Consider the following 113,744-nt stretch of genomic DNA (forward strand, 5'->3'; position numbering starts at 1 on the left):
TTTTAGACAAATTTAAACAGGGATTTTCATAGGGAATAAGGCCCAAGGAAAACTGACTTCTCAATAAAAGAGCACTTGCCTTGATGGGAAAATGTGACCAACAAAGTCTGAACAAGGAAAGATGAAAGCTGCAAAGCAGCACGTATCTTTCCCATTTGGTTGTTTCTAACCCTCCGTGCTTTTAAAAAACTGTATTTTTAGGGAAACGCAAACTGCAGTTTACGTTAATGTTACAGGGTTCTTTCTCTTCCACATCTTCTTCACCAACAGAGCTGGCTGGCATGCAGATACTATTTGTAAGGTATAAATATTACGAAAGTTCCCACCTTGGCATATTTATCTAAACAGTCTGTCTGTGAAGTTTCTAGTGGAAACAAAACAAACCATACCTACACTACCAAACCCCCAATTACTAATACGAATAAGCAAAGATAAATATCTAGGTGGTATGTAGGTTAGACTGATGATTTAAAAGCATATTCCGTTATATTCTTAATGTATTAAATTGGCATTAAGAGGTAAGAAAACCAATTACATTTATATTTTAATGAAGGTTAATAAAAGCCAAATTACAGCCAACTGTTAAAGCTTTTTTTTTTTTTTTTTAAATTCTAGGGTACACACACTGAAAAAAACAGAAGAAGAAAGTCAGTTCAGGGGCTTTCTTATGAACAAATGATATCACAGTCTTCCCTATCGCATGCTTCTGAGCAATTCTGTAAATCTAATCAGTCACACAAGACATCGAATGGTGAGTCTCTCACATTTGTTACTTTTAATTCCTAAATGGTTATTATCTAATATTTTCACTTCTGGGTAAGAGAAAAGGCATTTTGGTCCATTAATTCACCTACTCGCTCCTGGAGGACATTAACCAACTCTGCTATCACGAAGATGTGAGTGTCATCAATGTCTTGAATGATGAACTTCTTCCCTAGGGCATTTGACTCATCCAAGTACAGCAGAAATTGCTTCATGGCAGGGTCACTGTCGAGATAAACACAGGATGATGAGACACCTTACTGTCAATTACCAGAGACCTGAACAATCAGAATTGAGCATGGAGAGTTTTAGGATAAGTTTAAAAGTTCTAAACTGTTAACCAATTCCTTACTCCTTCTCTGCCTCAAGTGTTGATGATTAACACACAGTGTTGATGATTAACAGACAGCTTCATTTTAGAACTGTTAGTGCAAGTTTAGAGGAAAGAGGCCAATGATGAGATTTGAAAACAATAATTTGTCACCGACAAGTGAAAAAGTAAAGCAATGTTCACAGCTTTGTAATTAACAGGGACTCGAAGCACAGCCCTGTTAACTGATTTTAAAAATGCCAACAATAGTCTTTGGCTTGCAGTAAATATTCAACTTTTTTTCCCTTCCTTAAAATTCTGAACCTCCTAACATTCAGAATCTTTAAAGGAAATTCTAACCAAATCTCTTTGAGAACAGTGAGTTCAAAATGAGATCTAAATTCAATTCTATTTATTTGTGGTTTTTAGTTTGGAATGAATAGGACAGCCATAAGGGAAAGAGATAAAATTTCCTAGATTTATAGAAATGAGTCTTTTTAATAAAACCTTGAATTACAACAAAGGCACACTTTAGATCTAATATAATATACAATACTCTGTTCAGCAAAAGATGAATATAAAAATGTCAAGTTGCATACAGATATTTTTAATTCTTAGAGAAAACATAATCTTACACAATCTTTTGGTTTCTTGAGGGATGTCAATATCAATTACAAAAATAACAATTTAATTCAAAAGAGGTCAGTGTAATTTACTGAAAACCATATACATTTTCTTTCTTTCAAGTACAAACATAGGTACAAGTGAAGCTAACAAAGTAAAGGATTTATTTCAATAGCTAAATGAGTATGGTTTATGGTATATATTAACTATGAATAGTCAAGCCTTCCTGAAAAAATGATTGTCTTAATTACTTTCAACAGCTTACCTTTAAAATAATTTTATTAACAATTTGCTATGCTATAAAATAATGTGAATAAATAAGTAGGTCTGCTCATGTCAGAAATGACACTTTTTTTTTTTTTTTTTTTGCAGTACGCGGGCCTCTCACTGTTGTGGCCTCTCCCGTTGCGGAGCACAGGCTCCGGATGCGCAGGCTCAGTGGCCATGGCTCAGCGGCCATGGCTCAGGCGTCCAGCCGCTCCGCGGCATGTGGGATCTTCCTGCACCAGGGCACGAACCCGTGTCCCCTGCATCGGCAGGCGGACTCTCAACCACTGCACCACCAGGGAACCCCAGAAGTGACACATTTTAAATTTAGTTTCTAGTATGCTTGTTATCTTAGGTTCAGAAAAGTTAGGTTCTATTGATCCACTTAAGTTTGGCAAAATTCAGTTAAATTCTATAGTTGCAGTATTATAATGACCATACTAATGTGGGAAATTGATTTGTTCAGAAGTGGTAAACTTGCTCTTTTAAGTTTTATTCACTCATTCAATAAACTGAGTACCCATCATGTGCCTGGTGCTATTCTGGTCTGGGGGATTCAGCAGTGAAGAAAATTTACATTCTAGTGGTAACACTATGACAAACACACAGAAAACAAAGGAAGCGAATGAGAAATGGCAGTGACGACAGTGATACGATCTTGCAAGTTTAAGCAGGGGACTCAGGGGAGGCCTTACTGAGCAGGTGATGTCTGAATACACATCAGAAGGAGGTAGTGAGCAAACCATGAAGTGACGTGGGGTAGAACATCCTACGCAGAGTGAACAGCAAGGCCACAGAGCTGGAGAGGGGAAAGTGGAGGGGAGAGCAGTGGGATATGGGTTAGAACTCCAACTTGATTTAACTTACAAAATGACTTTAATTTTAAATGTAAGGATCATACTGGCTGCTGGGTTGAGAAGAGGCTGGTGGGTGGTGGAGGCCATGGTGGAAACAGGGAGACCAATTAGAAGGTGACTGCAGTAATCATGACAAGACATAATGATTTGGACCTAGGTGGTACCAGGGAAGTTGAGCAGTGGCTCAACTCTAGATATACACCAAATGTAAAGCCCACATAACTTGCTGAGACTGGACTTGAGCTTTGAGAGGAATTAAGGAGACGCCAAGATTTCTGGTCTGAGCAAATGAAGGGATGGAGTTGTCTTTCACTGAGATGAGGAGGAACACAGAAGAACAGGTGTGTAGTTAAGATCGAGAGTATGGTTTTAGGCAAGTTACATCTGAGATGCCACCCAAGTGAAGAAATTGAGCAGGAAGCTGGATATACAATTCTGGATTTCAGCAGTGAAGTCCAGAATGAGGAGTCAGTCAGTCATCAATGTATAGACGGCATTTAAAGCCATGACAAAGGAGTGAGCAGAGCTACAGAGGAGAGTCCAAGGACCAAGCCCTGGATACCCCAATATCAAAAGGTTAGGAAGAAAAGGATGAACCAGCAAATCAGCCTATAAAATGACCACTGAGGTCGGAAGAAAACATGAAGAGTCTGGAAGCTAAGTAAATGAAGGATCTCCAGGAAGAGGAAGAGATCAGCTGGGCCAAATGTTGTTAAGAGGAAGAGCAGGAGAAGGACTGAGAACTGACTACTGGGTTCAGAAAGTTACTGGACTTTCCCAAGAGCAGCTTCAGGACTATGACTACAGAGGGCAGGGCCTGACTGGAGTGGTTTTCAGACTGAGAGGAGTGAAATCGGAGAAAGTGACTACATACATATCTTCTGAGAAATCCTGCTACAAAGAGCAGGAAAATCAAGTGGGAGCTGGAGAGGGATGTGGAAGCAAGAGTTTCTGCCCCGCAGGGCCGCCCACCTGGGGAGGGATAGTGTTACAGCATGTTTGTAGTTCTGCTGGGAATGATCTAGTAGAGAAAGAAAAGTGGATAACACGGGAGAAAAACAGGAAAACTGCTGAAAAGGTGTCTTTAAATAGGCCAGGGAGGCTGGGATCCGGTTCCCAAGGAGGGAGGCTGGCTTGAGACAAGAGAATAGTCTAGTCACCCACAGTAAGTGTGAGGAAGGGAAGAGTGTATGGGCCCAGGTCCAGGCGATGAAGACTGTGGACGTTCTCTTCTGGTTGCTTCTGTTTTCTCAGGGAAACGAGGAAGTGAGGACAGGGATGTTTTCTGAGCTCAGAGAAGGTGAAGGTATGGAATACCATATTCCACCCGTTCTAAGAAGCACAGTCCCCCCACATCTTACCATCTCCAAAATTGGGATGGGTCTTACATTTCATGGCATGTTACAGTACAACTGGCAGTGATTTTTCTTATAGGTACATAAAATACTGCTAAGTTTTAAAACTGATGAAATCTTAATTTGATGAAATCTAACAGCTTTATTAGGAAAGTGGGACAATAAATGGACTAGGAAATTCAGCTGGTTTGCAGGCTAGCATTAAGGCCCCCATGAATTTAATAGTCATGAATTTAAAGTGAGACCAATCAGTATGTTTGTACGTTTTTCTCCAGCCATTAGAGTTGTGGAGGCAAAGGTTCAGAATAGGTAGAGAGCCGGATTGAACCCGACCTGGTTGGTGTGACTGAGACGGGCAGGGAGTTGAGTGTCTTTAAGAGAACGAGTATACTGATGGACTGGGTATGGAGGAAAGTGAGGATGCTGGGATGAGTCAAGATGGAAATGCTGGGAGAATCAACAGACTGCAGGTCTGGTAGAATCAAAGGAATTATAGAGCTAGGGTATTAGAGGGAGTGAATTGGAAAGAGGAGGTAGTGGTCAGAGTTAGATGCCTAAAATGGAGATTTTGAAGAGATGGCAGTATTGGTAGGGATGCGGGTAGGTGTGACAATGTGAATGAATGACTATTGACAGGACAGAGAAAAGCTCATTGGAAGAAGAGGCCAGGGTACTGAAAGGACTATACATACGAAATCGTTAAGAATTTGTGGAGAACTCTTAAAGAGTGACAAGCAGCCTTCAAAGAATAACTTTCAAGGAAAGACTTGGGTGTTTGTAGATGGTTACAAAGAGGAGGATTAGTGGGTGGTCTGGTCAGATTCAGAACTGGGGGGTTTCTGTGGAAGAGGGAGGGAGGATTTCTGGAAGTGGCAATGAGGAACAAGGTAGATACCCATCCCACTTCTTGGCCCAGTGGTACAAGAGGTATTAAAGTCAACATAGCAGGCTCAGGGGAAAGTTAGGTTTTTATTATGAAAACAACAAAAAAAGGGGTATTGGGGGAAGATAGAGGGTAAGTTCTGAGAAGAGGCTGAGGATATAAGGGATTCTGCTTCTATCTTACTAGGTTCTAAGGGCAAAGCGGGACATGATGGGGTAGGGGTGAATTTGAAAGTTGATGGAGGGACTTCCCTGGTGGCACAGTGTTTAAGAATCCACCTGCCAGGGACTGCCCTGGTAGTCCAGTGGTTAAGAATCCACCTTCCAAAGCAGGGAACATGGGTTCAATCCCTGGTCGGGGAACTAAGATCCCACATGCCACGGGGGCAACTAAGCCCAGGTGCTGCAACTAGAGAGCCCATGCACTGTGGAGCCTGCGTGCTGCAACTAAGACTCGATGCAGCCAAAAATAAATAAATACTTAAAAAAAAAAAAGAATCCACCTACCAATGCAGGCAACACGGGTTCAAGCCCTGGTCTGGGAGGATCCCACATGCCATGGAGCAACTAAGCCCCTGTGCCACAACTACTGAGCCTGTGCTCTAGAGCCCGCGATCCATAACTACTGAGCCCGTGTGTTGCAACTACTGAAGCCCACATGCCTAGAGCCTGGGTTCCACAACAAGAGAAGCCACTGCAAGGAGAAGCCCGCGTCCCGCAACGAAGAGTAGCCCCTGCTCGCAACAACTAGAGAAAGTCCACGTGCAGTAACGAAGACCCAATGCAGCCAAGAAAAAGAGTTTAAAGAGCAATTCTAGAAAGAATCTGGAGGTAATGAAGCAGGCTGAACGGGGTTCTTTCAGATATTACAGAACTGAAAATGGGGAGGCCCATAGGACAGGGAAACAAAGCTTCAGCTTCTTTAAAACTATCGTTTTCCTGCTCAAACAGGTTCTTTTGAACAGGTTCCTGCTCTCAAAGGTTTCTTTCTGAAACCCCAGTTGTTTCCCTATATTGCTCCGTGTCTATACAAATAAAAAGAGGTTGGGTGGGACAGGGGTGGAGAATAAAAGGAGAGCAATTTAAGAGTAGACAGGTGTGGCGGACAGAAGGAAACCCCTCTGCTTTGGTGCTCTACAACCATGCTGCTTCCTCCCTTCCCTGCAGAGAGGGACTTGCCTTTGTCTCTCGTGTGGTGCCCACTTTACCCTCACAACCTTTATTGTGCTGAACCGTCTTAGACCCCACAAGAATTTCAATACTTTCTACAAAAACCACACACTCAGAGAGGTTGCTTAGAAACATATACTTTAGGTGACAGGACAAATGATAGTTTTGTTAACCCTTTAATATAAATTTTGGGTTTAAATGGAACAATAATGACAAAAAACAAGGACATTATAAAATCTGCTGTCCAAATGTGATACATTATCTTGTTACTGTTTGAGTGCAGTGTGTTCACAGATGACACCAATTTACTCTAGTAATTGGCTGCTACTAGGAGGTATTAGAGATAGCAAGGGTTAAATGGTTATGAAGACTTTTATCTCCAGCAACTCTCTAAATAAAATAAATTTACATACTTTCAATTAAGTAAAAGCTGAACAACTGAAACCAAGAAGTGCCAGGGGACTCACACCTGTGCTTTTAACAGGTCAGTGCTTTCAAAATTTTTACCATTTGCATACTACCCTTGCCATTTTAGCCATCTCTTGTAACATCTGCACTACGTATTACTCAGTTTTTTTCTTTATATTGCCTTTAAATTAACTTTTCACCTTAACTTCATCTGGTACAAAATCACCAGTCATCTTGATGTTAGTTTTATTTTTTTCTCAGATAAATTAAGATGGTCATAGAAAAAGTATTTCTGTGTTCTATTGCTGCAAAATCTGTGCTACTCCAAATCATCAGGTACACAAACTGTACTCCTTACACCTGAGGAAACACTGCTAACACAAATGAGATGAGAACTTAGAAAATGGTCCGTGACACACTGAAATAACTGCTTCTAATATCAATTGCTTCAATTAAACTTTTTGAAAGGAGATGGAAAGCAGTCAATTTGAGAATGAATTCTCAAGCATGTATTTGAAATGTAATCTGTAATGATTCAAAAAGACACTCAAAGTTTAAGGGGCACTTTGTTAGCATATGTTGAGGGCCTAGAATATCTTGCCTGAATATAGGACTACTCTACACGGGAGTTTCTCTGGGAGAACCTGCTGGCGGCAAAAAAACCAAAACCAAGTGCCCATGTACATACTTGGTTAAAGTCCCGGGATCAGGGCTAGTGAGCAAGAAAAAATGTCTTTGTCCTGGAAACGTAAAGGGGAGGTATTATCAACCCCCTCCTAAAGAAACTTAGTATAGAACTAGGGCGCCTGCCGGCCGCTGGTGGGGGACTCTGACCCCTAAGGAGATAGGAGGAATCCCAGAGTGAACCGGTAGAACGTAGGGGGACCGAGGTGGGGAGGAGAAGTGGAGGCCAGACAAGATCGGGGCCCCTGAGGCCGGGGAGATCAGGACAGGCAGGAGGGAGGGACTCTCCAGGAAAAGCGGGAGAGGAGTTGAGGGCGATCTCCTGGCCCACTCAAGCCGGGGAGCCTGCTGAGCTCCCAAACCACTTTCCCCACCACCAAAGCCCCATCCAGGCCATGTGGGTCCTGGGGGCATAGGAGGGAGGCCGGGGAGATCAGAAGTGGCAAGCAGAAGAGGCCATCCAGGAGGAGTGGGAGAGGAATGGAGGGCGACTGCTCTGCCCACTGGGCCCTGGGGAGCCTGCTGAGCTCCCAGGCTGGTCCCCTGCGATCCAAAGCCCCCTCCAGGCTGCGTAGGTGCTTGGGGGCATAGAAGGGAGGCCAGGGAGATCAGGAGAGGCAGGCGGGAGGGGCCCTGCAGGAGGAGTGTGAGAGGAGCAGAGGGCATTTGCCCTGCCCACTCAGGCCCAGGGAGCCTGCTGAGCTCCCAGGTGAGGTCCCCTGCCCTCTGAGACCAGGGATGGGAGGCACGCCTGGAGCCCTTCTGTTCCTTGAGCCTAAGCCCCACCCCCCACAGTCCCCAGAGCCTTTTCCAGCCCCGTGGGTCCTGAGCATTGGCCCTGCCCACCACCCAAACCTCGCCCTTGCTTATGCCCTGCTCTCCACATCCAAGGCCTTCCCCCCTCCCTTTTTTCTTTTCCCTCCTCCTCTTTTTATTGTGGTACTGATGTACCTTCCAGTTGTTGATTCTTTATGTTTTTATTTTTACGTTCTTTCTAACATATCTGTTAGTTTCCTAGTCTAATTTTATTTTTTACTTTGTTATTATTCTCGCTCTCTTTTTTTTTGGCCACCCACGTGGTTTGCGGGATCTTGATTTGTGCGCCTGGGGCCAAGCGGAAGCTCCTGCGGTGGGAGCGCCGAGTCCGAACCAGTGGACTAACAGAGAAACTCAGACCCCAGGGAATATTCATAGGAGTGAGGTCTCATGAATATTCATCAGATGAGGTCCTCATCTCAGCACCAAGACCCAGCTCTACCCAACAGCCTACAAACTCCATTGTTGGATGCCTCAGGCCAAACGATCAGTGAAACAGGAAAACAATCCCACTAATTTAAAAAAAAAAAAAGAGACAGCAAAAAAATATGTCACAGATGAAGAAGCAAGGTAAAAACCTACAAGACCAAATAAATGAAGAGGAAATAGGCAATCTACCTGAAAAAGAATTCAGAGTAATGAAGTAAAGATGATCCAGAATCTCGGAAATAGAATGGAGGCACGGATTGAGAAAATACAAGAAATGTTTAAAAAAGATCTAGAAGAACTAAAGAACAAACAGAGATGAACAACACAATAACTGAAATGAAAAATACACTAGAAGGAATCAATAACAGAATAATGGAGGCAAAAGAATGAACAAGTGAGCTGGAAGACAAAATGGTAAAAATAACTGCCCAGGAGCAGAATAAAGAAAAAGGAATGAAAAGAATTGAAGACAATCTCAGAGACCTCTGGAACAACACGAAACGCAACAACATTCAAATTATAGGGGTCCCAGAGAAGAAGAGAACAAGAAAGGGTCTGAGAAAATATTTGAAGAGATTATACTGGAAAAGTTCCCTAACATGGGAAAGGAAATAATCACCCAAGTCCAGGAGGCACAGAGAGTCCCATACAGTATAAACCCTAGGAAAAATACACCAAGAAATGTATTAATCAAACTAACAAAAATTACATTCAAAGAAAAAATATTAAAAGCAGCAAGAGAAAAACAAAAAATTACATACAAAGGAATCCTTATAAGGTTATCAGCTGATTTTTCAGTGGAAACTCTGCAGGCCAGAAGGTAGTGGCAGGATATACTTAAAGTGATGAAAGAGAAAAACCTACAACCAAGATTACTCTACCCAGCAAGGATCTCATTCAGATTCAGTGGAGAAATCGAAAGCTCTTCAGCCAAACCAAAGCTAAGAGAATTCAGCACCACCAAACCAGCTTTACAACAAATGCTAAAGAAACTTCTCTAAGCAGGAAACACAAGAGAAGAAAAAGACCCACAAAAACAAACATAAAACAATTAAGAAAATGGTAACAGGAACATGTATATCGATAATAACCTTGAATGTAAAGACATTAAATGACCCAACCTAAAGACACAGACTGGCTGAATGGATACAAAACCAAGACCCATATATATGCTGTCTACAAGAGACCCACTTCAGACCTAGGGACATATACAGACTGAAAGTGAAGGGATGGAAAAAGATATTCCATGAAAAAGGAAAACAAAAGAAAGCTGGAGTAGCAATACTCGTATCAGATAAAACAGACTTTACAATAAAGAGTGTTACAAGAGATAAGGAGGGAGACTACATAATGATCAAAGGATCAACCCAAGAGGAAGATATAACAATTATAAATGTTTATGCACCCAACATAGTAGCACCTCAATACATAAGGTCATGAAAGGAGAAATCAACAGTAACACAATCATAGTAGGGGACTTTAACACCCCACTTACACCAATGGACAGATCATCCAAACAGAAAATAAAAAAGGAAACACAAGCTTTAAATGACACAATAGACCAGATAGATCTAATTGATATTTATAGAACATTCCACCCAAAAGTGCCAGAATACACTTTCTTCTCAAGTGCACAAGGAACATTCTCCAGAATAGATCACATCTTGGGTCACAAATCAAGCCTCGGAAAATTTAAGAAAATTGAAATTGTATCATGCATCTTTTCTGACCACAACGCCATGAGATTGGAAATCAATTACAGGGAAAAAAACCTGTAAAAAACACGAATACATGGAGGCTAAACGCTACTAAATAAATAAGAGATCACTGAAGAAATCAAAGAAGAAATAAAAAATACATAGAAACAAATGACAAAAACACAATGACCCCAAACCTATGGGACTCAGAAAAAGCCGTTCTAAGAGGGAAGTTTACAGCAATTCAATCTCACCTTAAGAAACAAGAAAAAAAATCTCAAATAAACAATCTAACCCTACACTTAAAACAGCTAGAGAAAGAAGAACAAAGAAAACCCAAAGTCAGTAGAAGGAAAGAAATCATAAAGATCAGAGCAGAAATAAATGAAACAGAAACGAAGAAAACAATAGCAAAGACGAAAAAAACTAAAAGCTGGTTCTTTGAGAAGATAAACAAAATTGATAAACCCTTAGCCGGACTCATCAAGAAAAAAAGGGAGAGGACGCAAATCAATAAAATTAGAAACGAAAAAGGAGAAATCACAACTGACACTGCAGAAATACAAAGGATTATAAGAGGCTTCTACAAACAACCATATACCAATAAAATGGACAACCACAAAGAAATGGACATATTCTTGGAAAGGTACAATTTTCCAAGACTGAACCAGGAAGATTTAGAAAATATAAACAGACCAATCACAAGTAATGAAATTGAAACTGTAATTAAAAATCTTCCAACAAACAAAAGTCCAGGACCAGATGGCTTCACAGGCGAATTCTATCAAACATTTAGAGAAGAGCTAACATCAATATTTCTCAAACTCTTCCAAAAAACTGCAGAGGGAGAAACACTTCCAAATTCATTCTACAAAGCCAGCATCACCCTGATACCAAATGAGACACAAATCAATCAATGTGATGCACCACATTAACAAATTAAGGAATAAAAACCATATGATCATCTCAACAGATGTGGAAAAGCTTTTGACAAAATTCAACACCATTTATGATAAAAACTCTCCAGAAAATGGGCATAGAGGGAAACTACCTCAACATAATAAAGGCCATATATGACAAACCCACAGCAAGCAACATACTCAATGGTGAAAAACTTAAAGCATTTCCACTAGGATCAGGAACAAGAGAATGATGTCCACTCTTGCCACTCTTATTCAACATAGTTTTGGAAGTCCTAGCCACAGCAATCAGAGAAGGAAAAGAAATAAAAGGAATCCAAATTGGAAAAGAAGTAAAACTGTCACTATTTGCCAATGACATGATACTATACATAGAAAATCCTAAAGATGCCATCAGAAAACTACTAGAACTAATCAATGAATTTGGTAAAGTAGCAGTATACAAAATTAATGCACAGAAATCTACGGCATTCCTATACACCAACAACAAAAAATCGAAAGAGAAATTAAGGAAACACTCCCATTTACCATTGCAACAAAAAGAGTAAAATACCTAGGAATAAACCTGCCTAAGGAGGCAAAAGACTTGTACTCAGAAAACTATAAAACACTGATGAAAGAAATCAAACATGACATAAACAGATGGAGAAATATACCATGTTCTTGTATTGGAAGAATCAATATTGTGAAAATGACTATCCTACCCAAAGCAACCTTCAGATTCAATGCAATCCCTATCAAGCTATCAATGGCATTCTTCACAGAATTAGAACAAAAAATCTTACATTTCGTATGGAAACACAAAAGACCCCGAATAGCCAAAGCACTCTTGAGAAAGAAAAACGGAGTTGGAGGAATCAGCCCCCCTGACTTCAAACTGTACCACAAAGCTACAGTAATCAAGACAGTATGGTACTGGCACAAAGACAGAAATATAGATCAACGGTACAGGAAAGAATGCCCAGAGATAAACCCATGCACATATGGGCACCTAATTTTCGACAAGGGAGGCAGGAACATACAATGGAGAAAAGACAGCCTCTTCAAAAAGTGGTGCTGGGAAAACTGCACAGCTACATGTAAAAGAATGAAATCAGAACTTTACCTAACACCATACACAAAAATAAACTTAAAATGGATTAAAGACTTAAACATAAGACCAGACAGCATAAAACTTTTAGAGGAAATCAGGAAAAACACTCTTTGACATAAACCACAGCAAGATCTTTTTTGACCCACCACCTAGAGTAACAGAAATAAAAACAAAAATAAACAAATGGGACTTAATTAAACTTAAAAGCTTTTGCACAGCAAAGGAAACCATAAACAAGACAAAAAGACAAACCTCAGAATGCGAGAAAATACTTGCAAATGAAACAACAGACAAAGTATTAATCTCCAAAACAGCTCATGGAGCTCAATATCAAAAAAAAACCAATCCAGTTAAAACATGGGCAGAAGACCTAAATAGACATTTCACCAAGGAAGACATGCAGATGGCCAAGAGGCACATGAAAAGATGCTCAATGTCAAAAATTATTAGAGAAATGCAAATCAAAACTACAATGAGGTATCACCTCACGCTGGTCAGAATGGCCATTATCAAAAAATCTAGAAACAATAAATGCTGGAAAGGGTGTGGTGAAACGGGAACCCTCCTGCACTGTTGGTAAAAAACTAAAAATAGAACTACAATATGACCCAGCAATCCCACTACTGGGCATATACCCTGAGGAAACTATAATTCAAAAAGAGACATGCACCACAATGTTCACTGCAGCACTGTTTACAATAGTCAGGACATGGAACCAACCTAAATGTCCACTGACAGATGAATGGATAAAGATGTGGCACATATATACAATGGAATATTACTCAGCCATAAAAAGAAAAGAAACTGAGTTATTTGTAGTGAGCTGGATGGACCTGGAGTCTGTCATACAGAGTGAAGTAAGTCAGAAAGAGAAAAACAAATACTGCATGCTAACGCATATATGTGGGATCTCAGAAAAAAAAGTGGTACTGATGAACCTAGTTGCACAGCAGGAATAAAGAGGTAGATATAGAGAATGGACTTGATGACATGGGGTGGGAGGGCGAAGTGAGAGTAGCATCGACATATGTACGCTACCGAATGTAAAATAGTTAGCTGGTGGGAAACAGCAGCATAGCACAGGGAGATCAGCTCGGTGCTTTGCGATGACCTAGAGGTGTGGGATAGGGAGGGTGGGAGGGAAGCTCACGAGGGAGGGGATATGGGGACGTGTGTGTGCATATGGCTGATTCGCTTTGCTGTGCAACAGAAACTAACATGGTATTGTGAAGCGATTCTACTCCAATAGAGATCTAGTAAAAAAAAAGAAAAAGAAACTTGGTATAGCTCCTATAAAATATGATTGTTAAAAAAAGTATTACACCATGAGAGGCCTACTAGAATGATGCAGTTAGCTATGAAAGAGACCAAAAAATTAATCGGTCAGTTGGATAAAGTTGTCAATACTGTCCATCCAATCAGAATGATAATCTTGTCTTAGTCAATAATAAACTAGCCTTCCTGATGGTAATTAGCTAACAGATATAATTACTTTAAAAATTTACAAGTATTTCTCCATAAATACTGCTATGTCCTGATAGTGGAATGTTTTAGAAAATTGTTACTGAATGTGAAAATGCCTTTGTTCATATCACGTAAAATATTTTCAAATATTTTAAAAGCTATATTGTTTGATGATAAAAATGTCACAACACTTTGTTTAGTTAGAATAATCAACTACCTACAATTTTATCTGCAGCTTGGATCACTTCCTTAAGATAAACATCTAGAAATGGAATTATTGTGTTAAAGCATATAAAAGCTCAAAAGACCTATCACAAATTACTTTCTAGATCAGTTGCTTCTTTTTTGTGTGTGTGTGGTACGCGGGCCTCTCACTGTTGTGGCCTCCCTGTCGAGGAGCACAGGCTCCGGACGCGCAGGCTCAGCGGCCATGGCTCACGGGCCCAGCAGCTCCGCGGCATGTGGGATCTTCCCGGACCGGGGCACGAACCCGTGCTCCCTGCATCGGCAGGTGGACTCTCAACCACTGAGCCACCAGGGAAGCCCTAGATCAGTTGCTTCTTAAGACTGCACTTCCATCATCCATGTCAGCAGCTTGGTGAGAGCCTGCATTTTAAAAGCTACGGACTGGAGGAGAACAGTCACCTCATTTAAAAGCTACTCTGGTTGGGGGTGGGGAAGGATAAATTAGAAAGCTGGGATTAACATATACACACTACTATATACAAAATACTGAATAGATAATCAACAAGGACCTACTGTATAGCACAGGGAACTCTACTCAATACTCTGTAATAAACTATACGGGAAAAGAATCAGAAAAAGAATAGATACATGTATAACTAACTCACTTTACTGTACCCCTGAAACTAATACGTTGTAAATCAACTATTTTATATACAATAAAAACTTAAAAAGTAAAAAATAAAAGCTACTCTGATGTAACTTGCCAAAAAGGAGGCCTAGTGTATGAACCTTTTCTGTACTGAAACTTGAATTCAATCTTTCAAGAACCTCTTCTTATCCACTCTGCTTCTCACTGTGGTAGTAGAGCTCTAACTAATAACCTGGAATTTAGGGTGAGATTACACTCCTTGGTTCAATTTTATTAACAAAATTCTTTCAGTAAACAAATATTTACTAAGCACCTCTATATGTATCTCAGGCACTGTTCTGGGTGCCCAAGAAACTTCAGTGAATGCAGCCCTGCAAAGAATAAGAAGCAAAGGCTCACAAAAGATATATGAATGCTGTTAAAGAACAGGACAGCACTTAGACTGGCTTTGCCTTAGTTCTTTTTTTTTTTATTTATTTATTTATTTTTTGTTTTTTTTTGTTTTTTTGCCTTAGTTCTTACTTGCTTTTCATATACAGTAGAGGTTTGGAAGCCAAACCCATAAGGACAAGACTGGTCTAATAATACCTTTTTCTCCAGATTCTTTGCTCTTGTGCTATAAACTGGCTGGAATTTGCAGCTGTACAACAAATCTTCCTGGCTGAAGCACTTGCCAAACCAACTGTGATAAATGTCACACCAGAGGTCTGCTCTAGCACCTGGAATTGGACGCAGACATTTGTTGAGCATATGCTGCTTGCTTCGGTAACTGCTATGGTTGGCTAGATTCGGGAAAACACTTGGTGTGAGGCTGGCAGTCGATAGTGGTGGATCCCAACAAAGAGGAAGTTTTCAACAATCTCATTTTGACATAAAAATATAAAAAACTGGGCTTCCCTGGTGGCGCAGTGGTTGAGAGTCCGCCTGCCGATGCAGGGGACACGGGTTCGTGCCTCGGTCTGGGAAGATCCCACATGCCGCAGAGCGGCTGGGCCCGTGAGCCGCGGCCGCTGAGCCTGCGCATCCGGAGCCTGTGCTCCGCAACAGAAGAGGCCACAACAGTGAGAAGCCCGCGTACCACAAAAAATTAAAAAAAAAAAAATGCAGCCTAGCATTATTAAAAAAAAATAAAATATAGGTGTAATACAATCCCAACCATCATTCCAAAAGGATTATTTTGGAACTAGACTAAATTATTCCAAGGATATTCTCGAATAGGTAACAATGACAAAGAAAAAAATGGATGTGAGATGCGATTAGTGAGAGTAGCAAGGGGAGTGAAACTCTGTGGTAAAGGAGTCATCACACATCATTTGGGAAGGAAATAAATGGTGTTGGACAATTATTCAGCTATTTAACCAAAAAAAAAAGGCAGCTAATTTAGATCTTCACCTCATAATATGCCCCTCCTCTCAATAAATTCTAGATGAATGAAACTCAAAATATCAATGAAAATAAAAATATGAAAACCCTAGGACAGAGGTGAATATTGGTCAAATCCAGAATGAAGATTAACTTTAGAAAAATCAGAAGAAACAAAAGGGAAAAAACTGATAGCCGACACTGTGTGTGTGTGTATCCTCTGTGTTAAAAATAATGTTAAAAGACCAACCGGAGGCTTCCCTGGTAGCGCAATGGTTAAGAATCCGCCTGCTAATGCAGGAGACACGTGTTTGAGTCCTGGTCCCGGAAGATCCCACATGCTGCGGAGCAGCTAAGTCCGTGCGCCACAACTACTGAGCCTGCGCTCTAGAGCCCGTGAGCCACACGTACTGAAGCCCGCACACCTAGAGCCCGTGCTCCCCAACAAGAGAAGCCACCGCAATGAAGAGTAGCCCCCGCTCGCCACAATTAGAGAAAGCCCGCGCACAGCAACAAAGACCCGACTTGACCAAAAATAAGTAAATAAATAAAAATTTAGAAAAAGACCAACGAGGAAAATGTTTCTATTAATTATGACAAAGTAATAAGAAAAATAAAAATACAAAAATTAGCTTAGAAGGTGTTTTCCAAAAGACAACAGCACAGCATGCTTAGAATTTCTGGGATCTCAATCCGCCTCTTGGCTTTCCCAAGTGAACACCTCTCTCCTCTAGCGGTTTATTTTTATCAACATACATTGTAGTCTCTCACTTTAAAACAATGAAAATAACAAGAACCAGAGTTCCTTAACATATCCTTCTTCAGCTACCGACCCACTTCTTTATTCCTTTGCTCATTATCACAACAAAACTCCTCCACATGGTCTCTACTTCCTTGCCCCCATTTCCCTTTCCAAAGTACTCGATCTGGCATCCATCCCACCTCTCCATTAAAAAGCTCTCATAAAAAACCTATGACCTCCAGTGTGTCTTCATCTTACCCCACCTCTCATCAGCACTTGACACAGCCAACTCGCTTTCATCAACCATTCCCTTGGTTTCCCTCCTACTTCACTGGCTTCACCGACAATACAATTTATTGTATTGTCTTTTTCCATACTAGAGCTTCAAAATCCAATGTGTATTTTAGTACCTGGCGAAATACTTTGGGTATAGAGTTAAGAAATTAATTTCACCTGTTTCATGTTACTTTTTAGTGTGGCTACTAGAAAATTTAACACTACATATGTGGCTCACATTATATTTCTACTGGACAGTGCTGCTCTAAATGCCAGAGATCCCTAGGGTTTGGTCTTGCTCCTCCCCCAGCCTTGCCATCACAGAAACAGTACGGTCATCCATATAACGGCTCACATTAGAGGCAGAGAAATGTAGACAGTAGTAATTTCAAACAATGGGAGTGTCCACTGGGCAGGACTCCCAGATGAGACAGAATTGTTTGGTGGGGCAAACAAACAAGTGGAGACTGAGCAAGACTGGTCCAACAGTTCAGATTTTCAGACTAGGGATAATTAAGCCCTACATTAGCTTTGAGGAGCTCAACTCTGCCCATAGTTTCTAGTTTCTCCTTTGGAATGTGTGCCTAGTTTAAGAAACATTCAACTCGCTTTCTTGTTCTTTTCTCTTTTTTAAAGACCAAAGTTTGTGTGACTTAGGCAGACCCTAAAATTCTAGTCAATCCCTGACGATTTGAGAATACAAGCACTGTTCCCCTAAAGAGGGTTAATGTAACAAACATGCTGCCGCTGACCAAAACTTCTTGGAAATAATGCCAATTACATCTATTCAACAGAAACATTGAAATCTGGCACCAGGAAGAAACTTAGCAACGAAATCTGTCCCACTTGATGAACCGGGAAACTGGGAGATTGGGATTGACATATATACACTAATATGTATAAAATAGATAACTAATAAGAACCTGCTGTATAAAAAAATAAAATTCTAAAAATCAAAAAAAAAACCCCACCATCTGTCCCACTTGTTATTAAGTAAGAAAAATGCAGTTGAGAAAGCTGAAAAACTTGATTCATTCAAATCTTAAGAACAAAAGAAAAAAATGGACTTTGGAAGGGATACACATACAAATCAAGATTCAATGTGCAGATTTAAAATTTGTTAAGTATCAAAACTACTAACCATTCTATAAGCACTCCTTTCAAGACGTTGACCATCTTTTCCAAGTCAGAAGGTGCAGATGACCTTAAAAATGCTAATAAAAGGATAAGGTGACAAAATACAAAAGCATCAACTTCAATATCCTTTGGTGATTTACTTCTGAAAAGAGGCAAAAAATTAAATGCCAAGACTAAACATATAAGTCTATTAAAGACATAAAGCTAACATTAGGAAAACATACAGATATTCTGATCTTTTAGCAAAATTAAAATGAGTCTATTTGGAATATTAACAATGCATAAATCTTACTTGCAAAAAATTCCGCCCGCTGTCAATCCTAATGAAAGCATGGGCCCTAACTCCACAGCAGTGTGCCCAATCCAGGTCTAAAACATGTCCACTAATCAAAAGATTTCTTTTCCTACTCAGGAGTATGATAAAAGGTAATATCCTTGGAGACAGGAATCACAGGATGGTAGCTCTGAAAGGGGACCTAAAAATTACATGGTGAGTCCGACCACCTCGTTTTGCAGACGAAAAGGAGCGAAAGATTAAGCCGTAAATCCCGGCAAAAAAAAAAAAAAGTACAATCCATGTCTCCAGATCTTGTGTTCCTCTGCCAAATAAAATATGTTCCCCAATGATGTGCGCTTGAAGGAAAAGAAACCACTCAGCGCACGCGAAGTTAACCCTTCTTAAATTTCTACACTTGGGTACCGGACAGTGCCTCCCCGAAGGAAATCCACCGTTCAATTCCCGCGGGGCAGCCGCCCGGCCTCGTCAGAAAGGGCCCAGAAAGGGGGCAGAACACCGCCCTATACCCCCGCACCTGAAAGACAGGCTTCTGGGGCTTTCCCCCTCCTCCTCTTTTTCTTTAAGACCCCTCGACCTTCCAGGCACCCCACTCTCCCCTCCTGCGCCAAGAGCCAACGCCACGAACCTCCGCCCACAGATGCAGCAGCACTTCAGCGTCGCCGACAGAGTGCGCTTGCGCCGATTACGTCATCGCGACAGCGACGGGCTCGTGGGTGGAGCGCGCCGGCGGGAGGCGGGGCGCGGGCTCGGCTGAGGGGGCGGGGCGGCGTGCGGTGAGGGCGGGGTCACGTGCAGCCAGCCGCTGGTTGGGGACGCGCGCGGGCAGGGAGCGGCGGCGAGTGGTGGTCTCCCTGCCGACCTGCTCCCGGGTGAACAGCTCGGGGCTGGCTGAGTCCGCGTGCGGGCAGGTAGGAAGGGAAGGCTGGGCTCGTGGGGGCGGGCTGGGGCCCTGGCGAAGCCCGGCACGGCGGGGAGTGGGGAGGGCAGCGACGGGGCGCGGCCCCTGACTGACCCGCTGACCTGCCGCTGGGCGTGAGGTGAGGGCCTCTCTCGCAGCCTCGGCAGCTCTACTCTTCTTTCCCGGTTGCCACTCTTCTCTAGTTACAATCCAAGGCCTAAAGAGCACCTGCCGGTACCATTAGCCCGGGCGCGGTGGTCACGGCAAGACGATGAAAATGAGGAGGAAACAGTCTCCTCGTTTAAATCCGAACCTTTCAGAAGGCAGCGTCTAGCTGTGACCTGAGAGGTTGAATAGATTGAATACTGATAGGTCCTCCAAGCCCGGTAATTGTCATATTAAAGTGAAAGACCCAGAGTGAAGTGAAATTACTCTCTTCCCCAAATTCGGATCTGTGGTCTAATAGAGCTGTCTCTTTCTCCAATTGGCTTTACCAATGGAGAAATGAGGTTCTTGCTTTCTGTTCCTTAGATGAAATTGTACTTCTCTAATTGTGTGTTCATGTGATTTACGAACCTAGCTCTTCCATTTATTTCCCTCTTCCTGTGCTTCAAATCTTTCCCGTCCGGTTGGTTTCCATGTTGTTGTGCATGCTCGCTCCCTCTCTCTTTAATCTGACCCAGGTAGAGTTCTTCCCAAGTATATTTTCTTTTTTTCCTTCTTGAATGCATTCTCCTCCTTGACGGTCTCATCACTTCCATCACATCAAACCTCCATTCTTGTGCTCCATGTGCTGGCCTGATGCCTCCACATTAATGACCTGTGAGAACTCTAAACACCGCCTCTCAAACTGAACTAGTTCTCACTCCACCCTCACTTCAAAATCTGCTTTTCTTCCTGTATTTTTCCAAATCATCCAGATTTAAGACCTCATTTATTTATTCAGCAGACATTTTGCACAATTATGTATTGCACAGACCCTATTCTATACAATGGTGAACAAGCAACTAATTATAGTGGGGGAGAGGGACACTTAAAATCAGTTAACAAGAAGGGGTAACTGATGTGAAGTTATAAAGAATGACTGGGAGGGCTTCTTTGGTTAGGAGGTCATCAGAAATGGCCTTCAGTTCAAGCAGATTTCTGAGTAAAACAGTAACTTCTACACACCAGCAATAACTAACTAGGAATTTTAATAATAAAAAAGATACTATTCATAACTGTATTAAAAACTGAAGGTATCTGGAAATAAATCAGACTAAAGCTGCATAGTCCTTTAAGGAGAAAATTATAATGCTCTACTGAAACACATAAAAGAAGACCCAGGTAAATGGAGAGATATACCATATTCAGGGATAGGAAGACTCAGTATCATAAAGATGTCAGTTTTCTCCAATTCTACAGATTCACTGCAATTCTAATTAAAATTGCTGTATAGTTTTTCATGGAACTTGACATGCTGAACCTAACATGTATATGAAAAGGCAAAGCACCCAGAATTGCTAACTCAATTTTGAAGAAAAATAAAATCTCTTCCTCCCAGATATCAAAACAATATAAAGCCATGATAATTGAGACTACTGTCTTAATTACTGGTATTGGTTTAGGGACAGGAAAGTAGACTCATGGAACAGAATAGAGAGCTTAGAAACACGTCCGCATACATATGGAAGCTAAGTATAAGGTTAGCTTTGGTAAGCTTTGGTATTACAAAAGCACAGAGTATTCAGTAAATGATGCTGAGATATATGATATCCACATAGATTGAAGACAAAATTAGATTCCTACTTCACACCGTTCACAATAGTAATTTCCAAATGGATTGAAGACCTAAGTGTGAAAGACACACATGAAAAATATTTAGAAAAAAAAAGGAAATATAGGAGGCTATATTGTCTCTAGGAAAGATTAATTTTTTGTTTGTTTTATTTGGGTTAAATACATGTAACATAAAATTTACCATTTCAGCCACTTCTAGGTGTACAGTTCAGTGATATTCATGTTATCATGCAAGCATTGCTACTACCTATCTCCAGAACTTTTTCATCTCTCTGGGAAGGATTTTTTAAGCTACAAAAGCACCATTGAGGATGCCATTGAAAATGAGAGATGATGGTGACTTGCACTAGAGTAGTAACAGTGAGGATGGAAAAAAGTGGCAGGATTTGGGTTATATTTTGATGGCAGAGAACAAGAATTGTGCATGGTTTGGATACGAGGTGAGGGGAAAACAAGGAATCAAGGCCAACATATGTGTTTTTTGCTTGAGCTCTGAGGTAGATCATTCACCATTTATCATAAAAAACCATTTACTATTTGTTTGGTGCTGATGAGGAGAATGAGAGGCGGAAGAGTTCAGGGAGAAAAAATAAAGAATTCTGTTTTGGACAGTTAAGTTTGAAAGGCCTGTTTTACATCCAAGTGGAAATGTTCCAGTAGCTGTTGGATACATGAGTCTGGAAAGATTGTGGCTGAAGGTACCACTTTGGGATCACTAGCATATAGATATTTAAAACTGTGATGTGTTAGAATTGGATTTGGTTTCATTATATAGAAAATATAATAATGGCTTAAATATGCATATGATTCTATAGGTAGGCAGGCCACGGATGGTATGGCAGCAGCTCTGTGATCATCAGGGATTCAGATTCCTGTCTTGCTGTTCTGCCACCCTTAGCATGCTACCTCATGATTGAGATGACTGCTTTAATTCCAAATGCCACCTGCTCATAGCAAGAGGGAAGCTTGATGGAAAGGCGCATACTTTTCTCTTTAAGGACACTTCTCAGGTGTTGCATATGACACATCCACTTACAACCCATTAACCAGTTCTTAGTGACACACTAACAAGAAGGAAAGATAGGTGATGTAGTTTTTATTCAGCTGTGTGCCCAGTGTTTTATAGAGTTACACATGTATCTGTGCTATGAACCAGCAATTCCACTCCTAGATATTTACCCAAGAGAAATGAAAATATATGTCTACAAAATGACTTGTATCAGACCGCTTTTGGTAGCCAGAATACTGGCACCCCAAAGATGTCCATTCCCAAATCCCTGGAACCTGTGAATATGTTACATTACAAGGAAAAGGGAACTTTGCAGATGGAATTAAGGTTACAGATTTTAGGGTAGGGAGATTATTTTAGATGTTCTAGGAGAGACTAATGTAATCACACAGACCCTTTAAAGTGGAAGAAGAAAGCAGAAGAGTCAGAGATGTGGCAGTGTGAGAAGGATAAGCTGTTGCTGGTTCTCAGATGTAAGGGGCTACCTGCAAAGACTAGAGGGAAGGCTCTGAGAGTGAAGGGTGGCACTCAGACAACAACTAGCAAGCCAACAAGGACCTCAGTCCTGCAGCTGCATAGAACTGAATTCTGCCAACAGCCTGAATGAGCCTGGAAGTGCAGTCTCCCTCAGAGCTTTCAATAAGTGATACAGCCCAGCTAACGCCTTGGTTTCAGCCTATGAGTCTTAGATAAATTTAATCTAAAATGGTGTCTAGGAATCTGCGTTTTAATAATCTGCAGATAATTTTAGGGTGACATTTAGAGAAACACTGGTTTATATGCTGATCTTCAATAACTTCATCCAAAACTATGGTTTCAATTAATAATATGTGCCGATGACATAAATCTATATCTATAGTGTAGACCTCTCTGCTGAGCCCACATAGCTTAATGGACATCTTTCATGAATATTTTACAAGAACCTTCATCTCAGCATGTTGAAATTGGGAATTTATCCTTTCCCTCAAATCCATTTCTCTTCTTGTATTTTTCTTTTGGTAAATGTTATCCCTTATATACTCACTAATCCAAACCAGAAACTGAGAATCATAATTGCCTCTTCCCTTTTACCCATTCCTCTCCGTCTCTCACCCAGTTGTTTATCAGATTCTTTTCTCTTATTATCTCCTTAAGTCTGTTTTTTCTTGATTATTCTCAGAGCCACTGCCTTAATTCAAGTACATGTTTCTCCTTGATTATTGTTAAAAGCCTCCCTATTGGTTCTCCCCGTCTCTTCTTTAGCTCTCCTCCAGCCTATTTTCAATCTTGTCAAGTTTTCTAAAAAAATTTTTTTAATCTTATTATTCTCTTTCTTAAAGTTAATCTCCTGTCAGCTTCCATAACTCAGGGTAAGCTTCATACTCCTTAATTTAGCTAAAAAGGACTTTCATGATTGACTGGCCCCTGCCTTCAACACTCCTCTGTTAGTAATCAACAAAATGACTTGACATAAAATCAGTAAGGAAGAAAACACCTGAAAAGCACCATCAACTAATAGTCATTTGTAGGTCCCTCTACCCAGCAACAACAGAATATACATTCTTTTCAAATGAGCATGGAATATTCATCAAGAGAGACCATATTCTGTATCATAAAGCAAGCCAAGATTTAAAAGAATTGAAAGTATACAAAGCCTGTTCTCCAACCACAATGGAATTAAACTAAAAATCAATAACAAAGATACCTGGAAATTCCCAAATATTTGGACATTAAGATACTTCTAGATATCCCATGGGTCAAAGAGGAAGACACAGTGCAGTTAGAAAATATTTTTAATTGAATGAAAGAAAAAAAACAGCATATCAAAATGTGAAGGATGCAGTCAAATCAATACTTGGAAATTTTTAGCATTAAATATTTACATTAGGAAAAAGGAAATTTTAGATTAGTGATCTAAGCTTCAATTTTAAGAAGCTTGAGAAAAAAGAGCTATTTGAAATCAAAATAAGCACAAGGCAGAGACTATTAAGAGCACAAAGTAATGAAATTGATAATGGAAAAACAGGAGAGTAATTCAATGAAACTAAAACCTGCGTCTTTGAAAATATCAATGAAATTGAGAAATCTCTAGCTAGACTGGCTGAAAAAAAAGAGAAGAGACACAGATGTAGAGAACAAATGTATGGATACCAAGGGGGTGAAAGCAGAGGGGTTGGGGAGGTGATGGGATGAATTGGAAGATATTGGGATTTATATATATATACACTAATATATATAAAATAGATGACTAGTAAGAACCTGCTGTATAGCACAGGGAACTCTACTTCGCTGTACAGTAGAAACTAACACAACATTGTAAAACAACTATACCCCAATTAAAAAAAAAAAAAGAAAATGGTGAGGAAAAAATAAGACACAAATTGTCAAAACTCAGGAATGAAAGAGAACATGTCACTTTAGACCCTAAGACCTTAAAAAGATAATGTGGGAATCCTACTTAAAACTTTTTAAGGAAGAAAGAATACAGTTCTACATAAACTCTTCCAGAACATAAAAGAAGATGGAACACTTGCCTACTTATTTTATGAGACCAGCAATACCTTGATGTGAAAACCAAAGACATCACAAGAAAACTAGATATTAATATCTCTTGTGAACATAGACACAAAAAATACTAACACAATACTAGCAGGGGCTTCCCTTGTAGCACAGTGGTTAAGAATCCGCCTGCCAATGCAGGTGACATGGGTTTGAGCCCTGGTCCGGGAAGATTCCACATGCTGTGGAGCAACTAAGCCTGTGTGCCCCAACTACTGAGCCTGTGCTCTGGAGCCTGCGAGCCACAACTACTGAAGCCTGCATGCCTAGAGCCCATGCTCCACAGCAAGAGAAGCCACCGCAATGAGAAGACTGCGTACCACATGAAGAGTAGCCCCTGCTCACCGCAACTAGAGGAAGTCCCTCACAGCAACAAAGACCCAATGTAGCCAAAAATTAAAAAAAAAAAAAATTAGCAAAACAATATTTAAAAAGGATATTGTATCATGACTTAGGTTTATTCTGGGAATATTAATTGGGGAAATGTATTATATTAACAGAGTACAGAAACATCATATGTTCACCTTAATTAACGCACAAAATGCTTCTGACAAAATTCAGCAATTCGGGAATAGAAGGGAATGTCCTCAAAGAGAAAAAGGACAGCTACAAAGAGTCTACAGCTAACATCATCCTTAATGGTGAAAGACTGAATACTTTTCTCCTAAGGTCAGGAACAATACAAGGATATTTGCTCTCACTATTTTTATTCAGCATTGTATTGTAGGTCCTAGCCTGTGAAGTAAAGCCAGGTAAAGAAATAGAAGGCATATCGGTTGGAAAGGAAGAAATTGAACTGTCTCTATTCACAGGCAACATAACTGTCTATGTAGAAAAATCCAAAACAATCTACAAATAAAGGTCCCAAAATTAATAAGTGAGCTTAGCAAGGTCACAGGATACAAGGAAATACACAAAACTCAATCGTTTTTATATACTACTAGTGAACAACTGGAAATTGAAATAAAAAAACCCAAATAATTATTTACAATTGTACTAAAAATCATAAAATACTTTGGTATAACTCTTTAAAAGTATATACAATATTTGTATGCTGGAAATTACCAAACATGTGAAAAACATAGGTGATTGAACAAATAGATAATCCATATTAATGGATTGGAAGACTCAATCAAAATTTCAGAAGAATTTTTTTGTAGAAATAGACAAGCTGATTCTAAAATTTATATGGAAGGGCAAACTGAAGTAGCAAAAACAATTTTGAAAAAAAACAACAGGGCTTCCCTGGTGGTGCATTGGTTGAGAATCTGCCTGCCAAAGCCGGGGACATGGGTTCGAGCCCTGGTCTGGGAAGATCTCACATGCCGCGGAGCAACTAGGCCCATGAGCCACAACTACTGAGCCTGCGTGTCTGGAGCCTGAGCTCCACAACAAGAGAGGCCACAATAGTGAGAGGCCTGCACACCGCAATGAAGAGTGGCCCTCACTTGCTGCAACTAGAGAAAGCCCTCTCACAGAAATGACGACCCAACACAACCAAAAATAAGTAAATTAATAAATTAATTAAAAACAATACAAAACAAAAAAACAACAAAGTTCAAAGATACACATTACCTGATTTCAAGTCTACTGTAAATATACAGTAATCAGGATGAATGTGGCATTGGACCAAAGGTTGAGTCAACATATAGATCAATGAAACAGTAGTAGACATGTATACACATGGTCAGTCAACTGATTTTTGGCAAAGATGCAAAGGCAATTAAATGAGGAAACAGTCCTTTCAACAAATGATTCTAGAACAATTGCATATGCATATGCAAAAAAAGAACCCTAATCTATAACTTTCACTCTATACAAAAATCCACTCAGAATGGATCATAAACCTAAATGTAAAACCTAAAACTGTTAATCTCCTAGAGAAAAGTATAGGAGAATAACTTGGTGACCTTGGATGAAGGAAGGATTTCTTTTATGACACACCAAAATCATGATCCATAAAGTTAAAAGTTGATTAATTTGACTTCATCAAAATTGAGAACTTTTGCTCTTTGAAAACACATTTAAGAGAATGAAAAGACAAGCTGTAGGCTGGAAGAACATATTTACAAATCACATGTCTAACAAAGGCCTTTTATCCAGAGTATATATAAAATACTCCCAAAACTCAATAAATAGGAAACAAACAACCTTATTAACTGGCAGTCCAGTGGTTAAGACTCTGCACTTGCACTGCAGAGGGCAAGGGTTCGATCCCTGGTTGGGGAACTAAGATTCCACATTCCACATGGTGCAGCCAAAAAAAAAAGGGCAAACATTTTTTTACAGACTCTTCACCAAAGAATAAATAGAGATGGCAGATAAACCCATGAAAAGATGCTCAACATCACTGGTCATTAAAAAAAATGAAAGTGGGACGTCCCTGGTGGTCCAGTGGTTAGGACTTTGCCTTCTGATGCAGGAGGTACAAGTTCAGTCCCTGGTTGGGGAGCTAAGATCCCACATGCCTCGTGGCCAAAAAAACCAAAAACATAAAATAGCAGTATTGTAACAAATTCAATAAAGACTTTAAAAATGGTCCACATAAAAAAATATATCTTACAGAAATGCAAGTTAAAACCATAATGAGATATTATTATACACCTATTAGAATGCATAAAATTAAAGTGACTGACCCTGTCAAGTGTGAATGAAGATGCAGTACAACTGGATCTCTAATAATTTACTGGTGGTAATACAAAATGGTACATCCATTTTGGAAAAGTTTGGCAGTTTCTTATAAAGTTAAAATACATTTACCTTATGACTCACATCTATGTTTTTACCCAAGTGAAGTGAAAACTTATATTAACACAAAAAAATCTGTATGCAAGTGTTTATAGCTACTTTGTTCATAATCACCAGAAACTGAAAACAAGCCAAATATCCTTCAGCTGGGGAATGTATAAACAAACTAGTATATCCATATGATGGAATGGTACTAAGCAATAAAAAAATAAATTAATAATACAACAGCACGGATGATTCTCAGTTGCCTTTTGCTAAGTGAAGGAAACCAGACTCATAGGCTACATACTGTATGATTGCGTTTACATGGCATCTTTGCAAAGGCAAAACTATAGTGACGGAAAACAGATCAGCGGTTTCAAGAGCTAGATGTGGAAGAGATTTGACTCCAAAAGGGGAAAGAATTGTTTGGGTTGATAAGACTGTTTTAAATTTTGATTTGATGGCATTCAAAACCTTAGAGCTGTACGTTTAAAGGGTTAATATTACTATGTCTAAAACACCTTAAAAATGGAAAAAAAAGTGTATGAACAAAATTTTTTTTATCAGGGACTTCCCTGGTGGCACAGTGGTTGAGAATCTGCCTGCCAGTGCAGGGGACATGGGTTCAATCCCTGGTCCGGCAAGATCCCACACGCCACGGAGCAACTAGGTCCAGGTGCCACAACTACTGAGCCTGCGCTCTAGAGCCTGTGAGCCACAACTACTGAGCCTGTGTGCCACAACTACTAAAGCCCGTGTGCCACAACTACTGAGCCCACATGCCACAACTACTAAAGCCCGCGTGCTCTAGGGCCTGTGTGCCGCAACTGCTGAGCCTGCATGCCTAGAGCTCGTGCTGTGCAACAAAAGAAGCCACCACAATGAGAAACCTGCACACCGCAACAGAGTAACCCCTGCTTGCTGCAACCAGAGAAAGCACATGCACAGCAGCGAAGACCCAATGCAGCCAAAAAAAAAAAAAAAATTATCACTTTTTCCTCTGAAACTGAGAGGCAAACCTGTAGCACTCTTGATAGACAACTTAGGACCACTAATTTTCTAGATATTAAGAAACACTGATGTGGGCAATGGGGAATTATTGAAAAATTTGAAGCAGGGGAATAATGTGCTCAGATTTAAGAAGTTACTTTTACTTCCAGGCAGCATCCTCTGCTCCTTCCATACACATGAAACTTTTTAGTTAGGATGCAGTGAAAGAACTTGGAATTGTGAGAAGGAAGAGAAGAGGAAACTCAGGAAAAGTTGTAGCACTGAGGGAAAGCTTGAAGCAAGTTATTGGATTATCAGAAACTGATAAGAGACCTTAATTACTTGGACCTTATGTGCAACAGAGTTAAAGTCAGCCTAGCTTAAAGGTGATTGTCTTGAAGGTGTACACATTCAAGGAAATAGGGACTAGCAGATTTTTTCCATTAGACTATAGAAACAGCATGAAAACTTTCTTTTACCAAGAGCATTAAAGAGTGGAAATTGGAACTCTGATTAAAACCACTTATGGTTGTGGGCTTTGAATTCACACTGTCCTCATAGTGCTGGGAACCCAGGTTGAGATATCCAGAAATTTGTAATACCTGTCATACTTTGACCAAGAAAGTTTAAAACTGTGCTGTGTGCACAGTTGACCCAGAGCACATAGGACTCATACAGAAAATATTCCCACTGAAGATGAGCTCTCAATCAAAGATTACAAAGCATATAGACAAACCACTGTGAAAGATAGCCAGCCCTAATTATTAGAAATAGTGGTCCAACAGAGAAACTTTAAAATAAGTATGTTTCAAGTGTAAAGGAAGGTTTAGAAACCACATGTACCAGTTAGCTTTTTGCTGCACTGTAAACTATTCCAAAGCGCAGTTACTGCAACAACCATTTTATTATTGCTTGTAAGTCTAAGGGTTGAATATGGGTTTTGTAGGGTCAGCTAGGGGCTAGTTAGCTAGAGATTACCTCACATGCCTGTCAGTTGGTGCTGGCTGTCAGTTTGTACTGGTGTTTGGGCAAATGGGGATATTCGGCAGCATTTCTCTTTTCATTCAGCAGAGTAAGCTGGGCATCTTTTCATGGTGGAGGTCACACAGTTCCCAAGAGCAGCAAAGACAGAAGCCTCAGTGTGCAAGTGCTTCTCAAGTCTCTGCCTGCATCATGTTTCTGTTGTCTTATGGCCAAAGGCAGTTGTAAGGCCAGTCCCTAGTCAGTATGGGAAGGCACTAGCAAGGAACATTCACACAGGAAAAGGAATAACTTGTGGCCATTTTTACAATCTGTCATAATTTAAGACAGAAACAGAATAGTGTGTAAAAAGAGCAGACAAGTGTGAAAGTAAGCCAAATAGAAGTTTTAGAAATAAAGTAACTGAAATAATCAGTAGATAGATTGAATGGCAAGCTAAATACAGCTAAATAAAGGATGAATTGGAAGATAGATTTGAGGAAACAATCCATAATGCATGTCAGGGACCGAAAAAGGTAGAAAATATGGAAGAAACTGATATTTGGAGTATAGAGTAAGAGAGTCTAACATACATCTAATAGGAGTACCAGAAGGAAATAATAGAATGGAGCACACCAAATCCTGAGCAGTATATGTAAAACACCCATAAAATAGGGACATTTAAGAACATCAGAAATAAAAGATCTTAAAACTGGTGGATGAAATAAAATAATCATGATAATGATAGAATTTATTGAGCACTTAACTTGGAATAGGCACTATTCTGTGTGTTTTACATGTATCAACTCATATAATATTTATAATAACCCTTTAAAGTAGTCCTATTGCTACTGCCGTTTTGTAGATGAGGAAAGTGAGGCACAGAGAGGTTAGTTAGTCCATAATCATATGTCTAGTTGTGTTTTAAAATGTACTCAGGATTTCTTTTTAATCATGGATGGTAAGGTGACACAAAGACAGCTGCCTTGAAAGAAGAGTTTAGTGTTGTTTCCAAGAGGAGGGATGTGCCATGCCATGCACAGCCACCTGGGGAAACATTAGGGTTCCCCAGTGTAGAAGGAGTTAGAGGGAAACCATGGGCCAGAGCCTTTGCTGTGATTTTCATGGGAAGGAATGGATAAGACAGGACAGGCAAGCTGAACAAGTTTAGGGTTGGATAGACTGAATAATTTTGGCAGCCTCTGGGCTGTACGGGAGGTCCCTAGTTGTCTGACACCTGGCCCTGGGTTGATTCAGGGTAAGGGGAATATTGGCATGGTATATGATAAATAAAGGAGGCATTGCAGAGTAGAGACTAAGGATTGGTTGGTTTGCACGTGAAAGGTGTGCTTAGAAGCAAAATTCTTCACAGTTTCTAAGAATTAGGTAACCCTGGAAGGGGAAGTCACCTCCTGGGTCCTCAAGGCCCCAAGATGTCAGAGCATCATAAAAGACACAACTAATACAGGTTGTTGGCGGAACTGGATTTGAAACTAGGCAGTGTGGTTCTACAGAGACTATTATAAACCTCTTTATATTTTGCCTGCAAAGAAACAAAAAGTAGACTTACAACAGATTTCTTATGAGCATCAATAAATATCAGATGAAATGTCACTAGAAGTATCACGAACATGCTTAAGGAAACCTACTATTAATTTAGAATTCTAAACCCAGCTAACTATATTTTAGGACAGAGTGAAATATAAAACATTTAATTTATTTATTTTTATTGAGGTACAGTTGATTTACAATATTATATTTGTTTCAGGTGTACAACATAATGATTCAAAAATTTTTTTGAATTTTATTTTATTTTTTTACACAGCAGGTTCTTATTAGTTATCCATTTTATACATATTAGTTTATATGTGTCCATCCCAATCACCCAATTCATCACACCACCACCATGACCCCACCACTTTCCCCCCTTGGTGTCCATATGTTTGTTCTCTACATCTGTGTCTCTTATTTCTGCCCTGCAAACTGGTTCATCTATACCATTTTTCCAGGTTCCACATATATGCATTAATATACGATATTTGTCTTTCTCTTTCTGACTTACTTCACTCTGTATGACAGTCTCTAGATTCATCCACGTCTCTACAAATGACCCAGTTTCGTTCCTTTTTATGGCTGAGTACTATTCCATTGTATATATGTACCACATCTTCTTTACCCATTCGTCTGTTGATGGGCATTTAGGTTGCTTCCATGACCTGGCTATTGTAAATAGTGCTGCAGTGAATATTGGGGTGCATGTGTCATTTTGAACTATGGTTTTCTCTGGGTACATGCCCAGTAGTGGGATTGCTGTGTCACATGGTAATTCTATTTTTAGTTTTTTAAGGAAGCTCCATACTGTTCTCCATAGTGGCTGTATCAATTTACATTCCCACCAACAGTGCAAGAGGGTTCCCTTTTCTCTACACCCTCTGCAGCATTTATTGTGTGTAGATTTTCTGATGATGCCCATTCTAACTGGTGTGAAGTGATACCTCATTGTAGTTTTGATTTGCATTTCTCTGATAATTAGTGATGTTGAGCAGCTTTTCATGTGCTTCTTGGCCATCTGTATGTCTTTGGAGAAGTGTTACATTTAGGTCTCTAATACATTTTGAGTGTATTTTTGTGTATGGTGTTAGGGAGTGTTCTAATTTCATTCTTTTACATGTAGCTGTCCAGTTTTCCCAGCACCACTTATTGAACAGACTGTCTTTTCTCCATCCTATATCCTTGCCTCCTTTGTCATAGATTAGTTGACCATAGGTGTGTGGGTTTATCTCTGGGCTTTCTATCCTGTTCCATTGATCTATATTTCTGTTTTTGGGCCAGTACCATGTTGTCTTGATTGCTGTAGCTTTGTAGTATAGTCAGAAGTCAAGGAGTCTGATTCCTCCAGCTCCTCAGGACTGCTTTGGCTATTCAGGGTCTTTTGTGTCTCCATACAAATTTTAAGATTTTTTGTTCTAGTTCTGTTAAAAATGCCATTGGTAATTTGATAGGGATTGCATTGAATCTGTAGATTGCTTTGGGTAGTATATTCATTTTCACAGTATTGATTCTTCCAATCCAAGAACATGGAATATTTCTCCATCTGTTTGTATCCTCTTTAATTTCTTTCATCAGTGTCTTATAGTTCTCTGCGTACAGATCTTCTTTCTCCCTAGGCAGGTTTATTCCTAGGTATTTTACTCTTTTTGTTGCAATGGTAAATGGGAGTGTTTGCTTAATTTCTCGTTCAGATGTTTCATCATTAGTGTGTAAGAATGCAAGAGATTTCTGGGCATTAATTTTGTATCATGCAACTTTACCAGATTCATTGATTAGCTCTAGTAGTTTTCTGGTGGCATCTTTAGGATTCTCTATGTATAGTATCATGTCATCTACAAAGTGAGTTTTACTTCTTCTTTTCCAATTTGTATTCCTTGTATTTCTTTTCCTTCTCTGGTTGCCGTGGCTAGGGCTTCTAAAACTATGTTGAATAATAGTGGTGAGAGTGGACGTCCTGGTCTCATTCCTGATCTTAGAGGAAATGGTTTGTTTTTCACCATTGAGAATGATGTTTGCTGTGGGTTTGTTGTATATGACCTTTATTATGTTGAGTAGGTTCCCTCTATGCCCACTTTCTGGAGTGTTTTTATGATAAATCGGTGTTGAATTTTGTCAAAAGCTTTTTCTGCATCTGTTGAGATCATCATATGGTTTTTATTCCTTAATTTGTTAGTGTGGTGTATCACATTGATTGATTTGCATACATTGAAGAATCCTTGCATCCCTGGGATAAATCCCACTTGATCATGGTGTGTGATCCTTTTAATACGTTGTTGGATTCTGTTTGCTAGTATTTTGTTGAGGAGTTTTGCATCCATATTCATCAGTGATATTGGTCTGTAATTTTCTTTTTTTGTAGTATCTTTGTCTGGTTTTGGTATCAGGGTGATGGTGGCCTCATAGAATGAGTTTGGGAGTATTCCTTCCTCTGCAAATTTTGGGAAGAGTTTGAGAACGATGGGTGTTAGCTCTTCTCTAAATGTTTGACAGAATTCACCTCTGAAGCCATCTGGTCCTGGGCTTTTGTTTGTTGGAAGATTTTTAATCACAGTTTCAATTTCATTACTTGTGATTGTTCTGTTCATATTTTATTTCTTCCTGCTTCAGTCTTGGAAGATTATACCTTTCTCAGAATTTGGCCATTTCTTCCACTTTGTCCATTTTATTGGAATAGAGTTGCTTGTCATCGTCTCTTAGGATGCTTTGTATTTCTGCAGTGTCTGTTGTAACTTCTTAAATTTACTGAGGCTTGATTTGTGACCCAAGATGTGATTTATCCTGGAGAATGTTCCATGTGCATTTGAGAAGAAAGTGTAATCTGCTGTTTTTGGATGAAATGTCCTATAAATATCAATTAAATCTATCTGGTCTATTGTGTCATTTAAAGCTTGTGTTTGGATGATCTATCCATCGGTGTAAGTGAGGTGTTAAAGTCCCCCACTGTTATTGGGTTACTGTCAGTTTCCTCTTTCATAGGTGTTAGCAGTTGCCCTATGTATTTATTTATTTATTTATTTTTAAATTTTTAAATTAATTTATTTTTTGCTGTACGCGGGCCTCTCACTGTTGTGGCCTCTCCCGTTGCAGAGCGCAGGCTCAGCGGCCATGGCTCACGGACCCAGCCGCTCCGCAGCATGTGGGATCTTCCTGGACCGGGGCATGAACCCGTGTCCCCTGCATCGGCAAGCGGACTCTCAACCACTGCGCCACCAGGGAAGCCTGCCCTATGTATTTAGGTGCTCCTGTGTTGGGTGCATATATATTTATAATTGTTATATCTTTTTCTTGGATTGATCCCTTGATCATTTTGTAGTGTCCTTTCTTGTCTCTTGTAACATTCTTTATTTTAAGGTCTATTTTATCTGATGTGAGTATTGCTACTCCAGCTTTCTTTTGATTTCCATTTGCATGGAGTATCTTTTTCCATCCCCTCACTTTTAGTCTGTATGTGTCCCTGGGTCTGAAGTGGGTCTCTTGTAGACTGCGTATATATTAGTCTTGTTTTTGTATCCATTCATTGAGCCTGTGTCTTTTGGTTGGAGCATTTAATCCATTCATGTTTAAGGTAGTTATCGATATGTTTGTTCCTATTACCATTTTCTTAATTGTTTTATGTTTGTTTTTGTAGGTTGTTTTCTTCTCTTGTGTTTCCCACTTAGAGAAGTTCCTTTAGCATTTGTTGTAGAGCTGGTTTGGTGGTGCTAAATTCTCTTAGCTTTTGCTTGTCTGTAAAGCTTTTTTTTCTCCATCGAATCTGAATGATATCCTTGCCAGGTAGTGTGATCTTGGTTGTAGGTTCTTCCCTGTCATCACTTTAAATATATCATGCCACTCCCTTCTGGCTTATAGAGTTTCTGCTGAGAAATCAACTGTTAACCTTATGGGTGTTCCTTTGTATGTTATTTGTCGTTTTTTGCTTGTTGCTTTCAATAATTTTGCTTTGTCTTTAATTTTTGTCAATTTGATTACTCTGTGTCTCGGCGTGTTTCTCCTTGGGTTTATCCTGCCTGGGACTCTCTGCGCTTCCTGGACTTGGGTGGCTATTTCCTTTCCCATGTTAGGGAAGTTTTCAACTATAATCTCTTCAGATATTTTCTTGGGTCCTTTCTCTTTCTCTTCTCCTTCTGGGACCCCTGTAATGTGAATGTTGTTGCATTTAATGTTGTCCCAGAGGTCTCTTAGGTTGTCTTCATTTCTTTTCATTCATTTTTCTTTATTCTATTCCATGTCAGTGAATTCCACCCTTCTGTCTTCCCAGTCGCTTATCCGTTCTTCTACCTTAGTTATTCTGCTATTGATTCCTTCTAGTGTATTTTTCATTTTAATTATTGTATTGTTCATCTCTGTTTGTTCTTTAATTCTTCTAGGTGTTTGTTCTTTAATTCTTCTAGGTCTTTGTTAAACATTTCTTGCATCTTCTCGATCTTTGCCTCTATTCTTTATCCGAGGTCCTGGATCATCTTCACTATCATTATTCTGAATTCTTTTTCTGGAAGGTTGCCTATCTCCACTTCATTTAGTTGGTTTTCTGGGGTTTTATCTTGTTCCTTCATTTGGTACAAAGTCCTTTGCCTTTTCATTTTGTCTATCTTTCCGTCAATGTGGTTTTCCTTCCAGAGGCTGCAGATTTGTTGTTCTTCTTGCTTCTGCTGTTTGCCGGCTGTTGGATGAGGCTATCTAACAGGCTTATGCAAGTTTCCTGATGGGAGAGACTGGTGGTGGTTAGAGGTGGGTGTTGCTCTGGTGGGCAGAGCTCAGTAAAACTTTAATCTGCTTGTCTGCTGATGGGTCGGCCTGGGTTCCCTCCCTGTTGCTTGTTTGGCCTGAGGCGACCCAGTCCTGGAGCCTACCGGTTCTTTGATGTGGCTAATGGCAGACTTTGGGAGGGCTCACGCCAAGGAGTACTTCCCAGAACTTCTGCTGCCAGTTTCCTTGTCCCCACAGTGAGCCACAGCCACTCCCTGCCTCTGCAGGAGACCCTCCAGCACTAGCAGGTAAGTCTCATTCAGTCTCCTATGGGGTCACTGCTCCTTCCCCCTGGGTCCCGATGCACGTACTACTTTGTGTGTGCCCTCCAAGAGTGGAGTCTGTTTCCCCCAGTCCTGCCAAAATCCTGCAGTCAAATCCCGCTAGCCTTCAAAGCCTGATTCTCTAGGAATTCCTCCTCCTGTTGCCCGACCCCAGGTTGGGAAGCCTGACGTGGGGCTCAGAACCTTCACTTCAGTGGGTGGACTTCTGTGGTGTATGTGTTCTCCAGTTTGTGAGTCACCCACGCAGCAGTTTGGGGATTTGATTTTATTGTGGTTGTGCCCCTCCTACCGTCTCATTGTGGCTTCTCCTTTGTCTGTGGATGTGGGGTATCTTTTTTGGTGCGTTCCAGTGTCTTCCTGTTGATGATTATTCAGCAGTTGGTTGTGATGGGTTCTCTCACAAGAGGGAGTGAGCACACGTCCTTCTACTCCACCAACTTGAACTAGTCTCAGTGATTCAAAAATTTTTAGAGGATACTGCACTTATAGTTATAAAATATTGGCTATAATCCCTGTGCTGTGCTGTATATACTTGTAGCTTATTTATTTTATATGTGGTAGTTTGTACCTCTTAATCCCCTACCCCTATATTGCCTCTCCATATTCCCTCTCCCCACTGGTAACCACTAGTTTATTTTCTATATCTGTAAGTCTCTTTTTTATTATATTCACTAGTTTGTTTTGTTTTTTAGATTCGACATATAAGAGATAACATGCAGTATTTGTCTTTCTGTGTCTGATTTATTTCACTAAGCATAATACCCTCCAGGTCCATCCATGTTGTTGCAAATGGCAAAATTTCATCCTTTTTTTTTTTTGTGGTACGTGGGCCTCTCACTGTTGCAGCCTCTCCCGTTGCGGAGCACAGGCCCCAGACACGCAGTCTCAGCGACCATGGCCCACAGGCCCAGCTGCTCCACGGCATGTGGGATCCTCCCAGACCGGGGCATGAACCCACGTCCCCTGCATCGGCAGGCGGACTCCCAACCACTGGGCCACCAGGGAAGTCCAAAATTTCATCCTTTTTTAAGGCTGAATATTATTCCATTGTATATATACCACGTCTTCTTTATCCATTCATCTGTTGATGGACACTTAGGTTGCTTCTATATTTTGGCTATTGTAAACAATGCTGCTATGAACATTGGGGTGCATGTATCTTTTTGAATTAGCATTTTAGTTTTATTTGGATATATACCCAGGAGTGTAATTGGTGGATCATATGATAGTTCTGTTCTTAGGTTTTTACAAAAAATATTTATTTATTTATTTATTCATTTGATTGCACCAGGTCTTAGTTGCAGCAGGCAGTCTCCTTAGTTGCTGCTTACCAGCTCCTTAGGTGCGGCCCGTGTGCTCCTTAGTTGCGGCAGATGGGCTTCTTAGTTGTGGCATGCATGTGGGATCTAGTTCCCTGACCAGGGATCGAAACCGACCCCCCTGTATTGGGAGCATGGAGTCTTAACCACTGTGCCACCAGGGAAGCCCCTGTTTTAGTTTTTGAGCAACCTCCCAACTGTTTCGACAGTAGGTGCACCAATCTACATTCTCACCAACAGTGTATGAGGGTTCCCTTTTCTCCACTTCCTTGCCAGCATTTATTATTTGTGTTGTTTTTGATGATAGCCATTCTGACAGGTGTGAAGTGATATCTCATTGTGGTTTTTATTTACATTTCTCTCATAATTAGTGATGTTGAGAATTTTTTTATGTGCCTGTTGGCCATCTGTGTATCTCCTATGGAAGAAATGTCTATTCATGTCTTCTGCATTCTTTAATTGGGTGTTTTAAAATGTTGAGCTGTATGAGCTGTCTATGTATTTTGGATATTAACCCCTTATAGGTCATATTATTTGCAAATATTTTCTTCCATTTGGTAGGTTGTCTTTTCATTTTGTTGATGTTTTCTTTTGCTGTGCAAAAGCTTTTATGTTTAATCAGGTCCCAATTGTTTGTTTTTGCTTTTGTTTCCTTTGCCTTAGGGGACAGATTCAAAAAAAATGTTGCTCCAATTTATGTCAAAGAGTATTCCATCAGTGTTTTCTTCTACGGGTTTTATGGTTTCAAGTCTTACATTTAGGTCTTTAATCCATTTGGGGTTTATTTTTGTATATGATGTTAGAAAATGTTCTAATTTCATTCATTTACATGTAGTTGTCCAGTTTTCTCAGTGCCAATTATTGAAGAGACTGTCTTTTCCCCATTGTATATTCTTGCCTCTTTTGCCATAGATTATTTGACTGTAAGTATGTGGGTTTATTTCTGGGCTCTGTATTCTGTTCCGTTGATCTATGTCTCTTTTGTGCTAGTACCATACTGCTTTGATTACTGTAGCTTTGTAGTGTAGTCTGAAGTCAGGGATGTGATTCCTCCAGCTCTGTTTTTCTTTCTCAAGATTGTTTTGGCTATTTGGGGTCTTTTTTGTTTCTATACAATTTTTAAATTATTTGATCTAGTTCTGTGAAAAATGCCATTTGTATTTTGATAGGGATTTGATTGAATTTGTAGATTGCCTTGGGTAGTATGGTCATTTTAACAATATTAATTATTCCAATCCATGAATATGATATATCTTTCCATCTGTTTGTGTCATCTTATGTTTCTTTCATTAGTGTCTTATAGTTTTCTGAGTACAGGTCTTTTACCTCAGGTTTATTCCTAGGTTTTAAATTCTTTTTGATGCTATTGTAAATGGGATTGTCTCCTTAATATCTCTTTCTGACAGTTCATTGTTAGTGGATAGAAATGCAACAGATTTGTGTATATTAATTTTGTATCCTGTAGCTTTATTGAATTCATTAATGAGCTCTAGTAGGCATCTTAGTAATTTCTATGTCTGAAGCATCATGTTATCTGTAAACAGTGACAGTTTTACTTCTTCCCTTTTAATTTCGATTCCCTTTATTTCTTTTTCTTATCTCTTTTTTGTGGCTAGGACTTCCAAAACTATGTTGAATAAAAGTGGAGAGAGCAGGCATCCTTGTCTTGTTCCTGATCTTAGAGGAAATGTTGAGGTATGTTCCCTCTATACCCACTTTCTGGAGAGTTTTTTTTTTTTTAATCATAAATAGATGTTGCATTTTGTCAGAAGCTTTTTCTGCATCTATTGAGGTGATCATATCGTTTTTATTCTTCAGTTTGTTAATGTGATGTATCACATTGATTTGTGGGTATTGAAAAATCCTTGCCTCCCTGGGATAAATGCCACTTGATCATGGTATATGATCTTTTCAATGTACTGTTGGATTCGGTTTCCTAATATTTTGTTGAGAATTTTTGCATCTGTGTTCATCGGTAATATTGGTCTGTAACATTATTGTTTTGTGATATCTTTGTTTGGTTTTGGTATCAGGGTGATGCTGGCCTTGTAGCATGAGTTGGGAAACATTCCTTCCTCTGCAGTTTTTTGCAATAGTTTGAAAGGGTAGGTGTTAACTCTTCTCTAAATGTTTGGTAGAATTCACCTGTGAAACTATCTGGTTGTGGACTTTTGTTCATTGAGAGGTTTTTTTAAAATTACTGATTCAATTTCATTACTGGTAATTGGTCTGTCCATATTTTCTATTTCTTCCTGGTTCAATCTTGGGAGATTGTACATTACTAGGAATTTGTCTGTTTCTTCTAGGTTGTCCATTTTATTGACATATAGTTGTGCATAGTAGTCTCTTATGATCCTTTGTATTTCTGCAGTGTCAGTTGTAGCGTCTGATTTCTAATTTTATTGATTTGGACCCTCTATTTTTCTTGACGAGTCTAGCTAAAGGTTTATTGATTTTGTTTAGCTTTTCTAAGAACCAGCTCTTCGTTTCATTGATCTTTTGTATTGTTTTCTTAGTCTGTATTTCATTTAAATATGGTCTGATCTTTATGATTTCTTTCCTTCTACTAATTTTGGGTTTTGTTTGTTCTTCTTTTTCTTTAGGTGTAAGGTTAGGTTGTTTATTTGTTTTCTTTCTTGTTTCCTGTGGTAATCTTGTATTGCTATAAACTTCCCTCTTAGAATTGCTTTTGCTGCGTCTCATGGATTTTGGATCATTGTGTTTTTGTTTTCATTAGCCTCCAGGTATTTTTCTGATTTCCTCTTTGATTCCTTCAGCGATCCATTGGTTGTTTAGTAGCATATTGTTTAGCCTCCACACATTTGTGGAGGTTTTATGCAGTTTTTTTCTTGTAGTTGATTTTTTTTCTTTTAATAAATTTATTTAGTTATTTATTTTTGGCTGTGTTGGGTCTTTGTTGCTGCATGCGGGATTTTTCTAGTTGAGGAGAGCAGGGGCTACTTTCATTGAGATGCATGGGCTTTTTCTAATTGTGGCGAGCAGGGGCTGCTCTTCATGGAGGTGCACGGGTGTCTGATTCCAGTGGCTTTTCTTGTTGTGGAGCATGGGCTCTAGGCGTGCGGGCTTCAGTAGTTGTAGCTTGTGTGGGCTGTAGAGCGCAGGCTCAGTAGTTGTGGCACATGGGCTTAGTTGCTCTGTGGCATGTGGGATCTTCCCGGACCAGGGCTTGAACCCACGTTCCCTGCATTGGCAGGCGTATTCTTAACCACTGCACCACCAGGGAAGTCCCTTGTAGTTGATTTCTAGTCTCATAGAGTTGTGATCAGAAAAGGTGCTTGATCTTTTTAAAAATTCACTGAAGCTTGTTTTCTGGCCTGGCGTGCGATCTATCCTTGTGAATGTTCCATGTATACTTGGAAAGAATGTGCATTCTTCTGCTTTTGGATGGAATGTTTTATATATGTATATATAGTCCATCTGGTGTAATGTGTCATTTCAGGCCAGTATTTCCTTATTGATTTTCTGTCTGGATGATCTCTCTATTGATGGAAGTGGGGTGTTGAAGTCCCCTACTATTATTACCGTTGATTTCTCCCTTTACGTCTGTTAATATTTGCTTTATGTATGTAAATGCTCCTATGTTGGGTGCATATATATTTATAATTGTTAAATGTTCTTGGATTGATTCCCTTATTCATTATGTAATGTCCTTCTTTGTCTCCTGTAACAGTCTTTGTTTTAAAGTCTATTTTGTCTCATTTAAATATCATTACCCTGGCTTTCTTTTCTTTCCATTTGCATGGAATACCTTTTTCTATCCCCTCACTTTCAGTCTTTGCATGTCTTTAGATCTGCCATGAGTCTGTTGTAGGCAACATATATACAGGTCTTGTTTTTGAATCCACTCATCCACTCTGTGTCTTTTGATGGGACCACTTAGTTCACTTACATTTTAAGTAATTATTGATATGTATGTCTTTATTGCCGTTTTGGTAATTGTTTTTAGCTTGTTTTTTGTAGTTGTTTTTTGTTCCTTTCTTATTCTCTTCTTGTTATTTGATGACTGTCTAGTGTTTTGCTTGGATTCCTTTCTCTTTTTGTGTGTGTGTATCATAGATTTTTGGTTTGTTGTTATCATGTGGTTTATGTATAACAATCTATATATAATGTGTGATTGTTTCAAGTTGCTGATCTCTTCATTTCAAGAGATGTGCCTATGATTAAGCACAGGGCTCGAACCCGTGTCCCCTGCATTGGCAGGCAGATTCTTAACCACTGCGCCACCAGGGAAGTCCAGGGAAGGGGTTTTAAAGGCAAGGTGAGGGAGGGGGCCCTGGGGAATGTGATCAGCTTGTGCACAATTTTCTGTTTGGTAGGAGGTGAGGTGACCAGGTGACACCCCAGAGCTTAATCATAGGCCCCTGTGCCTATGATTACTGTTTTTGACATCATATTTTACATCCAATTGTTTTGTGTATCCCTTAGCTGCTTATTGTGGATACAGATGATTTTACTACTTTTGTCTTTTAACCTTCCTATAGCTTTTTGTGTGTGGATGATCTGCTGCCTTTACTGTATATTTGTCTATACCAATGAGCTTTTTCCTTTCGTAATTTTAGTGTTTCTAGCTGTGGAGTTTTCTTTTTCGCTTAGAGAAGTCACTTTAACATTTTTTGTAAAGCTGGTTTATATTTTCTGGTTATTATATTATATTATATTTCTCCTGCCTCTGTGGGAGATTCTCCAAGATCAGCCAGTAGGTCTGACCCAGGCTCCCTTCAAATTACTGCTTCTGCCCTGGGTCCCAGAGGGCATGAGATTTTGTATGTGCTGTTTAAGTGTGTGTTACTGAACCAAACTTGGGTCCACTCACCTCACATACAGCGAACCTAGTCTGCTGGCCCAGGTTGTGGTGAAGGAAAGTACAGCATTTATTGTGAGATACCAAGAAAGTAGTACAGGCGCCTCTAATGGTCAGAACACCCTAACTCTGTGATGGCTTTCAGGGAAGCCATTAAAAAAAAAGTTATTTTTAATTAATTAATTAACTGATTAATTAATTAATTTCTGGCTGTGTTAGGTCTTTGTTGTGCATGGGCTTTCTCTAGTTGCGGCGAGCGGGGGCTACTCTTCAGTGTAATGCATGGGCTTCTCATTGCAGTGGCTTCTCTTATTGTGGAGCGCAGGCTCTAGGCGTGTGGGCTTCAGTAGTTGTGGCACGTGGGCTGAGTGGCTGTGGTGCACAGGCTTAGTTGCTCCATGGCATGTGAGATCTTCCTGCACCAGGGCTTGAACCCGTGTCCCCTAAATTGGTAGGCAGATTCCTAACCACTGTGCCACGAGGGAAGTCCGGGGAAGGGGTTTTAAAGGCAAGGTGAGGGAGGTGGCCCTGGGAAATGTGATCAGCTTGTGCACAATTATCTGTTTGGTAGGTGGTGAGGTGACGAGGTGATGCCCCAGGGCTTAACATTAAAATTTCTTTTTCTTAGCTTGCCATATCCTTCTCTTACAATAACATTTCTGTAAGAAAAATGAGAGAATGACTGTCAGAAAGAGAACAGCCTTCTCTTTAATGTAATAAAAATTTCCCACAGACTGGAAAAGAAGAAAACCAACCGATGATTCCTGAACAGTGTTTGCATAGTCTCTTGTTCGTTGCACTATTCTCTTTTCTCCCTTGTCTACCATTATCTGTACTCAGTGGAATTCTTTAGCACTCTCTTGCAAGACCTGCTGGACTAGTTCAGATATTTCCTCCAATCCAGCTGTCCTCAACTTACACAGTAGAGTGGGGGGTGGGGGAGTTAGTTCCAGTTCCTGTACATATAGTCACCTACATCAGTGTTACCATACATTTATTTTTTTACATTACAGTTTCCTGACTGTACCATAATTGCACCAAATTCCTGTGTCATTCATACTAAAGGTGTTATTGTTACAATACCCATCAGATAGAACGCCTGTCTCATTACTGACTCTTTCTCAGCGGAACGTTCCTTTTCCCATATACCATATGTTAACTTTTTTTTTTTGCGGTACGCGGGCCTCTCACTGTTGCGGCCTCTCCCGTTGCGGAGCACAGGCTCCGGACGCGCAGGCTCAGCGGCCACGGCTCACGGGCCCAGCCGCTCTGCGGCATGTGGGATCCTCCCGGACCGGGGCACGAACCCGTGTCCCCTGCATTGGCAGGCAGACTCTCAACCACTGCACCAGGGAAGCCCACCGTATGTTATCTTGTATGGGGGTGTTTCTTGTAGGCCAAGTCAGAGTGGTCTCTGAGTCCCACTGGGTTTGAGGGCAGAACCAAATGTTGCTTCTCCAAGTGCAGCTCAACATGGAGACTTGCGTCCAAATGTGGGGCACAGCTTCATTATTCACCAGGGCCCCGTGGCTTCCCATAGGCAGTATGTGCTGTCTCTGGAAAATGTTCCTGTCCCCTTTGCCTACCAGTTGTACTACCTGATATAGCCCCTTTTTATTAATCCAGGGAGCTGAGGCCGTCAAGGCGCAGTGTTGTAACTTACAGTTACTGCTCAAAATATCCCATCGCCCAGGGTGGGCCGTAGGTTTTCCAAAGCTTGGCTTTCTGGCTTTCTGCTCCCCAGTATAGTGGACCATTGCTTACGTGCCACTTTGGCTTCCCGTTGGATCAGCATGCTCAACAAGCTTTGCTGGGGGTTTACATAGGCCTGTTCCCAGAGGAGGTACTTGGCCTTTGTGCCATTATTCTCTAGGTCTAAATGCGAGTGTGAAAGAAGTGGGTACTTCAGTTCCAGAGTAGTGTAATTAGAGTGAAGGAGTAAAGTAACTTTATCTTGAGAAGGAGTCGGAACTAGCCTCCAGGATCAAACAAAGGCAGGGTTTTGGTACACAGATAATATGACTTTCCTCCAGCAACAGAAAAATTACAGTCCTTACCTTAATGTAAGGAGCCATCCCCTTTGTTTCTTCCTGTTTCTTCTAAAGAGGACTTCAAGACCTGTTAATGGCTTTCAGCAGCAGTTTTCTCCTTTATTGTGGTGATGGGCAAGAGGGATCGCCCCTTCACTTGGGAGTGTATCCAAAGCTTAACATCTTCAAGTTTGACAGAAGAGTTAGTTACTAGCAAAACCTGATAAGGCCCCACCCACTGGGGTTGTGGTTGGTTTTCTGGGAGTACTTCTTTCCAGGTTTTTCAAAGCTCCCTGTTCCCCAGGTTTTATCTGATGATGGGGGAAATCTGTAGGGTACTTCATCCTGTTATTGGCAAATCTATGAATAGCATTCAAAACTAATTCCAGTGTTTGTACATACCTCATAGTATCTAATTCTTTTACTTCTGATCAGAAATTTGTCTGCCTAGCAACAACTCAGAATAGAGGAATGGTCTCTTGTACAGTATCTCATAAGGACTCAATTGGAGTCTGCTTCTAGGGGCCACCCTGATTCTAAACAGTGCAAGTGACAATATTTTGTCCCATGTTAAATCAGTTTTTTGACAGATTTTGTCTACAGTCCTTTCAAAGTATAATTCCTCTTCTCCATTTTCCCAGTTGACTGGGATCTCCAGGATGCATGTAAATTCCATTTTATTCCAGGTTGCTCTGAAACCCCTTGTGTATTACTGTCAACAAAAGCTCATCTGTTGTCACTCTGAATTGAGCTGGAGAGTCCAAACCTGGGAATTATTTCTTTAAGTAAGGACTTCATTCCCTCAGAAGCCCTTTCTGTCTGACACAGGAGTGCTTTCACTCGGCCTGTAAAAGTGTCTACCATTACCAGTAGATAATGAAAGTTTCCTTTAGTCTTGGGCATAACCATGAAATCTACCTGCCAGTCTTTCCCTGGGCTTCCCCCCTCACCACCCCCCAGCTCCTGAATTCCATATGAGGGGGAGGAGGCCTATTTCTGGTGTTATTTTTAACACAAGTCAAGTACTTCTGTATAACCCTTTGAACAGTCCTGGACATAATAGGTCCTTGAATAAAATCTTGTATCCATTATAGGGTGGCGTCCCTCCCATAGTGGGTGTTCTGATGGAAAGAGCTAAACAGTTCTTCCATTAAGCTTTCAGGAATCAAAACCTTTACTTGGTTATTAACCAGCCGCATTCTGGGTTCCAAATGGGTAGGGTTGAATCCCTTTTTATACAACATAGTTAACAAGCTTGATATAATGGATTTACTAAATTTTGCCCATAACGAAGAGTAAGTTTATATGATACATTTATAAATATTGATTGCAACTAGGTAACAAAGCAAGTCTCCATAATTCCAAAGAATCTGTCATATAGCACAATAAAAAAGATAATCTTTAGAAATTTTGTATGTTTAGAGACTAAAAACAAACTAATCCGTGGATTAGAGAAAATCACAGTGGAAGTATCAGGACTTGTGAAATTGAAGTAAAGCAAAACTTAGAGGGGAATTTATGGTCTTACGTGCATTTATGAAACAGCAGGAAATGCTCATAATATGTTAAGTATTACTGAAGAAGTTGCAAAAAGAACAGAGTGAATCCAAAGAAAGAAGAAAATAGTGAAGAGCAGAAATAGAAAAAAAAAAACAAAATAAAATAGAGATGCTCAGCAAAAGCAGTAGATGATAAAAATTAATAAATGATTTTTTTCTATTAATAAGCTTTTAGAAGACTGCTCAAGAGTAAAAAAGAAGAGGCACAAATAATGCTAGGAACAAAAAAGGTAGGCAATTTGGGGATAAAAAGATCATAGGAATAGCATGAACAGCTTTATGCTAATGATTTTGAAAACTTAAATGCCCATTTTCTTGAAAAATAGATATTATCAAGACTAATTCAAGAAAAAAGAAAATCTAAACTAGTAATTTAAAAAATAAGTGACTCTGGGACTTCCCTGGTAGTGCAGTGGTTAAGAATCTGCCTGCTAATGCAAGGGACATGGGTTTGAACCCTGGTCCAGCAAGATCCCACATGCTGCAGAGCAACTAAACCCGTGCACCACAGCTACTGAGCCTGTGTTCTAGAGCCACGAGCCACAACTACTGAGCCCACGCACCTAGAGCCCATACTCCGCAACGAGAGAAGCCACCACAATGAGAAGCCTGTGCACCACAAGGAAGAGTAGCACCAGCTCGCCGCAACTAGAGAAAGCCTGTGCACAGCAACGAAGACCCAATGCAGCCATAAACAAACAAACAAATAAATAAATAAAAGTAAAAATAAGTGACTCTAAAAAGAGGAACATTGGGCTTCACTGGTGGCACAGTGGTTGAGAGTCCGCCTGCCAATGCAGGGGACACGGGTTCGTGCCCCAATCCGGGAGGATCCCACATGCTGCAGAGCGGCTGGGCCCGTGAGCCATGGCCGCTGAGCCTGCGCGTCTGGAGCCTGTGCTCCGCAACGGGAGAGGCCACAACAGTGAGAGGCCCGCGTACCGCAAAAAAAAAAAAAAAAAGAGGCACATTAGCAACCAAATGCAATATGTGGACCTTGTTTAGATCCTAATTCTAGCAGGCCAATAGTGCATAACAGAAGTTTATGAAATAATTGAAACATTTGTTGGATATTTGATGATACTAAGGAATTTTTTTCAAGGGGGACATAATGATGGTTAATTTTTTTTTAACCATCAGTAACATTCTACAGTATTTACAGGTTATATATTACATGACATTATGGATTTGCTTCAAAATAATTGAGTGTTACGGTGGTGGAAAGTGAATGTGGGTTGCAGTATAGATTTCACTGTTCAGTACCATAGCCACTAACCATGTGGGTATTTAAATTAAAATTAATTAAAACTTAAAAGACTGAAATTTCAGTTCCTCAGTCACATTAGCATGTTTTCACACTAGTAGTGTATAAATAGGAAATGTCTATCATGCAGAAGTTCTATTGGATAGAGCAGGTATAGATGAAACAAGATTGACCATGTGTTGACAATTTTTGAAGCTGAGCGATGGGGTTGAGTTTATTATTCTGTCTCTATTTGTATACATTTGAAATTTTCCATGAAAGGAAGAAACAAAGAAAAACCATGCATGGCCTTTGTGGAGAAAATTACAAAAGATCTAAAAGAAGAATTGAAGATACACCTTTCATGAATGGAGACACCCCACATGATACCAGTTCTCTCCAAACTAATCTGTAAATTCAATTCAGTTCCAATAAAAAACCCAATAGCGAGGGCAAACAGCAGAAACAAGGAGAACTACAATCCTGCAGCCTGTGGAACAAACACCACATTCACAGAAAGATAGATAAGATGAAAAGGCAGAGAGCTGTGTACCAGATGAAGGAACAAGATGAAATCCCAGAAAAACAACTAAATGAAGTGGAGATAGGCAACCTTCCAGAAAAAGAATTCAGAAAAATGATAGTGAAGATGATCCAGGACCCCGCAAAAAGAATGGAGGCAAAGATAGAGAAGATGCAAGAAATGTTTAACAGAGACCTAGAAGAATTAAAAAACAAACCCACAGCAAACATCATTCTCAATGGTGAAAAACTGAAAGCATTTCCTCTCAGATCAGGAACAAGACAAGGATGTCCACTCTCACAACTGTTATTCAACATAGTTTTGGAAGTTCTAGCCACAGCAGTCAGAGAAGAAAAAGAAATAAAAGGAATACAAATTGGAAAAGAAGAAGTAAAACTGTCACTGTTTGCACATGACATGATACTATACATAGAGAATCCTAAAGATGCCACCAGAAAACTACTAGAGCTAATCAGTGAATTTGGTAAAGTTGCAGGATAAAAAATTAATGCACAGATCTCTTGCAGTCCTATACACTAATGATGGAAAATCTGAATGAGAAATTAAGGAAACACTTCTTTTTATCATTGCAAGAAAAAGAATAAAATACCTAGGGATAAACCTACCTAGAGAGATAAAAGACCTATATGCAGAAAACTATAAGACACTGCTGAAAGAAATTAAAGATGATACAAACAGATGGAGAGATATACCATGTACTTGGATTGGAATAATCAATACTGTGAAAATGACTATACTACCCAAAGCAATCTACAGATTGAATGCAATCCCTATCAAATTACCAATGGCATTTTTTACAGAGCTAGAACAAAAAATCTTAAAATTTGTATGGCGACACAAAAGACCCTGAATAGCCAAAGCGGTCTTGAGGGAAAAAAACAGAGCTGGAGGAATCAGACTCCCTGACTTCATACTATACTACAAAGCTACAGCAATCAAGACAATATGGTACTGGCACAGAAACAGAAATATAGATCAATGGAACAGGATAGAAAGCCCAGAGATAAACCCACACACCTATGGTCAACTAATTTATGACAAAGGAGGCAAGGATATAGGATGGAGAAAAGACAGTCTGTTCAATAAGTGGTGCTGGGAAAACTGGACAGCTACATGTAAAAGAATGAAATCAGAACTTTACCTAACACCATACACAAAAATACACTCAAAATGGATTAGAGACCTAAATGTAAGACCGGACACTATAAAATTCTTAGAGGAAAACATAGGAAGAACACTCTTTGACATAAATCACAGCAGGATCTTTTTTGATCCACCTCCTAGAGTAATGGAAATAAAAACAAAAATAAACAAATGGGACCTAATGAAACTTAAAAGCTTTTGCAAAGCAAAGGAAACTACAAACAAGACGAAAAGACAACCCTCAGAATGGGAGAAAATATTTGCAAACCAGTCAACAGACAAAGGATTAATCTCTAAAATATATAAACAGCTCATGCAGCTCAATATTAAAAAAAGCAAACAACCCAATCAAAAAATGGACAGAAGACTTAAATAGACATTTCTCCAAAGAAGACATACTGATGGCCAAGAAGCACATGAAAAGCTGCTCAACATCACTAATTATTAGAGAAATGCAAATCAAAACTACAATGAGGTATCACCTCACACCAGTTAGAATGGGCATTATCAGAAAATCTACACATAATAACTGCTGGAGAGGGTGTGGAGAAAGGGGAACCCTCTTGCACTGTTGGTGGGAATGTAAATGGATACAGCCACTATGGAGAACAGTATGGAGCTTCCTTCAAAAACTAAAAATAGAATTACCATGTGACCCAGCAATCCCACTACTGGGCATATACCCAGAGAAAACCACAATTCAAAAAGACACATGCACCCAGATATTCATTGCAGCGCTATTTACAATAACCAGGTCATTGAAGCAACCTAAATGCCTATCGGCACACGAATGGTTAAAGAAGATGTGGTACATATATACAATAGAATAGTACTCAACCATTAAAAGGCACAAAATTGGGTCATTTGTAGAGACGTGGATGAATCTAGAGACTGTCATACAGAGTGAAGTAAGTCAGAAAGAGAAAAACAACTGTTGTATATTAATGCATATATGTGGAACCTAGAAAAATGGTACAGATGAACCAGTTTGCAGGGCAGAAATTGAGACACAGACGTAGAGAACAAACGTATGGACACCAAGGGGCAAAGTGGCGGGGGGGTGTTGGTGTTGGTGTGATGAATTGGGAGATTGGGATTGACATATAAACACTAATATGTATAAAGTGGATAACTAATGAGAACCTGCTGTATTAAAAAAAAAGTAAAATAAAATTTAAAAATTAAAAATGTAGGAGATTGCCAAAAAAAATAATTCCCAAGAGCCAAGATAATCCTGCCAAGAATGGGGGCAGGGGTACTCACTCTAGAACCTATCAAGGCTTATTTTAAAGGTATAATAATTAAGAAAGGTGTTATATTATTGATGCAGGGTTAGACAAATGTGTTAGTGGAACAGAATTCTCCAGAAATGGACCCTAGGTAGATTAGACCTTGGTGCAGGGAAAAGTCATTTCTAATCAATAGGGAAACTATGGTTTAGTAATAAATGGTCTTGGGATATTTGATATGTAGAGTATGATGATTTGACTTTAGACAAACCTGGGTTTTAGGTGTTTGTGGTGCTTCAAGGTGCAAATATGCATTAGGCAGTTGAATATATGTGCTTAGCAGAGAGACTTGAGTTAGTTGTAGAGACTTGGGAATCAAAAGCTTACAGGTAAAGCTTTGTGATGAAAACACTGAAATTATTTAGCACTAGAATATAACATGAGGAAAAAAGAAGAGCACAGGCGGAACCCACTGAAACACTAATATTTAAGGGCTGGGTAGAGGCAGCAGAGACACCTGTAAGCTCAGTAAGAGCAGGGAGTTGTGCTGCTTTATTCACATCTCAGGTGTCCATCCCTGACAGGTGGTAGGTGCTCAATAACTGAGTAACTCTTTGTTGAATGAGTAATGGGATGGAGCAGTCAGTAATAGGGGAATCAAACTAGAAAACCAAGTGTCATAGTAGCTAGAGGAGACAAGGAGGGAGTAGTCAAATGCTTTAGACAAAGACAGTAAGATGGTGACTGAAAAGTGGATTTAGCAGCAAAGATGTCACTGACTGGTGACCTTGGAGAGGGCTGTTTCAGCGCTGGAGGAAGACACACTGGGGAAAGAATCTTAGGAAAGGGAGGTGAGAGAAGTGGCAATAGCTGGAGGGCACTTGGGTAGACTGAGGTTTTACTTTTTTTTTTCCAGTTGTTTGTTTTTGTGTTTTGATGGGAGCATATTGGACATCCAGTATTTAGGGGGGAGGAGTAGAAAGAGCTGATAGAGAGGGAGTGTGTGAAAATTAAGACGAGAAAGACAGATAATGAATCAAGGCCCACATGGAAGGGAAAAAATGATATCTAGAACATAGATGGTACATTTCTCTTTGAAAAAGGGATGAGACCTTTTCCTCAGAAACAGGAAAGAACAGTGCAGATAAAAATCCATTTGGAATCTGGAAAAGGCGATGCAGATAAAGATATGCAAGTCGGCCAGCGTAGATTTCCTGTGATATTAGGAAGCTTAGGCTTGAGGGTGCCTTACTTGCATGGGCCCCTGTGAGTGCTAGGAGTTACTAGGAGTTGTAATGTCTTAGGGAGGGAGGAAGACCAGAGTGTAATCCTGAAGTATTTCTATGTAAGCATTTCTGACAAATTAGCTAATGAAATCCCAGAAGAAAGGTATCAAAATTTCTAAGACTCCAGTAATTTATTGTGATATCTTTTCTCATTCTGAATCACTTTCATTTTAGTACCTAATTTGATATTTGTGGTTTTGTGGTTTTTTTTTTTAAAGGAACCTCCCCTCTCCCCACTATTTGAATAAATGTTGATGCCTTCAATACCTGGATCAATCCCTGCTTGTAGGTATGGGGGCAGAAGTTGAGAGAGTTCAGAGTCGTAATTTTCTGAGTGAAATAAGAGACAAGATCATTTGAAAAGGATGCAGGTAGGGTAGGACGCTTGGCAGAGTATGTGGATATTTAGAGCAGTCATCATGGGGATGAGAAGAAAACTGATTAAGGCAAAGTCATTCTGAGAGCACACTCCCAGTTTGCCTTTTGTCCCCCTGCCCCCAGTTTTGGCTGTCCAAGTGTAAGAACAGAGAAAACACATGTTTCAGGTTGGGGCTGCAGGATAGTAGAAGGAGGAGGACTCTGGTATGTTGAGGAAGCAGGTAGAGAGAGAGGTTGCAGTGATGCACCCTGGAGTCGAGGCTGGGTGGGGAAGGAAGTACAACCATGGGATGGATGCTTATCCCCGGAAAGCAAGGATGGATGGTTTGTTGAGACTGGAGAGCAGTGAACTGGAAATAGGGAAGACGCTGAGAGAGTTGAAAGAGAGTTAGAGTTAGTTTATTCTGGAAAAAGCTGAAAGAGCCAGTGATGTCATTTGAGGAAATCTAGAGGGAAATAAGATGAGGAAGTATATTTCCACTATACTCATTCAGATCCAGGACTTGGTGGGAAGGGAACCTGCTGGCGGGTGGTTTGTTTAAGTTAATACCGTGAAGGTTTTTAGGCCAGAGAAGTAATAGTAAACAATATTCGTATAATGTTTTATAGTTGACCACTTTCATAGTAGATGTTGGGATTGAAGGAAGCAGTATATTTTTGCTCTGCATTTTTGTTTCAGTCAAAAGTTTTCATGTAGTAACTAAAATGAAAATCTATACATAAACTCTTAGTTTACATCGCATTCTGCCTTGGTTTTATAAGCACCTACTTCGTTGCTGTCTTTGTGTCATTTTTACCATTATCCTGTGTCTCACAGAGAAGTAGCAGCAACCCTTTAAACAGTGAGAAAATAAGATACAGTGACCTTTAAAACAGTGACCTTTACAAGTTTATCTGTTGCCTAAACTAGTTTGCTTAGTCATCGATTGAGGTACTAGAATTACAAGAAAAAATGTTTAAGCTTTTTATTTTGTGTTATTGCTAACAGATTTTCTTACACATGTACACCAAGCAATTTTCCCCTTAATCCCTGTAAAGCTGCCAGAAGTTTTTAATGTATTAAACCAAAGACCATTTCTCACATGATTTCCTCAAGGCATCTTCTTTCTTTTCTCTTACTGCAAAAGAAAAAAGAAGAAAGAAATGTCTCATCCAAAGACAATCTATGATTCTAGAATACTGAGTCGTTCTAGAAACCATTGCATCATATTTAGATCATCTTTACTCAGTTGATGAAATAGTTGAGCAAAAGGATAGTGATTAAATAGTTGGGCAACATCTCCTTCTTTGACAGGATGCCAACAAGTAACGATTACATTTCAAAGATTTTAAACAATGTTGGGTACCCTCTTGAAGGCCTTGGAGAAAAGCTAAACACTTCTATGGGTCCTAAGTATATCTTCCATTCAGAGCTGCTTTTCATTTCTGTAGGGACTTCAGTCACTAAAGATAAATATATCTATCTATATGCATATATATATTTTTAGAAGGCATTAACATTTTTTGATTCCTATATTGATATTCTGATTAATAATCTCTTTTCCTTTTTCCTACTAATCATTGTTCACAGTTGGACACAGTTTGAAGAATAATCATTGAGGTACTAGCAAAATACTATTCTAATAAGTCTGCTTTAAATTTTTAGGGGAGAAATTTTTTTTAATTGAAAACTTTTTTTCCAGGTCTTGAAAAATCTAACTCTGTGGGCGGTCTACTGTGATTGTGACATGTTCTTATAGTTAAGAGAAATGTTTTTAATTACATGCTAAATTAAACGTGTTATAATTGTTCTAAGCACACAGAATGTCCCTGGCTGCTTATTGCGTCATCTGTTGCAGAAGAATGGGAACCTCAACTCCTCCGCCAAAAAGCAACACATATTGGAGAGATGTCAGTGAGTACAGCTTAAACAACAATATCTTCTTGTAGAAACAGTGATAGAATTGTGGTTAACTTTCCAGGGTTGTCCACAAAAACTTATTTAATCCATGATAAATCTCAAAGTTGTTTATGTCTTTTCTGTACTAAAGGTTCACCCCAAATTTGTACGCCCAGAGCCATGCATACTCCTTTTACTTGGGAATCTTTTCCCTCCCCTATGTTTCCTGTAAGATTCATACTCATCCTTTTAAACTCAAGTGTCACTGCATTCTTTTTCAGCAGCCATTTATTAAGCTTCTGTAAAACATGGTGCCAGGCACATGTATTAGGTTCTGGGAATTCAGTGGTGAACCAGGAAGATGTTTTGCTTGCCCTACAGGAACTTAGGATCTAGCACTAATCTACTGTCTTTATTTGTAAATCTTTATTTACATTACTTATTACTAATCTTTATTTGTAAAATGAGAATATTGGCCTAGGCCATCTTTCATTCATTCTGCTATGTGCCAGGTACTATTACTAGGCCCAGAGGATACAGTATTGAATAAGATGAAGTCTCTGTCCTCATGGAGCTTCCTTTTGATCGGTAAGAAAGATCAGTTTTTAGGATAGATCTTTTTCATCTAGAAAATTCTGTGATTTTGTATTTTAAAAATAAAAAGAGGAGTGGGACAGAGAAGGGAGCTTTTCTTCTCTCATCATTTCTAGCAAAACACACTCAAGAGTAGTAAATACACTTTGGGGCAGGAGAAAAGGCTGTGAGTCTGTATTCTGTTTCCAGGGCTTAGTGAAAAGGAAACATCCTAGTAAGAAGACACAGATGGCAGCAGTATAGGAGGAAATAAACTGGCTGTCCCCTGGGAAGTCCAGGAAGCCATCTTGGAATGAAAAAGGTCCCAGAGGGGTTGCACAGTCAAGAAGCTCTGTGTGTCACAACTTTCGATCTCATCCCTGCAGAGTTTCTGGAACTGCCCTCTTTCCTGTTCTGGAACCACTGGGCCCTAGAGTTTGGGAGGAATTTCCATCTCCCTTGGCTGATGCATAGGGAAGTTAATGGAGGAAAGTTCCTTATCCCTCAGTATGGAGGAGAAGTGTGTTCTTGGCAGCATAAGTTGAAGGTCTGAACAAAGGGCTACCTACCTCTATACATCCAACAAATTATAGGTTACATAGATATTCATGAGCTGCCTGCAGTCCCTAACCATCATGGGTAATATTAGTTAACATTGTGTTCAGTACATATAACAGAAACTAGACTATAATGGCTTAAATTAGTAAGGTTTTCATTTTTCTTACATAACAGGAAGTCAAGATGGAGACAATTTAGGGCAGGAATCACAGTTTAGCAATTCTCGCGTCTTCCTGCTCTATTATCTTATTGTCCTCATGGTCACAAGTTGTTGCTGAATCCTAGGACATCAAGAAGGCAGAAAGACCAAAAGCCATGTTACGAGGCTTTGTCTTTTTATTTGGGGAGGGATCTCTCCCTATAGACTTCCATCTGTATGTTTATATAGATGTATTACATCTCTCTCTCTCTATGTGTATATATATATTGGCTACAGCTGTGTTGCACAGCCAGCCCTACCTGCAGAGAATTCTTTAGGTAGTAATCAGGTATCTTCGAATATCTTTAGGTAGTAAAGAAATTTGAATATCTTTAGGTAGTAATCAGGTTGTGTTAGTAAGAATTAAGGGGCTTATGTATATTGAATAGGCAGCTAGCTGTGTCTGCCACTAGGACTTTTTTTTTAATATTAAAAAAATTTTTTCCAAGTTCCAAACAAAAAATTTATAAATAAACTTGTAGAAAGTAACCTATATATTTTTTAAAGATTTTTTTGATGTGGACCATTTTTAAAGTCTTTATTGAATTTATTACAATATTGCTTCTGTTTTATGTTTTGGTTTTTTGGCTGTGAGGCATGTGGGATCTTAGCTCCCTGAATAGGGATCAAACCCGCACCCCCTGCATTGGAAGGAGAAGTCTTAACCACTGGACCACCAGGGAAGTCCCTAACCTATATTTTAAATGGGACTACCTGTATATGGCACTTAACCACCAATTATAACATAATTTCTTTGGGAAGAATCATTTTGTGTCCCACTTCACAAACATAATCCCTTAATATAGTCTTAGGTAGTGATATGGAGAATTCTTCCCATTCCTTTATTTAACTGATTGTGAACTAAAAAAAAGTCAGGACAGTTAGCTCCCTGGACATTGCATTCAGTGAAAGCACTTTAGGCCTGGCAGTATCAGTAGTGCAGCCAAACGAGGGTTTCTTACTGATTTAGTGTGGAGGATGGCAGAATAAGAAGGGGTGGAGGAGGGGGAGAATTAGTATGAAATACAGATTATATTTTGGACTCACTGCTTATTGGTTCATTTTTTGTATCTGGGAATAGGAAGCCATGTGTTGATAGTAAATGATTATATTAATGGCAAGATATCAATTTTTCCAATTGATATTCATCACATTGACTTTTTTTCCCCTTTCTTTTTGAAGGAAATATAATAAAGTTTACTGGATCACTTATTTTAGGGTAAGTGTCAACTGTGAAATATTAACTGGCTTTATGATACTACTGTTTGAAATCTCAGTGGAAGTGATTTACAGGTAGCATGGGGCACTGAAAGGGTACAGATTTTGGAATCTATAAACATGTGGATTCATCCCTGGTTAATCACTGGTTCTACCACTTCAATGTTGTCTTGATCCGGTTACTCTAACTCCTGAGGAGTGTTTTCTCTTGGATCGAGGTGTACGATGGGGATTCTGCCCATCTGGCACTGTTTCTCTGAGGGAAGCACTTGGCATGTACAGAGCAGGCACTCACTAATTAGCTTTCACACACCTAAAATCACATCTTGTGTTAGGTTATAAAGAGGGTGAAGAAGGTAAAAGTCAACTATAGTCAGAATTACTTTTGAACATCCTTTAAGTCACCATAAAGCTCTTATGAAAGGAAATTGAGATTGACTGAGAAAACCAATAGATGGACACTCTCATCTCATGCTGTTTCAGAGGCACATGCTTAATGACTGGAGTGACTATCTTCCCCCAAATCGTTATTTTTCATTCTCTTTTCTTTCCTTTTCTTGGGGGGGGGGGGCGGAGGATATATATGTTATGTCTAATACTGTTCTAGTGTTTTTGTTAATAATATTCTTTTTCATTAGTATAAATATAAAATCAACCCTTAGATGCTAAAATGATAAAGGGAATATATTTGGCATTTTATCCAAATACGTACATTTTTCCATGACATTGTAAGGTAAGACAAAACATATTTAGATGATTTTTTCTTTTGACTCATTCTAGGCAAAAGATAAATGTACATTGTTTTCTATAGTGCAATTTCTTTGTTTATATCACAGTTATATTCAGGAATATAGTGAAAATTAATCACAATTTCTGGTAAAGAGTTTTGTCTTTCATGGAAAGCATGATAAAAATACTGAATAGATTTGTTCTTTTTGGCTGCTCAGATAGATTCCCCAGGAGAGGTGATGATTCTTGAGAGCTTTCTCTATTCTTCTGGTACTGGCCAGAGTCTGGCCTTTCTGTCTTACTTGCTTTTGCTTTAGGGTGGGAAGCTCAGAAAAAGACTTCATAAGACTGTGTGTTTCTAAGTTGTGAATCCAGACAGAGTGCAGCCTTTGTGTCTGGGTTTCGTGTAGGTCAATCTGATTAGGGGAAAATCCTTCATTTTAGGATACACAACATTGTATTTCACTTTCTTTTCTTTCCAGTTTTCTTTTTTTTTTGGCTGCACTGTGCACCTAGCAGGATTTTAATTCCCCGAACGGGGTTGAACGCGGGCCCTCGCAGTGAAAGTGAGGAGTCCTAACCACTGCATGGAATTACGGTGCAGTGATACAGGAACTCCCTGTATTTCACTTTAAATATATACATATATTTATTTATTTATTTTTGGCTGCGTTGGGTCTTCTTTGCTGCGCGTGGGCTTTCTCTAGTTGCAGCGAGCGGGGGCTACTCTTCCTTGTGGTGCGCGGGGCTTCTCATGGCGGTGGCTTCTCCTGTTGTGGAGCACGGGCTTTAGGCACACGGCCTTCAGTAGCTGTGGCTCGCAGGCTCTAGAGCACAGGCTCAGTAGTTGTGGCGCACAGGCTTACTTGTGGTATGTGGGATGTGGGATCTTCCCAGACCAGGGTTTGAACCCGTGTCCCCTGCATTGGCAGGTGGATTCTTAACCACTGAGACACCACTGCGTCCCCTGTATTTCACTTTTAATATTTGATTTTGGGTATAACTCTTAGGAGAGGAGAAATTTTCATATGCTGGTGATAAGGAGTACAAATTGGCTAATCTTTGAAAAAAAACAGTTTGGCACTATCGTAAAGTTGCACAATATATATACTTTCAGAAAGTCTGCAGTTTACTTCTAGATATGTATCCTAGAGGAACATATACACATGCATACAGTGTAGATGTATACAGCGTGTAACAGTATTATTTGTAATAGACTCAAGCTATCGATAGAAAGTCCCTAAATTGCCCGTCTGTGGTAGAATGGATAAATAAGTTGTAGTATAGCTATACAATGGATGAATCACATACCATGTGAAAATATAAATGCATGAACTCCAGATACATGTAACAACATGGATGAATCTCACAAACAGAAGGTGAACTAAAGAATACATACAGTGTGATTTCATTCCTGTGAAGTTCACAGACCGACAAAACTAAGCCCCGTTGTTTAAAGGTTCATGTTTAGGTGGTGAACTATAAAGAACAGCAAGGATATTACTATAATAAGACCCAGAATAATAGTTAGCTATAGAGATGAGAGAATGGGTCAGGATCAGAGAGGGATGCACTGTGGGCTTCTGGGTACTGTTAACGTTTTTTTTGCCTGGGTATGGCATTGCAGCTATTTATTATTATTTGTAAGCTGAAATGTGTGTATACATTTATACATATATATGTATAATGTATGTTATATGCACATTACTGTATATACGTTATGTTTCCCAATAAAAAAGAAAGAAAAAGTTCTACAAAAAGGTTAATAAAAAAAAGAGTGGCTCCTGTGTTATATTTAGATCATATATTTATGATGAATTTTTTGTTTCTTTTTAAGAGGTTCTTTATTTATTACATATGAAGTTCTGGCCTTGAAGAAGTCTTTGACATTAGATACTCAAGTGGTAGAAAAAGAAAAAATGAAGTCATATATATATGTGCACACAGTTTCTTTAGATAAAAGAGAAAATCACGGTAAGTTTATGGTAAAGTAATCCCATCTTCGTGAAAAATGGAAGCTACTTATTGAATTTAAAAATGAGTATTTAGGAATGTAAATTGGTACAAACACTATGGAAAACTGTATTGAGATTCCTTAAAAAATTAAAAATAGAACTACGATAGAACCAGCAATGCCACTCCTGGGTATTTATCCAAAGAAAATTCTAAAAGATTATGCACCCCTCTATTCACTGCAGCATTATTTACAATAGTCAAGATATGAAAGCAACCTAAGTGCCCATCAGTAGATGAATGGGTAAAGAGGATGTGGTACATATATACAATGGAATATTACTCAGCCATAAAAAGGAATGAAACCTTGCCATTTGCAACAACATGGATAAACCCAGAGGATATTATGCTAAGTGAAATAAGTCAGAGAAGGACAAATGCTGTATTATTTCACTTATATATGGAATCTAAAAATAAAACATGAATAAACATAACAAAACAGAAACAGAATCGTTTCTACAGAGAACAAAGAGGTGGTTGCCAGAGGGGTGGGGTGAGGGGAGGAGAGAAATAGGTGAGGGCGGTTAAGAGGTACAGACTTCTGGTTACAAAATAAATGAATTATGGGTATGAAGTGTGGGGAATGTGGTCCATAATTATGCAATACCTTTGTATGGTAACAGATAAAAACTGGACTGAGCATGGTGATCATTTTGAAATGTATAGAAATGTGGAATCACTGTGTTGTATACCAGGAACTAACACAGTGTTGTAGGTCATTATACTTCAAAAACAAACAAACGCATAGAAACAGGGATCGGGTTTGTGGTTACCAGAGGTGGGGCATGTGGGGGAAGGGGAATTGGATGAAGGTGGTCAAAATGTACAAACTTGCAGTTATAAGATAAATGAGTACTAAGGATGTCATGTATAACATTAATAAATATAAATGTAAATGTAATTAACACTGCTGTATGTTATATATGAAAGTTGTTAAGAGAGTGAATCCTAAGAAGTTCTCATTACAAGGAAAACATTTTTTTTCTTTTTCTTTGATTCTGTATCCATATGAGATGATAGATGTTCACTAAACTTGTTGTGGTAATCATTTCATGATGTTTGTAAGTCAAATCATTATGCTGTTTACCTTAAAGTTATGCAGAGCTGTACGCCAATTGTATTTCAGGAAAACTGGAAGAAAAAAACTATAAAAAATAAAAAAATGAGTATTTAAAGCACAATATTAATAAAATAGGTTCAGCTAACTCTATGAATCACCAAACCCTATGAGAACCAAGTTCCTAAAGAATTAATTGAAGATAAAATTTTGGACTTTCATATTTAACCCATATTTGCAGCTCTCCTATAACTAAGTCAGGTGAAGACTAGCCAGCTTTTTTTTTTTTTTTTTTGCGTTACGTGGGCCTCTCACCGTCGCGGCCTCTCCCATTGCAGAGCACAGGCTCCGGACGCGCAGGGCCAGCGGCCATGGCTCGCGGGCCCAGCTGCTCCGCGGCATGTGGCATCTTCCCAGACCGGGGCACGAACCCATGTCCCCTGCATCGGCAGGCAGACTCTCAACCACTGCGCCATTAGGGAAGCCCTAGCCAGCTTTTTAAATCTAAACTTGGAGTTCCTCACCTTCATGAGAACTGTCGGTTCGGAGGCTGGTCCTCAGTTTAGCAAGCATAAAAACGTGATTTTGTCACTTAGCTCAGAGGTATTTTTGCTCTAAGGCATTTATTCATGCACACTGAACTCATGAGACGGATTCACAAGTGTGAATACCAACTTATTTACAGAGGAAAAAAATCTGTCGTTAAGGCTGGAAAACCTGTCTTTACTAGTCAGAACACTCCCCTTCTCCATATTTTGGTCACATGGAAATCCAATTAGTAATCAGACGATTGCTTGGTGAACATGAGATTTTGGGGCAGAGGAGTATCTTTCCATCAGGATATGGGTAGCTTGGGGAGTCATCACACTAGATTTACAGCTGCCTGTTCTACACTGTCAGCCAGAATAACCATGCCTGTGAGCACTTTACATTCCCTGAGTGGGCAGGTCCTGCTGCTCCCCTGTCTACAGCTATATGTATCACCACTCTCTCCTGTTTGTGTTTATTGTTATTTCACCTTCCTCTTTCAACGTGCTTTTATGGTGTGTTACAATTTCAATTACACAGATAATTTTTATAGCATATAATTTACCTGTATAGTAAAGCTTAATCTCATTAGTAAGGTATCTCTAAATTTCACTTTGAGAGTGGTATTTTTAAGTGACATTTTCCTGAATGTAGTTAATCCTATGTTGTATATGAGGATTTTTGTTAGTTTTAGTTAGTGTTTTTGCTTTTGATTTGTTTTTACTTTTTCCCTGACTAGGAAAGCAGTGTTTTTGGGGGGATCTAGAGTTCTGTGTTCCCATAATGGTTTTAGTTGCTTTAAATAGTGACAGTAAAAAGAGAAAGATGCTGTTTTATATTTTCTTTTTGAAAAAATTGGGGTTTAGTTTATACATTTTTTTCTTTGAAGTATTGGAGCATACATAGCATTAAGAGTACCTACTTGGTTTTATTTAAATTTGTAATCATTTTAGGAATCACCTACCAGGCAAGAAAAGAGCTTCACAAAGCAGTAAGAAAAGTATTGGCAACGTCAGCCAGGATATTACGGGGTCCATTTGCTGGTAAGTATCACATATTTAACTGAGACTCCTTATCAGTAATCTGAAAGTCATTTGATGATCAACCTGAGATTTTTTTCCCATTTCTTATACTAACATTTATTATAGCTATGGAAAATTGAGGAACATTATTCTCTTGGGCTATATTTAAGGGCTTGATGCCTTGGACTGTTTTCTTCCTTCTATCTTTATGGATGCATTGTTTTTTGTTAGATAGTTGTAAATAAATATTGAGACTCTTGATGAATATTTAAAAATTTAAAATTTGTTATAAAATCACTCCCACGCTTTCTCATAATGAGAATATTGCATCAAAAATGTAGATTTCACAATCAGGCAAATCTGCATTGTGAAGCTAGCTATAAAAGAGCTGACCTGATCTCTTTAAAAAGTTGGCATCATGAAAAAAAAAAGGTGGGAAAACTTTCTAGAATTAAGATACTAAAGAGACTTAATCAAATCCTGCTTTATAAAAAACCAGCTCTAAAGATATTTTGAAGACAATTGGAAAAATTTGAATATGGAGTTGGAGTGAATTTTAGATGATTTGGAAGATTTTTGTTAGTTATTTTTGGGTGTTAAAATGGCATTGTGATTATATAGCAGAATGCAGGCTTATTCTTAGGAGATGCATGTTGAACTATGAAAGGGTGGAATGTCATTATTTCTGCGCCTTTCTTTCACATAGTTCGGAAAAAAATACACAGTCATCCTGGGGAATTTCCTGGTAGTCCAGTGGTTAGGACTTCACGCTTTCACTGCCGAGGGCCCGGGTTTGATCTCTGGTTGGGGAACTAAGATCCCACAAGCCGTGCAGCATGGCAAAAAAAAAAAAAAAATACACACACTTCCATATAGATTAAGCAAATATGGCAAAATAATAACATTTATTAAATCTAGTTGTGGTAAGCATGTGGATGTCAATGTCAATTGCATGTCAATTATTCTTTTAATCTATCCCATATGCTTGATATTTCTCATAATAAAAAGTTTTTTAGGGAAAAGGAGCCAAAAAAAAAGATCTCATTGTGAAAGCAACATAATATATGAAACAAAAGCACATACAAAATATATGTAACAAATAAAACAAAATAATATGACAGAACTGAAAAGAAACCTATCAGTCATTATCAACACCTGGAGATGGATATAACTTTCCTATTGTAGATTTAAAATATTTATAAATTACTGTCTTAAATGTGAGGATGAAAATGTTGTTTTAACTGTTCACATTGTCTTTTTTTTTTTTTTTTTTTTTTAACAAAGACACCTTTAGTACAATTGACATAGAAGATCACGAATGTGCTGTGTGGCTGCTCCTGAGGAAAAGTAAGTCTGATGACAGAGCAGCACGACTGCAGGCTGTGCAGGAAATGGCAGAGACCCGTCACTGGCATGGTAATGAAACCATCTGAACACATGGCATACCGTCAGCTAGCTCTTGATCTCTGATGTAAAAGAGAAGGGAAGGAGATACTAAGGAAGGAAAATAATTCAGGAAATATTAATATATGTAAAAAATATTTTTAAAAAAATTTAAAAGAAACTCTAGTGATAGAGAAAGTATAAAACCTGCTGGCCTGGCAGTCATATTGTGTTTGGTAAGAACACCCTCAAAACTGAGGTAGATATATTTGTATAACTTTCTACCAGAATGAACTTTTACTTGATTGGAGAAACTCTTGATTCTGATAGTTATGGCCTAGTGTGTCTGTGTTTTTTTTGGTTCCTATTTAATAAAATATATTTTAATTGCTGGCTGCATCGAAGTTACATTTGCATTCACTTTGACAGTCTGTTTGGCTTTAATACTAATACTTGGTCAAATGTGCCTAATTTGCGTGTGTATATTTGTTTTTTAAGGAAGATTTTAAATATTTAGCTGTATTTAAAATCGCAAGTTCTGCAGTAAAAGTACATGAGCAAGAGATCAGATCTGCTCTGAGTACAGGGGCTAAAGTACACTTTGTTAGTAGAGTCATCTTGTAAAAATGGGTAAACAAAAAAGAATGTTTTCAAAGAAAAATTTAGTCTCAGAATAAGATCTCTGTCTTCATACAAGTTAATTAGTTTGATTGAGTGGTGGCTATAATAATTTATAATGTAAAAATAAGCTTATTTAATGCGAGTGGAGACTTAGAATAAAAATCTGATCTGTTTCAAAATCTGCCTTCCAGGACTCCATTTCAGACTTCTACTGTATCGGAAAAATCAAAGTTGGAGCCCTGGCATGTAGATTTTTTAAAAGTTCCGCACTTGATTCTGAAGAACTCACCCAAGTTATATAGTGCTATTATTAAAAAATGTCTCCTTCAATGGCTGCAGTTTTTTTTTGATACATGTCCTTAGTCCATTTGGGATGCTATAACAAAATACCTTAGACCGGGTAGCTTATAAACAACAGAAATCTATTTCTCACAGTTTTCTGGAAGCTGGGAATATAAGATCTGGGTGCCAGCAGATTCTGTGTCTGGTGAGGATTGAGGGAGCTCTCTGGGGTCTCTTTTATAAGAGCACTAATCCCAGTCATGAGGGCTCCACTGTCTTGACCTAATCACCTCACAAAGGTGCTACCTTGGGGATTAGGTTTCAACACATGAATTTGGGAGGGACACAAACATTCAGTCTATAGCAATACATAAAGAATGGAATGGTGAAATCATGAAGGCTAAAACAAAGTACTACTGTCTGGAACCTCAGATTATTCATGGGCTTCATGGGATGTCAAAGCACCATGTAGGTACCAGGGGACGACAGATTTAAACAGAACTCAGGTTTTTTGAGTAGTGATGAAAATAGCTTTTGGATGATGGAATTTTTTTTTTAAGGAGAAGTTAAATTGGTTCTGACCTATCAGTTTTCACATTTGAGGTTTATTTTTTTCAAAAAGGTTAGTTTGTGGTATATCTAGATATATGTTGAGAATTATGAGATCAGTCATGGAAATGTTGGATATTTAGCTTACGGTATTGTAAATGCAGTTGCAGTTAAAAAAAAAAAACTTGGGAAATTTTGACTTACAGACTTGTAGTTTAAAAGTTAAGTTGTTCATTTAACCTTTGAAACAGCCATAAGCTAATTTGCGTACTCGCAATATACTTTTACAATAGATTACCAGTATAGGATAATTGCTCAAGCCTGTGATCTGAGAACTCTTATTGGTCTGGCACGAAGCAAAGATAGTGATCTTCGTTTTTTTCTCTGCCCACCTCCTTTGCCATCTTTAAAAGAAGTAAGTAAATAAAATAATCCAGTAAGTAAAAAATGTTTAATATATCATCTTCACTTTGGGTGCAAAATAACCATTCACAAAGCAGTTTGTTGGCTACTTTTCACACGCAGGTAAACTAGGGTTTAAACCTGCAATTGTGGTTTCCATTCCAAGATTTTTTGATTCCACAGGAGGTGCTATTTCTCCTAAATTATTTTCCCCTATGTGGAGTTGGGAGTCTCTATACACCAGAGGGTGGCTTCTTAGCATATCAGCATCCATAAATTGGTCCTTTGTTCTAAGGTTGCTATGGAACAGTTTTTCTCAACCTCAACACTACTGACATTTTGGGCCAAATAGTTCTTTGTTGTTGGAAGCTGTTCTGTACACTGTAGCAGCATCCCTGGCATCTACTCATTGGATGACAGCAGCACCCCTGAGTTGTAACAACCACAAATGTCTCAGATATTGCTGAATATTTCCTGGGGTGCGAAACAGTCTCTGGAGAACTACTACATATAGATATTAATGTACTAATATACATGGATATTAATTGTTAACTACTAATATAGATATTAGAGCATGTTCCTTGAGCGCTTTTCTCAGACTTTTCTAGAAAATGAAAATCTGAAAACTTGCAATGCGTTTTTGAAAAATAGAAAAACAAATTATTCTAGATATTAGTTACTAGAAAAAATCAGATAGGAACAAGTTCTGCATATTAAAAAGCCAGCTTTAGTTAGAAAAAATGTAATAATTCATTTTGAGTCAAGACGTGAAGTAGCCTATGAGGTGAAAATCTTGAGCTATGCTTTGCAATAGGTCTTTCAGATTGAGTTAGCAGACATGAAAGTATAGAATTCAAAATTAAATGATTCTCTGCTTATCAGGGTGGTGACTGTTTTCAAGACTAAAAGCACTGATTTACCTCTCCTGTTTTGTTTTGGCTTTATTCTTTGGGTACTTTTTGTTATACTCAATTGTGGAGTTTAATTATGAAGAATTTCTTTTCCTTTATTTCAGGATTCTTCCGTTGAAGAAGAGCTCAGACAGTTGCTGGCTTCTTTACCTCAAACAGACCTAGATGAGTGTATCCAGTATTTTACATCTTTGGCTCTGAGTGAAAGCAGTCAAAGTCTAGCTGCTCAGAAGGTTAGCTCATTTATTCATTCAGTAAATAGTTTTGAGTGCCCACTTTTCCAAGATATTGTGCCAGGGACTCGCACTTAGAACTTCAGAATAGTCATTCATCCATGAACTGAATAAACATACTGATTCCTGGTTGTGTGCCACACAATGGGCTAGGTGTTCAGGATAATGGGGAGACAGGTAAATAAACAAAGTCACAGAGTGTGTAAGAGAGATACAGGTTACTCTAAGAGCCCATCACTCTGTTTAAACCATAATTCAAAAAGAGTCATGTACCAAAATGTTCATTGCAGCTCTATTTACAGTAGCCAGGAGATGGAAACAACCTAAGTGTCCATCATCAGATGAATGGATAAAGAAGATGTGGCACATGTATACAATGGAATATCACTCAGCCATAAAAAGAAACGAAATTGAGTTATTTGTAGTGAGGTGGATGGACCGAGAGTCTGTCATACAGAGTGAAGTAAGTCAGAAAGAGAAAGACAAATACCATATGCTAACACATATATATGGAATCTAAGAAAAAAAAAATGTCATGAAGAACCTAGGGGTAAGACAGGAATAAAGACACAGACCTACTAGAGAATGGACTTGAGGATATGGGGAGGGGGAAGGGTAAGCTGTGACAAAGTGAGAGAGTGGCATGGACATATATACACTACCAAACGTAAAATAGATAGCTAGTGGGAAGCAGCCACATGGCACAGGGAGATCAGCTCAGTGCTGTGACCACCTAGAAGGGTGGGATAGGGAGGGTGGGAGGGAGACGCAAGAGGGAAGAGATATGGGAACATATGTGTATGTATAACTGATTCACTTTGTTATAAAGCAGAAACCAACACCATTGTAAAGCAATTATACTCCAATAAAGATGAAAAAAAAAAAAAGACCATTTTAAAAAGGCTTCATAGGGGGCTTCCCTGGTGGCACAGTGGTTGAGAGTCTGCCTGCCGATGCAGGGGACACGGGTTCGTGCCCCGGTCCAGGAAGATCCCACATGCCGCGGAGCGGCTGGGCCCGTGAGCCATGGCTGCTGAGCCTGCGCGTCCGGAGCCTGTGCTCTGCAATGGGAGGGGCCACAACAGTGAGAGGCCCGCGTACTGCAAAAAAAAAAAAGGCTTCATAGGAAGTACTCTGAAGTCGCATCTTGAAGAATGAATAGTAATTGACAAGGCTTTAAAATATTACCTCTATGTTGGTGATGCCTAAATTCAATATCTCTAGCCCTGTGTTCTCATCTAAGCTCTAGATTTGAATATTCAACCTCCTTCTTGACGTCTCTACTTGGATGTGTAATAGGCATCCCAACTTTACATGCCAAACCCACCCACACTCTGCAAAGCTCTTCCTCCTCTAGTCTTTTTCATTTTGGTAGAGGGCAGAGCACCCACCTAGTTGCTTAAGCTAAAGCCTAGGAATTCTGGATTCCTTTCTTCCAGGTTCACCTAATCAGCAGTTACTGTGAGCTGTTCCTTCAAGTATACCTTGAATCCCTTTGTCTCACCACCTTCACTGTAGCCACTTACTCCTGGCCACCATCATCTCTTCTTCATAGTGTCCTGTTCATCTTGCTTTCTCTTCTTCCTTTCATTTAAAAATAATTTTAGAGTCTCTTTCATAGTCTTTTATTATTTCAGTTTATTGGGGTTAATTCCTGTTTGTGGTGGCACAGACTCCCCTTTATGTTGCATTGGAGATTAACATGTGTTCATCATTTTTACTGTGAGCTTATCTTTAGCCAGATTGATTGTTTTCTATGGGAGTCCCAAGCACCTCAGATTCTAAATTTATCTCTACAGAGCAGTTTTTGTGTTTGCTTCTTTTGGATACCCTAGGAGTTCGCTGTTAGGGACTAGTTTTTTATATCGGTTCCTTAGTTTGGAATTTCTGTAGCACATAGGTAGTGTAAATTCAGATATATCTATGGATGGCAGAGTCTTAGGTTTGTGATTTCTCACTCAAAGCTCCAAGCAGAAAGAGGCGTGTTGTTGCTTTCATGGGCTGCTGGGCAGAGCTGTTCTAGACTTTCTTATAGACAAGGAGGCAATCTTTCCAAGGTTCTGCCTTTATATAGGGAACTCGAATCTAGCTCCCATAGAATGTGAGACTCAAAACCACACCTTCTGCACTGAACAAGTGTTAAAAGCCTATCCTGAGGTGCCTGCAGGAATTTTACGTCATCAGCTATGTGCTTATCGCTTCTGCTGAATGTTCTGTTTTCAATTCTAGCACCCAAGGGTTTCCCTTTATTTATTTTTATTTTCTTTAGAGCTTGATTTTGTTTTATTTCATTTTTTAAAAAGATTTATTTATTGTTTATTTCATTTATTTTTGGCTGCATTGGGTCTTAGTTGCGGCACGCGGGATCTTCGTTGAGGCATGCAGGATCTCTCATTGAGGTGCGTGGGCTTCTTCTCTAGTTGTGGCGTGCAGGTTTTCTCTTCTCTAGTTGTGGCATGCAGGCTCCAGGGCGCATGGGCTCTGTAGTTTGTGGCATGTGGGCTCTAGCTGAGGCACACGAGCTCAGTAGCTGTGGCGCGTGGGCTTAGTTGCCCCGCGGCATGTGGGATCTTAGTTCCCTGACCAGGGATTGAAGCCGCGTCCCCTGCATTGTAAGGCAGATTCTTTACCACTGGACCACTAGGGAAGTCCCTGAGCTTGACTTTGTTTTAAAATAGCTTTTGTTATTTATTTATTTATTTATTTTTGCTGCACGTGGACCTCTCACTGTTGTGGCCTCTCCCGTGGCGGAGCACAGGCTCCGGGCGCGCAGGCTCAGCGGCCATGGCTCACGGGTCCAGCCGCTCTGCGGCACGTGGGATCTTCCTGGACCGGGGCACGAACCCGCGTCCCCTGCATCGGCAGGCGGACTCTCAACCACTGCGCCACCAGGGAAGCCCAGCTTTTGTTATATTTTATTAAACATGTTTGTCATGGGAGGTGTTCACCATGTCAACTAAACAAAAACACACAACCTAAAGTTGTGAGTTAAGTTTTATTCAGGGGACCTTACTTAGGACTGTAGCCCAGGAAACAGCGTCTCATATAACTCTGAGGAACTGCTCCATAGAGGTAAAGGAGGAGCCAGAAACATTGAGTTTTGTTGGAAAAAAAAAGCCACGTAGTTGAACATCATAGATTACTGCTAATCACAAAGAACAGACGTCTCAAGTTAATGATTTTATGTAGGGGAAGATGCAAGAATCTGGGCTCACTGAAATTATTCCTTAGGTATGTACCTTAACCATCTAGGGCCAGTATTGACACAGAATGTTTCACGTTTCCCTCTGTCCTGAATCCCCCTCAGGCACAGGCGGATGGGGGTGCTGCCATGGCTGAAGGCTTGATGGCGGGCGCATTGTTTGTTTTCTGTAATGGCAGGCTACGTTCTTTGTCCACAACTGGAAGCCAAGTTCACCATCTTGCTGGATCCAGAAAGCTTCCTTATCGCGTCTCCATCACCTCTGTGAGCCGCAGACACCACATCAACCTCTAGCCTCCAGTTTACCTCTCCAGTTCTGTGTCCTCACAGCAGCCAGAGTGACGTTTTAAAAACACAAGTTAGATCCAGTCATACTCCTGCTTGAAGCCCTCCAAATGGCTTCCCATTACATGTTAAGTCTGAGCCCTTTACTTTTTGTGATCCAGGCATGGACTGGACTGGCCCTTGTCTACACCCTGGGGGTGGTGAGAAGGTTGACAGGAAGGTGCCTCTAGGCACAGTTACAGAGTGTAAAGTTTGTTTGGTGGCAAGGAGTCTGAAAACTGAAGGAAACCATGCATTAGGTGAGGAAGGCAGTGTCTGCAGTGTCATCAGAGCTCTGAGTGCTCCACGGGGAAGCTCCACTCCTTTGGAATCAGGCTGCCTTCAGATGGGAAAAGGCGCCCCTTCTGATGGAGGTGTTGGTGTTCTCTCCCCACATCTCTTACTCCCATTGACTAGATGTAAATACCTGGCAGACAACTACCCACACACAGCAGAGGGCTTCTGAGTGAATCAAAGCAGCGTCCTAGGCGTAGCATCCTAAACAGATCCAACTCCGGCCCGCCCGAGGGTGACTACTGAATGCCATTATTCTTGTGGTACCATTTCAGCAAGACTTTTGTCTTCGTAAAATATCTCATATCTCTAAGAGAAATCAAAACAAATTATAATCACTATTACTATAACAACTAATCAACTCAGTGAGGAGAAAGTATTTTATCAGCAAAACAAATCATAGTATTTTACATTCTTTTACCAATTGAATTGCCAACTAAAAATTGGCACTCGCCATCTGCCTCTACAAGGACTAAGTCACTGGCCACTGCAGCCACTGACCATCAACACACCCTGAAAGGAGTTCAGGGCGGAGATCGGGAATGAGGTGCTCGGTGCTCTGGGAAAAACTGGCAGAACAGGCCTTCAGATAGTTAGACATTTTCAGGAGAAGATTTTATGAGCACAGGTTCTGGCATCTCCTCGTATCTAGAAAAGCACTGAAATCGTTAGTGGTGACAACTGCTCGTGATGAGCAGCAAGCCTCGGGCAACATGTGTGCTTGACAGCACGTCCCCCCTTCTCTAAAATCATACACAATACTGGCCTTTCCCCCTGACCTCTTCGGAGCAGTCCCTCCGAGCTGTCTGAGACGCTGTCTCCCTGGGCTATAGTCTTCATTTTGCCCCAAATAAAACGTAACTCACAACTCTCACATTGTTCATTTTTTTCAGTCAACAGAATGATTTGTCTTTTCCTCATCTCTGTTTTTATGAGAAATTCGGGACATATCAGTAGATATGACTTCTCTAGTATACTTTTTATAATTCCTCCTTTCGACCGTGTCTTGGAGTCGCTCCAGTGAAGTGTAGTCATTGTTTTCCTTTTGATGCTCAGAGCGCCACTGCCTGGCCACCAGAACCTGTTCCTTAGGCTGACCTCATTATCCTTTTAAATTCCATCCCCAAGGTGGCTGTGAGAGCACCTTTGTTTTCTGAGAGTAAGATGTCCCTGGCTCTTCTTGATTCTCCTGCCCTACAAAGAGCGTCAGCTGCTCCTGCAAGGCATCCCACCCACTGCCCTCTCCCACTGCTGTCACTCACTTCTCTCCTCGCTCCCGTGCCAGAGCTCCTGGTACCTAGCCTGATGTTCCTCATTTTCAGCACAGAAGATGTTCTGCTCATTACTATTCAGTTACCATCCCTCTGCCTTTTATAGTGTTCTGTCACCTTCTATAGTGTTTCCTTACCTTTTGCTAAGTGAAGAGGAGAGTGGTTGAATACACTATGCCACTTCTTTTCTGCCCAGAAGTCATGGCCTCAGCCTGCAGTTTAAAGAAGGAGCACATCTTTAGTTAGTTTAATATTGAAATAAATGTTTACTTTCAATTCTGAGGTTCCATCTCATCAGATCAGTAAGCAACTCCATCGTAGTTACTCTTATTTCCCCACCCCCTCCCCAGTTGAGTCAGGCTCTGGATTTTTTTACATGCCAGTAAGTTGGGGATGAAGGAGTGGGAGGGGCATCCATCTGGCTTTTAGTGATCTGATCAGTTTATGACAAACCTGTCCCGTGATAATCCCCAGGCTCCCTTCAAGTGGAGTGAGCTGCTTCTGTACAAAACTGCTCACGTGAAGAGCTTCCTCTGGGCTTTAGCAGATAGCCTACAGTTATGATCGGCTTTAGAGCAGGGCTTCTTAATCTCTGTACTCCCAAAGTTGCATCCCTTTGGTGATTTGGTAAAGTCTATGAACTCATTTCTAGATGCATAAAATACAATTCATAGCATTACGTGGGAAACCAATTATATTGAAATATTATCAAAATAAAAAACTTGTAATATAATTATGTCCTTCCATTTCAAACTTAAAGAATTGCAACAATAATACATTTCACTAGATTTGCCAATTATTCATATTTTATCCCATTTGTTTTATCATTCCCCATTTACTCTCCCTCTTTCTATAAATATATTTTTATATGTCTATTTACACACATTTGCTGTTTCCACCCTGGACCTTTGGAGAGTTAGATGCAGTGTCGATTTTGGGTCACCGGTGTGAGACTGTGCAGTTGGCATGCAGAGGAATGGTGAGCATAATGTTCCTTTCAGATAGCCGCAGCAAGCGATATGTGGTGGGGAAATAGCTGCGCTTTCTGTTGAGAGTCACACAGACTGCAGCTGTTTCTATGGTTTATTGTCTGTGTTTATAATTGAATACAATGAAAAATTTTAGTTAAGTGTTAGGAAGATAAAGATGTAATTTTTTCCCAGCCAAGCTTACTTCCTCTCTCCCCTGAATTCTATCTACCCAGACCCTTAAGGATGACCTGGGTTACAAACTCATGCTTTAGAATGAACGTCATTTACGCCGTTAGTTTGCACAAGTTGCAGAGCTCTAAGGTTGTAATTTTTTACGAAGAAACACAGAGATTAGCTCTCACACATATTAAAACAAAGGGACCCACAACCACAGCTAGAAGCAGTATCAAAACTCCCCATCCTCCCTGCACCCCACCCACCCTGGCAGTGATTTGCCTTCCCTCCGTTTATTCTTTCTGTTCATTGGGAGAACTGGGTCAGTGAGAGTGAAAGCACTCCTCCCACATCTGTCACCTCCTCCCACATCTAAAGCCTTGGTAGCTATCCAAGATCTGCCTGGGAATTTGTTGACTGCAGTTCTGGTGGGAGGTCGGGGGACAGGCCAGGGTGGTCCTTGGTCTTCTACTATCCCAGATATAACTATCAAGATCGCTCCTTCTTTGATGTCAGGATCCGGGTTTCAGTCTTGTTTTGGTTTTTGTTACCATCTGGACACTCCCCATCAGTCAGCTTGTCTCCAGTTTCAACATTGGTTAGAGGACCTCAGGTGAATGTGACCTAGAGCCTAAGGATGCAACCAGGGATGCAGAAGTTTGGACATTTTAGATTGTGATTTCTTTTTGATCTAATGTGGCAAACTGCCTGGAGTCAAGAGAACAGTGGGTATGGTGCATTGAAATGATTTCCCATCATAAAGCTTTTGTGGTCTTGGCTAAGGACGATCCAGCTAAAATCTTGCATTTCTAGTATTACCATCTTCCCCTGTAATTTCCCAGAGTCTCTCTGAAATCAGCTAAGCCATTAAGGTCTGAAGTCCTTGCATCAAGACACTTCTAACATCCATCTGCATAAGTATAGCAATGGGTTGTGATTGAGAGGAAGACGCCAATAGATGGGGTCTAAGGATGGGAGATTTCTTTAAGGCCAGAGGATTTGGAAACCTACAGAGATGCTTGCACAAAACAGGAGACTATGCAGCTTGCTTTCAGGGGCATGGATAGGCTTCCAAGGTTCTGCAAGTTCCTCATGATGTACAGCTGCGCAGGTCAAGGATTCCTTCTGTTGGGATGAACCCATCATTGTCATCTGCGAACTCCCTGTGCCTTCCCTCCTTCCGACTTCGGTTATGGGTAAATCTGCTCATCAGGTGTAAGTAACAGAGACAAAGCAAACCCAGCTCATTTCTAAGTGTTTGTAGGAGAATAGATAATTATTTTCAGACATTGCATCTCTTAGCAGGCCTCAGCGTCAGCTTGCCTGACTCTGTTTCTTTACCACCTTTCTGACCCTCCCCTCCCCTCCCTCCCTCATGCACACTGCTCTAGCCACACTGGCCTTTTCTTTCCATTCCTTAAACTTGCTCATTGTGTATCTACTTGTGTTCCCTCTGCCTGGACTGCTTTGCCACTGGCTTGTCACATGGCTGCCTCCTTCTTGTCCTTCAGATCTCTGCTTGTCAGCTCCTCAGAGAGACCTTCCTCTTTATCTCAAATGTTTGTTGCATTTATTGCCCTTCATAGCATTATTCCCATTCTGTAACTATTTTATATATTTATTTGCTTGCTTATTTCTGTTTTTCTCTTCTGTTTTTCTCTTTCTTCTTCTGATTTCTCTTATAATCTCTCCAGTACCAAGTACAGTACCTCAGACACAATATGCTCTCAATAAATATTTACTGAATAATGAATGGATGAATCATGACATTGCTAAAAGAGCCAGCTGTACACAAACTTATATATACTTAAATAACAACTGGCATATTTCTGTTGTGAGTCAAAGCATTTGTGTATGACAAAGAAAAAACAGAGATAGCTCTAAGGGTTATGTTTAATTGGAAGGTAGATTATATGGTAAGAAAATACCTATTATGTATTAAATTATTTGGCTGGTATAAACCTGTTGAAATGCATTGGAAAAATACCATGGTTAACTCATAGTAACGTTGTGTCTCTGAGTATCATAATAAGAAAATGATACGTAAAAAGCTTTCTTATACACCTATAATTCATATATAATGTGGATATAAGTTCTTTACTAACTTCATTAGTTGACATTTCCTTTTATGCTTTTATTATTATCGTTTCCTTTTAATTTTTATGCCTTACCCATTATTATTATTTTTAACATTGTCACTCTCTCCACCTCTTCCTCTGGATTTCTTTGATCCTTAAGAAATTGTTTTTCAGTATATCTTAATCCAGTGATAAAGAAGCAGTACCCATGTATATTGACTTTTGTGTTAGGAGTTAGAAAATACTTCGTATGATCACACTATGAATTTATACATTTTATTTATTGCTTTTTGCTTATGCTTCTTACTGCCACACAATTTGGCAGTTCATAAATAAAGCTTTGCCAACAAGGATAAAATTGGAACTGCACTCTTATATCCCACTTTAAAAATGATCAAGAAAAATGAAAATCCTGGATCGTTTTTCTCTTCCTTCTCCCTGTTCTTTCCTTGGAACATTTAGGTTGGAAAGAGGTCAGATGATTTGAAGCTGTGATGTAAGGAGAGGGGTTTGGGGGAGGCAGGTTGTGATGGTAGGTTTTTAAGAAAAATTTCCCACCCCCCAAAGCCCACCAGTCCACCTTCTACCCTTATCTCTGCTGGAGGAGGCAAGGACTGTCAATGAGTTAGTCCTTCCCAATCCTCCATTTATTTTATTTTATTATTTAAAATTTTTATTTATTTAATTTATTTATTTTTGGCTGCATTGGGCCTTTGTTGCTGCACACGGGCTTTCTCTAGTTGCGGCAAGCAGGGGCTACTCTTCATTGCAGTGCGGTGGCTTCTCTTATTGCGGAGCACAGGATCTAGGTGCGTGGGCTTCAGTAGTTGTGGCTCATGGGCTCTAGAGCACAGGCTCAGTAGTTGCGGCACACGGGCTTAGTTGCTTTGTGGCATGTGGGATCGTCCCGGACCAGGGCTCGAACCCGTGTCCCCTGCATTGGCAGACGGATTCTTAACCACTGCGCCACCAGGGAAGCCCCCAATCCTCCATTTAAATAGCATGAATCTTTGAGATCCAAGCATATTTAAACTCAGAAAAAAAGAAGATTATTATCTCAGAGAAGACAGCATGAATAAGAATTATAGAGTGGCCAAACATTTTGAACATTTACCAGGTTTACTGAACCATGAACCCTATAAATTAACTCAGAATGCAGAAACTTATGGACTGTATTTCCTACAGGAAACACTGGGCTTTATATATACATTTTTGAAAGACACTACCTTGTAGTTGTCCTCTTTTGCCAGCAGGTGGTCTGTGTGCACACAATTATGACCCCTAGTTCAAATACAAAGCACTTCAAAAGAAGATACAGTAATAAATCTTCCTTGTATCTCCCCACCCCAATATACACATGTAGTTAACACATTTTTTTACACAAATGGTAGCATATGGTACACACTCTCTGCTCCTTCTTTTTCTCACCTAAGGGTTTATCTTAGTGATGTATATCAATATATGAAGAGACTCACATAGCATTCCATTGTATAATTGTACCATCCTTTATTTAACCAACCCCCTATTGAAGGACATTAGGGAGCTTCAATCTTTTGTTCTTACAAACAAAGCTGCAGTGAACAAACTTGTACCTATATCACTTTGCCAGTGTGTGAGTGTCCTGTAGGATAAATTGTTGAAGGGCATGGGCACTTGTAATTTCGACAGCTGTCGCTAAATTGTCCTCCATAGAAGTAGCCCGTTGATATTACCAGCAGCAGGATAATGAGAACGTCTTATTTCCCCACCTGTCTGATAGATGTAAAATATCCTTTCTTATCTATTTTAGAGGCATTTAGAGCAACATGACTGTTGCTCATTTTTCTATAGCCTTGTTGGTATTTTTCACTGATTTTTAGGAGATTATCGCATGTTACTGATCTGTGGTTAATAGTTGAAATTTTCTTTTCCCCATTTATTCTTATAATACGTTTTAATATCTATTAAGACTAGTCCCCACTACTCTTCTGTTTCATAATTTTCCTAACACTTGTTTATTCTTCCATGTGAACTTGAATTTCAATTTAAGAAAAATTAAAAGCTCTCTCTCGTTTTTCTGGCCGCACTGCGCAGCCAGGGACTGAACCCAACCAGGGACTGAACCCAAGCCATGGCAGCAAAAGCTCCGAGTCCTAACCACTGGACTGCCAGGGAATTCCCTTTTTTTTTTTAAATTAAAAGCACTCTTATCATTGTTATCATTGTCTTTATTTTAAATTTTTCCAGTAATGCTTCTTCTGTTATTTTGATTGATAGATTTTTAAGTAGACTCAACTGGCATAATCTGACACTAGAACATTTGTTCAGCTCTGGGCTTTTCTTACTGGGTCAAGATTTATGTGTTAGTCTCCATACTTTCAGATAAGAGGACACAGAGGAAAGAATTGAGAAAGTCTCAAAGGCTGCTTTCTTCTAAGAATAATTCCATATGTTTTCTAGTCTAGCAACAGTTTGCATAATGAAAGTTCCCTGTAACTTTCCAGAATATTTTGAGTCTTACATATTAGTTCTTTCTAATACTGTATATAGTACAGAGATTTTTTTTTTGTCAAACAAAAATATTAGACACTTTTTTCACTAAGAATTTTAATTATCTCACTTTCAGGGTGGTTTATGGTGTTTTGGAGGAAATGGACTTCCTTATGCTGAAAGTTTTGGAGAAGTTCCTTCAGCTACAGTGGAAATGTTCTGTTTGGAAGCTTTAGTAAAACATTCTGAGGTAATTTACATTTTCAAAATATGGTTTACTTTTTATGATCACATTGAAAAAATTATACATGTTGGTTCATTCAAGGGAAATAATTCTCATTTTTTATAAAAGCTTTTCGCTTGTTTTTAAATTTCTGCTTTTTTCTCAATTGTCAGAATTGATAATCATGATTTAGCACGAATACATGAATTTCACTTTTGCTAAGTATTTCTAAAAATGGATTTAATCTTAATTACTCATAAAGCAACCTGTTGTCTAAATGTGGCATTTACCTTTGTGTTATGCTCTCTTGCATTACAACTGCTCACAGTTAGCAGTTGTAATTTAGTAGATGTGAGGTGGAGTCCAGGAGCTTGCATTTGTAACAGGCATCCCTGGTGAGGCCGATGTAGTTGGTTCATTCCACATCATGAGAAACACCATCCTAGAGGTTCTAAACGCTCCAGTTTAATTGGGAACCATTAGACGTGGCACAAAAGCGTGGTGCTCTCTGGTCATCTCAGTTCCCTTGGGTGGAATCAGGAATCGAGTACAAAGCAGAGTTGTTAGTGTGGTAACACACTAAAAAGGGAATGTGGGAAAGTACGCTTGATTTTTTGTGACTTATGACTGATTTCCAGAACAATAGGTGCATCTGCAGTAGAATGTCCAGTGCATGGAATGTAATAGTTACCTTTCCAGAAACTTCTCAACATATTAATATCTCACTTGATATATGTCTAAAAGGCATACTTTTTAAATGCTTATAAAATGTGGTAAAATTTAATAAAAATTTAGAGAGTGAAAATCATTGCATATTCATGACATGATATCCCATAAGTGATATAAGTGATAAAACTAAGTGCTGGGGAGAGGCAAGGCTGTGCTGGTGACGTTGGCAGACTGTAATGGCTTGTTGGTCAGTTATGTCACCTTACCTTAATGTATATATTTCCTTTGGCTTTCTTTTATCTCTTTTCTCCATTAAAAATTCACATCCCTCTTTCTTTCTTTTTAATTTTTACTTGATCTTCCTCTTTAAAAAAAAATTCCAACTCTTGAATTTTAGGAGAGCCCCATAGCTGTGGGCTTGTGTGGGGTAGTGTGTAGGGCCACAGATGTTGCTTATCTCTATATGGGAGTTCTTGTAGGCAGAAGCAAAATGTGCCACTTACACAGGGGGATTATTTCCTGTTATCAGGTGGCAGATTTCTCAAGGGTAGAGAACCTTTTAAGCCAGTCAGAGTATCAGTATAAATTGAAACAATTCTGTAATAACGACATTGTAGTTACATCCAACCAAGAACTAAGCAGAATAACTTTAAGAATAAAAATGTCACAAGTCCTAGTGGCCTTAATTTTTCAGTGATTCTAAAGCACTTCCCACACAGATGGGGGTTTGCTTATTTATTTGAGCTGAGCTGAGAGTTCTGGGGGGTCTCTCTGGGTCTCTTCCTTGAGCAGGAGCCACCTGGCTGCCCACCAGCATGCTGTGTCACCTGGTTAGTGAATTTGTGCAACATAAAGTGAGCTTTCATTAATTTATTGTGCTAGATACCCACACATTGTGATAAAATTGAAGCAAATGGAGGCTTACAACTACTGCAGAGGCTGTACCAACTTCACAAGGACTGTCCTAAAGTACAGAGAAATATAATGCGTATCCTTGGAAATATGGCTTTGAATGAACATCTTCATTCTACTATAGTTCGCTCAGGTAACAACTTTACATACCGAGTATTTTGGATCCAGTCCTTTGTTCTTCTCCCACCTCCACCCCTCATTCATGCTACGCTAATTTTTCAATAGGCTTAAGACTTTGCTTAGGGTTAGTTTTGCGTCCTTAGAGCATGTCATTTTAGAAGGGCAAGGAATTGCTTGAGACGTGGGTAGTCCACACCTAAGATAATCAGTGTGTGGACAGTCACAGGAGAGCAGTTTTTGCCATGATGACCATCTAATTGTTTATATTATCTTTTATATGATCTGGTTAACCAAGAGGCATAGTAAGAGTAAAAAGAAGTCCACTGTATAATTGATTTTCCCCCTTGCAACTAATAAACCACCTGTGGGGAGGTACTTTAGATGAAAATTCCTGCCTGATCCAGTCTTTATCATGATGGTTGCACAACGGTGATTTTCCAGCTGCAGCATCCCTTCCTCGTTTACTTTTCAGCATCTGGCATTCTACTGTAAGCAAGAGCTCTTCCCTCTCACTCCTTCCTTCTCTTTCCTTCCTTTCTTCCCTCTCCTCCCTCCTTTCCTTCTCTCTCCCTCCCTCCCTCCCTATCAGTATGGGCACATGGTTTCCTATTTTTTAATAGTTTACAATTTATTATTGTACTTAAAAATTTGATGCCAGATTGTCTCAGCTTTGGTTAGTAGGAGCCGGCAAATTGGCTCCTGTGTCCTTTGGTATGCCCACATCATTTTGGGAGGCATTCCTTACTTTCCAGTATAACAAGATGTTCTAGGCTCATTTGTTCAAAGAATCCTGTTTCCTTTTAGTAGAGAATGAGTTTTAGAGACCAAGATCTGGGTACTGTCTAGATGTGCTTATTGCTCCTGGGGTGTCTTTGCTTCTGGGCTGTTTCAGTGGGAAAAGCAGGGTGATATATACAAATATATGTATGCATATACACAAATAAATATACATACCTATGTGCACATATACATGCATATGTTCAACAATATTTATTAGAAACGATGAATTTACATTTTTTTCTTGTATCACTGTTTTGTTTTGTTTTTTGAATTTACATTTAAGAGTGTCTTGATCAGCAGAGGTTTTTAACTTGCTGAAATCTGATTCGGGGATCAGCAGACTTTTCTGTAAAGGACCACTTACTGTATTGGTTTAATTTGTTCCTCTTTTTTTATGGATTATTAAGGTAGAAACTTAGATCACTGATTTTAACCTTTTTTCTTGTTTCAGTTAATCTGTTGCTGTGTAACAGACCACCCTAAAACTCACTGGTTGAAACGGCAGCCATATATTTTGTTCATGAATCTGAAATTTGGGCAAGATTCCGTAGAGAGGGCCTTTATGTGCTACATGCAGCATCAGCTGGGCAGCTCAGCTGTGACGTGGAGGATCCATTTTGAAGATTGCTCCTGCACGTGGCTTGCAGATTGGTACTGGTTCTCAGCTAGGAGCTCAGCCGGGGCTGGGGGCACTGGCTTCTTTCAACACTCACCTTGGGCTTCCTTAAAGCCTGATGGCTCAGTTCCAAGGGCAAATGTTCCAAGAGAGAGACAGGTATAAGCTCTTTTGCCTTTTATGGTCAAGCACTGGAAGTAAGTTTTGCCATGATCTATTGATTAAAAGTTAGTCACCGGGCTTCCCTGGTGGCGCAGTGGTTGAGAGTCCGCCTGTCGATGCAGGGGACACGGGTTCGTGCCCCGGTCCGGGAAGATCCCACATGCCGCGGAGCGGCTGGGCCCGTGAGCCATGGCCGCTGAGCCTGCGCTTCCGGAGCCTGTGCTCCGCAACGGGAGAGGCCACAGCAGCAAGAGGCCCACATACCGCAAAAAAAAAAAAAAAAAAAAAAAAAGTTAGTCACCAAGGCTAGCTCATATTTGAGGAGAAGGGATTTGGAAGGGGTTTAGACCCATCACCTCTTGATGAGAATGGTGTCAAAAGAATTTGAAGACGTGTTTTAAAGTCATTACAGTTATTTTCTAATATAGGTATTTAGAGCTGTAAATTTCCTCTAACCTGCTTTAGATGCATCCCTCAAATTTTGGATATATTGTATTTTCATCATTATTCAGTTTGAAATATTTTCTAATTTCCCTTATGATTTCTTCTTTGTCTCATGGGTTACTTAAAAGTGTGCTGCGTAACTTACAAATATTAATGGCTTTCTAGATGTCGTATGTCTTTGATTTCTAGTTTAATATTCCATACATTCAAAGAACACACCCTGTAAGATTTTAGTTTTTGGAAATGTGACACTTATTTGATGGCCCATTTTATGGTCTATCTTGGTGAATGTTCTATGTGCACTTGAAATGAAGGAATATTCTGTAGTTGTTGGATGAAGTGTTCTATACATAACAGTTCAACCAAGTTGGTTGATCATATTATTCAAATCTTCTCCAGATCTTTACCGAGTTTTGTCTAGTTTAATGAATTACTGAGACGTGTTAAATTCTTCAACTGTGATTGTGAATTTGTTTCTCCCTTTAGTTCTATCAGATTTTTCTTCCTTGTGAAATGTTCATTTTTTTATTATTAAGTATTGTCTCTATCACTGGTAATACTCCTTTTCTTCAAGTCTGCTTTGTCAGGTATTAAAATAGCCATACTGGCTTTTTTTTTTTTATGCTTGCATTGCATATCTTTTGTCTTTTTCCCTTCTTTTGCTTTCATTTTTCTGCGACTAAAAATAAGTACGTCTCTAAGACAGCACATACTTGCATCTTTGTTAAAAAGTTCAGCTTGATAATCCCTTTTAATTGAAGTGTTTTGTCTCTTTAGCTCTAATGTAATTATTGATAGTTTGGTTGTGTCTGTTGTCTTGCTCTTGCAATTTGTCCCCTCTCTGGTTTTTGTTTCTTTTTTTCTCCTTTACAGTCTATCTTAAATGCATATTATACCATTTTGTATATAACGTGAGAGTCTCACAACAGTATAATTCAGTTTATACACTCTGCCATCCTTTGTGGTATTGTCATAATTATAGACCATAATATGTTATAGACCACATATGTTATAGACCTCACAATATATTGTTGTTATTTTTGTTTTAACAGTCAAGTGGTATTTAAAGAACATAAGAAAACTTTTTATTTACATGTTTATAATATACAGCGCTCTTCCTTCTTTTCTATCTAAATTTGTGTCTGATATTATTTCACTTCATCCTAAAGACCTGGATCTGCCGGCAACAAATTCTGTCATCTTTCATTTTCTGAAAATGCCTTGACTTTGCCTTTATTTTATTATCCAGGGAAAGGTTATTTTCCATGGATAAAGAGTACTTTGTTGACGATGTGTTATTTTTTTCTGTCAGCACTTAAAATATACCATTCCATTCTCTCTCTCTTTTTTTTTTTTTTTTTGACCCAAGCCGAACATCAACCTTTTATTGATAACAAAGCAGCAATTTGGGGGCATGTTTCCAAGACACCAAGAGCTGGCTTCTGTCCCCATGCTCTGTGTGTGTGTGTTGTCTGATGAGAAGTCTCTTCTTATGTCCACTTTTCTTCTATGAAATGTGTCTTTTTTCCTGTCTTCTTTTTAGATTGTCAGCAGTTTGACTGTGAAGTGCCTAGTCTATTTTAATATTTATCTTGCTTGGGGTCTACTGAGCTGACTGAATCTGTGAGTTGATGTTTTTGAGCAAATTTGGAAACTTTCCAGCTTGTCTATCTTTAGATATTCTTTTTTTTGTCCCTTTTTCTCTCTTCTTTCCTCTTGGGACTTCAATTATGTATATTAAATCTCTTGATTCTGTTCCACAGGTCATTGAGACTCTGTCCATGTCTTTCCCAAAATTTTTTTCTCTGTGCTTTACCTTTCTTTTTTTTTTTTTTTTTTTTTTTGCGGTACGCGGGCCTCTCACTGTTGTGGCCTCTCCCGTTGCGGAGCACAGGCTCAGCGGCCATGGCTCACGGGCCCAGCCGCTCCGCGGCATGTGGGATCTTCCCAGACCAGGGCACGAACCCGTGTCCCCTGCATCGGCAGGCAGACTCTCCACCACTGCGCCACCAGGGAAGCCCTTTACCTTTCTTTTTTTAATGTGTCTTTTAATTGAGGTATAGCTGAAGTTTCAGGTATACAACATACTAATTCACAGTTTTTAAAGATAACACTTCATTTATAGTTATTGTAAAATACAGCTATATTCCCTGTGCTGTACAATATATCCTTGTAGCTTATTTATCTTATACATAGTAATTTGTACCTCTTAATTCCATACCCCTATCTTGCCCTTCCCCCCCCCCCACTGGTAACTGCTAGTTTGTTCTCTGTATCCATAAGTCTGTTTCTTTTTTGTTACGTTCGCTAGTTTATTTTTTAGATGCCACATATAAATGATATCATACAGTGTTTGTCTTTCTGTTGTATCATGCAGTGTTTGTCTTTCTGTTACCTAATTTCACTAAGCATAATACCCTCCAAGTCCATCCATGTTGTTGCAAATGGCAAAATTTCGTTCTTTTTATGGCTGAGTAGTACTCCATTGTGTGTGTGTGTGTGTGTGTGTGTGTGTGTATGTGTATACACACACGCACACTATATCTTCTTTACCTAGTCATCTACTGATGGACACTTAGGTTGCTTCCATATCTTGGCTATTGTAAACAGTGCTTCTATGAACATTGGGGTGCATGTATCTTTTCAAATTAGTGTTTTAGTTTTATTTGGATATATACCCAGGAATGGAATTGTGGGGTCATATGGTAATTCTGTTTGTAGTTTCTGAGGAACCTCCATAATGTTTTTCACAGTGGCTGCACCAATTTACGTTCCCACCAACAATTTAGAAGCGTTCCCTTTTCTCCACATCCCTGCCAGTATTTGTTAGCTGTGTTCTTTTTGATGGTAGCCATTCTGACAGGTGTGAAGTGATAATCTCATTGTGGCTTTGATTTGCATTTCCCAATGTTGAGCATTGTTTCATGTACCTGTTGGCCATCTGTACGTCTTCTTTGGAAAAATGTCTATTCCTGTCTTCTGCCCATTTTTTAGTCAGGTTGTTTTGGGTTTTTTTGATGTTGAGTTGTATGAGCTGTTTATATATTTTGGATATTAACCCCTTATGGGTCATATCATTTGCAAATATTTTCTCCCATTCAGTAGGTTGTCTTTTCGGGGTTTTTTTGCGGTACGCGGGCCTCTCACTGTTGTGGCCTCTCTCATTGCAGAGCACAGGCTCCGGACACGCAGGCTCAGTGGCCATGGCTCACGGGCCCAGCCGCTCCGTGGCATGTGGGATCTTCCCGGACCAGGGCACAAACCCGTGTCCCCTGCACCGGCAGGCAGACTCTCAACCACTGCGCCACCAGGGAAGCCCTGTCTTTTCGTTTTGTTGATGGTTTCCTTTGCTGTACAAAAGCTTTTAAGTTTAATTAGGTGCTGTTTGTTTGTTTTTGCTTTTGTTTCCTTTACCTTAGGGGACAGGTCCAAAAAAAATATTGCTATGATTTATGTCAAAGAGTATTCCACCTATGTTTTCTTCTAGGGATTTTATGGTTTCAAGTCTTACATTTAGGTCTTTAATCCATTTTGAGTTTATTTTTGTATATGGTGTAAGAAAATGTTTTAATTTCATCCTTTTACATGTAGCTGTCCAATTTCCCAGCACCACTTATTGAAGAGACTGTCTTTTGTCCATTGAATATTCTTGCCTCCTCTGTTGTAGATTAATTGACCATAATTGTGTGGGTTTATTTCTGGGCTCTCTATTCTGTTCCACTGATCTGTATGTCTCTTTTTGTGCCAGTACCATACTGTTTCGATTAATGTAGCTTTGTAGTAGAGTCTGAAGTCAGGGAGCATGGCTCCTCCAGCTCTGTTTATTTTCCTCAAGATTGTTTTGGCTATTCAGGGTCTTTTGTGTTTCAATACAAATATTTAAATTATTTGATCTAGTTCTGTGAAAAATGCCATTGGTATTTTGATAGGGATTGGATTGAATGTGTAGATTGCCTTGGGTAGTACGGTCATTTAAACAATATGAATTCTTCCAATCCATGAATACAGTATATCTTTCCATCTGTATGTGTCATCTTCAGTTTCTTTCATCAGTGTCTTATATGTAGTTTTACGAGTACAGGTATTTTACCTCCTTAGGTAGGTTTATTTCTAGGTATTTTATACTTTTTGATGCAGTGGTAAATGGTAAGTGGTAAGTGGTAAATCCTTAATTTCTCTGATAGTTCATTGTTAGTGTATAGAATGCAACAGATTTTTTTATATTAATTTTGTATCCTGCAGCTTTATTGAATTCATTGTTGAACTCTAGTAGTTTTTTTGGTGGCACCTTAGGATTTTTTTATGTATAAAGTATCAAGTCATCTGCAAACAATGACAGTTTTACTTCTTCCTTTCCAATATGAATTCCTTTTATTTCTTTTTCTTATCTGATTGGTGTGACTAGGACTTCCAAAACTGTGTTGAATAAAAGTGGAGAGAGTGGGAATCCTTGTCTTGTTCCTAATCTTAGAGAAAATGCTTTCAGCTTTTCACCATTGAGTATGATGTTAGATGTGGACTTGTCATATATGGCCTTTATTATGTTGAGGTTGTTCCCTCTATACCCATTTTTTGGAGTTTTTATCATAAATGGATGTTGAATTATTTTTTTTATTTTTTTAAATAAATTTATTTATTTTTGGCTGTGTTGGGTCTTGTTGCACATGGGCTTCTCATTGCGGTGCTTCTCTTGTTGTGGAGCACGGGCTCTAGGCATGTGGGCTTCAGTAGTTGTGGCTTGTGGGCTCTAGAGTACAGGCTCAGTAGTTGTGGCACACGGGCTTAGTTGCTCTGTGGCATGTGGGATCTTCCTGGACCAGGGATCGAACCCATGTCCCCAGCATTGGCAGGTGGATTCTTAACCACTGCGCCACCAGGGAAGTCCCCTGGCTGTTGAATTCTGTCAGCAGCTTTTTCTTCATCTTTTGAGATGATCATATGGTTTTTATTCTTCAGTTTGTTAATGTGGTGTATCACACTGATAGATTTGAAGATATTGAACCATCTTTGCATCTCTGGGATAAATCACACTTGATACATGGTGTATGATCCTTTTAATGTGTCATCAAATTCAGCTTACTAATATTTTGTTGAGAATTTTTGCTTCTATGTTCATCAGTGATATTGGTCTGTAATTTTTTTTTTTTTGATATCTTTGTCTGGTTTTGGTATTGGGGTGATGCTGGCCTTTTTGCATGAGTTCAGAAGCGTTCCTTCCTCTGCAATTTTTTGGAACAGATTGAGCAGGATAGGTGTTAATTCTTCTCTAAATGTTTGGTAGAACTCACTTGTGAAGCCATCTCGTCCCGGACTTTTGTTTGTTGGGAGTTTTTTTTTTATTACTGATTCAATTTCATTATTGGTAACTGGTCTGTGTACATGGCTGAAGTATAAAATCAAGTCACAGGCCAGTAGGAATAGTATAATTCCATTTAGGCAAAAAAAAACGTATGGAGCTATAGTGTATATGTATAAATTATAGGTAACTGAATTTTTTAAAAGGTTTGGAAGGGTGTCCACCAGACTTTTAACTTTGATTACTTCTGAGGATATAAGTGGGAATTTGGAAATGATGGGAGTGCTAAAGTGGGATGTTCATTATTAAGTGCTATTTTTGTTTGTTTATTTTTACAGTTAAAATGTATTCAGAAGTTATGTAATTAAAAAAACAGTAAATATTTAAGAAAGACACAAGTTTTCCAAGGAGCATTAGGTGAAGCATCTCAGGCATTGTAAAAATACTTTGCCAACTAAAAAATGCTGTAGAAATGGCTTGTGCCGTGCTTTCTCTTGTGTTTCCTTTCTTGTGACTCCATTAAAAATAAAGCCATATTTTTGTACATACCAATAACATACTTGTATATCTCTATAGGTAGAATTTTAAAACATTAATTATTGTAAAGCATTCTATAAGAGATTTTGAAGAGGGATTTTCTAATATTACAAATTATTGTTAAAGAATTATCGGGTCTGAAATTTCTTTTGGATTATTAAATAATGGCCTCCTATCATCACAGTGTTTCTCAACACTTTTGCCACAGAAAGTGGGAGGATGAGAGAGGGAGGACAAGCTGCTCTCTATTGAGCACCTGCTGCGCTTGAAAATGGCAGTTTTTATATAGATTAATTTATTAGAACCTTCCTTCAGGTCAAATGAACCACATAACTTGACTGAGTTTCCATAGCAAGTAAGCAAGGGACAGAAATTTGAGCTCAAGTCTCTCTGACCTCAAAGCCCATATTTTGTTTTATTTTAAATTAAATAATACATGAATAGACTCTCATTGTAAATACTTCGGAGAACACAGATATAGCAAAAAATTAAACCCAGCTTTATACAGAGCCCTCCACAACCCCAACTCCCTCCTAAGAGGCAGTGACTTTAATAGTTTGGTGCCTCTTTCTAGATCTTTATGTGTGTGTGTGTGTGTGTGTGTGTGTGTGTGCGTGCATGCACAAGCATAAACTTTGCCTACATATTTATGTTCATAAAGCAATACACTGTTTTAAACAACAAAAACATAAAAAATAAATGAAATTGTACTACACAAAGTATTTCTTCGTCTCCCTTTAAGAAATAGTTCTTCCAGACTGTTACATATAGAATGGATAAGCAACAAGGTCCTACTGTATAGCACAGGGAATTATACCCAATATCCTGAGATAAACCATAATGGAAAAGACTATGAAAGAGAACGTAGATGTCGTTACAACTGAGGCACTTGGCTGCACTGCAGAAATGAACACAACATTGCAAATCAACTTCAATTTAAAAAAATGAGCTTTTCCTTCCTGAACCTCAGGTTTTATAAGTTTTTTGTCTGTCAAACAAGTTCATTATTAAGAAACTACTCACTCGTGTATTATTAAGGGCTGCTGATATGCCAATCAGAATGAAATAACTAGTGTTAACTCACTGAGTTTAATAATTTTTGCTAAAGCAAAATATGACATTTTCTTACCATTTATGGCCTCATCTCTAGTAATTACAACTTCTGTTAGATTTTCTAAATAAAGAAAATGGCTCTTAACCTTCGTTGAGATCCCTAAGGAGTACCTGGCTGGGGACATCATGGCATTGTGTTGTGGGACCCAGGGGGCCTTAGGGAAGAATGTAATTGTGGTGGTAGGGCTTTTTCTCGTAGACAGATGCTGAGGTTTGCCTTCCTCCCATCATTTTCAGCCTGAAAACCTCTCAGTAGTCTGAGACGGATTAGTGCTGGTGTTTAGGGAATATGTTCTTTTCACCAGGCTGGGTTTCCATACTGGTAGAAGCAATAAAGTCCCACCACATTATGGAGGCCTCACACGCCGCCAGAACCCTGGCTAATCTAGACCGAGAGACTGTGCAAGATAAGTACCAGGACGGCGTGTACGTGCTGCACCCCCAGTACCGCACAAGGTAAGAAGGCACGGTAGAGCCGCTTTGTCCCTGTGGGGACGTAATGCTTCAAGGGCTTAATATTCTAACTTCTTTCTGCATAATTTAGATAAGTTAAATACCTTACAAATAAGTCAAATACCTTATTTACTGAAACAGTTTGCCCCTAATAACCTCAGAAGAATTGCAAGCTGTCGTGAAAGTATGGAACTAGCTAAATTACCAGGGTTATTTTATACCAGCGGCTTACCTTCAGGAAGGCTGCATTCACCTTTTATAACGTGTCTCACATAAACTCTGTAATGCATATTTCTTCTTTCATTACATTTTTCATGTAAATCTAAGTTATTAACTGATTAGGGTTGTAGAGGTTATCTGGATGAGAAGGAGCTAGGACATTATTACATGCAGGCAACCAAATCAGCCTGGGCCTAGAACTCAAGGGACTAGAGAAAGCTTAGGCGAGGTTATAAAAGCATGTATCGGAAGGAATAAGTTGTAATAAATTTGACTCATACTCCTTCTTAAGGTTATTTCTTTTTTTGTTTGTTTGTTAAGGTTATTTCTGGTCACTATTTCCAGTTGTATCATTGCTAAGACAATAAATATACCACAACGAAAAAATTACACATTTCTTAGATTTTTGTCAGGCACTTTAATACCTCAGAAAATAGCAAGAACTATTTTTTAGCTTGAAAAATAGATTTCCTGGTTAATTCTAATTTGTAAATAAAATCATATGGTAACGTATTTTATATGTGTTACATAATTGGGTATTATAAATAGCTTGCAAGTAATAAACTATTGCAATTTTTTTAAATGGCATATATAAAGAAAGAATGTTACTTTAAAATCTCATTTGCTCTGTTTCTGATAAACATCATTTTCCTTGATAAAAACAATCTTTTTCATGCATACTGAGTTTGAAACTACACTAGCATATGATTTAATTTCTTAAATACTTTTATTGATTTGTGTAATATTCTCATGGAACTCTTTGGAGGGTAATCTATGACATCTGTCACTTCACTGATCACTAAGCGCATTACAGTTGATTTTGGTTGGTCTGCCTGCCTAGTTGTGTTTCCATCCTTACAGAGAGAGCAGTGAGCACACTGCATATATGTCTTTGCCAGAACTCCTTTAGGGCTCCTCAGCAAACCTGTGCTTATAAAGCTTGCCTTAATTAAGTTTATTTTATGTCATATAAACCTGCTAAAATAAGCACCATCCAAAGAGAGTGCTGTGTAGATTCTTATCAAAGTAATAATGCATTTTTTCTGCTTCTTTTAAAAACTCTCTCCCCTGTTAGTCAGCCCATTAAAGCAGATGTCCTGTTTATTCATGGCCTTATGGGAGCAGCATTCAAAACGTGGCGCCAGCAGGACAATGATCAGAATTTAACTGAAAAGGTTTCAGAGGATGAAACCAAGTATACAACATGTTGGCCCAAGGTAAGGAAGCGGCTACCTCTGGTTGGCCACCCTTAGCCCGACACACTGCTGTGTCACCGGCCTTTAGAGTCCTCCCTGTGACATGCTTACTTTCCTCTTTTTATTGGGATTTTTTTTCCATGCAGTTTTTCTTTTCCTTAGGGACACTTATAATATGTTACATGAACAACTGGGCTTATCACTCTGTGTTGTATAATTTACGGTACATTCTGTGACTCTAAAAGAGTATTCTGTTAAGTAAAAATTGGGCAAAGGGCAAGGGCCAGTAAAATAGTCCACTTCCGTTAAAAATATAATTCAAGAAATATATATATATAATTCAATAAATAATATATTAATAACAGCTGGCTAGTTCTGTGGTTTTAATAATTATAAAATAGAAAGACTTTGAAGAAGTAATTCTGCTTTGGATTTCTTTGACATTATTTCTTCTAAAGAGCCTAAACTTTGGCATTAATTTATTGAATGAAATTTATCTAAAGCTCAGTGAAAATTGATGCTGTAAATATGTATAAATAGTTCCTGGGGCTTTGTCCCACTTCTGCTTATCCACCTTCACAAGGGCTTATCAGCAGAAAGAGTGGTTGGCACTCTTTCTCTGGTGACACTGAAATATGGAGATGACGATAAACCTCGGATCCACAGAGACAGAACTGTAACTGTGATTAGTATCCGAGCTCTCAGGTCAAATCTCTAACCTCCGTCACACTCTTCTGTCCGTCCTGAGATCACAGCTTTCTACTAAATGATTTCAAAAAGCCAATTTGATCTAGACTCCAAAAACAGGCCCTGCTTTTGGCTATAGCAGATTAAAATTGAGAATATTCTCTTGAAACCTGCATAGACCTTATGCAATATCACCTTATGAGCAGAGATATAAAAAGATAAAACGCTGGAGTTATTTTTCTAGTCACCTTTATACTTTACTCCAACGCAGTCTTTTACTAGTTGTCAGTATTACAAGGGTCCTTTAGTTACGAATTTCAATTGCTAGGAAATAAGTGGAACAGTGGAAATTCATATCTTCCCTTTTGTACCTTTTATTTTACGTAGTCGTGGTTAGCAAGAGACTGTCCCGCTCTCCGAATTATATCTGTGGAGTATGACACCAGCCTTAGCGACTGGAGAGCAAGGTGCCCTATGGAAAGGTAACAGAGGGGGAAGGGTCCAGGCCACAAGTGGGCCCTCTGGGATGGAGGGGGGTTTTATCTTTGAGGCCACAGACAGGACTTTCTTATGGAAAACTAAGCTAACCTTTCTTCTCTTCCTTATAGAGGAAGTTAGCTATAAATAATGAAACTGTATGAGGCTTAGATACGGTGTCAATGTTGGGCTCCTAACATGGTTCACTTAAAACTATTCTCATAGTAAGGGCCATGGATTCGAGAGCAACGTTTCCTTAGTTCCTGGAAGTAAACATGGGGCTTTTGGCTTTTGTGTTCACAAGCATACCACCTAAAGGAAGCCAAGGGAGATGCTGAGCAATGCAGGCTCCTATGTCACTTGTACATCGTGTGTGCCAATTGTATATACAGGAGAGAGCGCTCGATTTCTGGGCTTCAGGACCTAGACTATAGCCAATTCTGCCTTTGACTCACTAGCCATCTCAGGTCATTAAACTGGTCTGGGAAGTCTGGTCTACAAATGGAGGGAGTTGGTCTATCTGTGTTATCAAACTGAGTGTTATATATGAATGACCGCCACCTAGGTGCCAGAGGAATGGTGCTGAGGGTCAGCGGGCGAGACCCCAGGGCTCCTTCCCCAGGTCACCCAGAGGAGCTCGCATAAACCTTTATTTCAAAGAGAGGATTCTCCACATACACAGTTTAAAACTACCAGACCAGACAGCTTTAGAGTTCCCTTTTAGTTTGAAAATTACTTATTTGAAGTCTGATTCTAATAGCTTTGTGCTGTTTCTAAGTAACAAACCAAAATGATGAAAGCTTAGTGTTTGTAACATAAATACAAGTAGAACTAAACAGCAATGACAGCTGACTCCACAGGTGAACTCGCAAAGGACAGCATGGTCTCCGCTGATTCTTGTCAGGCCACCTAATGAGGAGGGACGCACACCCTAAGTGCTGGGGGCAATGGGGTAAGACCCAAGTTTGACCCGTGAAAATTGCCCGATACGTTTTAGATGCCTAAACAATGCTTGTTTCATAAATATTCCCACCTATGCCAGTGTGACCAAGTTAGAAATGGGGAATGAGCAATTGCAGGAATCAACCGGAGAGAACAGAGGTATTCCTGACTCCAAAATGTAGCGTGTAGAATTGGTCCAATAAACAAAAGATCTTGCCTTAAAACGTGGATAGCAAAATTGAGGCAGGGGGAATCAGTAGCCTCCTGTCATACCCGCTGTTTTCATTTTGTTCAGAAAGTCCATTGCATTCAGGAGCAACGAACTTCTGAGGAAGCTCAGAGCTGCTGGTGTTGGGGATAGGCCAGTGATTTGGGTATCACACAGCATGGGAGGTAAGTATGTTTCATTGTTGCCAAGCAAGCATTGTGAGGTTGTCAGCCATGCGAGCTCTCTGTTTTGTTTATTGGTAGCCCTTTTCCCCCCTAAATTAATGTGTTTGGCTATGGCTCCTTCCATGCTATTTGTTTTTCTAAGAGGGGACAACTAGTAAAAAAACCATATAAAAAGAAAATGAGTTAAGCACTACGCTTGATAACGAGTAAATATCAGAAGCTGTCCATGGCATATGTAAGCCCAACTTGTAAATATCTCTCAGCGTTCCTGGCTGGTCCCAGGGCCCCCCCTTTCTTCCCTGTTTCTCCAACCACCGCAGAGTCCGTCACTGCTCCTGTGCCCACAGCCCCAGCCCCCTGCATGCCTGCTGACCCCTCGCCCAGGCCTGCAGAAGTGGCGGTGTGATCACAGGTGTCCCCTCTTTGGTCCCAGTGCTTGCTTGCTAAGCCACATCCCCTGCTTCTCCCCACCCACTCCCAGTCCAGTGCTAAATGTTCACCATCCACCTTGCAGAGGGCCTTTCAGCAGCCCTTGGCCTAGTTTATCTGATGAAATGCTCAGGACTGCTGACTCTTGAGTCTGGGCTTATTGCTGAGAGAAAGGTGGATGTAGCCCTTTGTATCCTCAGAGACCGACTGTTACCATCCATGTTACCTTTGTGTTTCCCTGTCAGCTCCAAGCCCAGGTTGGGGGACAGAAAAGAAGGTGCCTTCCTAGGTGCATTTTCCCACAGCAGCTTTGTTTTCTCCCCAGTGGATATGTGAGACCGTGTTTTTTAACTATTAGCACTGTCCTAACGGAGTGGTCGTCAGTGGGCTGCTGCGGGTAGGTGGGGAGGCTGGCTGCTGCATGTGCGTGTCATTGATGGACACCCAACATGCAGTGCCTAACTCTCTTCTCCGGGAGAGTGCGTCCTGTGATGTAACGTCTGCTTTACAAATGAGCTTCTAGAATCTTACCTGTTCGTAGTCTTGTGCTATATATTTTAGAGGATTGGGCGCATTACTAAGTGTTAATATTTTAATGCCCTGTTTGTTGGACTACAGAGAATTATTGTTTAAACTTTTTTAAAGAAAGCATCTCTTTTTCTGTATTTCTTCTTTGCCTTTTTTTTTTTTTTTTAAATAAGGGAAGGAAAATAGCTTATGCATTGTTTTTCTTCTCTATGGCTAGGTCTTCTTGTCAAAAAGATGCTGCTGGAAGCCTCTAAGAAGCCAGAAATGAGTACTATTATAAACAATACCAGAGGAATAATTTTTTATAGTGTCCCTCATCATGGATCCCACCTGGCTGAATACTCTGTTAATATTCGTTATCTTCTCTTTCCCTCTTTGGAAGTCAAAGAACTCAGCAAGGGTAATACTTTTTTTCTAAAGGGAATTGGCATTGTATTAACACCAGTTATACAGGAGGAGGAGGAGAACAGTTTTGACTAACAGTTTTAACTTGGCTGTATTACCTCATTTTACTATTTGTACATCAATTGTGTTTAGACTATCATGGAAGCTTTTTAGTTTGGGGTTAGTTTTTCTTTGATACGTTCCCTTTTTGTTCTTAAGCCATTATCTGCTTAAGAAATACAACAATAATTTTAACACTTAGTTAAAATTTTTAAAGTTACATAATGTTTTGCATTAAGTATTACTCCAAATTACCAAAGAACTGCTCTTTTCCACAAGTTTGGAAAATCATCAACTGTTAAAATATACACGAGCTTTACAGATATTCATATTAATTATAAGGCACTATATTTGTTTGGGGTTAATAAGCATCTTCTCTTTCTCTGGAACACCTGTTAATCAGAATTTTGGGACCCTTGGCTTGAGCTTTAGTATACCATTGTCTTTCTGTTCATATGTTCTTTGTTCTGCTTTATGGAGAGTAACTGGACTTTCTCTTCAAACCTTTTGTTGAATTTGATTTTTTTTGCAAATTTTATCTTCCACAAGCTCTTTCTTGTTCTGTGATCCATTTTCTTTTGAAATCATTCTAAAGATACTAATTAGAGGTTTTTTTAAAAAGAAGTGTCTTCTGTGCCCAGGTTTTCTGTTTGCTCACCTGGTCTGTCTCTCCCAGGTGGTAGGCTTTCCTCTAAGACCTGGTGCTTCTTGGTCGCCCTTTGATACTTGAGGATGGGGGACAGGAAGCAGATGGGTGCTCTGTGATTATAGACAGGCTCTGTTGATGGGAGGCTGTGCTTCAGAGTGGACGTGGAAGTGCCAGCCAGCACACCGAGGGACCCCTCAGTCCCACACACCAAACTGCCCTGGGTACTGCTTCTGGTCAGCCAGCAATGTGAGAAAACTCTCCCGCTGACACTGGCCTCTAAGTTCTAGATTGGTTTTAGCCCTTTTCTCTCATCTTAATGGCTTCTTAGGAAGAAGAGAAAATAAACAAGCCACCATCTTGAATCAGAACCCTAATTTCCTCTCTAAATTTGGAAGGTTGATGCATTTTATTATGAACTAGATAAATAGATCTTGTTACAATCTCGCTCTCTATAATTTTACAGATTCTCCTGCACTTAAAACACTACAGGATGACTTTCTGGAGTTTGCAAAAGATAGAAACTTCCAGGTGCTGAGTTTTGTAGAAACACTACCAACCTACATTGGTAGCATGATTAAACTCCACGTGGTGCCCCTGGAATCAGCAGGTATTCACTCTTTTGAAACTTGTTTGTCCTTAGTTTCCTGGTTGGTGGTAATCATAAACGTCAACTTTTATATCCAGTTTCTCAGTTTTAGGAGACAGTTTTATGACGATTTAGATTCTGTTATTCTTTTAAGCCATAGATTAAAACTTCTCTGCAAACACTTAACCTTGGCATTCCCCTTCCCTCCTTTTATTTAACTGATTAGACAGCAAAGGTTAATTGGCTAACTCTGCGTTAGCTCTCAACAGTGAAATCTGCTGCATTAAGGTAAGAATACAGAGCTTTTCTATCAGCTGGATTAAAAGGAGCAGTTCATTTCAGAGATTGATAGCCGCCTGCAGGAACCTTAAAGAAATCAGCTAAAGGTGTGGAAGCTTAGTAAATAACTGGAAAATACATGGGGAATAGTCAAGCAACAGAGATTGTGAAGGAAAAGACTAGTGTTGAAGTTCAGTGTCTTCCTAATCCTGGGACTGAGGGAAAGGGCCAGTGCCTGCTACTGCAGCACTGTAGCCTACTGCAGGCTCTTTGAGGGCAGAGCCCAAATCTCGGTTCTCCTCATAGCCTCCTGTGTTACTCTGAGCATAGTAAAGAGCCTGTACATTTCACTCCCTGAAATGCCTTCCCCTCAACCTGGCTAACTCTTTAGTTGCTTGTCAGACCCTTTTCTGATCACTTTGAGGGGCTGGGTCAGGTGCTGTCCTGGTAGCACTCTGCCATTACCGAGAGCTCCTGGCAGCCAGGCATCGTGCGTATCTGGAGCGCCTGCCAGATGGTTCTTCTGTCTGCGTAACAAGTTTTGTCCTACTTCATTATCTATATAAAATGAAAAAGGCTTGATATCCTATAGTGGAATCTGAAGAGACTTTACCTTAAAGCAATATGCCATAGGGTGAGGAACTGCTGTTTGGTAGTTGAAGAACCTGAAGAGTTCAAAGAACAGCGGCCAGTTTTTTGTTTTCTTTCTTTTAAGATGAATTTGGGAGCTTAAAGCAAAATTAATATTGTGGACCAGCTGCTGGTTGTGACATAGCCTTGTCATCATTCTGTCCACCCCTTCTTCTGTGTCACCAGGTGGGCTGTCTTCCTTCGTAACCACCAGCTGCACTTCCTCACCTGGCTGGCTTCACTAGTACCTCCTGTCACTTCCATCTAGGTGGACTTGGTTAGGCTGAAACATCAAAAACTCAACCAGCTCTCTCAAGCACCACATCATCTCCTTCCCTGGTAGAGTGAGCATGGAGGGCAGGTATAGAAGGGATTCCATGTGAGACGTTCCCATTCGTTTCATCAGGGCACGGGAGCTCATTATCAAGTTTCTAATATTAGCTCTAGGAGTAGAAGTGGTTCAGAGAAGTGTGGAATAACTTAGTAATAACCTGCAGTGGGTAAACGTTTTGAAGGTGACAGTGCTCAGGCTCTGTTCACTATTGAATTAGGAAATCGGCAGCACACACACAGAATTTATGAGAAAAGCGTAAAGTTATAATTACACCTACTGAGACTCCATTCTCACGTGAGTAGTCAAATGCAGTTTAGTTACAGTCAAACTTTAAGTTCCTTTATCTCTGAAAAGAGGTTCTCTATCACAACCAAATCAACATTTACAACTACGCATTTGGCCTCTTGCACTGTTGACAGGGGGCAGCTTATATTTTTACTTAAATTGTATTGACATTTTTGTTTTCTTCAGATCTAGGCATTGGAGATCTAATTCCTGTGGATGTTAACCATTTGAACATTTGTAAGCCAAAGAAAAAGGATGCTTTTTTGTACCAACGTACCTTACAATTCATCCGTGACACTTTAGCCAAAGACCTGGAAAACTGACAATTGTCTTTTTCTTTTTTCACACGTGAACACAGTGCAAGAAACGTGGTGTTCTCTCTTTTTAAGCTCTACGCAATCATGCAAATGTAGTCATTATGGCAGTATTGTGGCCTGGAGTATGTTGCAGGCAACAGAATATTGTTCTGTAAAACACAAACCCAGAAGTGTCAATCAAAGAAAGAAGGGCTAGACTGGATTCTTCTGATTTAAAAAACTTCCATATGTGCCAGTTTATGTTTTGCAGTGTTGTCCCTGGTGATAGGGAGCAAGCTGCTATGGCTAAAGGATGTGATCTGTGACTTCTGTCATCTGTGACTGTCCCTGGCTCATGCTGGGAGCAGCGCTGATGGCTTCTGAAGGGAGAGCCATCACCAGTTTACCACAGAAATGCCTGTTGGAGGGTGCCTAAAATGGAGAGAGAATGAACTAGAACATAAAGACTCTGTTTTGGGTCAGGGTTTCCATGTGCTGTAAGTTTTTAAAACTTGTCAGAGTAAACCTTTGTGTAACATGTTAGCTTTGTTACACGCCTTGTCATCCATGGGTCATTTCCTTGTAAGTTTTTATTTTCATATTGCTGAGAACAAATATTTCTCTTTTTAAAAAACTTCTAGCCTATAATAATTCTTTCCAGACTGTAGCTACCTATACTTTTAATTTTTCCCAGATAAGAATAATAAATCCATTATTGATCAGAGTGTGAACTGAAACTATTCTAAGCTATTATATATGTATTAGCAACACTTAATATCACGATCCTCAGATTCTTTTTAGCTAAAGGATACCATTATTTCTTGCTCATTAGGAAATGGTATAATTGGTCTCCAGCATGTGAGAAATAGGAAATCATCCTGATGACTTTTTTTTTAAGTAACAGCATTACTGAGCTATAATTCACATACCGTAAAATTCACCCTTTTAAATGCACAGCTCATTGATTTTTAGTGTGTTTACAGAGTTATGCAACCATCACCACTATCTAATTTCAGAACATTTCATCATCCCTCCAGATAACCCCACACCCACTAGCAATCACTCCTCCTCTTCTCTCCCCCAGCCCCTGGTAAACACTAATCTTCTTTCTGTCTCCGTGGATTTGCCTATTATGGACATTTCATATGAATGACAAGTTTTAAAAAATTTATAATACGTGGCCTTCTGTGTCTGGCTTCTTAGCATAATGTTTTGAAGGTTCATCCATGGTGTAGCATGTATACATGTAGTAGGACTTCGTTCCTTTTTATGGCCAAATAATATTCCATTGTATGGATGTACCACATTTGTTTATCCATTCATCAGTTGAGGGACATTTAGGTTCTTTCAGTGTTGGGGCTGTTATGAATAATGCTGCTGTTAACATTCACGTACAAGTTTTTGTGTGGACATGTTTTCCATTCTCTTGGGTATATACTAGGAGTGGAATTGCTGGGTCATGTTAAGCTTATGTCTACCATTTTGAAAATGATGGACATTTGTAGAATGGGATAGTCAAGGCTAAAAGGAGTACAGCATCTGAAGGTAAACTGGGGGCATCAGTGAACCTTAACAACATCTAATTGTTTAATTATGCAAAAACCTAACAAGTGACTTAACTACCTGTTTTGTTATGTAGCTATAGAGTGTGCTAGTTAGCTATCAACAATAAACTCTAGCTAATGGGATCACATGGGGAGAGGGGTGTAGATAGGCTTGGTTCGTTTTCTTTTTCTGTTTTCCATGAACCATGGCAGAGATACCATGGCTGGAATATCTGTTCATTAACTTAGAGTAATGAAATGAAACCCCACTTTGTAAAATCTCAATATAGCCATTATAGCTGTGCTTTAAAAATAAGGTCTGGGAGAGAGATCCAGTGTACTTCTGAATGACTATAGCTTTTCAGGCAAGTCACTTACCATTTCTGTTCATTCTGTTTATGAGATGGATATGATGTATACAGATTCACTTCATCAGTCCTGTAAGATTTAAGTCAATAATGTTTTAAAAATAATCATCACCTGAAAAACTCTAAGAACACAAAGTATGAAAACATACACATTTGAAATAGTTTTGAACTTAGACCATCAGTAAAATGGTTCTCCTAGTTCAATCAGCCTTGTTTAAATATCCTTTCTGGAAAAAATTTCAAATGAAGCTTCCTATGACCTTTCCCCTCATGGGAAAAGTCTCTTTAAATGATCTATCCAGGAAGGAAATAAACAGAATACAGGTGTTAGCAGACTACTGAAAGCAAGCTGTAAATAAAATTCAGATGAAAAATTAATTATCCTTATCTATAAGCCCTTTACTTCTTTCTGATTACGTTGTCAACCCTAAAAGTTAAGGGCACCGAGTCCCCCCTTTACTCTAGTGTTTAAATGTCACCATAGAGAGAGTCAGACTACAAACGGAGGAGTGTGATGCCTTTCTTGACTCCATCTCAACCATTCACCCAAGGTCACAGCAACAGGCATAATATGGTGGAGGACGCGGCCCTCTGCTCAGGTCGGGGCGCCCATGGTAGTGGATGCCAGCACTGGTTTCCTGTTGTTGAGAAAGACGGCACAGTCACAGAGTGACGTGTGTATCTCTTTTGAGCTTGGCTCATAATTTACAGTGCCCCTCAAATTATTTCTAATTCCTAGAATTTGACTTTTAGGCATACCCTCCTGAATGTTCATCTCTTTGTTATATTAAATATGTTAAAATGTATGGTTTCGCTTTTATTGACATTTGGTATAAAAATTATATCCATGAAAAAAATTTAAACATGTTCAATAAATGCAATTTTAATGTACTCAGTAAAACTGATTGTGCCCTTATATTGGATGTTGAACACTCCCCAAAGCTAATCACTTAAAATCTATTAGAAATTTATTGTATAATTATAAATTGCCTTAATAAAGCAGAAGACATAAAAAGGCAGTTTAATATCCAAGAAGTTTCCAAATTTAGAAAAAGCCATTCTTGTAAAAATTCCAGTTCTTAATCCACTTTTAGCTTGGCCTTGGAGTTTAGAAACAGTGTCATGGAATTCAACACCTGGTTCCAAAGTTTGAAAACACTAAGCTTACTAGAATCTTTGATTTTTAATTTAATCCAAACTATTTCAGGATTGTTAAAGCTAATTTATATTGAAAGCTGGATACGCACTGATTCCTAGGATCATTAGAGAGTGCTGGATATGAATGTAATCTCTAAGCCTAAAAAGCTTTGGGTATGTATACATCTAGATGGGTTTTAGAATATTTTGACATCTGGGATTACCAGATTAAAACATTTTTGAGAGTTCTGGACCAGGATGGTGACATAGGAGGCTCCTGAACTCGCCTGCTCCACAGACACCAAATTTACAGCTACACACGGAACAGTTCCCTCAGAGAGAAGTTCAGAAACTAGCTGAGCAACTCCTACACATTGGGTGAACGAGAAAATGCCCATGTTGTAATGGGTAAGAAAGACTGAGACATACTGTCACCATAAATCTCACCCTTGGCACAGTGAGATACAATCAGGAGGGAGCACACAACTCCCAGCTTCTGCCTGGGGAGTTAAGGGTTTGGGCCCAACATCCAGTGCCCCAACTTTCAAGTCTTCCACCTGAAGGATGGACCCCCCCACACACCAAAACACCTAGCTTTGAAAGCCAGCAGGGCTTGCATCCACAAGACCCACAGGTCTATAGCAAAGAAAAAAACAGTTCTAAATGGGCTTGCAAGGACTCACAGTGGCTCTCCCCCCAGGGCTCAGCACAAGGGCAGCAGACAGAAATGCCCATCTCCCAGCCTTTTCCTGAAAGATGCCCATTTGCTTATCTTAAAAGCTGCGGCCTGAGGGTCAGGCTTCTAATTTAGCACACATCTAGAGGATGACTGTGATCTTCCCTGGGGACCAGGGAGGCTGGTGGTTCTGTCTCTGCATTCTCCCTCTTGCCCACTCGAGGTTGCTGGTGTCTTCCTGGAAGGAGCTTCAACACATCTCTAGTGCCCTGTCTTTTGTGGCTGTTACCCAGGGAGTGCACCGCTTGATTACTTGCCTCTGATGGCCAGCAAGCCTTGTGTTTGTGGATCGCACAGGACTGTACAAAGAAACAGTTCCACCCCCTATTGCTCAGCACAGAGGGAGCAGACAAACACCCATCTTCCAGTCTTTCCCTGGACGGGTCTATCTGTATACTTGAAAAGCTGCTGCCTGAGGGTGCAGTTTCCAATCAGCCTGCATCTAGGTACTGACTGAGAATGTTCCCTTTGGAACACTGAGAGGTCCTAGCAGAACCTCAACTCCCGCGAGCCACTAAGAACAAAGAAGGAGGTTCAGACAGTCACAGAGTTTGAGAGATAACCAAGAGCTTGATGGGCTGAATCCTAGGTTCATCTCCTACACGAGACCACTCTGTCAAGACTGGGGACTTCCCTGGTGGCGCAGTGGTTAAGAATCCGCCTGCCAATGCAGGGGACACGGGTTCAATCCCTGGTCTGGGAAGATCCCACATGCCATAGAGCAACTAAGCCCATGCGCCACAACTACTGAGCCTGTGCTCTACAGCCTGCGAGCCACAACTACTGAGCCCGTGTGCCACAACTACTGAGCCAGCGCACCCTAGAGCCCACATGCTCTAGGGCCCACGTGCCACAACTACTGAGCCTGTGTGCCGCAACTACTGAGCCCATGCCCTAGAGCCTGCGTGCCACAACTATTGAGCCCATGCACCACAACTACTGAAGCCCACGTGCTCTAGGGCCCGCGTGCCACAACTACTGAAGCCCATGCGCCCTACAGCCCATACGCCACAACTACTAAAGCCCACATGCTGCAACTACTGAAGCCTGTGTGCCTAGAGCCCATGCTCCACAACAAGAGAAGCCACTTCAATAAGAAGCCCGTGCACTGCAACAAAGAGTAGCCCCCGCTCACCACAACTAGAGAAAGCCTGCATGTAATGAAGACCCCCCACCCAGAAAAAAAAGACTGGGAGAGGTGGCTATTTTATCTAATGCACAGAAGCCAACACAGAGAGTCAAGGAAAATGAAGAAACAGAGGAATATGTTGCAAACAAAAAGATGAAACTCCAAAAACAGACCTTAACGAAATAGAGATAAATAAGTTCCAAATAATGGTCATAAAGATGCTCACCATGGTCAGGAGAGTAATGCATGAATAGCTGAGAATTTCAGCCAAAACATAGAAAATATAAGAAAGAATCAATCAGAAATCACAGAGCCAAAGAATACTAACTGAAAAATGTAATAGGGCGTTCAATGGCAGACCAGATCATGGGGAAGAAAGGATCAGCAAACTCAAAAAGAGGGCAGTGGAATGCATCCAGAGGACCAAAAAAAAAAAAAAAGTGAAAAAGAATGAAGATAGCTTAAGGAACCTATGGGATACCATCAAGCAGACTTGATACTTGCATTATAGAGGTTCCAGAAGGAGAAGAGAGAAAAAAGGGTCAGAAAGCTTATTCAAAGAAATAAAGGGTAAAATCTTTCCTAAGCAGGAATCCCAAAGGGTTCCAAATAAGATGAATTCAAAGAGCCCCACAAACTTTGCTGTACACTAGAAACTAACACAACATTGTAAATCAACTATACTCCAATAAAAACTTTTAGAAAAACAAAAAAACAAAGCCCCAGGGAATTCCCTGGAGGTCCAGTGGTTAAGACTCTGTGCTTCCAGTGCATGGGGCACAGGTTCGATCCCTGGTCAGGGAATTAAGATCCCACAAGCCGCATGGCAGGGCCAAAAAAAAAAGAGCCCCACACTGAGACACATTATAATTAAACTGTCAAAACAAGGAGAGAATCTTAAAAGCAGCAAGAGAAAAACAACTTATGTACAAGAGAACCCCATAAGACTACCAGCAGATATTTTGTAGAACTTTTGCAGGCCAGAGAGGAGTGACACAATATATTACAAGTGCTGATATATTACCAAGAATACTCTACCTGGCAAAGTTGTTCTTCAGAGTGGAAGAAGGGATGGAGTGTTTCAGACAAGCAAAAGCTGAAGGAGTTCATCACTACCAGACCAGACTTACAAGGAATGTTAAAGGGACTTCTTCATGCTGAAATGAAAGGACACTATTTAGTAACAGGAAAACATATGAAAGCATAGATCTCACTAGCAAATGTAAATACAGATGGTCCCCAACTCACAATGGTTCAACTTAATGATTTTTCGATTTTATGATGGTGCAAAAGTGGTATGCATTCAGTAGAAACCGTACTCCAAATTCTGATCTTTTCCTAGGCTACCAATATACGGTACGATACTCTCTTATCAGCCACATGATCACAAGGGTAAACAACTGATACACTTAAAACCGTTCTGTACCCATACAATCATTCTGTTTTTTACTTTCAGTATTCCATAAATTACATGAGATATTCAACACTTTATTATAACATAGGCTTTGTGTTAGATGATTTTGCCCAACTGTAGGCTAATGTAAGTGTTGTGAGCACATTTAAGGTAGGCGAGGCTAAGCTATGATTTTCAGCAGGTTACGTGTTTTAAATGCATTTTCAAATTACAATATTTTCAATTTATGATGGATTTATCAGGATGTAACCCCATCATACATTGACCCATGGCCATGTCGGCCTGCTACTAAGTAAGAGGCATTTCTATTACAGATCAAGGAGGACTGGAGAAAGAAAGCACAGATCTGTACAGGGTTGCACTGCAGTTGTCAATCTGAGTGTTCTCAATTTGGTCATCATAAAAAAATAGGGAGAAGGATATTCCTGGACTCATTAATACTACTGTACCTTGTCACCTGGGGCCCAAAACAGTTGGTGGAATCCAGAAACTTTTCAGTCTCTCTAAAGACGATAGCGTTTGCCCATATGTTGAGAGAAAGCCCTTAAACAAAGGTGAGAAACCTGGGACCAAAGCACCCAAGATTCAGTGTCTTGTTACTCTACATGTTGTGCAACACACACATTGGTGTATTGCTCTGAAGAAACAGTGTACTAAGGAAAATAAGAAAGAGGCTGCAGGATATGCTATGCCTTTGGCCAAGAGAATGAAGGAAGCCAAAGCAAAATGCCAGGGACAGATTGCCAAGAGATGGAGGCTGATGTCTCTGAGAGTTTTGACCTCTAAATCTTGAGTCCAGTCAAAAATGCAATGTTCTAAGAGTAATGAATAAATAAGATCAGACATCAGAAGAAAATTCTATGGAACCACAAAAGACCCTGAATAGCCATAGCAATTTTGAAAAAAAAAAAGCTAGAGGCATCACTCTTCCTGATTTCAAACTACATTTCAAAGCTATAGTAATCAAAACACTATGGTTTGGCATCAAAACAGACAATAGATCAATGGAACAGAATATAGAGCACAGAAACAAACTCATGCACATATGGTCAATTAATTTATGACAAAGGAGCCAAGAATACACAGTGGGAAAAGGATGGGTGGGAAAATTGGACAGCCACATGCAAAAGAATAAAACTGGACAACTATGCTACACCACACATAAAAATCAACTAAAAATGGATTAAAGACTTGAACTTAAGACCTGAAACCATAAAACTCCTAGAAGGGAACAAAGGTAAGCCCCTTGACACCAGTCTTGGCAATGATTTTTTAGATTTGACCGTAAAAACAAAGGCAACAAAAACAAACAAGTAGGACTACATCAAACTAAAAAGCTTCTGCACAGCAAAAGAAACCATCAACAAAACGAAAAGGCAACCTAAAGAATGGGAGAAAATATTTGCAAATCTTATATTTGATAAGGGGTTAATATTTTAAAACTATAAAGAACTCATTCAACTCAATAGCAAAAATCAAACAATATGATTTTAAAATGGGCAGAGGAACTGAATATTTTTCCAAACAAGATAAACAATGGCCAACAGGTACATGAAAAAGTGCTTAACATCACTAATCATCAGGGAAATGCAAATCAAAACCACAATGAGATGCCCCAATACATCTGTTAGAATGGTAATCATCAAAAAGACAAAGGATATCAAGTGTTGGTAAGGATGTAGAGAACAGGGAACACTGCACACTGTTGGTGGGAATGTAAATTGTTGCAGCCACTATGGAAAACAGTATGGAAGTTCCTCAAAAAATTAAAAAAAGAACTACCATATGATTCAGCAATCCCACTTCTAGGTATATATCCAAAGGAAATGCAAACAGGATATTGAACAGGTATCTGCACTCCCATGTTCATTGCTACATTATTCACAATAACCAAGGTATGGAACCTGAGTGTCCATCAGTGGATGAAGGGATAAAGAAGGTGTAGTATATACATACGGTGGAATATTATTCAGCCATGAGAAAGAAGGAAACCCTGCCATTTGCAACATGGTTGGACCTTGAGAGCATTGTGCTAAATGAAATAAGCCAGACAGAGAAAGACAAATACTGCATAGTATCACTTATATGTGGAATCTGGAAAAAAAAAAAAAAAGTCAAACACATAGAAACAGAAAGAGTGGTTGCCAGGGCCTCGGTGAGGGGCGGGATGGGAAGTGAGGAGAGGTTCATAAAAGGGTACAAAAACTTTAAAGTTGAATAAGGTCTGAGGATCTAATGTAAAACATGGTGAAATGGTGGCTATTGTTGATAACACTACATTCTATTTATAACTGAAATTAGCAGAGTATAAAATTTAAGTGTTCTTATCAAAAAAAGAAAAAATGTGTGAGGTGATTGATGTGTTAGTTAACTAGATGGGAAGTATTCTTCCACAATATATACATATATCAAATCATCACAATGTACACTTTAAATATCTTAGTTTTATATACCTCAATGAAGCTAAATTTTTAAAATTTTAATTAAAAAAATTTAACACATTGATAGCTTCTAAGAATTGTATTGTTTATTCTCCCTCAAGTCCATTTCTCCTCTATGTAATGTAATGAAATGTAATTCATTACATTTCACTCAAGCAGGACCTTTTTCAGTAGTTTTGACTTCTCCTCCCCACATATGATTAATTACCAAATGCTGTCCACTCTACTCCAAAGGTCCCAGAATGCTTTTCCATTTCTACTGCTTAGACTCCAGTTCAGATTTTCACATTTGGCCTGGACTGTAATACCCTCCTAATTGGTTCCTCATCCTAATGATAAAACAGAACTGTAATTCAGTGAACACATTTTGAGTACTTACACACCAAGTGTTGCTTTATATAAGAATACAAGGTAGCTTTATTAGCCAAATTTCAGAGATAGAAAAACCAAGCATTAAAAAAAATTCATAAAACTGGCCCAAAGTCTCAAAGCTAGTGAGAGTTAAGGTTAAACCCAGGTTTTACTTTAAAACCTATGCATGTGCATTGCAATATAGTCACAGAAATTTTCACACATTAACTTTAAAAACTGACGAAAAGGGACTTCCCTGGTGGCACAGTGGTTAAGAATCCGCCTGCCAATGCAGGGGACACAGGTTCGAGCCCTGGTCTGGGAAGATCCCACATGCCGCGGAGCAACTAAGCCCGTGCGCCACAACTACTGAGCCTGCGCTCTAGAGTCTGTGAGCCACAGCTACTGAAGGCCGTGTGCCTAGAGCCTGTGCTCCGCCACAAGAGAAGCCACCGCAATGAGAAGCCCATGCACCACAACAAAGAATAGCCCCTGCTCGCTGCAATTAGAGAAAACCCGCATGCAGCAATGAAGACCCAACACAGCCAAAAATAAATAAATAAATTTATAAAAATAAAAGAATACAAGGTTGAAATATCTTCAGAAATAAGAAAATATTCAGTGACTTAGATTTTATAAAGTGCCAAAAATAGCTTCTCAAAAGAAGGCTGAAATTAGATTAGCTACATCCAAAGATAATTAGTGAACTGGAAGAGAGGTCAGAAAAATTTATCCAGAATGCAGCACAGAGAGACAAAAAAGATGGAAAATACAGAAGACTGAGGATATTGTCAAGTAAGATGATAACAAATTCTATGTTTCATTTGAGTACCAAAAGGAGAAGGAAAAAGCATGTCCCAGAGGCAATATTTGAAGAGATAATGGTTAAAAAGTTTCCAGAACTGATGAAAGGCACAAATCCACAGATTCAAAAATTCAACTAATTCAAAGCAGAGCAAATAAAAATAAATTCACATCTATACACAGCACAGTGAAACGGCAGAAAAGCCAACACAAGAGGAAAACTTTAAAAGTAGTCAGAGTAAAAAAAGTGTAAAGGAATAACAGTTAAGATTGCTACTGTTGAGAAGTCATCAGTCAATGGAAGCTAGAAGAACACCTGCAGTATTGCCAAAAACCACTCCCACCCTAGAATAATACATTCAGTAAAAATAATAAGTCATTTAAAATATTAAAATAAAATAGATTTTTATATAAATTAAAACTGTACCACCAGCAGACCTTCATTAATGGAAATGTTAAGGGATGTACTTCAGGTAGAAGGTAAATGAATGATCTAGCCAGAGATGCTGAGATTCAAGAAATGTAGAGTGAAAAAAGAGGCAACTATTTGGATAAAATAAATGAACACTGATTGTATAAAACAATAATAATGTCTTGAGTAGGTGTTAAAATATGTAAAATTAAAATATACAGTAACTACAGTTGGGATGGTATAAATGGAGTTAAAGTTTTCCAAAGTCATCACATTATTCAGGAGGAAGGTAAAAATAATGATTAAATTCTGAAAGTATAATGTTAATAATACATGTTGTAATTTCTAAAATAACCAATAAAAATGTAACCAACAAAAATAGGGTATAATGACTTCCAAATTAGGAGAGGACAAAAAGAGGAATGACAAAAATTCAAAAGAAGGCATGAAAAGATGGGAAAAGAAACAAGAAACAGATAGTAAAAAGAGAAAGCGTAAGATTGGATGTTAAATTTAAGCCCCAATATAGCAATTATTACATTAAATGTAATGGACTAAATACCCTAGTTAGAAGATAAATATGCCAGGCTAGATAATAAAACAACACTCAGTTATATGCTGTTTGTAAGAGACCATCTGAAGCATGAGGGCACCAAGAGGTTCAAAATAAAAACTATAGACACAGTTTACTTTCCTGGTGAACTCTACCAAAAATTTAAGGAGGAAATAATTTCAATGTTATCATATTCTTTCAGTTAATAGAAAAGAGTGTACTCCCCAACTCTTGAGGTTAGTGTAACTTTGATACCTAAACCATACAAAGTCAGCAGAAAAAAGAGAAAGTTACAGGCCAATCTCAATAATATAGTTGCAAAAATCCTAAACAAAAATATTGACAAACTAAGTGCAGCAATATTTTAAAAGGTAATCTGTCCAACTTGGATTTATACCAAGAATGCAAGGTTGTTTAGCATTGGAGAATTGATCAGTGTAACTTGCCATATTAACAAACAAAAGGAGAAAAAAAATCAATCATTTCAGTACACGTAGAAAATGTCTTTGATAAAATTTAACCACCATTCATGAAAAAGATAAATTTAGTAATCCAGAAAGAGAACTTCCTTAATATAGTAAAGGGTGTCTAAAGAACAAAAAACAATAAACAGCATACTTAATGGCAAAAATATTAACATTTTCTCTTAGAGAAGAAGAGTAACACAAGAACGCCTATTACCGATGTTTTTATTTAACGTTGTACTAAATGTTCTAGCCAGCTCTGTAAGGCGAGAAAAAGACATAAAAGTTACAAGGACGGGAAAGGAAGAAACAAAACTCATTATTTGCAGGTAACTGTCTACAAAGAAAATCCAAAGAATCCACATACACCATATTTTATCAATTTAAAGATACATTAAATACCTTTAACATCTCTGTGGTTGGGCTACATCTCACAATAGATGAGTCATAATTAAGTTGGAAGCCTTCTGGCTTAGTCTGTTCAGGCTGCTATAACAAACCACCACAGACTGGGTGGCTTATGAACAACAAACATTTATTTCTCACAGTTCTGGAGTTCCATTACATTTAATGTAATAATTGCTATATTGGGGCTTAAATTTAACGTCCAATCTTACAAACCACCATATTACAAACCACCACAGACTGGGTGGCTTATAAACAACAAACATTTATTTCTCACAGTTCTGGAGGCTGGAGGTCCAACAAGAAGACAGCAGCATCGTCACGTTCTGGTGAGGGCCCTCTTCCTGTTTCACAGCTGGGACCTTCTCACTGTGTCCTCACATGGTGAAAGGGGTGAGGGATCTCATGGGGTCTCTTTTAATAAGAACACTAATCCCACTCCTTAGGGCTCTATCCTCATGACTTAGAACGTCCCAAAGGCTCCACCTCCTAATACTATCGTCTTTAGGGGTTAAGTTTTCAGCATGAGTTTTGGGAGGAAACAAACATTCAGACCATAGCACTTTCTTAAGACCTATGTGGGAAAAGAATCCAAAAACAGAGTGGATATATGTATAACTCATTCACTTTGCTATACAGGAGAAACTAACACAACATTGTAAAACAACTATACTCCAATAAAAATTAAAAAAAATAGCATGTAAATGTGTATCTCATAATTGATGGTATATTGAAATACAGTAAGTTGTTAAATTTTTTATGACAGTTTATATAAAAGCAAGGTTGTTTGATGCAGTCAATACACAAACTTTTATATTTAAGTATACTAGCAAAAAATAGCAAATGAATTTTAAAGTAAGAATTATTGTTAACTGTTAGATAAAACCATGGTATTAAGGTTACAAAAGAAAATGTTATTTAGAGATAAGAAAGTATTTAGGAGTCAAATAGCATGATAGCAGAATTTTTAAAAAAATTTCAGCAAAGGAAAAAAATAAACCAAATATAGCAAAATGTTAAATTACTATTAAATCCTGGTGATGGATATATGAGAGTTCAAATTATTCACTCTGATTTCATGTATGTTTGAAAAATTTTATAAGTTAGAAACTTTGAGAAACATTAATGAAATACTTAAGTGGAGAAATATACCATGTTCTTAGATTGAAGGGTCAATACCGTAAAGATGTCCATTCTATTTCATGAAGTCCCAGTAAAAAATTCCAATAGGTTTTAGTTTTTAAATAGGACTTGATGAATTGATTCCAAAATTTTTATATGAAAATGCTAAGGATCAAGAATAGAAGGGCTTGTTTCACCAGATATCAAAGAAATAATACAACATGATATTGACACAGAGATTGACAGGTAGACCAGTGGCACAAGAACAGAGAGCCCAGGAAGCAGAGACTCTGTAATGGCAGTGTGAGCAGCTAAGGAAACCTCTCCCCCAGAGAAAGAGATCTATTAAACTAGTCAAGGGTAGCAAAGGCAATCATTCAAATGTCTAAAGATTGATCAAAAGACTTACAACAAATTGAGAAGCCTTTTATTCAACAAAATCTAAGGATCCTCAGTAAGAACAATGGGAGGCCACTGTATTAGAGTTAGAACTAGAGCCTGCACCCATCCCCTGACAGAAGTGCCTTCCAGAAAGACCTGTTCCATTGGGGGACAGTGGAACGAACACGTCGTATGTCACACACCACACACTTTTTTACCCTACAACTAAAAAACATTTTTATTTTGTATTGATGAAATCACTAGAAAACTCAATCCTGCACTTGACCATGGAGCAAACCTCGATAAATTTTAGAAAGCAGATGTTTATCTAGGCCATATTCTCAGGTCATAATCCAATAAAATTAGGAGGAAGCAATTTTAAAATGCCAAACAAACTCTTAACTATCGGAAAATTGCAGTCTCCCTTGAATCAAAGAGAAACTAAAAGCAAATTACAGTCTAGAGATTAATGAAAAAGACTATTTCATGCTAATATGTGTAGGGTGCAGTTAAAGTTACAATCAGGGGAAAATATATAACTTTAAATGTCTTTATTGTTAAGCAAGACTAAAAATAATGAAACCCAGTGCTAGCTTTAATTAAGAAATTAGGAAAATAACAAAACTAAACAAAAAGTAGAAAAGGATGCAAATTAAAGATAAGTTGAAGTTAATGAAAAATGTTTTAAAAACCGACATAACAAAATAAAAATAAACAATATAAAGGATATACAAATACCAATGCTGTTATTTGAAAATGTCAATAAAAACTGGGTAACACCTAGAGAAACCCAATTAAGAAAGAGAGAGCAATGGTTTGTTATTTAATAAATGGTATAGTATAACTATCACTGAGGAGGATGTTGGACCGCCCTCTGGACTGTGACCCTCCGTGACAGGCTGCATCCCCTGTTCGGACACCATTCCTCTGAAATTCTTTCCCACCGGCTCATTCTTTCCATGTACATAAATCCACTTTGCTACATGTCATATTCTTAATCCTCTTCTCTCAAATCTCCCCTGGCCCTCTGTTCACAAGTAATCACTCTCTCATTTGTACTCTCCTACCTCATCGAGATAGAGCTGATTATATAACTGCAAACAGTTTGCCCTGTATGAGAATGAGTTTCAATCCATGACCTTGGGAAAGGAAGGTACTGTAACCAGCCCTTTCCTTCTTCCCCATCCAAGTCCCAGGCACTCAGATTAAATGAATTCAATATAGTCCTTACTGGTCAGGAAGGACTGGGCATCTTTATGATGTGGAGATTGTCAGTACATTCTTATTCCTGAAAGGCATCAGAGAACATTTATGACCTAAATTTTGTCTATTAATTAGCTAAGAACAAACCTAGACAGAACTGGAAGATTGTTTACTCCTTTCTCCAGTCTTCTATGAAGTAATGTACTCAAGCTACCCCAGCAATCTAAGTTTGCTATAAGACCCTATAGAAAATGAATCCCAGCATCTCTCAACGTTATAGCACAGTTATTATATATGTTATGGCTGTGGTCCCTGCTAGCAGCCTTCAACTCACAAATTCTGAACCAAATTATTACTTTTATGTTGCTTCAACTTAATTTGATGGTTGAAAAAAGAAACAAAACCAAAAACTCAGAGGAATAACTAGTAATTGCATTTCATCCAGAATAAAAGGCTAGCCAAGGAAGATATCCCAAGGTTCTCTTCATATCTGAAAAGAAATAAGCCACATTAAAAAAAAAAAATAGAACATTTAATAAGTTTTTTTTTTACAATTTCAGTACAAATTATCACTTCAAATAAACATTAGGGTTTTTATTCATTGCTAGTCATCCAGTAAGATCCAATAAGTAATTTCTGCAGTCCTTTCTAATAGAATTACTTCATTATAAAGCAAATGTTTTAATACATTACCTTGCTCATAACACAGGTCAGGAGAATTTTAAGTGTCGTGAACTTCAACAACTTTAAACTTTTACAGGACTTTCTTGGGCAGATGTCCTTGTTTCAATAATTTACTGGAACAAATTTTTTTAAATTGGCAAGAAGTCCAGGAAGATTATACTGTAAAGAGAGAATCTAATTGGGGTCAGGGAGACAATGCCGAATTGTAAAGTCCGTGCCTAAAATACTGTGGCGAACTGTAACACCTTACACAACAGTAATGAAATGAACTGCAGGGTCACAATAAAACGGCTGGTGTGGGAACATCAAAGAAAGATGAAAAATAAAAACCACGGAACGAAATCCCCAGGATGGCAGCTGCTCATTGTCGAGATTATTCAACCGACTCTACCGCTAACCTAGGAAAGATACCCTCTGTTAAGCACTGATTTAAAAAATAAGGCAATTCCAATTGTCCTTTTTCTTAAAAAAAAAAAGTGAATGTTAGTACAAGAACCTTACATATTATCAACTCAAAATCCAGTCTCTGTTATTCATTAAACCTCAACAGCCATGAGCAAATAATATTCATTTCTTAATGTTAAACTACTTATAATTTTTCCTGTGGCCTGCCTCAATACAGTTCTGTGTGTTAATACTTACTGTCAGATTCTTAAGAACTATTTGTGTGATGAACACCTATCTGAAATGAAAGTCTGTTCTGTGTAGCATTTATTGGCTATTCGCTATCTAGAACAAAGAAGAAACCTGGAAATTAACCACTGGAAGCAACTTTTGTGGTGCTTGCTTTCCCCCTGCTTTTCTGACTCACTGTTACATAGATATGCCTTCAAATTCACCTCCTTTTTAGTAGGAAAAGAGGTTATGGAGAAAAGAGTGTTTAAATTAAGAAATCTTCAATTCCATTCCCAGCTATGCCCTTTAGAAGTGACGCGAATCCTGGTAAATGATTTACCTTTCCAGAGCCTCTTACCCATCTTGCTTCCTTTCTCCTCCTAATGCTTTCAAGGATCACGCTGTTTACTTCTTGCATTTCTCAGAGAGGTAAAAATGATATAAAGCATGTAAGTGCTAGAGAAGGTGTCCCAATCGGCTAAGGCTAAAAACACCATCTTTTACTACTGGTTAACTACTCGTGTTACTAATATCTTTTTCTTTTTTTAGTTTTCAGATGAAATGAGATGCAGTTTTGTTTTTGTGTGGTCTGTAATGTATCTTGATAGTAGCAATATGATAACTATTGATAGTTATCAATATCTTTTTCTTTTATTAGTTTTCAGATGAAATGAGATGCGGTTTTGTTTCTGTGTGGTCTGTAATGTATCTTGATAGTAGCAATATGATAACTATTGATAGTTATCAATATCTTTTTCTTTTATTAGTTTTCAGATGAAATGAGATGCAGTTTTGTTTTTGTGTGGTCTGTAATGTATCTTGATAGTAGCAATATGATAACTATTGATAGTTATCAATATCTTTTTCTTTTATTAGTTTTCAGATGAAATGAGATGCAGTTTTGTTTTTGTGTGGTCTATAATGTATCTTGATAGTAGCAATGAGAGTTAATTCTGAAATCCCAGAGGTCTGATCAGTAAAAGGAGCCTGCCATCCTAACCACTAGCCTTAAGGACAGGAATTCGCTGGTCACACTAGGGATAACACAGAACCATCGCTGTATGGTTCTATGACAAGAGAGACTCCTAAACATAGTATGTGGCACACTGAGATTTTGCCAGTAAATTTCTTATCAGCAAAATTATGATATCTGCTCCAAATGAGTTCTAGGCCTTATAACATTCTTTTAAAAACGTAAAGCAGTATGGTGATGTCTTTTTTAAAGACTGAATAGGTAAGAAGTGGTGTTGGAAACGTAGAGGAAAACAAAACCTAATAAAGATGTAGATAAGCTAACTCAGAGTATCCTGAGGTGTCTTATATATGGGGACACGTGGTAACTTTCCCTCCTGAAGCCACAGCTAGGTAGACCAGACTAAAACAGATATTCTTCAAATTATAATAATGAAAATCAGTACTCGTATGTACCAGTATGAGTTTTCACATTTTGTGCTTTTTCTGAATATGGAATATAAGGAGAAAAAGAAAGCCATGAGGTTTTATTTAATAGGGAATAGACAGTGTGTAAAAACTGGTAGCACACCAGAGCTCAGGACTGTAGCAATTTACGGGACATGCAAAGTCTAAGACATGGTACAGGAGACTTAGGCAGTTGGAGCTCAGGTGAAGCTAATGGTATATGCTCCGGAACCAAAGCAGGGAATGACACCATCTCCCCCAGGACGCCCACATAATCACGGCTAATATACACGTACATAAATAAACATGGGGGCTCCCAGGAATGTACAGTCTAATCTTTTGGTTGACCTATTTGCTGCCTCCTACTCTGATATCTTTTTTAACCTGGTGTCAGCGGCCAGGTACAGCTCTTAATGGTCCCAACCACCTTTTAGTGGAATCCTTACATTATGCATCAACCTTCAGGTGGGTCACCAAAAAGTTATTCCAAGTCTGTA

General features: G+C 39.2%; 2 protein-coding genes and 1 pseudogene across 2 annotated transcripts; 2 read left to right on the plus strand and 1 right to left on the minus strand.

Annotated features, from left to right (window-relative positions):
- Positions 1–471: 471 nt before the first annotated feature.
- On the minus strand, positions 472–18,163 carry GTF2H5 (general transcription factor IIH subunit 5). The gene is made up of 2 exons (XM_065889176.1): positions 18,095–18,163; positions 472–987 (listed from the first exon to the last, which is right to left on the minus strand). The coding sequence occupies exons 1-2, from the start codon at positions 18,127–18,129 to the stop codon at positions 807–809; spliced, it is 216 nt and encodes a 71-aa protein (XP_065745248.1). The 5' UTR covers positions 18,130–18,163; the 3' UTR covers positions 472–806.
- Positions 18,164–52,638: 34,475 nt separating this feature from the next.
- On the plus strand, positions 52,639–96,288 carry SERAC1 (serine active site containing 1). The gene is made up of 17 exons (XM_065888979.1): positions 52,639–52,671; positions 53,222–53,320; positions 55,818–55,854; positions 58,420–58,556; positions 61,134–61,223; positions 62,487–62,618; positions 64,331–64,452; positions 65,455–65,583; positions 76,503–76,616; positions 78,141–78,303; positions 87,544–87,694; positions 88,986–89,127; positions 90,181–90,275; positions 91,508–91,605; positions 92,780–92,962; positions 94,119–94,262; positions 95,956–96,288. The coding sequence occupies exons 2-17, from the start codon at positions 53,230–53,232 to the stop codon at positions 96,090–96,092; spliced, it is 1,965 nt and encodes a 654-aa protein (XP_065745051.1). The 5' UTR covers positions 52,639–52,671; positions 53,222–53,229; the 3' UTR covers positions 96,093–96,288.
- A 6,372-nt stretch (positions 96,289–102,660) lies between these two features.
- On the plus strand, positions 102,661–103,186 carry LOC136132099 (small ribosomal subunit protein eS6-like; annotated as a pseudogene).
- The last annotated feature ends 10,558 nt before the right edge of the window (positions 103,187–113,744 follow it).

Source organism: Phocoena phocoena, chromosome 12 (assembly GCF_963924675.1).
Source record: "Phocoena phocoena chromosome 12, mPhoPho1.1, whole genome shotgun sequence".
Lineage (NCBI taxonomy): Eukaryota > Metazoa > Chordata > Mammalia > Artiodactyla > Phocoenidae > Phocoena > Phocoena phocoena.

Bases quoted from the DNA above. Each gene is read 5' to 3' on its own strand.
- GTF2H5 (XM_065889176.1), bottom strand. From the start codon at position 18,129: ATGGTCAACGTCTTGAAAGGAGTGCTTATAGAATG. The intron at 988-18,094 runs GTTAGTAGTTTT...TTATCTCGACAG, and splicing joins AAAGGAGTGCTTATAGAATG to TGACCCTGCCATGAAGCAAT.
- SERAC1 (XM_065888979.1), top strand. From the start codon at position 53,230: ATGTCCCTGGCTGCTTATTGCGTCATCTGTTGCAGAAGAATGGGAACC. The intron at 61,224-62,486 runs GTAAGTATCACA...TTTTTAACAAAG, and splicing joins ATTACGGGGTCCATTTGCTG to ACACCTTTAGTACAATTGAC. The intron at 94,263-95,955 runs GTATTCACTCTT...TGTTTTCTTCAG, and splicing joins GGTGCCCCTGGAATCAGCAG to ATCTAGGCATTGGAGATCTA.